The sequence below is a fragment of the Oryctolagus cuniculus genome, chromosome 8 (genome assembly GCF_051225735.1).
Source record: "Oryctolagus cuniculus isolate XC-2025 breed Fujian yellow rabbit chromosome 8, ASM5122573v1, whole genome shotgun sequence".
Lineage (NCBI taxonomy): Eukaryota > Metazoa > Chordata > Mammalia > Lagomorpha > Leporidae > Oryctolagus > Oryctolagus cuniculus.
Window position 1 is genome coordinate 35,256,623 of NC_142874.1, and position 144,179 is coordinate 35,400,801.

Genomic DNA, 144,179 nt, shown 5'->3' on the forward strand with positions numbered 1-144,179 from the left:
GACCACATTGCCAGCAGTCCATGGCTGCTACTCCAACTGAAATCTGATGTCAGATAGATACCAGGCTGGTAGGACTTCCACTCCATGACAAAAATTCAGGAAATTACTTGTTTCCATTTACTCTCAAATCCCTGCCTAGCATGTTTCCTCATCCTCATTATGGCCCATGCATACTCTATCATATAAAAACTTCTGTGTGAGTGCAATGGTGGGCATGGTGGGAAGAATAACTATACTCCTAAAGTTGTACTTAAGAAATTTATATTCCTTACAAATAAATTTTAAAAATTTTTTAAAAATTGTGATCAATGTGGCTCTCAGAGCTTTCATCTCCCATCTGTTTCAAGCTATGGATACTATGGCTACTTCAAGCTATGGATACATTTGCCAGTAGCCTGTGGCTGCAACATATGTTTTTGTTTTCCATTTGAAATCTGCCATCATATGGGAACCAAGCTGGTAGGAATTCCATTACATGACTGAAATTCAGGAAATCACTTGTTTCCAGTAAGCCTCAAGTCCTCACCTTGTGTATTTTAGCATACTGATTATGGACCATGTAAGTGTATTTGGCAAACTCTCAGGAAACTGAAAGGAGTTGCTGCATTGTGAAGAGAGACTACCTCTATTCCTGGCAGGCATGTCTGGCACAACATGTCTCTAGAGCAAGATTCAGGTGGGCCACGTGGGAATCAATGGGACAACATTGCTTCCAAAGTGCATATACTATGAGGACTAGAAACGTTCCTCCAGCGAAATCAGTACATTATTGTAAACACCCAATATTTTGACATTACAGAAACTGGTGTTTAGCATGAGCATGAAGCCACTTCACCGAATAGTTAGGTACTACAGTGAAGCAGCGACTGAGAATTTTCAGGTGTACAGTATTTTGGGGGAATAGCCACGTCCATGCATACTCATTTTGGTATACTTTTTGCACATTACCAAGCATGTGGTAAAGCTAAGTGCTGCTGCAACGTTCTACTTGAGATATGGACCCATTCTGTGAAATCAGGGAAGCAATGTCGCTCTCGGAGCATTTCCATACAGTATGTTTCAAGCTCTGGATGCATATCATAAATGCTGTAGTAGCATTCAGCTGAAGTTTTGTCATCTATTCCAACTGATAACTGCTGTCAGGAGGGTAAAAATCCAGTAGGAACTCCATTTCATGACAGAACTTAGGGATATCACTCATTTCCAGGAACCCATAAATCCTCACCTTGTGTGTTACAGCATACTCATTTAAGCCCATATACTCGTATCAGCAAGTAAACACTCAGGAAACTGAATGGAGTTATCAGAGACAGAGAGGATGGTCTTCCTTCCATTGGTTCACTCCCAAATGGCCGCTATGGTTGGCACTGTGCCAATCCGAAGCTAGGAGCCAGGTGCTTATTCCTGGTCTCCCATGCGGGTGTAGGGGCCCAAGCACCTTGGCCATTCTTCACTAACTTCCTGGGCCACAGCAGAGAGCTGGACTGGAAGAGGAGCAACTGGGACCAGAACCCGGTGCCCATATGGGATGCCAGCACCACAGGCGGAGGATTAACCAAGTGAGCCACAGTGCCGGTCACGATGTGACTTTACTTAATAGAGGTGCTACAAGAGTAGCAAGGAGTGCAAAGTTTCAGGAGTACATTTGGTTTGGGGAAAAGTCACTTCCCTGTGTACTCATTTTCATAGCCTTTTTGTGTATTTTCATGAATGTAAACTGAGCATATGAGCGAACTCAACATAGCTACATGTCCTACCTGAAATATGGAACACATGCGCTGAACTCACAGGAGCAACAAGGCTCTTGGACCTAACCCTCCTCTTAATCACTAATCCTAATCCTAATTCCAACCATATCATAGCCCTATCTTTAATCCTAATCCTAACCCCAATCCTAAAACTACCCTGGCTCTAACCCTTACACTAGCACTAGCCTTAGCCCTAGTCCTAAACATAACTGTAGATCTAACCCTGACCTAATCACTAATCCTAATGCTAACACAAAAAGTAGCATAGCCCTAGCCCTAATGCAACCCTAACTCTAAAATTAGCCCTGCCATAAGCCTCACACTAGCCCTCTACCTAGCCAAACTAGTGCTAAACCTAACTCTAGCTGTAACCATAACAGTAGCCATACTTCTAAAAATAACCCTGACTATAGCATAGAACTACCCTAATCCTAGCCCAAGGCCTCAGCATAATCCTAACAGTAGTCATCACCCTACCCTAAAACCTAAAAATAACTCGCACTAATGACTAACCAATAGTCATAACCCTAACCATAGCTATAGTTTAGACCTAGCTAAAATCCTTAGCCAAACTCTATAACCCTAATGCTAAACTTAACCCTAAACCTAGCCCTGAACCTAATTTTCACACTATCCCTTGCCTTAGTCCTAGTCTTAAATGTAATTCTAGCCCTCACCCCAACAATAACCCCTTATTTTAACCCTAATCCTAACCTTAACATATCCCTAAAACCAATACTAACCCCAGGCCTAGGTCTAACCCTAACAATAGCCCTAGACTTAGCACAAGCCCTAAATCAACTCTAACCCTAAATTTCTTGATAACAACTAATCCTAAACTAATATTAACCATAGCATAGACCTATCATAATATAATCCTACCCTTAACTCTAACTCTAAACTCAAGCCTACCCTGGACCATAGCCTCACATTACTCTTAACCTTAGCCCTAGTGCTAAACCTACCTCTAGCTCAATCCCTAATACTAACAATAACCCTAACCATAGCATAGCCCTAACCCTAATACTAAACCTAACTCTAACTCTAACTCTAACCTTTGCCTTTCCCTAACCCTAGCTTTAGCCCAGGTCCCAAATACCACATAGCCCTCACCTTATCCCTAGTCCTAAACCTAACTCTTGCCCTAAGCCTCACCCTAAACAATAATGCTTACAATAACAATAACATAACATAACATAACATACCCCTAGACCTAACCATAGTAATAATCAAAACCCCAATCCTAACACAAACCCTAGCCATGGCAATAACCCTCACTGTAATGCTAAACTTAGCCCTTGTCCTAAACCTAATTATAGTCCTAACCCCAACACTAACTACTAATTCTAACCCTAACCCTGTACATAGCATAGCCATAACCCAATCCAAAAACTAACCCTAACCCAACCCCTAACCTTGGACCTAAACCTCACAGTAACTGTCAACTTAGCCTTAGCCTTAAACCAACTCTATCCCTAACACTTATCCTAACTCTAACACTAAAACCATAGTATAGCCCTAGCCCTAATCCTAACCTGAATCCAAACTCTAGTGCTAGCACTGGCCCAAAACCTCACACTAACCCTCATATTATCCCTAGTCCTAAACCTTACTCTAGGCCTAACTCTAGAATTAACCACTAATTCTCACACTAACCCTAACCATAGCATAGCCCTAACTTAATCCTAAACCTAACATTAACCCTAATACTAATCCTAGGTTTTGGCCTAATTCTAATACTAGCCTCAGCACAAAGCCCTAAATCTAACTCTAGCCCTAATCCTGACCTAAACCACTAATCTTAACCCTAACCCTAACCATAGTATAGTTCTAATCCTAATTTGATTCCTAACCCAACCCTAAACCTAAATCTAACCCTAACCCTCACATTAACTTTTGCTCTGGCCCTAAACCTCATACTAGCCATGCCATTAGCCATAGTCCTAAAATACTCTAGTACTGGTTCTAACACTAATGACAAATTCTCACCATAACACTAAACATAGCAAAACCTAATCCGAATCCTTAATATAACACTAACCCTAACCTTAAAATAACTCTAGTCCTCAGACTAACTCAAACAGTAGCCCTTACCTCTTAGCCATAGGCCTAACCCTAACCCTAACCCAGGCCCTTGCCCTTACCATTTCAAATGCCCTCATCTTAGTCTTCCTCTTAAGCCTAATTTTAGCTCTATCCCCAACAATAATCACTAATTCTAACCCTAACCTTGTAGGTGGCATATCCTTCACCCTAAACCAAAAACTAAACCTAACACAAACCCTAACCCTAGTCCTACTAGTCTTAAAGATAATTGTAGCCTTAACCCTCACAGCTACTACTAACCCTAACCCTAACATAACCATACCATAGTCATAGTCCTAGCCCTAATCCTAAACCTAAACCTAACCCTAACCCTAGCCCTGGTCCTAAACCTCAGAGTAGCCATTACCTTAGCCTTAGTGCTAAATCTAACTCCAGCTCTATCACCACCACTGACCACTAATTCTAACAATAACCATAAAGAAAGCATAGCTCTAAACCTAATCCTAAACCTAACCCTGAACCAAACCCTAACCCTGAGCATCAGCCTACTCCTAACTTTAGCCCTCATCTTAGCCCAAGCCCCAAACTTAACTCTGTAATGAACACTAATCCTAACCACTAATCTAACTCCAACTCTAATTGTATCATAGCCCTAGCACTAATCCTAACCCTAACTGTAACTATAGCCATGGCACTAATTCTCACTGTAGCCCCACCCTTAGCAATCATCCTAAACTAATTCTAGCCATAAGCTCCATGCTAATCACTAATTCTAACCCTAAATGTATCCACAGCATATCCCTAAACCTAGTCCAAAAACTAACACTAACCCTAACCCTAACCCGTGCCCTTTACTTCTACTAGCCTTTGACTTGGCACTAGACTCAATCCTAACAATAACCCTAACCCTGAACCTAACCACTAATCTAACCCTGCCACTATTCATAGCATAGCCATAACCCTAATACTAACACAAACCCTAAGCCTAAGAATATCCCTATCCCTAACCCTGACCCAATCCTTCATACTAGCAGGGCTAAGGTGAGGACTAGTGTGAGGACTAGGGCTTAGACTAGCAGTATGATTTGGGTTAGGGTTGGTATTCTGTTAGGTTTAGGATTAGTGCTTAGAGTGAGGGGTAGGGCTAGAGTTTTAGCTTGGGCTAAGGCAAGGGCTACTGTTTTATTAGGCCAAGACCTAGGGTTAGTATTAGGGTTAAGATTAAGTTTAGGATTTGGGTTAGGGTTATACTACAGTTAAGGTTATTGTTAGAATTAGTGCTTATTTTTAGGGATAGGCTAGACTTAGGTTTAATACTAGGGCTATAGCAAGAGCAAGTTTGAGGCCATGAGCCAGAGCTATGGTTACAGTTAGGATTAGTATTAGGGTTAGATTTAGGGCTATGCTACAGTTAGGGTTAGGGTGAGAATTAGTGGTTAGTGTTAGGATTATGACTTAGGTTGGAACTAAGTCTAAGGCAGAGGTTAGTGTGAGGGTTGGGCCTTGGCTACTGTTAAGGGTTAGGATTAGGGTTAGGGTTAGGGTTGATATTGGAGTCAAGGCTACACTACAGTTAGGGTAAGTGTAGCATATAGTGCTTCTGTTGAGGGTTATGGATAGAATTAGGTTTAGGGGTAGGTCTAAATAGAGGGCTAATGTTAGTTTTAGCCTGAGGCCTATGGTTAGGGTTAGGATTAGGATTAGGAATAAGGCTAGGGCTATGTTATTGTTAGTTTTAGGGTTAGGACTAGTGGCTAAGGTGAGTTACATGTAGGACTAGAGCTAGAGTGAGTTATGTTTAGGACTGAGCAATAGGGTACAATAAGTGTTAGGTTTAGGGTTAGGATTAGAATTAGAGCTAGAACAATGCTATGGTTAAGATGAGGTTTGAGACTAGTGTTTAGGATGATGGATAGGGCTAGAGTTAGTTTTAGGACTTGGGCTAGTTTAAGGGCTACTCTTTTCTTAGGGTGTTAGTTTAGTTTTAAGTCCAAGGTTAGGCTTAGGATTAGAGTCAGGGATATGCCAGGGTTAAGGTTATTGCTAGAATTAGTGGTTAATGTTAGGGATAGGGCTAGAGTTGGTTTAGCATTAGGGCTAAGATGATGACTAGTATGAGACTTACAGCCAGGTCTAGGGTTAGAGTCATGGTTAGGGTTAGGTGTAGGAGTAGAATTAGGTCTATGCTATGGTTAGGGTCAGGGTGAGAATTAGTAATGAATATTAGGGTTAGTGCTAGAGTTAGTCTTAGGATTAGGGCAAGTATTTGGGCTAGTGTGAGGGTCTAGGCCATGGCTTGGGCTGGGGGATAGGGTTAGGGTTAGACTAGGTTAGGATTAGGGCTCTAGGCTAATCCTCAACCTTGCAGTGCCGGCACTCCGGGTTCTAGTCGCGGTCGGGGCACCAGATTCTGTCCCGGTTGCCCTTCTTCCAGGCCAGCTCTCTGCTGTGGCCAGGGAGTGCAGTGGAGGTTGGCCCAAGTGCTTGGGCCCTGCACCCCATGGGAGACCAGGAGAAGCACCTGGCTCCTGCCATCGGATCAGCGCAGTGCGCGGGCTGCAGCGTGCCAACCGCGGTGGCCATTGCAGGGTGAACCAACGGCAAAAGGAAGACATTTCTCTCTGTGTCTCTCTCTCTCTCACTGTCCACTCTGCCTGTCAAAAAAAAAGTACAAAAGCCGCGGCTCACTAGGATTAGGGCTAAGACTATGCTATGGTTAGTGTTAGGTTTAGGATTCATGGTTAGGGTGAGACTTAGGGCTAGAGTTAAGGTTAGGACTAGGGATAAGGCAAGGGCTAGAGTGAGGGTTTGAACCAGGGATAGGGATAGGGTTAAGTTTAGGGTTAGGGTTAAGGATGTGCTACAGTTAGTGTTAGGGTTAAAGTTAGTCATTGAGGGTGAGGGTTGGAGTTATATTTATGACTATGGTTAAATTGAGGGCTACTGTGAGATTGCAGACCAGGGATAGGGTTAAGGTTAGAGCTTGTGTTAGGGTTAGGGTTAGAGTTCAGGTTAGGGCTAGGGTTAGGATTAGGACCATCACTAAGGCTATGTTACAGTTAGGGTTAGGGTTAAGATTAGTGGTTAAGGTGAGGGTTAGGGCTAGAGTTAGTTTTAGGGCATGGGCTAAGGTGAGGGCTACTGTTAGGATTATGTCAAGGCCTAGGTTTATGGTTAATAATAGGGCACTATAATAATGGTTAGGTTAATTGTTAGAATTAGTGATTAGTGTTAGGAATAGGGTTATAGTTAGGTTTAGAAGTAGGGCTAAGTCAAAGACTGGTGTGAGTCTTAGCACCAGGGTTTGGGTAAGAGTTTAAGATTAGGATTACACTAGGGCTATGCTACAGTTAGAGATAGGATTAGTGTTTAAAGTTGTGGTTGGGGCTAGAGTTACATTAGGTTTTGGGCTAAGGCTAGGGCTAGTGTTACGATTAGTCTGATGCCTAGGGTTAGGGTTAGGGTTAGGGTAAGGGTTTGAATTAGGGTTAGGACTTTGCTACAGGTAGTGTTAGGATTAGAATTAGTGGTTAATGTTGGGGTTAAGGCTAGAATTAAGTTTAGGCAGAAGGCTAAGAAGGCTACATTGAGATTTAGGACCATGGCTAGGTTTAGGATTAGGATTAGGATTAGGGCTAGGGCTATGCCATTGTTAGGATTAGGATGAAAATTATTGCTTAATGTTAAGGTTAGGGCTAGAGATAGGTTTAGGACTTAGGCTAAGGCAAATGATAATGTGAGGGTCTGTGCTAAGGCTAAGGATAGTGTCAGTGTCAGGGTTAGGATTAGTGATTAGGGTGAGGGTTAGTACTAGAGTTACGTTTAGCACTAGGGCTAAGGCAATGACTAGCAGGAGATTAGGGTCAGGGTTAGTGTTAACATTAGGATTAGTATTAGAGGTAAGGTTATGCTACAGTTAGGGTTAGAGTTAGGATTAGTGGTTAGGGTGAGGGTTAGGGCTAGAGTTACTTATAGGGCTAGGTTTAAGGCATGGGCTAGTGTGAAGGTTAGGGCCAGAGCTTGGGTTAAGGTTAGGATTATGGTTAGAGCAAGGATTTAGATTAGGATGAAAACTAGGGCTATTATAATATTAGGGTTAGAGTTGGGATTAGTGATTAGAGTGAGGGTTAAGGTTAGAGTTAAATTTAGGGCCTTGGTTAAGGCAAGATCTAATGTTAGGGGTAGGCCAAGGCCTAAGGTAAGAGTGAGGGTAAGGATTATGTTTAGGGTTAGGGTTAGGATTAGGATGAGAAGTAGGCCTATGCTATGGTTATGGGTAAGGTTAGAATTGGTGGCTAGGGTTAGGGTTAGGATAGAGTTAGGTTGAAGGTTTGGGATATTGCAGAGCTAATCCTAGAGTTAGGCCAAGGCCTAGCATTAAGTTTACAGTTAAGGTTTGATTTAGAATTAAGGTTAGGGCTGTGCTATGGTTAGGGTTACTTTTAGAATTAGTGGTTAGCGGCCGGCGCCATGGCTCAACAGGCTAATCCTCCGCCTTGTGGCGCCGGCACACCAGGTTCTAGTCCTGGTCAGGGCACCAGATTCTGTCCTGGTTGTCCCTCTTCCAGGTCAGCTCTCTGCTGTGGCCAGGGAGTGCAGTGGAGGATGGCCTACGTGCTTGGGCCCTGCACCCCATGGGAGACCAGGAGAAGCACCTGGCTCCTGCCATCGGATCAGCGCTGTGCACCGGCCATGGCGGCCATTGGAGGGTGAACCAACAGCAAAGGAAGACCTTTCTCTCTGTCTCTCTCTCTCTCACTGTCCACTCTGCCTGTCAAAAAAAAAAAAAAAAAAGAAAAAGAAAAAAAATAATTAGTGGTTAGTGTCAAAGATAAGGCTAATTTTAGCACTAGGGCTACTGCAAGGGCTACTCTAATGTTTAAGCCAGTGCTAGGATATGGTTAGGGTCAGTGTTAGGATTAGGGCTATTTCTGTGCTACGGTAAGTGTTAGGGTTAAGATTAGTCATTAGGATTAGGGTTAGGGTTTTAGTCACATTTGGGACTTGGGTTAAGGCTTGGGCAAGTGTTGAGATTAGGTTAAGGCCTAAGGTTAGTATTAGGGTTAGGGTTAGTATTAGGCTTATGGCTATGCTACAGTTAGGGTTAAGGTTAGAATTAGTGGTTAATATGAGAATAAGGCTAAAGGAAGGTTTAGAATTAGGGCTAAGGCAGAGGTGAGTGAAAGAATAGAGCCAGGGTTAGGGTTAGGTATAGGGCTAAAGTGACGGCTACTGTTAGGGTTAGGCTGAGACCTAGGTTTAAGGTTAGGGTTAGGTTTAGGATTAGGATTAGGGCTATGATAAGATCAAGGTAGGGTGAGAATTAGTCATTTGTGCTAGTTTCATTGCCAGTGTTAGGTTTAAGAGTACAGCTAAGCCAAGGGCTAGTGTAAGGGTTAGGGAAAGGCTTAGGTTAGTTTTAGAGTTAGGGGTTAGGGTTAGGATTAGGGTTAGGTTTAGGGTTAGGGTTAGGGTTAGGATTAGAGATAGGGCTATTTTATGGTTAGGTTAGGATTAGGATTAGTGGCTAGGGTGAGGGTTAGGACTAGAGCTAGATTTACACTTGTTGTAAGGTAAGGGCTAGTATTAGTTTTAGGCCAAAGCCTAGGTTAGGGTTGGGGTTGGGGTTAGGTTTAGGTTTAAGGTTGGGCTATGCTATGGTTAGGGTTAGGGTGAGAATTAGTTGTTAATGTTAAAATTAGGATTAGTATCTAAAGTTAGGGCTAGGATAGGTTTAGGACTCAGGCTAAGTCAAGGGCTGGTTTGAGGGTTTGGATCAGGACAAGTGATATGGTTAGAGTTAAGGTTCAGATTAGGGTTAGGATTAGGGCTAGCACTATGCTATGGTTGGTGTTAGTGTTAGAATTAGTGGAATGGGTGAGGGTTAGAGCTAGAGTTAAGTTTAAAGCTAGTGCTAAGTTGAAGGCTAGTGTGACGTTTTGCCAAGGTTCGAGTTAGGTTTAGGATTAGTTTTTGGATTAAGAGTAGAGATATACTTGGCCAGCGCTGTGGCTCAATAGGCTAATCCTCGACCTGTGGCACTGGCACCCGGGGTTCTAGTCCCAGTCAGGGCACTGGATTCTGTCCCGGCTGCTCCTCTTCCAGTGCAGCTCTCTGCTGTGACCCAGGAGGGCAGTGGAGGATGGCCCAAGTCCTTGGGCCCTACATGCACATGGGAGACCAGGAGGAAGCACCTGCCTCCTGGCTTCGAATTGGCGCAGCGTGCTGGCCATGGTGGCCATTTAGGGGGTGAACCAATGGAAGGAAGACATTTCTCTCTGTCTCTCTCTCACACTGTCTAACTCTGCCTGTCAAAAAAAAAAAAAAAGAGTAGGGATATGGTATGGATAGAGTTAGGGTTAGAATGAATACTTAGTGTTGGGGTTACAGCTAGAATTAAGTATGGGATGAGGGCTAAGGTGAGGATACAGAGAAGGGTAGTGCCTTGGCTAGGGTTATGGTCAGGGTTAGGGTTAGGGTTAGGGTTAGGGTTAGGGTTAGGGTTAGGATTTGATTAGGGTTAGGGCTATGTTATGGTTAGTATTAGGATTAGGATTAGTGATTAGGGTCAGGGTTAGGGCTAGAGTTAATTTTGGCTTGGACTAAGATAATAGCTAGTTAGGATCAGGTCAAGAGCTAGTGTCAGGGATAGCGTTAAAGTTAGGTTTAGAATTAGGGTTAGGGCTTTGCTACAGTTAGTTATTTTTAGAATTAGTTGATAGTGTTAAGGATAGCTCCTGGTTTAGCACTAAAGCTAAGGTGAATGCTAACATGAGACTTAGTACCAGTGCTAGGATTAGGGTTAGGGTTAGGGTTAGGGTTAGGATTAGAACTAGGGATTAGGGCTATTGTATGCCATGATAAATGTTAGGGTTAGAATTAGTTGTTATGGTAAGGGTGAGGGTTTTGGCTTTAGTTACATTTAGGGTTTGGGTTAAAGCTAATAGCATAACCTTAACTCTAATCCTAATCCTATCCTAAATCCTAAACCCAACACTAACCCTAATTCTTAACCTACCCCTGGCTCTAATCCCCACACTAGCTCTTGCCTTAGCTCTAGTACTAAACCTTACTCTAGCCTTAACCCTTACATGAATCATTAATCTAATGCTAACACTAAAAGTAGTATAGCCACAGCCCTAATCCTAACCCTAACCCTAACCCTAGCCCTACCCTAAGACTCACACTAACACTTGCCTTAGCCCTAGTGCTAAACCTAACTCTAGCCCTATCCATTAAACTGGTTCTAACAATAACACTAACCAAAGGAGAGCCCTAAATCTAATCCTAACCCTAACCCTAACCCAAAATCTTGATCCTAACCCTAGGCCTCACCCTAATGCTAACAGTATCCATTGCTTCATTCTAAGCCATAAGCCTAACTGTAAACTAACCCTCACCTTAAAAACTAATGCTAACCCTAACCCTAACATTAGCACATCCCAAGTTCTAATCTTAATCCTAACCTTTGTCCTAATCCTAACTCAAACCCTAACTCTAACCCAAGACCTGACCTTAAGACTCAAACTACTTCTCACTTAGCTCTAGGGCTAAACTTATATCTAGCTCTATCAATAACACTAACAATTAATTTTAACAATAACTCTAACTGTAGCATAGCCCTAATCCTTATCCTGGACCTCACTCTAACCCAAATCCTAACCTGAACCCAAACCCTAACACTAACCTGGTCCAACCTTCACACTAGCCTTCACATTATCCCTAGTCCTAAACATAGCTCTAGCCCTAACCATCATCTTAATCACTAATCCTAACCCTAACACTAAAAGTAACATAGCACGGGCCCTCACCATAACACTAAACCTCGTACTAACCCTAAGCCTAGCCATGGCCCTAATCTTACTATAGGGCTTGTCTTTACCCTCATCCTAAACCTATTTCTAGCCCTAACTCCAGCACCAACAACTAATCCTAACCCTAATGCTATCCATGGCATAGCTCTAACCTCAACCATAAAACTAACCCTAAAAATAACCTTAACCCTGTCCCTAAACCTACAACTAGCCATTGACTTAGCACTAACCTTAAATATAACTTCAGCCCTAACCATCATACCAATAACTAATGCTAATGTTAACACTAACCATAGCATAGCCCTATACCTAATCTTAACCCTACTCTTAACCCAAACCTTAACCCTAGCCCTAGCCACGGCCCAAACCTTCACACAATCCCTTAGCATGAATACTAAACCTAACTCTATCTCTAACCTTAAAACTAATCACTCTTTCTCATCATAACCTTAACCATAGAATATCCCTAACCCTAATACTAAACCTAACATTACCCTAACACTAAGCCTAGGCCTCAGACACCTTAACACTAGCTTTGGCCTTACAACAAACCCTAAACCTAAATATAGCCTAAACCCTCACCTGATCACCAATTGTAAACATAACCCAAATGTTGCAAAACTATAGCTACAATCTTATTCCTAAACCTAACCTAATACCTACCCTAACCCTAACCTTAACACTAACCTTTTCTCTGGCCCTAACACTCATACTAGTCCTCACCTTTGACATAGTCCTAAACCTAACTTTAGCCCTAACCCTCAACCCAACCACAAATCTTAACCCTAACTCTAACCATAGCATAGTTCAATCTCTAACCTATTGCTAACCTGAAGCCTAACCCTAACCATAACCCTAATACTAACCATAGTCCTGGCTCAAATCTCATACAAGCCCTAAACTCAGCTGAAGTCCTAAACCTAACTCTAGCACTAATTCTAGCTCTAAAGATTAATTCTCTACCTAACCATAACAGTAGCATAGCCCTAATCCTAATCCTAAACCTAACCCTAACTCTAACTTTAACCCTAGGCCTCAGTCTAAGCCAAACAGTAGCGCTCACTTTAACCCTAGCCCTAACCCAGACCCTAACTCTAATTCTAAACTTAACTTTAGCTGTGGCCCTAACCCTAATGTTAACCCTTTCCTTAAGCCTAGTCTTAAACCTATCTCTAGCCCTATTACGAACACTAACCAGTAATCCCATCCCTAAACTTTACCATATCCTAGGCCTTGGCCTAACTCCAACACTAACTCTAGCCTTAGACCAAGCCCAAAACCTGGCTCTAGCACTAACCCTCACCTTAAACCACTAAATCTAATTGTAACAATAAAAGTAGCATAGCCTAAACTTAACCTTAAACCTCACCCTGACCCTAGCCCTGGCCCGAACTCTCTCAGTAGCCCTCACCACACACCTTGGCTTAAACTTAATTCTAGACCTTAACCCAACAATAACCAATAATTCTAACTCTAAGCTTACCATAGCATAGCCCTAACACTAACCCTACTAATACTAACACTAACCCTAGGTCTCAGCCTATATCTAACACTAACTAACCCTAGCCTTATCCCAAGCCCTGAACCTGACTGTAGCCCTAATCCTCACCTTAACAACTACTCCAACCCTAACACTACCCATAGCATAGCTCAAGCCCTAATCCTAAACCTAACCTTAACTCTAGCCCTGGCCCTAAAACTCACTCTAGCCCTTGTCTTAGCCCTAGTGCTAAACCTAACTCTTGCTCTATCCCTAATGCTAACTACTGATTCTAACAATAACCCTAAACAGAATAGCCCTAACTCTAAACCTAAACCAAATCTCAACCCTAACCCTAACCTTAGGCTTTAGCCTAACTCTAACAGTAGTCCTCAACTTATCCCATGGCTGAAACATAACTCTAATCCTAACCTTTACCCTAACAACTAATCCTAAGCCTAACCCTTATTGTAGCATAGCCCTAGTTTTAACCCTAATCTTAACCGCAACCCTAGCACTTACCCTAACCATGACCCTAACCCTCACAACCGTAACCCTCTCATCTTAGTACTAGTCTGAAACATAACTCTAGACCTAACTCTCATCCAAATCACTAATCCTAATGCTTAACACTAAAAACAGCATAGCCCTAGACAAATTATAAATCTTAACCCTAACCTTAACCCTAGACCTTGCTCTAAACCTCACACTAGCCCTCGCCTTAGCCCTAGTGCTAAACCTAAGAGTTGCCTTGTCCTTAACAATAACCACTAATTCTAACCATAATCCTAACCATAGCATTAAGCCTAACCCTATACCTAAACCTAGTGCTAGGCCTCAGTGTAACTCTAACAGTAACATTCACCTTACCCCAAGCCCTCAACCTAACTCTACATGAACACTCACCCTAACCACCAATCCTAACCCTAACTCTAACAGTAGAATAGCCCTAGCTCTAATCCTAACACAAACCCTAACCCTAACCCTAACTCTAACCCTCACCCTAACGCTGGCCCTGGCCCTAAACCTCACACTAACCCTCCTCACCTTCTCCTCAAGCATAACTCAAACCCTAAACATCCCTTAACAATTAATCCAGACTGTAACATTAACCATAATGTAACCCTAGTGATAACCATAACTCTAAACCTAAATCTAACATAAACCTACCTCACCCTAACCATGGCATGAATCTTCACTGTATAGTCCTCATCCTCACCTAACCCTAACTGTAGCATAGCTGTAATGCTAATGTTAACACTAACAATAATCCTAACACTAAGAATTGTCCTAACTCCAACACTAGCCCTAGCCTTAACCCAAGCCCTAAACATAACTAAAGCCCAAACCCTTACCCTAACTACTAATCTTAACCCCATCACTTACCATAGCATAGCAATAATCCTAACATTAACCTTAATCCTATCTGTAATCCTAGCCCTGGCCCTAACACTAACACATCTCAGTTGGCTGCGATGGCTGGAGCTGGGCCAATCTGAAGCCAGGAGCCAGGAGCTTCATCTGGATCTCCCACACGGGTGCAGCCCAAGGACTTGGGCCATCTTCTAATGCTTTCCCAGGCCATAGCAGAGAATTGGATCAGAAATGGAGCCACTGGAACCTGAACTAGTGTGCATATGGGATGCCAAATGACACTAAAGGCTGTGGCTTTATCCACTTCACCACAGCGCTGGCCCCACTAGTTCTAATTCTAATGCTAACCTTAAACTTAAATCAAAATATAACCCTTACATTAATCCTAACTCTATCCCTCACAGTAGCCCTTGACTTAACCCTAGTCCTAAACATAATTCTAGCCGTAACCCTCATCCTAACCACTAATCCTAATCATAACACTAACCATAGCATAACCCTAGCCCCATTCCTAACCTAAATCCTTAACTTAACCCTAAACCAAGCCCTGTCCCTAAGCCTCATACTGGCCCTCACCTTAATCCTAGTGAAAACTTAATGTTAGCTCTATCCCTAATACTTACCATTAATTCTAACAATAACCCTAACTGTAGCATAGCCATAATCTTAATTAAACTTAAACCTAACCCTAACTCTACAAATCAGCCAAACCCTAACACTAACCCTCACATGAGCCCAAGACATAAATTATAACCCTAGTTCTAATCCTAATCCTATCCTTAACGCTAACTCTATACCTGGCCCTAAACCTCAAAGTAGCACTCCCCTTGGCCCTAGTCCTAAAGGTAACTCTAGCCTTTTCTCTCACCCTAACCACCTATCCTAACCCCAACACTAATGGTAACATAGCACTAGCCCTAATCCTAACCTGACCTCAAAGCTAACACTAACCCTAGCCCTGGTCCACGTCTTCACGCTAGCCATAGCCTTAACCTGAGTCCTAAAACTAACTCTAACCCTAACCCTAACTGCTAATTCTCACACCAACCTAAACCACTGTATAGTCATAACACTCATCCTAAACCCAATTCTACCCTAACTGTTGGCCTTGAGCTATCCCAAAAGCTAGCCCTTGCCTTACAACAAACCCTAAACTTCACCCTAACCACTAAACATGGCCCAAACTCTAATCCTATACCTAAACCGAACTTTAACCCTAACCCAAACCCTAACACTAACTGTACCCCTAGCCCTAACCCTCATGCTAGCCTTTGCTTTAGCCCTAAGGCTAAACCTAGCTTTAACCCTATCCCTAACACTAATCCCTAATTTTAAGAAGAAATCTAACCAACCATAGCATAATGCCAAACCTAATTCTAAATTGGACCCTAATCCTAATCCTAACCCTAGGCTTTAGCCTAAATCTAATAGCCCTCCCACCTTATCCCAAGCCCTCAAAATAACTCTATCCTAACACTCACCCAAAACACTAGTCCTAATCTTAAGCTTAACCATATCATAGCCCCACCTCTAATCCTAATCCTAATCCTAACCCTAGATCTAAAAATACCCAAATGTTAACCCTAACCCTAGTACTTGGCCTAACCCTAGTACTATACTTCTCCTTAGCCCTGGCCTTAAACTTTACTCTAGCCTTAGCCCTCACTCTAACCACTAATGTTAACAACTCTTAGTTGAATAGAAACACCTCTAACCCTAACCCTAGCTCTTGACTGAAACCTCAATCTAGCCCTCGCATAAGCTCAATTCTAAACCTAACTCTAGCCCTAATCCTCAACCCAACCACTAAACATAAACCTAACCCTAACCATAGCATAGCAGTAGCTCTAATCCTAATCCCAATCCCAATACTAACTTAACCCATAACCCTAGTCATCAGACTCACTCTAACACTAGCCCTTGCTTTGGCCCTAGTCCTAAAGATAACTCTAGCCCTAATTCTCACCCTTACGACTAATCCTAACCATGACATTCACTTTAGCACAGTACTAGCCTTAATCTTTACTGTAACCCTAATCCTAAACGTAAAGCAAACCCTAGCCTAACCCTAAATCTTGGCCTAAACCTAATACCAGCTCTTGCCTTAGCCCAATCCCTAAATTTACCTCTGGATTAACCCTTACCATAATAACTAACTCTAACCCTAACTGCAGCATAGCCCTAGTTCTAATCCTAATCCTGACCTTAACCTTAACCCTAACACTAAAACTAATACTAAACCTAACACCAACCTTAGCCCTGACCCTAACTCTTACAGTAGCCGTCACCTTAGCCCTAGTTCTTTTTTTTTTTTTTTTTTTTTTGACAGGCAGAGCGGACAGAGAGAGAGAGAGAGACAGAGAGAAATGTCTTCCTTTGCCGATGGTTCACCCTCCAATGGCGACCACGGCTGGTACGCTGCGGCTAGCGCACCATGCTGATCCAAAGGCACGAGCCAGGTGCTTCTCCTGGTCTCCCATGGGGTGCAGGGCCAGCACTTGGGCCATCCTCCACTGCACTCCTGGGCCATAGGAGAGAGCTGGCCTGGAAGAGGGGCAACCAGGACAGAATCCGGCGAGCCATAGTCCTAAGCCCAAAATTAGCCCTAACACTCACCCTATCCACTAATCTTAACTTTAACACTAATGATAGCATAGACCTAATCCTAATCCTAACATTAATGCTAACCGTAACCCAAATAATAACCTTAACCCTCCCTACCCTTGACACTATTGCTCACTGTAGCCCTTGCCTTGGCCTTATCCTATACCTAATTCCAGCCTTAACCACAACCCTAACCAGTAATTCTAACCCTAACCCTATAAATAGCCATAGCCCTAAACCTAATTCAACAACTAATCCTAACCAACTACTAGCCCTCGATTTAGCACTAGCCTTAAATTTAACTCTAGCCTTAAACTTCACCCAAACCACTTATTCTAATACTATTACTAATGGTAACATAGCCCTACCCCTAATCCTAACCCTAACCCTCACCCTAGCCCTGGCCTAAATTCTCACACTAGCCCTCACCTTAGTCCAAGTCCTAAACCTTACTGTAGCCCTAAACCTAAGACTAACCACTAAGTCTCACCCTCATCCTAACCATAGCATAGCCATAGCCATAATCCTAATCCTAACCCTAACCCTAGGCCTCATCCTAACCCCAACACTAAACCTAACCTTACACCAAGCTTTAAAATTACTCTAGGCTCAAGGATCTGGAAAACCTACAGCAAACCAGACCCAAATCTAGTAGAAGAGAAATAATTAAAATCAGAGAAGAAATTAACAGAATTGAATCCAAAAAAAAAAACATTACAAAAAATCAGCCAAGCGAGAAGCTGGTTTTTTGAAAAAATAAACAAAATTGACACCCCATTGGCCCAACTAACTAAAAAAAGAAGAGAAAAGACCCAAATCAATAAAATCAGAGATGAAAAAGGAAACGTAACAACAGACACCACAGAAATAAAAAGAATCATCAGAAATTACTACAAGGACTTGTATGCCAGCAAACAGGGAAACCTATCAGAAATGAATAGATTCCTGGACACATGCAACCTACCTAAATTGAACCAGGAAGACATCGAAAACCTAAACAGACCCATAACTGAGACAGAAATTGAAACAGTAATAAAGGCCCTCCCAACAAAGAAAAGCCCAGGATCAGATGGATTCACTGCTGAATTCTACAAGACATTTAAAGAAGAACTGACTCCAATTCTTCTCAAACTATTCAGAACAATCGAAAAAGAGAGAGTCCTCCCAAATTCTTTCTATGAAGCCAGCATCACCTTAATTCCTAAGCCGGAAAAAGAAGCAGCATTGAAGAGAATTAGAGACCAATATCCCTGATGAACATAGATGCAAAAATCCTCAATAAAATTCTCGCCAATAGAATGCAACAACACATCAGAAAGATCATCCACCCAGACCAAGTGGGATTTATCCCTGGTATGCAGGGATGGATTTATGTGTGCAAAACAATCAATACAAAGGAAATGAAATTGGCAAACAAAAAAGCGGTCTGCACCCTAATGTTTATTGCAGCACAATTCACAATAGCCAAGACCTGGAACCAACCTAAATGCCCATCAACGGTAGACTGGATAAAGAAATTATGGGATATGTACTCTTTAGAATACTATACTGCAGGAAGAAACAACGGAATCCAGTCATTTGCAACAAAATGGAGGAATCTGGAACACATCATTCTGAGTGAAATAAGCCAGTCCCAAAGGCACAAATACCATATGTTCGCCCTGATCGGTGACAACTGACTGAACACCAAAAAGGAAACCTGTTGAAGTGAAATCGACACTATGAGAAACGGTGACTTGATCAGCATAGCCCTGACTGTTAATGAACAACTTAATACATTATCCCTCTTAGTAGTTTTTTTTTTTTGTCTGTTCTACTTAATATGACTGGTTTAATTCTGTAATTTATACACAGTTATTCTTAAGTGTTGAAATTTAACTGAAATATGATCCTTGTTAAACATAAGAGTGGGGATTAGAGAGGGAAGAGATGTACAATTTGGGACATGCTCAGGCTGACTTGCCCCAAATGGTAGAGTTAGAAACATACCAGGGGACTCCAATTCAATCCCATCAAGGTGGCATGTACCAATGCCATCTCACTATTCCAAGTGATCAATTTCAGTTCACAATTGATCATAATGAAAGGACTAAGAGTCAAAGGGAGCACATAAACAAGTCTAGTACCTGCTAATACTAACCGATAGAATAAATAAAGGGGAGAGTGATCCAACATGGGAAGTGAGATACTCAGCAGACTCATAGAATGGCAGATATCCTAAACAGCACTCTGGCCTCAGAATCAGCCCTAAAGGCATTCCGATCTGGCTGAAAAGCCCATGAGAGTATTTCAGGCATGGAAAGCCAAGATACTCTGGCAAAAAAAAAAAAAAAAAAAAAAAAAAAAAAAAAAAAACTAAATGAAGGATCTCTGTGAGTGAGATCCCAGTGGAAAGAACAGGTCTTCAAAGAAGGAGGTACCTTTCTCTGAAGGGAGGAGAGAACCTCCACTTTGACTATGACCTTGTCTAAACAAGATAAGAGTCGGAGAACTCAGAGGGCTTCCATAGCCTTGGAAACTCATGACTGGTGCATAGGGAGATTACTGATGCCATAAACAGGAGTGTCAATTTGTAAAGTCAACAACAGGAGTCACTGTGCACTTACTCCTCATGTAGGATCTCTGTCCTTAATGTGCTGTACACTGAGGCTTAATGCTATAAGGAGTACTCAAACAGTGTATTTCACTTTGTGTTTCTATGGCGGTGCAAACTGTTCAGATCTTTACTTAATGTATAGTAAACTGATCTTCTGTTAAAAAAAAAAAGAAGAAGAAATTAGCAATTCCTAACTTTACTCTCGCCGGGATTAAACATGACAATAGGTCTGATCTGATTTCATCATCATTTAAAAAATCATCTATTATTTTTCACTTTATGTTTCTGTGTGGGAGCAAACTGTTGAAATCTTTACTTAATGTATGCTAAACTGATCTTCTGTATATAAAGAGAATCGAAAATGAATCTTGATGTGAATGGAAGGGGAGAGAGAGTGGGAAAGGGGAGGGTTGCTGGTGGAAGGGACATTATGGGGGGGAAGCCATTGTAATCCATAAGCCGTACTTTGGAAATTTATATTCATTAAATAAAAGTTAAAAAAAATAAATAAAATTACTCTAGGCCTAATATTTACCATAACCACTAATCCTTCCCTAATATTAACCATAGCATTGCCCTAGCTCTAACCTTTTTCCTAAACCTAACCCTAACATTAGCACTAAACCCTAGCCCTGGCCCTAACCCTTAAACTAGCCTTTACCTTAACCATGGTCCTAAACATGACTCTAGTCCTATCCTAACACTGATGACTAATTCTCACCCTAACCCTTACCATAGCATAGCCTTAATCCTAATCCTAAACTGAACTCTAACTATAACCTTAACCTTAGGCCTCAGTCTAATACAAACAGTAGCCCTCACTTTAGACCTAATCCTAATCCTAACCCTAACCCTAACCCTAACCCTAACCCTAACCCTAACCCTAGCTCTGGAGCTAACCATCTCACTAGTGCTCACCTTAGCCCTAGTGGTAAACCTACCTCTATCCCTAACACTAACCACTAATTCTAACCCTAAACATAACATAGCTGTAACCCTAATCCTAACCCTAACCCTAACCCTAACCCTAACCCTAACCCTAACATTAACCATAGACCTTGGCCTAACCCCAAAAATAGCCCTAGTTTTATGACAAGCCCTAAACCTAACTAAAGGCCTAACCTTCAGTCTAACACCTAATCCTCACCCCAACACTGTAGCATAGAAATAGCTCTAATACTAGCCCTAACTCTAATACTACTCCTAATCATAGCTGCTATTCCATAAGCATTAGTAAGGAGATGGATCAGAGATGGAGCAGCCAGACTTAATATTAACCATAATAATTCTACCAATAGCCCTAACCATAGCATAGCCCCAAACCTAATCTTAAAACTAATCCTAATCCTTAATATAACCCTAGGCATTTACCTAATCCTAACACTGACTCACCTCTTAGCCTAAAGCCTAAACTGAATTCTAGCTCTAAACCTCACACTAAAGAATAACCCTGACTCTAACCCTAACTGTAGCATAACCCTAGTTCTAATTCTAATCTTAACCCTAACCCTACCAATAACCCTAACACTAAACCTAGGCCTGGATTTAATCCTCACCCTAGGCCTTGCCTTAGCCTTAGTTAAAAATAATAGTTGACCTGAACTCAGTGTAATCACTAATCCTAACCCTAACACTAACATAGCATAGCCCTAATCTTAACGTAAACCATAACCTTAAACCTAACCTTACCCAAGGCAATAATCCTCACTGTAGCCTTCACCTTAGCCCTCAACCTAAACTAATTCTAGCCCTAACTTTAACATTAACCACTAATTCTAATCGAAAATCTATACATAGCATAGTCCTAATCCTAATCCAAAAATTATCCCTAACCCTATTCCTAACTTTAGCCCTAACCTCCCAATAGTCCTAGACTTAGCACTAGCCTTAAATTTAACTCTAGCCCTAACACTCACCATAACTCAGACCCTAAACGTAACTCTAACCTTAACTCTTCTCCTAACCATTAATCCTAAATGTAATACTAACAATAGAATAGCCCTAGCTCTAATCCTAACCCTAAACCTAACCCTAACCCTAACCCTAACCCTAAATCTAACCCTAGTCCTGGCCCTAACCCTCACACTAGCCCTCACCTTAGCCCTAGTATTAAACCTAACTCTATCCCTAACCTTCACCCTAACCACTAATCTTAACACTAACCCTAACTGTATTTTAGCAGTAGCTCTAATCCTAATCCTAAAACTAACTATAACTCAAACACTAATGATAACACTAACCATAAAGCCAGACTAATCCGTACACTAGCCCTCACCTTAGTCCTAGTCGTAAAGATTACTTTAGCCCTAACCTTCACCCTTACGAATAATCCAAGCACTAACATTAACAGGTAGCATGACTCTAGCCCTAATCCTAATGCTAACCCTAACCATAAATGTAACCATAACCCTAACCCTAACCCTAACCCTAACCCTATCCCTGGTCCCTAAGCCTCACAGTATCCCTCACCTTAGCCCTAGTTCTAAACCTAACTCCAGTCCTATCCAAAACACTAACCACTTATTCTAACAAAAACCTTAACCATAGCATAGCTCTAACCCTAATCCTAAACATAACCATAGCATAGCTCTAACTCTAATCCTAAACATAACCATAGCATAGCTCTAATTCTAATCCTAAACCTAACACTAACACAAAGCCTAAAACTAACCCTAACCCTAGGCCTCAGCCTAAACCTGACACAAGTCCTTGCCTTAGCCCAAACCCTAAACTTAACTATGCCCTAACCCTCACCTCGACCCCTAATCCTAACTCTAACGTTAACCTTAACCCTTGCCATGGCACTGAACCTCACTGTAGACATTGCCTTAGCCTTCATCCTAATTCTAGCCCTAACTCCAACTCTAAAAATTATTCTAACCCTAATCTATCCATAGCATAGCACTAACCCTAGTACAATAAGTAACCCTAAACCTAACTGTAACACTGGCCCTAAACTTCCACTAGCTCTCAACTTAGCAGCAGCCTTAAATTTAACTCTAGTCCCAATCCTCACCCTAACCACTAATCCTAATTCCAACACTAAAAGTAGCACGGCCCTAGCCCTAATCCTAACTCTAATCTTAACCCTAACCCTATCCATTGCCCTGGCCTACACCCTCACAATAGTCCACACTTAAGTCCAAATCCTAAACCTCACTCTAGCCCTAACCCTAACACTAATTCTTGTCCTAACCTTAATCATAGCATAGCCCTGATCCTAATCCTAAACCTAATGTTAAGCATAACCCCAACTCTAGGCTTTGGCTTAACTCTAACACAAGATATTACCTTACAACAAACTCTAAGCCTAACTCTAGACCTAGCCCTAATCCTCACCCTAACCACTAAACCCAACCCAAACAATAACTGTAACATAGCCTTTACTCTAATCCTATTCCTAACCCTAACCCTAGCACTAAACCTAGCCCTGGCCCTAACCCTCACACAAGCCCTGTCCTTTAGCCATAGTCCTAAATCTAACTCTATCCCTAACCTTAACACTAAAGAATAGTTCTCATCATAACCATAACTGTCACATTTCTCTAATCCTAATACTAAACCTAACCATAAACCTAAACTTAACCTGAGGTCTCAGCCCAACCCAAACAGTGGCCCTAGCCTTAGCCCTACCCCTAACCTAGTAATAACCCTAACTGTAAATATACCCCTCACCTTAACCATCACACTAACCGTCGTGTTAGCCCTAGATGTAAAATTAACTCTAGATCTATCCTTAACACTAAGCACTAATTATAAAATTATTCCTAACTATAGTATATCCCTAACCATAATCCTAAACCTAACCCCACCCCTAATGCAAGGCCTCAGCATAAATTTAAAAGTAGCCCTCATGTTATCCCATGCCCTCAACCTAACTCAACCATAAGCCTCACCCTCACCACTAATACAAATCCTAACTATAACTGTAGCAAAACCCCAGCTCTCATCCTAATTCTAACCTTAACCCTAACCATACCCAGAACCCTAACTATAACCCTAGGCCTTGACCTAACTCTAGGAGTAGGGATAACATTATCCCAGGCCATCAATTTAACTCTCACCTTAACCCTCACCCTAACCACTCATCCTAACCATAATCATAGCAGAATACCCTAGTTCTAATCCTAATACTAATCCTAACCCTAACCCAAATCCTAGACCTGGCTCTAGCTCTCTCACTACCCATTGCCTTAGCTCTAGTCATAAACCTAACTCTAGCACTAACCTTCACATCAACCAGGAATCTTAACACAAACCAAAACAGTAGCAGAACAATAGCTTTAATCTTAATCCCAACTCTAACCCTAATCCAATCTCAATCCCTAACCTTAGTTAGGACTAACCTTAACATGGGACATTGTTTTATCCCTAGTCCTAAAGATAATTCTATCCCTAATACTCACCTAAATGATTAATCCTAATCCTAACATTAACCATAGCATAGCCCTAGACCTAATTCTAAGTAGCTCTAATCCTATTCCTAACTCTAACTCTAATGTTAACTCTAACCTAATAGTCACACTAGCCCTCACTTTAGCCAAAGTCCTACACCTAACTCTAGCCCTTACCTTCACCCTACCACTAATCCTAACCCTAACCTTAACCATAGCATAACCCTACCTCTAATCCTATTCCTAACCCTAAACCTACCCCTAATCCTAACAAACACTAATCCTAGCACTGGCCCAAATCTCACACTAGGTATCAATTTAGCCAAAGTCCTAAACCTAACTAGTTCTAACCCTTACTCTAATGACTATTTTTCCCCTAACCCTGATAGTAGCATAGTCCTAATCCTAATCCTAAAGCTAACTGCAACCCTAACCTTAACCCTAGGTCTCAGACTAACCCAAACAGTAGCCCTCACCTTGCCCTAGCCCTAATCCTAATCTTAATACTAACCTCAACACTAACCTTGGCCCTAACCCTCTCAAAATCCTCACCCTAGCCCTAATCCTAAACATACCTCTAGCCCTATGCCCAACACTAACTATTAATTCTACCCCTAACCCTAACTGTAGCATAGTCATAACTCTAACCCTAAATGTAACCCTAGGCCTTGGCCTAACACCAACACTAGCCCTAACATTAGCCCAAGCCCTAAATCTAACCCTAGCCCTAACCCTCTAGCCCCTAACCTTCACACTAATGACTAATCTTAGCCCTAACACTTACTTAGCATAGCAATAGCCCTAATCTTTACCTTAACCCTTTACCTAACTGTTACTCTAACCCTAACTGTAGCCCTGCCCTAAGCCTCGCACTAGCTTTCACCTTAGCCCCAGTACTAAACCTAACACTAACCCTATCCATAACACTAACCACTAATTCTAACGATGGCCCTAATCATAGGATAGCCCTAAACTTAATCCTAAACCTAACCTTAACATTAACCCTAGTCCTCATCCCAAACCTAACACTAGCCCTTGCCTTAGCCCAAGCCCTAAATATAACTCTAGCCCTAAACTTCACCCTAACCACTAATCTTAACCCTAACACTAACCGTAGCATAGCAATAGCTTGAATCCTATTCCTAATCCTAAACCTAATGCTAACTCTAACCCTAGCCCTGACCCTAATCCTCACACTAGCCCTCTCCTTAGTCATATATCTAAACCTAACTGTAGCCCTGGCCTTAACAACAAAACTTAATAAGGGTTATGGTTAGTTTTTGAATTAGGGATTTCTATAGTTAGGGTTAGTGTTAGAATTAGTGGTTAGTGATAGGATAACAACTAGAATTAGGTTTAGGATGAGGGCTAAGAAGAGGGCTACTTTGAGGTTTAAGGCCATGACTAGGGTTAGAGTTAGGGTAGGTTTTAGATTAGAGTTAGGGTTAGGACTATGCTACAGTTAGGGTTATTGTTAGAATTAGTGGTTATAGTGTTAGTAGTTAGGGCTAGTGTTAGCCATAGTACTAGGTCTAAGGCTAGGGCTAGCATGTGGATTAAGGTTAGAGTTAGAGTTAGGATTAGTGGTTATGGTGAGTGTTAGGGCTAGAATTAGATTTAGGGCTTGGGCTTTTGCAAGGTCTAGTGTTAGGGTTAGACCAAGGCCTAGGGTTAGGGGTAGGGTAGGGTTAGGGTCAGGGTCAGGGTTAGGGTTAGGGTTAGGGTTAGGATTGTTGCTAGGGTATGCAACAGTTAGGATTAGGGTTTGGATTAATGGGTTAGGGTGAAGGTTAGGGTAGAGTTATCTTGAGGGTTTGGGATAAGATGAGAGCTACTGTTAGAGTTAGGCTGAGGTCTATGGTTAGAATTAGGGTTAGGGTTAGGATTAGGGGTAGGGGTAAGTTTAGGATTAGAGTTGGGGCTATGCTATGGTTAGGGCAATTGTTAGAATTAATGGTTAGTGTTAGGGATAGTGCAAGTGTTAAATTTAGTACCAGGGCTAAGGCAAGGGTCAATGTGAGGTTTAGGTCCAGGGCTAGGGTTAGTGTTAGTGTTAGGGTTAGGGTTTGAGTTAGGATTATGGCTATTGCTATGCTACAGTGTTAAGGATAGGATTAGTTATTAGGGTGAGGGTTAGAGCTTTAGTTAGGTTTAGGGTTTGGGCTAAGTCTAGTGCTAGTATTAGGTTTCAGCCAAGGCCTAGGGTTAGAATTAGGGTTAGGTGTAGGATTATGGTTAGTGCTATGTTACAGTTAGTGTTAGGGTGAGAATTAGTTGTTAGTGTTAGAGTTAGGGCTAGAGTTAGGTTTAGGACTAGAATTAGGTTTAGGACTAGGGCTAAAGCAAGAGCTAGTGTGAGGGTTTGGGCCAGGGCTATGGATAGTGTTAGGACTAGTATTTGGGTTAGGATTAGGTCCAGGGCTATGCTATGGTTAATGTTAGGGTTAGGGTTAGGATTAGTGGTTAGGGTGGGAGTTACATCTAGAGGTAGGTTTAAGGCTCGTGCTACATCTAGTGTTAGTGTGAGATTTAGTTTCAAGGTTAGGTTTAGGTTTAGGGTTCAGGTTAATGTTACATTTAGGATTATAATTGGAGCCAGGGTTATGCTATGGTTAGAGTTATGGTTAGTATTAGTGGTAAGGATGAAGTTTTGGGCTAGAGTTAGATTTATGACTTGGTTTAAGGTGAGGGCTGGTGTTAGGTTAAGGTTGAGGCCTAGAGTTAGTGGTAGAGTTAGTTTTAGGAATAGAATTAGAGCTATGCCACAGATAGAGTTAGGGTTAGAATTAGTGGTTAGTGTTGGGATTTGGGCTAGAATTAGGTTAAGTTAAGGGCTAAGCTGAGGATTACAGTGAGGTTTAGTGCCATGGCTTGGATTAGGGTTATGGGTATAGTTAGGGTTAGGGTTAGGGTTAGGGTTAGGACTAGAACTATGTTATGGTTTGTGTTAGGGTTAGGATTAGTGGTTAATATGATGGTTGGGGTTAGAGTTATGCTTAGGACTAGGGACAACACTATGGCTAGTGTGATGGTTAGAGCAAGGTCTGGGGTTAGGGTTAGTGCTAATGTTAGTGTTAGATTTAGCATTAGTATTAGAGTTATGCTATGGTTAGTGTTGTAGTTAGTATTTGTCATTAGTGTTAGTGATTGAGCTAGAGTTAGGTTTAGCACTAGGGCTAACACAAAGAGTAGTGTGAGGCTTAGGGCCAGGGCAAGTTTAGGTTTAACTTTAAAGTTAGGGTTAGGGTTAGGATTATGGGTAGGGGTACACTATGGTCAGCATCAGTGTTAGGATTAGTCATTACTATGAGAGTTAGAGTTAAGTTTAGGGCTTGTAATAAGGCTCTGGCTAGAGTTGGCTTTAGGCTGAGTCCTAAGGTTATTGTTAGGGTAAGAGTAAGGTTTAGTGCTGGGGTTAGGGCTATGTTATGGTTAGGGTAATTGTTATAATTAGTGGTTAATGTTAGCTGTAGGGCTAGAGATAGTTTTAGCACTGGGACTGTGGAGAGAGCTAGTGTGGGTTTTAGGGCCAGGGCCAGGTTTAGGGCAAGAGTTAGTTTTAGCATTAGATTTTGGGTTAGGGTTAATGCTATTGGTAGGCTACGGTAAGTGTTACAGTTAAGATTAGTTGTTAGGGTAATGGTTAGGTCTTTAATTAAGTTTAGAGATTGGGCTAAGGCTAGTGGTAGTTTGGGGATTAGGCCAAGGCCTAGGGTTAGTTTTAGGGTTAGATTTTGGGTTAGGGTTAGTGCTATTGGTAGGCTATGGTAAGGGTTACAGTTAAGATTAGTTGTTAGGGTAATGGTAAGTGCTTTAATTAGGTTTAGAGATTGGGCTAAGGCTAGGGGTAGTTTGGGGGTTAGGCCAAGGCCTAGGGTTAGGTTTATGGTTAGGGTTAGGATTAGGGTTATGGCTGTGGCTATGCTATGGTTAGAATTAGGATTAGAACTAGTGTTTAGTATTGGGGATAGGGCTAGAGGTATGTTTCGGAATAGGCCTAAGGTGGGGGCTAGTGAAAGAGTTAGCTCCAGGGCTAGGGTTAGGGTTAGGATAAGGATTAGAGCTAGGTATTTGCTTCTGTTAATGTTAGGGTTACAGTTAGAATTTAGGGTTAGGATTAAAGCTGGAATTAGGTTTGGGGCCTGCAATAAGGGAAGGTATAGTAGGTTAGGCTGAGGTCTAGGGTTAGGTTAGGGTGAGAGGTCTTATTTGGGTTAGGGTTAGGATTAGGATTAGAGGAAAGACTATGCTACATTTAGCATTAGTGTTAGGATTTATGGTTTGAATGAGGGTTACAGCTAGAGTTAGGTTTAGGGCCTGCACTAAGGCAAAGTCTAGTTTTAGGATTAGGACAAAGCCTATGGTTAGATTTAGGGTTAAGCTTATGGTTATGGTTAGAGTTAGGATTAGTGGTTAGGGTGAGGGTTAGAGTAAAATTAGATTTAGGGCTTGGGTAAGGCAAGGGCTACTCTTAAAGTTAGGTCGAGGCCTAGGGTAAGGGTCAGAGTTAGGGTCAGGTGTAGCATTAGGATTAGGGCTATGTTATGGTTAGGGTTAGTGTTAGAATTATTTGTTAGTGTTAGGTATACAGTAGAGTTAGGTTTAGCACTAAGGTTAAGGCAAGCACTAGTGTGAGGATTAGTAACATGGCTAGGGTTAGTTTTAGGGCTATAGTTAGGGTTAGGGTTAGGATTAGGGGTATTGTTATTCTAAGGTAAGTGTTAGGGTTAGGATTAGTTCTTAGATTGAGGCTTGTGACTTTCAGTATGATAAGGGCTTGGGCTAAGGGTATGGCTACTGTTAGGTTTAGGCCGTGGCCTTGGGTTAGTTTTAGGGTTAGGGTTAGGTTTAGGATTACAGCTATGCTACAATAAGAGTCAGGGTTAGAGTTAGTGGTTAGTGTTGGGGATGGGGCTAGAGGTATGATTAGTACTAAGACTAATGTGAGGGCTAGTGAGAGGTTTAGTTCTGAGTTCTCTGAAATTGTCTCCTATGATATTCCCTCATTTAGGGCAATTTAGTCCTTCCTCTTAGTCATTCTATAACAGAATGAGTGAGCAGTTTAATAGCGTTGTTAAAATAAGAATGGGGCAGAAAGCAAGAATGGGCATAGTGAAGACAATGAGGGCAGTGGTGGAAGGAATTGTGCAAGCAGTACAGATCAAAAAGTAAAACTCCCCTGCACCCCACGGGAGACCAGGATGAGTACCTGGCTCCTGCCATCGGATCAGCGTGGTGCGCCGGCCGCAGTGCGCCGGCCACGGTGGCCATTGGAGGGTGAACCAACGGCAAAGGAAGACCCTTCTCTCTGTCTCTCTCTCTCTCACTGTCCACTCTGCCTGTCAAAAAAAAAAAAAAAAGTAAAACTCAGGTAGAGTAGGAACAGTTCAGGAATTTTATCTAAAGTAGAACAAGATCTGAATCCAGCCACATGGAAATAGGTCTAGTATGAAGAAGATTACAAAGCAGCTTCAATAACTGTCTTGCAGAGAATCTGGAAACCTTGAATATCCCTGAGTCCTACAAATGGGTAAAATGTGGTCTGGCTTTGTTGTAGAGGCATTCAGTGTTAGGAAGCCTATGCATGCCTAGACAAAGGAAAAAATTTCCAAAGCTACTGGTATGTGGTCCTACCTGGACTCATAATGTGGATTTGATTCTTCCTAGAAAAATGATGGATGGTTTATGATAGCTGAAAGTTCCTTGGGAATTTGGGGGGCATAGCTAGGATGAAGGTAAGCAATGAACAAACTGTGGTAGCTAGGACACTGGGAGAATCAGCCTTGACCCTGATCTTGGATAGTGTTCCTTTTTGTTCAGAGATAGGACATAGACTAGCAGCAGGAATAGTGAAAGTTAGCTTTAAAATACAGTCTTGATTGATAAAGCAAGCAGATAATTAAAATGAACCAAAATCAAAACCAAGCCAGGTTTAAAACACTGAAGAATAAGGAAAAATAAACAGGGTGGGCTTTTGTCATAGTGGTTTAAGATGCTATATGAGATTCACTCATCCCATACCAGAGGGCCTGGATTTGAGTTCTGGCTCTGCTTCCAGATTTCTGCTGCTGTTTGTAAAGACTTATTTGTTTATTTGAAAGGCAGAGTTACACAGAAAGAGAGAGAGAGAGAGAGAGGAAGAGACCAAGAGAGAGCTCTCATACTCTTGTTCACTTCCCAAATTCCCCAGCAACTGCCAGAGCTGGAACAATAAGCCAGGAGCCAGGAGCTTCTTCTGGGTCTCCCACGTGGGTGTAGGAGATCAAGTACTTGGACCATCTTCCGTTGATCTCTCAGGCAGAGGGCAGCATTGGAAGTGGAGCACGAAGACTCCAGCTTGCACCCATATAGGATGCTGGCACCACAGGTGGTGGCTTTATCTGTGATATCTGCTATATCACATAGCTGGCCCCATCCATCTTCTTCTAGTGTAGACACTGGTTACCAACAGGTGATGATTCAAATAGCTGGGGCCCTGTCATATGAAAGGCCTATATTGAGTTCTGGCTTCCTGGTTTCTAATGGTCCAGCCACAGCTGTTGTAGGAATCTGGGAGCAGGAACCAGTGGGTTGAAGATCATTTTGTGCTCATTATTGTTTTTCTACTTTTCAAATGAAATGAAAATAAATAAAAATAGGAATATAACAACAATAAATTACCAAACTAGGAAAAAGAGCCTGCAAAAAAATCTACTGGGTCTTATCCTGCCTTTGATTTACAACCCAGTCACATCTTTTGCCTCTTCTATTTTTCTGGGGCTGATCTCAGTTTATTGACTCTGCTCCAGAGTGTACACATACCTTTCTACTCTGTTAGAATACTGTTTCCTACTTGTTTTCTTTTTTTATTTATTTTTTATTTAGTAAATATAAATTTCCAAAGTACAGTTAATGGATTACAATGGCTTCCCCCCCCATAATTTCCCTCCCACTCACACCCCTCCCATCTCCCGCTCCCTCTCCCATTCCATTCACATCAAGATTCATTTTCAATTATCTTTATATACATGCCATCTCACTGTTCCAGGTGATCAGTTTCAGTTCACAGTTGGTCATGGTGAAGGGACTGGGAGTCAAAGGGAGCACATAGACAAGTCTAGTACCTGCTAACGCTAACTGATGGAGTAAATAAAGGGGAGAGTGATCCAACATGGGAAGTGAGATACTCAGCAGACTCATAGAATGGCAGATGTCCTAAATAGCACTCTGGCCTCAGAATCAACCCTAAAGGCATTCGGAGCTGGCTGAAGAGCTCATGAGAGTATTTCAGGCATGGAAAGCCAAGACACTCTGGCAAAAGATCTCCACGAGTGAGATCCCAGTGGAAAGAACAGGTCATCAAAGAAGGAGGTACCTTTCTCTGAAGGGAGGAGAGAACCTCCACTTTGACTATGACCTTGTCTAAACAAGATAAGAGTCGGAGAACTCAGAGGGCTTCCATAGCCTTGGAAACTCATGACTGGAGCATAGGGAGATTACTGATGCCATAGACAGGAGTGTCAATTGGTAAAGTCAACAACAGGAGTCACTGTGCACTTACTCCTCATGTAGGATCTCTATCCTTAATGTGCTGTGCATTGAGATTTAATGCTATAACGAGTACTCAAACAATATATTTCACTTTGTGTTTCTATGGGGGTGCAAACTGTTGAAATCCTTACTTAATGCATACTAAACTGATCCTCTGTAAAAAAAAAAAAAAAGAAATTATCAATTCCCAACTTGACTCTCACTGGGATTAAACATGACAATAGGTCTGCTCTGATTTCATCATCATTTAAAAAAAATCATCTATTATTTTTCACTTTATGTTTCTGTGTGGGAGCAAACTGTTGAAATCCATACTTAATGTATACTAAGCTGATCTTCTGTATATTAAGATAATCGAAAATGAATCTTGATGTGAATGGAAGGGGAGAGGGAGTGGGAAAGGGGAGGGTTGTGGGTGGGAGGGACGGTATGAGGGGGAAGCCATTGTAATCCATAAGTCGTACTTTGGAAAATTATATGCATTAAATAAAAGTTTAAAAAAAAAAGATCGATTTAGTATATATTAAGTAAAGATTTCATCAGTTTGCACCCACACAGAAACACAAAGTGTAAAATACTGTTTCAGTACTAGTTATAGCATTACTTCACATTGGACAACACACTAAGGACAGATCCCACATTAGAAGTAAGTACACAGTGACTCCTGCTGTTGACTTAACAATTTGACACTCTTGTTTATAGTGTCAGTAATGTCCCTAGGCTCTAGTCATGAGTTGCCAAGGCTATGGAAGCCTTTTGAGTTCACTGACTTCGATCTTATTCCAACAGGGTCATAGTCAAAGTGGAAGTTCTCACCTCCCTTCAGAGAAAGGTACCTCCTTCTTTGATGGCCCCATTCTTTCCACTGGGATCTCACTCACAGAGATCTTCCATTTAGGTCTTCTTTTTTTTTTTCCAGGGTGTCTTCGCTTTCCATGCCTAAAATATTCTCATGGACTCTTCAGCCATATCCGAATGCCTTAAGGGCTGATTCTGAGGCCAGAGTGCTGTTTAGGACATCTGCCATTCTATGAGTCTGCTGTGTATCCCACTTCCCATGATGGACCGTTCTCTCCCTTTTTGATTCTATCAGCTAGTATTAGCAGACACTAGTCTTGTTTGTGTGATCCCTTTGACTCTTAGACCTATCAGTGTGATCAATTGTGAACTGAAATTGATCACTTGGACTAGTGAGATGGCATTGGTACATGCCACCTTGAGGGGATTGCATTGGGATCCCCTGGCATGATTCTAACTCAACCTTTTGGGGCAAGTCCGATTGAGCATGTCCCAAATTGTACATCTCCTCCCTCTCTTATTCCCACTCTTATATTTAACAGGGATCACTTTTCAGTTAAAATTTAAACACCTAAGAATAATTGTGTGTTAATCACAAAGTTCAACCAATAGTAGTAGAACAAAAACAAAGAGAAAATACTAAAATGGATAAAGTATTACATTGTACTTCACCAGTCAGGACAAGAGCTGATCAAGTCACTGTTTCTCATAGTGTCCATTTCATTTCAACAGGTTTCCCCTTTGCTGCTCAGTCAGTTGTCACTGATCAGGGAGAACATATGATATTTGTCCCTTTGGGACTGGCTTGATTCACTCAGCATAATGTTTTCCAGATTCCTCCATCTTGTTGCAAATAACTGAATTTCATTGTTTTTGACTGCTGTATATTATTCTATAGAGTACATGTCCCATAATTTTTTTTATCCAGTCTACTGTTGATGGGCACTTGGGTTGATTCCAGGTCTTAACTATTGTGAATTGAGTTGCAATAAACATTAATGTGCAGACAGCTTGGTTGTTTGCCAATTTAATTTCCTTTGGGTAAATTCCAAGAAGTGGTATGGCTGGGTTGAATGGTAGGGTTATATTCAGCTTGTTTTCACTATTCAACATTGCTTGTTTGATTACTCAGCTATGGCTCATCTACTCAGTGCATTTGATTTACTTAGGTTCCCATGTTTTACATACATGTGCATATAGTTGAATCTAGTAATGCAATCTTCCCCCTCTCCTGGGCCCTTTGTCATTAACATATGTCACATCTTGGTTTCTTCTAGACCAAGTGTGGGAACCATTTTTCTGCCAAGGGTTGTTTGGATATTTCTAACATCATTCATGGGCCACACAAAATCATCCACCTAAAAATTAGCTTGCTATAGATTCATTGAATTTCAAGTCCTGACTGTAGTTGTAAAATGACTTCATGGGCCTTTCATAAGCCTTCAACCTGGACATTTTCCACCAGTGTTCTAGACCATGACCTTGGATTAATCCAGGTTGCCCTGTGAGATACATACAAGGTGTTTTGCACAAACACCTCAGTTCTAAGATAGCCCACTTTAGGCAATTAAAAACTGGTGATGAGTCATTTTTCTTCATGTGAAAATGATATTATTGGTCCCTCAGAGTTCTGCACATAGCCAGTGTATTCTTCCTTAGTTGCTGAGAGAGCAGAAGTTAATGTATAAGACTTGCAATTTTCCCCAGAGAATCTTCCTTGGTGCCACAGAAGACTCATCTAGAGAGGTTTGGGGATTTACTTCCTCCTCCACCCAAAGTCTACTTGGATTATATTTTGAATTCCTGTTTTTTGTTTAAAGTGGAATTGGGGGAGGGAGACTTCCTCCCACATAATCACCATACCTTGTTCTCTAAGAATGGCTGCTATGAGTTTGTGACTTTCTGTTGTCAGGAAGTGTTAACTAAAATGATACCCCTATCCACTTTCAAATAAAATTTACCTTGTGATTCACAGTTTTAGTTAATTCAAGCATTAAAACCTTTCTCCCACTTCTGATTAGGGCATTATTTATAGATGAGAGCTCTGATCCATCTTCTCAGACAAGCTGTCAAGCCCCAAGCTTCATCAAGTATACTTTACCCTGGTAATGACTTGCATCTTTTTCAGGAAATAGCTCCTTGGTCTTATAAAATACAGGTAAGAGGTAGTATGTTAGTTCCTCTCATCAAATTGCATTGATCTGAGGCTCCAGAGGGAGGCATTGGATTCTGTTTCCATGGCAACTGCCTCACTGCTCAAGGAGAAAACAGGACAACAATTGAAGTCTCTGTTAATGGCAGCTCTAAAAATAATCAGCATTGTGTTGAAATCAAGTGAAAGATCTAGGAAGCAATAGATAAAAATTATAACCATTTAGGGAAGGATTGAACAACCAGGTGTTGTGAAAATATTATTGCCATTGCAATATGCTTCAGGAATTATGAGAATGATTAGTGACAAACATATTTTTGAGGAAAATAATTTTTATTTGTTCACTTATTTGGGTGACTGTTGGGTATGATTACATGTCAACAAAGTGGTTGGGCCTGAAGCTACAGATATGTCAGTACTCTCTCTGTCTTTTAGGATCTCAGGGTTTTGAGGGCAATAGACAAGAAAATTTACCATGACTATAACACATTTTGTTTGCCTACCTAACATCCAGTTTCATCATTCCCCAGTGCTTTTTAAAAGATATTTATCTATTTGAAAGGCAGAGTTACAGCAAGAGGTAGAGAGAGAGACACACACAGAGAGAAAGAATGAGAGAGAGAGGTCTTCCATCCGCTCATTCACTCCTCAAATGGCCACAATGGCTAGTACTGAACCAGCCTGAAGCCAGGAGTCAAGGGCTTCCTCTGGGTCTCCCAAGCAGGTGCAGGAGACCAAGAACTTGGGTCATCCTCTGCTGCTTTTTCAGGCATCTTAGCAGGGAGCTGGATTGGAAATGGAGCAGCCGGACTCCAACTGGCACCCATATGGAATGCTGGAACTTCAGGCCAGGACTTTAATCCACTGAGCCACAGAGCTGAATCCTCCCCGGTGTTTTGAAATAAGTATGTGTGTTGTGCTGATCCTACAGTAAGATCCAGAAACCATTCAAAATTATTTATGAATAATTACTGGTTCAACAATGAGCATGCAACCAAATATCTACTATATGATACTCTTATCTATAGTGACTGGCTTCTGTACAAAGCTCAGAAATCTTATCTGGTAGTTGTGGAATATTTATAATCTTTTCTACATAGACATGAAGAAGGGAGCATATAGGTCTGTTGCTTCACAGCCACCTTGTGATCAGGAGGAAAGTCAGCATAAGGATGTGACCAGTCCTTGGACAAGGGTGAAGCCAAGAGAATCACAGAGAAATGCATCCAGATTTGATTAACTGCTCTAAAGCGTACTTTATCTCTGTATGTTCTTGTAAGACCAACCAATAACATTTCTGCCTGTGGCAGCTTGCGCTGATTTTCATGTTTTCTGTTCCCTGAAACAAAATGAAACAAAAAGACACCCAACTAATAATAAAAATAATGTTGTATAATAAGTAAAATATTGCAAATAAACAAGGGAAATTATTGGATGTAGAGAGGAATAATAAATCATAAGGTGTTGGGGCCGGCGCTGTGGCATAGCATGTAAAGTCGCTGCCTGCAGTGCTGGCATTCCATATGGGCGCCAGTTCAAGACCCAGCTTCTCCAGCTTCAGATCCACTTCTCTGCTGTGGCCTGGGAATGCAGTAGAAGATGGCCCAAGTCCTTGGGCCCCTGAACCCACATGGGAAGACATGAATAAGCTCCTCACTCCTGGCTTTGGATTGGCAAGGCTCTAGTTGTTGTGGCCATCTAGGGAGTGAACCAGCAGATGGAAGACCTCTCTCTCTCTCTCTGTCTCTCCTTCTCTATCTGTATAACTCTGACTTTCAAGTAAATAAATAAATCTTTTAAAAAAAATAAGAATGGTGTGATAATCAACTTATAAAAATATCATAAGGTGAAGGAGTAGGTATATACTAACCTAGTGCAAAGACAAAAGAAAAGATTAAGAAGCTTCCTAAATCAAGAGGTAGGGAATTCAGCTTTGCTATTAGCACAGCTCCTGATTTCTCAACTTTCTAGAATTCATGGTTACTGGCAAAATAAGCTTCTTTCACTAAAGTTCTATTCAGAGATTGATGTATCATGAACCTAAAGTAGCTTAAGCTCAAATGTGTCTCACTAACATTGCTCTTTTTGGCTTGGAAGTAGCAGTCACAGTTTTACATTAGCAACTGGACTACTCCAGCTTAAAGGTCACCTTGTAAGGTCAGGTGGTATTTCCAGGTTTCAGGGACAGAGAGAGTAGGTTATCAGTACTATTACTTTGTCTGGCCTCCAGTAGCAACCTCTGGTGGGCCCAATCAGGTATCTGGGTATTATCTTCAACTCCAGTGAGAAGAATATGAATGACTCCTTCCTCTTTTTGCCTAGGAATTAAGAATTAGACTTCACAGCTATCTAGGATTACAAATCCCAAGTCTGAAGGGGTGAAGAAAGGTAGAACATGGATGAGCTAACTAGATCAGCTGCTGCAGAAGCCGAGAGAGAGAGAGAGAGAGAGAGAGAGAAAGAGAAAGAGAGAAACATGCAACATGTGTAAACTGCAGGCAAGCACACTCAGCTATATCAAACGACTGGATTTCTGAGGGCTTACCCCAGGCAAAAAGCCATCTGACCAAGAAATGAGAAATTTGAGAATGACAAAATTCAACAACTAGATGCAAAAATGAAAAGAAATTTTCAAAAATTTAAATAATAAAAAATAAATTTACCATGCCTGAAATACTCTCATGAGGAAAGCCAAGACACTCTGGCAAAAGATCTCTGCGAGTGAGATCCCAGTGGAAAGAACAGGCCATCAAAGAAGGAGGTACCTTTCTCTGAAGGGAGGAGAGAACCTCCACTTTGACTATGACCTTGTCTAAACAAGATAAGAGTCGGAGAACTCAGAGGGCTTCCATAGCCCTGGAAACTCATGACTGGAGCATAGGGAGATTACTGATGCCATAGACAGGAGTGTCAATTGGTAAAGTCAACAACAGGAGTCACTGTGCACTTACTCCTCATGTAGGATCTCTATCCTTAATGTGCTGTACATTGAGATTTAATGCTATAACGAGTACTCAAACAATATATTTCACTTTGTGTTTCTATGGGGGTGCAAACTGTTGAAATCCTTACTTAATGCATACTAAACTGATCCTCTGTAAAAAAAAAAAAAAAAAAAAAAAAAAAAAGAAAGAAATTATCAATTCCCAACTTGACTCTCACTGGGATTAAACATGACAATAGGTCTGCTCTGATTTCATCATCATTTAAAAAAAATCATCTATTATTTTTCACTTTATGTTTCTGTGTGGGAGCAAACTGTTGAAATCCATACTTAATGTATACTAAGCTGATCTTCTGTATATTAAGATAATCGAAAATGAATCTTGATGTGAATGGAAGGGGAGAGGGAGTTGGGAAAGGGGAGGGTTGTGGGTGGGAGGGACGGTATGGGGGGAAAGCCATTGTAATCCATAAGTCGTACTTTGGAAATTTATATGTATTAAATAAAAGTTTAAAAAAAATAAAAAAAAATAAATAAATTTACAATAAGCTATATTGAATGATTAGATTATTTTCTATCCCCAATAGAGGAAGTATTAAAAAAAAAAAAAAACATTGTCAAGGAAATCGTGTCATTACCTTTTTTCTCCTGTGCTTCATTCTGAATACTGGGTTCATTTTCTCAAGCTGGCTGAAATGATGGCCACTATCAATTTGTCAACTCACAAACTCATGGTTTCATCATGAGAGATTAATGTTATCAATTTAAAACCCTAAGAAAAGTTTAATATTCCAAGCTTGAGCAAAGTTCTCAACCTTGAATCAACTGCTTTTCTATCACTGAGTTCTACTCTTTTTGCTGTAGTGACCCATGTATTTATTCTCATATCCAGGGGTGTTATTGGGTCTTTTTCTAGAATCAAGAGGGTTTTAGGCAGACAGAAATCAGACACCCACCAAAAAAAATTATAGTTCTTTTCTCCATTTTCTGCTGTGCTCCCTCCTCTTTCATAAAGTACAAAGAAATGAATTGGCCACTGGGTGGACCAAAAAACAAGCAATTCCTAAGGCAAACAGTGAATGAACAGTAGTTTCAGGATTTTAGTTACAGTGCTCAAACACCACTTTTGGAACACTGAATATAAAAAATACTCAGTACTTGCAAGTTCATAGATTTGAATTTTAGTCACTGCTTCAACTCTCGCATTATATAATCGTGAACAAGTGACTAATCAAACATTATTCTTTCTGATTGTCAATATGTTGGCAAGGTAGAGGTCAGTGGGAAAGATTTGAAAAATACTTCAGGAAATTTAGCTTTAAAATGAGAGAACAGTCTCTGTGATCTGATTGTGCTATTGACATAATAAAACTGTAATAGAGGGAATGTCTCCTCCAGTGAAAAGATCACTTAATTTGAAGTTAAGACTTGAGATTCTTGCTGTGCCTTATTTGACTTTCTTTAGGTCGTTTACTTGTGTAACCTTCAGCCTGCTTCATCTGTACAATCAGTGGGTTATATTTAGTTTCTCTCGGATTCTTTCCCAGTTCTAAGATTCCATTAAAAAACAACTGGCCTCCAATTATCCAAACCTTATAAAAAAAATGTTTATCTTTCTGTTTGTACCATTTGTAGAATCTGAAAAATTTGGCTGTTTTCTCTTCAAATATTGTTCTTGTCTGATTTCTTTTTGTACCTTAAATAAATCTTTGCATGGCCACAACGGTTAGTGGGCCATGCCAAAGCCAGGAGCTGAAAACTCCATCTAGGTCTGGTATGTGGATGGCAAGGGTCCAAGCAATTAGGTCATTTCTGCTGCCTTCTCAAACACTTTTGCAAGGAGCCTGATTGGAAGTGAGAACTGGGGACTCAAAGTGGCGCTTTGATATGGGATACTGGCATTGCAGGTGGTAGCTTAGCCTGCTGTGCCACAATGCTAGCCCCCAATTTGTATATTTTCTTGGGACCTACCTTGGTCTGGAACTTCTCTTTCTGATTGCATATATTTTTCTTTTAATAAGTTAAGAAAGTATTTGGTGACAGCTGCCTTTGCAAATGTCTTCTATTAAGTTTAATAGTTTTCTTGAATGTTTAGATTGATGTTTTTTTATCAGTTTCAAAATTCTCTGTGTTCATCTTTTCAGATATTGTTTCTGTCACGTTATCTTTCTCTTTTCTTCTAGACATCCAATTACACATACGTTTGATCTTTAACTGCCCTACACATCTCTTAAACACTCAGTTCTAATTATTTCCATTCATTTTATGTTCTGATATACTGTTTTTATGTTTTCCACCTGTCCTTTGATTCTACAAACCCTGTATTCTGCTTTGCCCAATCTTCCTTTAAATCCAACTGAATAATTTTTAATTTCATAATTTTGTTCAGAGGGATTATCTATTTGATTATATTTTATGCATTCCAATTTTGTGTTACAAATCTATCACTAATTTTATAGGGCTTCTTTTGCTTTATTTTCTTCTGTGTATTATTATTTTTTATTTTTTTATTTTTGTTAATTTTTATTTAATGAATATAAATTTCCAAAGTACAGCTTATGGGTTACAATGGCTTCCCCCCCATAACATCCCTCCCACCCGCAACCCTCCCCTTTCCCACTCCCTCTCCCCTTCCATTCACATCAAGATTCATTTTCGATTATCTTTATATACAGAAGATCAGTTTAGCATATATTAAGTAATGATTTCAACATTTTGCTCCCACACAGAAACATAAAGTGAAAAATACTGTTTGAGTACTCGTTATAGCATTAAATCTCAATGTACAGCACACTAAGGACAAAGATCCTACACGAGGAGTAAGTGCACAGTGACTCCTGTTGTTGACTTAACAAATTGACACTCTTGTTTATAGCATCAGTAATCACCCTAGGCTCTTGTCATGAGCTGCCAAGGCTATGGAAGCCCCCTGAGTTCAACGACTCTGATCATATTTAGACAAGGCCATGGTCAAAGTGGAAGTTCTCTCCTCCCTTCAGAGAAAGGTACCTCCTTCTTTGATGACCTGTTCTTTCCACTGGGATCTCAGTCGCGGAGATCTTTCATTTAGTTTTGTTTTGTTTTGTTTTGTTTTTTCCCCCAGAGTGTCTTGGCTTTCCATGCCTGAAATACTCTCATGGGCTCTTCAGCCGGATCTGAATGCCTTTAAGGCTGATTCTGAGGCCAGAGTGCTGTTTAGGACATCTGTCATTCTGTGGGTCTGCTGTGTATCTCACTTCCCACGTTGGATCGTTCTCTCCCTTTTTTATTCTATCAGCTATTATTTTCAGACACTATTCTTGTTTATGTGATCCCTTTGGTTCTTAGTCCTATCATTATGATCAATTGTGAACAGAAATTGATCACTGGGACTAGTGAGATGGCATTGGTACATGCCACCTTGATGGGATTGAATTGGAATCCCCTGGTATGGTATTTTATTGGCTCAATCACCTGTGAATTTCTCTCACTCTTGCTCTCTAAATATTTATCTCTATTTAATAGGTAAGAAAAAAAATTACATGAAAAATAAAATCCATTAGACATTGCATAATATAGTGAAATATTCCGAAAAGAGACTAGTATTTTAACTATCATTTTCCACTTTTAATCAATAAATATTATTCCTTTTTAGGGAAAGTGAAAAAAAATGCCCATATTAAATATGCTAAATATGAACATGATGAAACACCATTAAAGTTGAGTAGCTCCAAATCTCTTTTACTTCTTCACATTCATTAGATAGCACTCCAGAGAAATAACTATGGCTTTGGATATGGCTTAATATATATATATATATATATATATATGTGTGTGTGTGTGTGTGTGTATACATATATATTTAAAAATTTATTTATTTTCAAGTCAGAGTTACACAGAGAAGAGAGACAGAGAGAGAGAGAGAGAGAGAGAAAGGTCTTCCATCTGCTGGTTCACTCCCCAATTGGTTGCAACGGCAGTATCATTTAGTTTTGTTTTGTTTTGTTTTGTTTTTTCCCCCAGAGTGTCTTGGCTTTCCATATATGAACTTAATATGAACTGAAATAAATTTTTAATTTGGGGAACATATAAGTAATCGTCAAATGAAAGACGTAGCAGGAAAGTGACAGTATCACTGGAAAACTTCCTGCATCTAGTTATTGTTCATCATCTAATCAGTCATTCTTTTTTTTTTTTCTTTTTGCAGGCAGAATTAGACAGTGAGAGAGACAGAGAGAAAGGTCTTCTTTCCATTGGTTCACCCCCAAATGGCCACTACAGCCTGCACGCTGTGCCGATCCGAAGATCCGAAGCCAGGAGCCAGGTGCTTCTCCTGGTCTCCCATGTGGGTGTAGGGCCCAAGGACTTGGGCCATCCTCCACTGCCTTCCCGGGCTGCAGCAGAGAGCTGGACTGGAAGAGAAGCAACCGGGACAGAATCCAGTGCCCCAACCAGGACTAGAACCTGGGGTGCTGGTACCGCAGGCAGAGGATTAGCCTAGTGAGCTGCGGCGCCAGAAATAATCAGTCATTCTTAATTCCAGCAGAAAGTCTGAGAAATTTCACCTTATAAGCACACCAGGAAAGTGGTAGTACACAGGATAGTTAGAATAATGGCAGTATAACATCTTATTTTAATGTTTGAGATAATAAAGCAGTACTTTCTCTTGTTCTGGTAACAATACTTTACAGTTATGGCATGTTTTTCAGATTAAAGGAAGCAAGAGTGCACCATAATACAGTTGAAATAAGAATCTCTCACTAACTCTGCCTGTAAAAAAAAAAAAAAAAAGACTGTGCCATAACTTTCAAAGGTTTCAAAGGCACAAAACAAACTGGTCAAAACAAACTAGTCAACCCTCATTATTCACTTGTGCTGTTTCATATAGGTCAGCCATACAAATGGTCAGCACTTTACAAACGACTTTTACTGCCTACATATCTGTTAGAATTAATATTTTATTCTTTGAATAGTATGTGGGTACTTTGAAGATAGCGATTGTGGCTGGCACTGTGGCATAATGGGCTAAGCTTCTGCCTGCGATGCTGGCATCTATGGCTGCTCCGCTTCTAATCCAGCTCTCTGCTATGGTCTGGGAAAGCAGTAGAAATGGCCCAAGTGCTTGGACCCCTGTACCTGTGTAGGAGACCTGGAAGAAGCTCCTGGGTCCTGGCTTCGGATCAGCACAGCTTCAGCCCTGGCAGCCATCTGGGGAGTGAATCAGTAGATGGAAGACCTCTCTCTCTGTCTCTCCCTCTCTCTATCTGTAACTCTGCTTCTTTTTTTTTTTCTTTTTTTTTTCTTTTTCTTTTTTTATTGACAGGCGGAGGATTAGCCTAGTGAGCTGTGGTGCCAGCCGTAACTCTGCTTCTCAAATAAAAAATTAAAAATATTTTAAAAAAGATAGTGATATTCATCACTATTCAGTGAAATTTTTCACCTTGTCATGATCACTTCTTTTTTTTTTATTTTATAGTGGAAAATGAATTTTTAAGTACAGCTCTTTTCCTGGCAAAAATTGGAACAGCCCATCAGTTGAAATGTGGATGGCCACCATCTTTCTCACCCTTCTAAAGTAGTATCCAAAAAAATTTGTGTAAATCAGAGAGAGGAGCCAAAGTTTCCTTTTTCACAGACTTTATTTCAGAGAACTGTGGTGGTACCGGACAAACATCTCCTAATATGAAACTTTCAATTGCCTTTTCGAGATGACTATCAGAGAGTTTCCTGCCCAGTACAGGCAGCATTCAGGGTGGGTGAACCATATGAGCCAGGAACTCCAAGAGTGCAAAACCTGGAAGTGGAACTTTGTGTAGTCCAGGAGCAAGCCCAGGCACAGGAAGTGATGCAAGTTTCTAGAGAAACTGGCTCTTCAGAATTGGGCTCTGGCTACTGCTGGTGCAGCATGTCATCCATTTCCTGGAGGGCCTGGCCCAGCACCTGGGGTCTTCTGTATTTCCAGTTTTTGTTTGCTTATTTTGGTCATTTGCTCTTGTTATTTTTGGCAGGTTTCACAATTTACAATAATTTTTAGATATAGGTGATAAACTTTTGAGGTTCTATATGATATTCTTAGAAGAAGCATTAATTTTTGTTTATTATTAATAGGTTCAGTGAATGATCTATTCCATTCAAGACATGGTTTTAAGCTTTGCTGTGCCTAACCTATTTTAGTTTTGTTATTTATGGGATGTGACCATTAATCTTAGGGAGTGCCCTTTCCCAATTCTTGGGCCTAGGTTTGGCAAGTTCTTTCTGTGGTGAATTCCAGTCTCTTAATTCCCAAGTGCCATCAACTGCTATAATCTCTGATCAGCATTTGCAGCTCTGTCTGCTGCTTTATACTACATTTCTTGACACTTGCCTTGTACGGACCTAGTTCAGAAGTTGAATAATGATTTAAGGGAAATTTGGATGCAGACTTTTGGGTATTTTGTCAGGATCCTTTCTCTTTTGTAGTTTGTTCCTCAAAGCTCAGCTCCTTTTGTGTCCTTAAACATTAATCTCTGTTTCCTGGGGATGACTGTTTTCTTCTCGGGCTCTTTTTGCCTTCATGGAAGTTTGTAAGATTCACTCAGGAAAATTCAGGTGTGAAAATGGGATATGGCCGGCGCTGTGGCTCAATAGGCTAATCCTCCGCCTAGCAGCGCCGGCACACCGGGTTCTAGTCCTGCTAGGGGCGCCAGATTCTATCCCGGTTGCCCCTCTTCCAGGCCAGCTCTCTGCTGTGGCCAGGGAGTGCAGTGGAGGATGGCCCAAGTCCTTGGGCCTGCACCCTCATGGGAGACCAGGAGAAGCACCTAGCTTCTGGCTTCAGATCGGTGCCGGCCGCGGCGGCCATTGGAGGGTGAACCAATGGCAAAGGAAGACCTTTCTCTTTGTCTCTCTCTCTCTCACTGTCCACTCTGCCTGTCAAAAAAAAAAAAAAAAAAAAAAAGGGATACATCCCATGCATTTACCTTTCTTGAGAACTACAGCTTCTTGGTACCACTTTCAATGGCTGTCACATGCTTTCAGAAGATTGTTTACAGGTTTTGTAAAAGTCATTTTTGGAGACGATTTAGTTTAATACAAATCACATTGTTGGACCCAGGGGTCAACATTTTATCTACTGAATTTTAGTTTCAGCAATTACTTAATAATTTCTACATGTGATTTTTTAATTTATTTTCAATATGTACCTAATAATTTTTAATCTCTTCTTGTAATTCTCACTTTGTCATCTTTTAAATATTTTGTATATATGAGAGTACTTCAGAAAGTTTGTGGAAAATGGAATTTAAAAATAGTATGCATTTTTCACAAATGTTTTGAAGTACACCTGTCAGTCTGTGTTTAAATTTTGATCATTATGTTCGTACCCTCCCTCATTTTCTGTCTGTGTCTCTCTTGCTCACCCAGTCTTTCTGTGTTTTTCTTTGCATGCTTGTGATTTTTCAATTTCATTTCATATAAATTGATAATTTGTGGAAGGTTTGAATTTCAGAATCTTTTACTTTTAGGGAACTTTGAGAGTTTCTGGTTTGACATGCTATATTGTTTGAAGTAGAAAGTTACACGTTTTGATGTTGACTTTTGCTCCCTGTAGAAAACTTGAAAAGTGATACATATGTTTAGTGATGAGCTTAATTCACCAAGCTTCTCAGACACTTACTAGCTTTAGCAGCAGAAATTCCAAATCCAGCATATTAAGCTTGTTTTCTCTTATTTAAAGAAAGTTGTATATTTTACAGTAATTTACATCCTTCTATTAGGGAAAATTTCACTAGTTGCATTTTTTCTCTTACTCAAGGAGAATGAGAACGTCCTTTTTTTCTAGGATCCAGTAAGGGAACACGTGTAAATAAGCTTTGATGTAGTTTGAAACTTAATGACAGATTGGCAGGTGAATTATTTATTAACTAACATAAATTATGTATAAAACTCCCCAAACAAGTCCAATGCTGTCACTTGGCACATAACAAATCTGGCTTGATTGGGATAGTCATATTTGAGTTTGTATATAGGCATGATCAACTTAGTGATATTGAGGTAAGATGGAAGGAGAAGAAATGAGATCTGAAACCAGACACATCTGGTAGGTTGGGTTATTCTAAGGGTAAAAGATAGGGAAGAAGGCAGACAGCTGACTCAGGACTCCAACCAGCACTACCATATGGGATTTGGGAGTCCCCAGAAGTGGCTTCACTTTCACACACAATGCCTGACCCTACCCAATGTTTGAAAAGCCATTACAAGTTTCTCCATAATAGGGATATACCTGCTAGGAAAATTGGGTTTTTATATTGACTCGATGATAATGTGACTTCTCCTCTGATCAAGTGTAAATGGGCATGAGCAGCTCTGAATTTTTTTTGGCTATAATAAATATATATTTTAAATGTCTATTTTTTCCCACCATAATGTTCTGGCAATGACAAAGCTATTCTGTTTTCCTTGGTGTGGTAACAGCTTCTATGTATTCATTATTCAAACTTCACACTAACCCAATGAAACAGGTGCAAACCTGTTATACTATCATTGCTATTGATAATTATTGTCCTGATAATCTTACCAGAGGCTCAAGGGAAGTGTGCATAACCAGTCTTAAAGTATCAAATCTTTCAAGAGGAAATTCTTCAATGTCTGTTCTAAAACTTATTATCTTTTACAACTAATGACCCAGCATTTAATTACATTGCTAAGAGTCTGCCTTACATATACTGGTTCTAAATTTCAATAGCAAAAATGACCAAAGATTTTAATACAAAATAGCAGGCAGAATGCATTGCTGACTATCTTTTAGGTCTTTTGTTAAATACAAAGGAAATATTGAAGAAAACTATGGATAATGTGCTGCATCAGTAAGTCTGACAGCTATTCCTTTAACATGAAAATTAAGTGTTGATCAATAAGTGTTATCTGTTAATGTCTTCTTTTGGATTTTTTAGAGTGTGCATCATCCTTGGAAAGAAAGAACAAGTGAACGAGCAATTACTTTCTACAATATGTCAACCACCAGGCTACTTTAATTTTTAGAACCAGCCCAGTGTTTCAGATGAGGAAACTGAGAAAACTATCTTGCAAAAGGACCCAACTGAGATAAAAATGTTTTTGCTTATAAAATTCTCACTTCATCTGAATTAAATGCATATTTATTATTATAGACTCTAGTGTATATTACTTTTTCAAATATTTATTTATTTATTTGAAAGTCAGAGTTACAGACAGAGAAGGAGAGACACAGAGAGATATCTTCCATCTGCTGGTTCATTCCAGACAGCGGCAATGGCCAGGAGCTTCATCTGGAACTCCCACATGGGTTTCAGGGACCAAACTCTTGAGCTATCTGCTGCTGATTTTTCCCAAGCCATTATCAGGGAGGTAGATCAGAAGTGGAACAGTGGTGACACAAACTGCACCCATATGGGATGTTGGCCTCTCAGGCAGTGGCTTTTCCTGCTCCCTCACTATGCTATCCCCTCTAATGGACATCTTATAAGAAATCAGTGTGAAAATAAAGCAAGGAGTTGCCGCTAAGCTTGTGATTACCTCAGTCAAGTATGGCTTCATTCTGCCAAAGAACAGTAATAGACAGTGCATTCTCAATCAAAGCACTGGTCATTTCCTGTGGAAAAATAATTGGGGTATTTTATATTTAGAGAAATGACATATTCATTCCCATAAAAATATTTAATTTTCTTTTCTGTGTTATACTCCTTTGTGTCATTCCAGGCATCCAACCAAAAGCTTTTAGGCTTATAGTTTTTGGCTACGCTGCCAGTTATATGACCCTGGGAGCCTGATGACTGCCTTTGGAAAACAGTGTGATTTTACTATAAAAGGCGCCCTTATGGGTGCATAACTGGTGATGGCCTGTGGGGGACTGACTTCTCCTGGCAATTTTCCTTAGCCAGTTCTACACCCAGTCATAAGTGCTCCTGGTTTTCATTCCATGTGCTCTGAACTTTGGTCTCAAGTTCCTTCTTTTTCTAGCATCCATACAACATGATCTTGGCTTGACAAAGGGGATTGGGTAGGTGAGGGTGGGTGGCTGGGCTGTTATGTGTGATACCAACATATCCTGTTACTTCCAATCCAGTGGATGCATTGTCAGGAAGGAGTGAAAGTCTCATAATGGAGAAGAAAAGATACAAACAAATTGCAGATATGGCATTGAATCTTCTCACAATTTTTACACTATCCTTTTTCTTTTGTCATCTCCCTCTCTTTTTCCTGGCCTGCCCTCTTCTATTTCTCATCTAGGGAAGTGGTTCTCATACTTTTGACCACCAGCAGGGCTTGTTCCAATCCAGACTGTACAGCAGTTTGTGTTTCCAACAAATTCTCCAGTGAAGCTGATGCCGCCTATCCAGGGCCACACTTTGAGGATCGCTGGTCTGAGGTTTGGGCTTTATTCCCATTATATTTTCATCCATCCATTTAGTATTTATTTAAATATTACTGGGTCAGCTTTGTGGTACCATGGATTAAGTCATTGCTTATGATGCCAACATCCCATATTCAAGTGCTGGTTTTTGAGTCCTGGCTGCTCTGCTTCCAAAGCAGTTCCTTGCTATTGTGCCTAGAAAGACAGCAGACAATAGCCCAAATACATGGTTCCCTGCACTCGTGTGGGAGACCAGGATGGAGTTTCAGGCTCCACCTTTTTCCTAGCCCATGTTTGACTGCTGCAGGTATTTTGGGAGTGAACCTGTGGATGGAAGATTTCTTTCTCTTTCTGTCTCTCCCTCTCTCTGTTACTCTACTATTCAAATGCATACATACATACATACATACATATGTATATAAATAAATATATAAATAATTTTTTAAAAAAATAAACATTACTGAGCTAGGCAGTTCCTTAGACATAGCAAAGAACTCAGCTTTTGGGACTGGCATTCAGCACTTTTTTAATAAATGTTAAAGGGCTTGCAAACTATTTTCCCAAACCTCATTACCTGTGGGCACAAAGCACCGTTTAGTAGGAGTGACTGAAATCACACTGGCGCTTACCCTCTCCTGCATAAAACATGACTTTCAGTACCTCCCCCCCCAAACAGTTAGTCATGTCTCAGGGGTGCCAGAGATTGTCAATAACATGCTTATAACCTAGTCATTACTAGTCATCACACTTGGGCCTCACTCCTGGATGATTCTGCCTGTGCCGCTACCCAAGGACAACTTTTCTGTTGCTGCCTTCTGTGGGAGCCAGGATGTCCATACTGGGGATGCTGCCTACCCGTGCTCCCCAAATTGCCAACAGTTACAGGTGCCTAAGCAGAGACGAGGAGAATGAGGTGCTCCCCATCTCGGTATCACATTTCCTTACCTGGAAGCTGATGTACGGCACTAAGGCTTTGACATCTCAAAGAACAGTACATGAAGCTATCAGGGTCTTCCTGGCACTGATCTTTCCTGGCACTCAAGTCTGTAGGGCTGGGGAGGTGGGAATAGGCAAGCAGGCAGGGTATCAGATAGTAGCATTTTCTGACTTTTCTCAAACATTTTGTTCATCTCTTCGTAAAATGTGCATGTAGTTACACATCCTGATGACTTCTTCTACCTATGGTACATCAGAATCACAGTGGCTGACACACAAAGTCTCAAAACTATCAGATACAAATTATTGACAGTTTCCAAATTTCTCTCTACTGCCTTCTTCTGCACTTTAATGGTGTTTGTTTCTGATCTCAATGCATTTCTAATGTGCCAAATTCAATCTAGTGTAGCAGGAGCCTTCCTTCGTTTCCATGTTTTCTGTGTTTTTTATTTTATTTTATTTTATTTTATTTTATTTTATTTTATTTTATTTTATTTTACACAAACTACCCCTTAGGTGAAAAGAGATTGTTTGCAGCACTATGCCAATTTCCTGCAAGGAGCCGCAAGATTAAGATAGCTTTATTCAATGTTACTCTTCTACCAAGACAGAAAATTACTTTATCTCAAGTCAGTCTATCTAAGCCAAGGATGACCTAGGGTCACATGTCTGACCTGATTTCTCATCTATGTGTGTGGCCTGGATGGTGTTTGGGCGTCAGAGTATTGAGGCCTTCATTGTCCACTTCTGAAATAGAGAAGCTTGGCTGTCCAGAAGAAACTCAGGCTAGCCTCCAAATTCTTCTTGTACCCCATGATGACTCCATGAATTATTAGGTTTTAAAAGTAAACAAATTGTAATTATTCTCATATATATTTGTCCTTTCAAGCTTAGGTCAGATTGCGTCTCATACATTTTTATCCATCTAGTATATTATGGTATGTTCAAACAAAGATTTTTGAACTTCTGGTCATGTGACAGAACCATCCTAAAACAAAAAGAACTTTGAGGTAATAGAACAAATATTTCTAAGGAAGTGAGTCTAAATAGATTATTGTAGGAGATCTCTGTACTGGGAAAAGGCAGTCAGCCCTAACCAAGTGTCAGATATAAGAGAGAACACCCTCTACAATGAAATTCCAGGTATCTGCTCCATTTTGGTGCTGTTTTGGTCATGTATGAGAGATCAGGTTCTGGCATTCAGTGTTATCTTTTATGTTACCATTTGTGGGGCTGGCTCTTAGGGACAGGTGATTTTCTCCCCTAGTGTTCTTCTCCTGCAACTAGATGTAGCTATACAGGCCAACAGCAAAGATGTTCTTGGGGTGAAGAATCCAATGTTAGAGAAAAGTGCACCTATTTCTGTAAAAAAAAAAAAAAAGACAATACATATAATTTTGTATTACAACTTAAAAGACAGTTCCACTATAGAGCACCATTTTAAGAATTCCTTGGTCCCATTAAACACCTTTATGATAAAATTTCAAAGATTGTTAGGCTGTTTCCCCATTGGTGGGACAGAGCAGCTAGTGGTATTTAGGACAGAGAGTAAAATGTATCAACAAATTCCACGTGGCAAGAAGGACAGGTGTTGCACACAACAACCTGAGCTAAAAGCTAGAGCTGTGGCTCTGGAAGAGAGAGACCCTAGAGGTCAGAAATGGGGTGAGCAAGGGTTAGGAACCCAGAGGAAGGGTTGAGTCAGCACAGAACCAGCAATAAATTGTTTATCTGTAGGTCTTAGTCTGTGTGGCAGACAGAGGTCACCAAGAGCAAGGAAAAGCTTAACACTCAGCTTTTCAGGGACCAGAGTCCTTTCATCTCCTTTGCTTTCCGAGTGCTCTCAGGAGCTGGGTGAGTGGTACACCTGACAGGAGTGGGAAGTGAGAGTGCTGATGATGGGGAATCAAAGGCCCTCTTCATTGTCTAATCTGGTCCTAGAGCTGTCCCAGACCGAAGGTGAAACAGCTCTTACCACACTTGGATCTTACAGTTGGAAGCCTTGAAGGATTTACAAATTATTTCACTGCCTTTGGAATCTGAGACTGATCATTTAACTGTATAAAGGTGCTAATTTGCTTCTGGAACTAGCTATTTAACTCTTAGAACTGTGAATTACAACTCTTTGCACTATGGATTTCTGAGCTCCACCCAGATTAAGCTAGAGTCTTGGAATGGTGGATAGGGCCTAGGCAGTCATAAATTTAAACATCTCCAGTGAGGTTATTGTCCTGTAATTTTTAAGTCACTAAAGTGAAATGAACTCTTCATTGTAAGTGGAGATAGGGCAACAGAAGCTCAGTGCTTTAAGATTCTGTTTAAAGGGAGGGAGCAGAACATAAACCTGGCTCTCTCTCTCTCTCTCTAGCCGGTTCTCTGCAGGTCATATACTTCAGTTTGCACTAATCCCAACTATGGCTGTAAGAAAAGACAGTGTGCTGCTCTTTTCCTAAATAAGAGACGTTTTAGGGTGGGAGAGGAGTCTACCAGATTTACTAACTCATGAAACTCATATCTACTCCCTAGGCCTTTCTCCACTAAAACAGTTGCTTTTTCAAACAGAGGAGACTTCTGGTCAGAGAAGTTATTCTTTCAAATAAGTGAAAATATTAAAATAGTTTTTAAAAAGCAGCGGTATAGTTTTCCTATCAATAAATTCACATTTGTTGTCTAAAAAAATAATTCTGTGCTTGTGGAAGTGTGTGATTTCAGAGTTTTGGTGCACAAAGAAAAGGATTTGATCCCCAAGTTCTTACAAAATTTAGCCAAAACCTGCAGGTAGTTCTAGGCTACTGTCAATATTCTCTTTCCTCTGTGCCATAGAACTTTTAAACAGGGAGGGAGCGAGACCCAAATTTAGGAGCGCTGAAATAACAGTCTTATAATTTTTGGCATTGTACCACTTGGAAGTTTAGTCTCATTCATATATATATATATATATATATATCACTCCTTGCTTTTCTTCTGCATTGTAAAATGTAGTATTTTTAGGATTATACTCCTTACTCTTCTATCTACTATCACAACCTTCTTTTCTGTAGCAGAAAATAAAAATGCCTCTTCCCTTCTTGCTTTCTGATTCTGTTTGCTATAGAAGAAAATAGAATAAGCTTTGTGAGACTTCAAGGTCATCAGCTCCTGCCTTTGTGCCAGGACATGCAAACAACTTAGGCCAATCACTAACCTGTTTTTAAAAGAAAACCTCCAATCAGAAAGTATCTGCGACTTCTTTTTGTGAAGTGCTGCACTGTGCAACTGCACACTATAAATGCCTCTCCTATCTATGTGCACTCTTATCTCACTGCTCTATTTTCTCCCTCATTATTATTAACTCTTTCCAACCTTTCTGAAATCCTAGGCCTATTCTTTTCAGAATTGGTGAGAGACAAGTGCTACTCTAAACAGTCAAGATGGTATGGTGAGTGGCAGCTCCTGGGCCCTCTGGGGCTTAAATCTCAAGCTACATGGAATGAACACAGGGCTGACTGCATTCTTCATTCTGCAAGGTACTTATTCAGCTACTGCTGCTCCTCTAAGCTAAGTAAACACTCTCAATCCTTTTCAACTTCATGAGCCTGATATTTCTGAGTCTGTTTGCAAAACAGGACACTAGAGGGCACCCAGGGGTTAAAAATAAGTGGGAAGTTACTTGAATGAAAACTGTACGGCATTTGTTTTTTCATAATTTAAAAATTAAAGTTGATTTTAAACTATTTTCTCAAGTTACTTATACATGTTAAAACTGTGCAGTAGCCCGTTTACAGGTAACCATTTTGCTTTGTAATCAGTTGTTTTCAAGGGAGCTTTTAAGGCTGAGCTGAAATGTTTGAAATGTGGAACACTCTTGACCATGAAATATGTTCTACTTACATGCCTCAGCCTTTAAAAGTTCTTTGCATTAGAGTCAGGGATTACATTCTCCCTGGAGCCAAGCATGGGGCCAGCTGTGTAAGTAGGGCTGCTTACGAGTTCCTTCTTTTTAATAATGTGAAAAATGTAACTATCGATTGATTATTTTAATTTCTTTTAATTTCCACTTGGGTGGAAAGACAAAGAATTAAAAGCATTTGGATTTGTATTCTGTGTGTGTGTGTGCATGTGTGTGGCTGAATATATGTAACTGCTTCTAAGATATATGGACATTCATGGCTTTATATTGTAATAACACTATATGAGATAATGGAACTCATTGTGAAGAAACTTCTTTTTACTATTACATAAAGAGAATATGTGTCTGCAGTTTGAATATTAATACTTGGTGCTTCCACTCCATTAATTAGAGAAGGACTCTTAAAAATAGCTATGAGATAGCTGTAGATTCTGAAATACCATCTATAATTTGCCTTATTTCTGAATTTCAAAAGGAAACACCCAGGTTTGCCAAATTTTAATGCTTTGCTTCAGAATCAAGTGAAAGGAGTCTGACTCTAACACAGGTTAGAAAAATAGTCTTGGACTTTTGTGGCTTGTTTTCATTACTTTAAACTGAATCTGTTTTCGTTTTTAACTGATTTTTTTTCTCCCTTAACTTTTACTGGTGACAGTTACGAAAGGAAAGGGTTACTCTTCTCTTTTGTATAGGAACTGAAATGGTTTGAAACTGTGACTCAGTGAACTCTGTTTCCATTCATTCCCAGAAGCCAGCCACAATTCTCCGTGGGGAGGCTGATAGGACTTTAAGAGGTTTGCTGTGGAGAGTGTCAAAAACATTCCCACCTCCCTCACCGAGGCTTTTCATGCACCTCTGCCCATTGGAGACCACTTAGACACACAAGCGGACACGACACTGAATCCAGGAAACCATGCATCATGTCGGCAGGAGCCAGGAGCAGACTTTAAACTCTGCTCAACATGTGCAAGCGGCAGAGAAATGACCTGTCCAGACAAGCCGGGACAACTCATAAACTGGTTCATCTGTTCCCTGTGCCTGGCGCGGGCGCGCAAGCTCTGGAGCAGCCGGCGGCCAAGGACCAGGAGAAACCTCCTGCTGGGCACTGCCTTAGCCATCTACCTGGGCTTCCTGGTAAGCCAGGTGGGACGGGCCTCTCTCCAGCACGGACAGGCGGCCGAAAAGGAGCCACACCACAGCCGTGACACAGCAGAGGCCCCCTTCCCTGAGATACCCTTGGATGGAACTCTGGCCCCCCCGGAGTCCCAGGGCAATGGGACCACCTTGCAGCCCAATGTGGTGTACATTACCCTACGCTCCAAGCGCAGCAAGCCTGCCAATATCCGTGGCACGGTGAAACCCAAGCACAGGAAGAAGTACGCAGTGGCGTCTGTGACCCTGGCGCTGGAGGCCTTGGCTGGACCATCGCTTCAGCTGCAGGAACCTGCCAGGGCTGTTGAAGCTCAAGTGCCTGGGTATGCTCAAGGAGATAACCTAGCAAAGAGACCCTGGAGGTTGGTGCGGGGTCCCGCAGTGCGAATTGGAGGCTCAGACTGGCAGCTGCCGAAGGCCCGTGAAAGCAACATCAGGATCTACAGCGAGAGCGCCCCCTCGTGGCTGAGCAAAGATGACATCCGTAGAATGCGGCTCTTGGCGGATGGTGCGGTGGTGGGGCTCCAGCCAGTGTCTTCTAGGGGCGGTGCCCGCTTGCTGGTTCTGGAGGGGGTCGCCACTGGCTCTGTGCCCCGCTGTGGCCCTAGCCCCTGTGGGCTGCTCAAGCAGCCATTGGACATGAGTGAGGTGTTTGCCTTTCACCTGGACAGGATCTTGGGCCTCAACAGGACCCTGCCTTCTGTGAGCAGGAAATCAGAGTTCATCCAAGGTAACAGATTCGCATGCCTCGTTATTTGCAGCTGTTGGGTATTCGGGTTCATTTTCTCTTTTTCTAAATGATGTTTCTCCACCCACGTCTCACATTTGGATAGCAGCAGCAGTACCAGCAGCAGCAGTGTTGTCTTTCCGTGCACTTGGCATTCTTTCTTTTCCCAGCCTGGAGGGATGTGAGAGTTCCAGGGAAATGCTGTGCTGGACATGCAAGAGTAAGCCCACACTGTGTAATCTTTGCTCTCCATTTCCCTTGCTGCACTTCCCGGTGGCTTATTAAATCTAATTGAAGCCAAGGGTAATTTGCATGATGAGGAGAGGAAGCTGGGGTGGAGGCAAAGAACTTGCTGACAGTCAGGCATATTATGATAGGTTACTATGGGACTAAGTAAACTTTTGTTCTTGGGAAGTTTTTAAAAGCAAGGAGGAAGTAGGTTATCTTTGTTTAGCAAACAGAATATTTTTAAGAGGCCCAGAGCCAGATCATGTCAGATTCAACTCCTTTTTTTTTTAAAAAAAAAAAAAAGAATAGATTTAACTCTTCTATTTAGCAAATTTTTAAAAAATTAGCCAAAAATATGATGTGTGCAGTGTTTCCTCTAACTCACCAGGCAGATTCTTCCAGTTGTTGACTGTAGATTTTTGAGGCTGGTCTCTGAGACAAAGGTCTTGGCAGTTTCTAGAGTAGGTAACTACTAACTGCTGTTGCAGGTGAAACTATTGGTCTGTGGCCATGCTTATGTCATATAATCAATATTCTCTGAATATTACTATTCCAAGGTTTGAATCCAAAGTACAGTGAGTCATGGGCTTGTGTTTGAGTGCAGAATGATCCCAACAGTTACAGCTATGAATCCAGGCTGACATTCAAGACTAAAAAGGACCCCAAAGAGATTGTAAACTCAGAATATACTCTGTTTTGCCTTGTAACCATAAATTTTGCAACCCGCATTCTAGGGAGCCTAGAATGGAATAAAGTCCTTGGGAGTGGCCAAGAACTAAACTCTATTCCCAATGACTTTGTGATTATTAGTAATTTAGCTTAACAATAGAGACTTTTTTTTTTTTTTTACTTAAGAAAAAAACGAGGTCTATCTAGCTCACAGTTTTAGAGGCTAAAAATCCAAATGGTGGGATACAGACTCAGGAAAAGTCTCCCACGGCACATGGTGCATGGCAGAGCATGTGTGTAGGAAGAGCCAATCAGCAAGCCAGGAAATACAGCTAGAATGAATACTTCTTAAAGTATTGGTAATTTGCTTAGAAATATTTGTCATTCCTTGCTTATACTGGTTCATGTCTAAGTGCTTCAGGTTCACAGGCATGTTTTGATGGCTCAAGTTCACAAGATAGTTCACCATTATAAGCCTATTATGGGAAATCCTTTTAACATTTCTTCTAATGTTAATAAAAGCTAATATTTTTGGGTGTTCCTTATTTGCTAAACAGTACACTAGTATATCCACAGAGTTCATTTGTTCACTAATTCCTACAGTTCTTACTACACTGCTGGGAGTCAGGTGCTATTATTATTTCCATTTAGTAGATGAGAGAATTGAGACTTATTTAGGAAAAAGAACTTGGTTTCAACTTCATACCTAATAGATGGATGAGCTGGGTTTCAAATTTAAACTCAGGGAAATTTGGAACGTAACCTTTCCACCGCTGGACTTAGGTAATTATCCAAACTGCAGCACTCCGGAGTGGAAAGAGATCCTAGGGGGCTTTCCTTGGGCAAGTGTACACCAAGATTGCCTTGGGCATGAGATCACCCTCATTATGTTGTATTGGCATGCATTATCATGTCATAAAGGTGCCAGAGAAGATGAACTTTTGGTTATATCCCAAAGCAGGGTACTATGATACATCCTTTGACCTTCCCTAGGATGCACTTGGATGGAATTTGGGAGAATGAAATAGTGGATTATAGCCTTTGCTCTAGAGTTAGACTGACTGGACTTATATTTACTATTCATATGACTGGTGAATGCTGAATTCTCTCTCTATGCCTCAGTTTCCTCAGTTGTCAAATGACAATACTGCCCACTTTCATGAGGTTGCTGTTAGCGAATATATGGGTAATGATGTTTTGCCAAATGTAAGTATTCAATAAATGTTGGCCATTGTTGTGACTGCACCAAGCATATTTTTTACCATGTTCCCTTTCGCAAGTTACTCAGAGAGGCTCCAGCCTTCTTATATCATATCTTTATGTGACAGGACTATAATTAAAATCCAAGTCTAGTGACTTCTTAATTAAGATTTTTGTTATCAGGGCTGGCACCACGGCTCACTAGGCTAATCCTCTGCCTGCGGCGCCGGCACCCTGGGTTCTAGTCCCAGTCGGGGCACCGGATTCTGTCCTGGTCGCTCCTCTTCCTGTCCACCTCTCAGTTGTGGCCCGGAAGTGCAGTGGAGGATGGCCCAAGTCCTTGAGCCCTGCACCCGCATGGGAGACCAGGAGAAGCACCTGGCTCCTGGCTTCGCATCGGCATAGCGCGCCCCCTGTAGCAGCCATTTGAGGGAGTGAATCTCACTGTCTAACTCTGCCTGCATAAAATAAATAAATAAATAAAAAGTCTTAAAAAAAGATTTTTGTTATCAGGATTCCTTTTAGATCTTTATTTCTGTGCTCTGGAGTTCTAGCATCTTTGAGAATAAAGATATCAAAGAGGGACTCATTTTCTCAGGTGTTCTCTCCAGTCATATGTAAGTGATAAGAGAATGCAATGAAGGTCATATTGATTTGACTTAATTTGATGAATTAAGTCCTGAAGATTATATTTTAAGCAATACCAGATCATTTTTGTTCTCTCTTTGATACTTTCCCTTATTTGGTTATTTAGAGTCAAAAAATCAGGCCAGTTTCCCCAGGAGCCTATAAAATTATTTACAAATAGTCATGAGCACTTTGCACAACATAATTCTATGCATGTGGACTGTAGTGATGCAAAGTACACAAACAAACCAGTTCTGATCATGGTGGAGATAGTCTTAGGTTCTCAGTATCTCTCTCCATCCATGTATTTCTAGTGTTTTTCTGACCTGTGTTTCTTTACCTGATTGCCTTGGAAGTGTGTATATTCCTTCTAAGAGACTTCTTGTTCTTGCAGAGTCCAACTTGGAATTATTTGAGCTTCTTAGATATACCCAAGGTGCTACTAGATCTTAAACAGTTACCAGCAACTATTTCTGGCTCATTCTACCTAATATGCATTTTACATAATATGCATTTGTATCATACTGCTTACTTAATAATCTGTTCCTTCCTACTAGTATCTAGGTCTGTGGAGACTGAGATATTCCCTCTTTTCTTTATTGTTGTACTTGTGGGTTTTAGTGGAGAATCTGGCACATCGTAGGCACTCAATAAATACTTTGAATGACTGCAGGAATGCATTTGTGTCTTATTCCATTGACTTTGAATAGTAAATCTACATTTGCCTACAGTTTCCAATACTCAGGACAAGTACTAAGATCTTTAGTCCTAAATCCAGTCTGGAATATCTTCTCAAAGACCTTATCAAGAGTTCATTGTGGAGATAGTTTAAATTATCTATGGAAGTCTCTTTATAATGCCAATAGGAAGACTGATAAGGACTTATTTTCATGAGAACCATCAATATAGTCTTTTGGCATTATACTGCCATATAATTTGATACTAGGTTTTCTGCAGGAAGAACAAAATTCAGATTAGGTATATATTTCTCTGATGACATGGCTTGATCCAGGAGAATATCCTTTAATACTGAGGAGAATGTGTAGTCAGCAAATCTTTTTTTTTTAACTTTTATTTAATGAATATAAATTTCCAAAGTACAGAATATTGATTACAATGACTTCCCCCCCATAATGTCCCTCCAACCCACAACCCTCCCCTTATCCACTCCCTCTCCCCTTCCATTCATATCAAGATTCATTTTCGATTCTCTTTATATACAGAAGATCAGTTTAGCATACATTAAGTAAAGATTTCAACAGTTTGCTCCCACACAGAAACATAAAGTGAAAAATACTGTTTGAGTACTCGTTATAGCATTAAATCTCAATGTACAGCACACTAAGGACAGAGAGTAAGTGCACAGTGACTCCTGTTGTTGACTTAACAAATTGATACTCTTGTTTATGGCATCAGTAATCACCCTAGGCTCTTGTCATGAGCTGCCAAGGCTATGGAAGCCCCCTGGGTTCACTGACTCTGATCATTTTTAGACAAGGCCATGGTCAAAGTGGAAGTTCTCTCCTCCCTTCAGAGAAAGGTACCTCCTTCTTTGATGACCCATTCTTTCCACTGGGATATCACTCGTGGAGATCTTTCATTTCGGTTTTTTTTTTCCCCCAGAGTGTCTTGGCTTTCCATGCCTGAAATACTCTCATGGGCATTTCAGCCGGATCCGCATGCCTTAAGGGCTGATTCTGAGGCCAGAGTGCTGTTAGGACATTTGCCATTCTATGGGTCTGCTGTGTATCTCACTTCCCACGTTGGATCGTTCTTTCCCTTTTTTATTCTATCAGCTAGTATTTGCAGACACTATTCTTGTTTATGTGATCCCTTTGGTTCTTAGTCCTACCATTACGATCAATTGTGAACAGAAATTGATCACTGGGACTAGTGAGATGGCATTGGTACATGCCACCTCGATGGGATTGAATTCGAATCCCCTGGTATTTTTCTAACTCTACTGTTTGAGGTAAGTCAGCTTGAGCATGTCCCGAATTGCACATCTCTTCCCTCTCTTATTCCCACTCTTATATTTAACAGCGATCACTTTTCAGTTAAGTTTCAGCACTTAAGAAGAATTGTGTATTGATTACAGTATTCAACCAAAAGTATTAAGTAGAACAAACAAAAAAAATACTAAGAGGGATAACATATTAAGCTGCTCATCAACAGTCAGGGTGAGGGCTGATCAAGTCACTGTTTCTCATAGTGTTCATTTCACTTTAACAGGTTTCCTTTTTGGTGCTCAGTTAGTTGTCACCTATCAAGGAGAACAAGTGGTATTTGTCCCTTTGGGATTGGCTTATTTCACTCAACATAATGTTTTCCAAATTCCTAACAGGGATCACTTTTCAGTTAAAATTTAAACACCTAAGAATAATTGTGTGTTAATTACAGAGTTCAACCAATGGTACTAGAACAAAAAAAAATACTAAAATGGATAAAGTATTACATTGTACATCAACCGTCAGGACAGTCAGCAAATCTTACAAGTAATTTGCCTTAACCATTGTTTCTATTCTCTGACTTTTGGTTAATGTCTGTGAGAATAAATTCATGTCTAGTCTAAATAAAGCATCTAGTCTGTCTTGCAAGTTGAATGTTGCTATTTGGGTTATCTCAGTGAATCTTTCCAAGAATCCTATGGAGTAGACAAAATTTGTTTACCTCAATTTAGAGAATAAGGAAAGTAAGAAGATTCTAACAGCCATATAATGAGCTATTTGTCCAGCAAGAATTCAAACTCTTGTATTCTAATTTCCAAGTCTCTTCTCCTTTCATCTATCTACTTTGCTCAACAAATCCTTTAAGTGTCTTCAAGGCATGTCCTCTTCATCCATCACCATAGCCTGCTATTATAACTAGTTATGTAATATAGTTAAACAGATGACTTATACAATGATACATAGAACCAGGCAGTGGCAGCCTCTTTTCACTCAAGGAGACAATAACCTTTGCCATAGCTAAGAGTTACTGAATGTTAGTTCAAGTATATACCAGCTGCTTTTCTAAATACTGTGCTTACATTATCTCATTAAATCCTTATAAAAATTCCATGAGGTACACCAGGTGTTATAGAACCTGGAACTGCTATGATAGACATTTAACAGAGAATTCAAGCTCAGAGTAACTGTGTATCTTGCTCAAGGGCATGCAAATTGCCTGGATATGAAAAGGAAGTGTGAGATAGTAAGGGAGATGTAACAGACAGTCAAGTGCTATGATTTCAATGACTAGTTTGCCCTCAGATTTTCAGGTGAAGCTGTCTTCGGATTCAGTCCTAAGAAAGAGTTCCTAATAAACTCATCATAAGTTGAAAATATCATTAAGTTGAAAATGCTTTTAATGCACTTAACTACTAAACATTACAATTCAGCCTATCCAACCTTAAGCATTTTTAGAGCACTTATGTTAGCCTATAGTACTTTTTATTGAATTTTTGAATACCTCATATAATTTATTGAATAACTGTATCCAAATAATCATTGATTAAACAATACATTGTGTTACTCTCATGACTGTGTGGCTAACTGGGAGCTACCCAGCTTGACAAGAGACTATCCTACTGCTTACTGCTAGCCCAGGAAAAGCTCAGAATTCAGTGTTCAAAGTATGGTTTCTCCTGAATGCATATCAATTTTAAAATATCATAAAATGGAAAAGTTGTAAGTCAGACCATTGTAAGTCAGGGGACTGTCTGTAATGCTCATCTTTATGGTTTCCAAAATTGATAAAAGTGTTTTAGGTGATTCAATAAGTATAGTCACTAGTCCAGTTTAGTCTAGAACAAGTTCTTGATTGTATAGCTTAATGAAATATAGATGATTCTACTTGAGTACTAACAGATATGTGTGAAGGGGCTGTTGTTGTAGCATAACAGGAAAGGCTGCTGCCTGTGGCGCTGGCATCCCATATAGACACTGGTTTGAGTCACGGCTGTTCCACTTACAATCCAGATTCCTATTAATACACCTGGGAAAGCAGTAGAAAATGGCCCAAGTCCTTGGGCTCCTGTACCTGCATGAGAGACCTGGAAGAAGATTCTGGCTCCTGGCTTTGGATCGGCTCAGCTCCGGCCATTATGGCCATCTGGAGAATGAACCAGCAGATGGAAGACCTCTCTCTCTCTCTCTCTCTCTCTTTCTCTCTCTCTCTCTCTCTCTCTCTCTGCCTTTGCTTCTCTTAACTCTGACTTTCAAATAAATTTTTAAAAAAAGATATATGTGAACTAAGTGGACTCACTGGTATTGTACTGCATACCAGATATTTTTTGAGAGGTGTTACTCCAAAGATATCCTAGAAAACAAGAAGGGTGTACTTGAGGAAGGACAAGGTTGCAAATAGGTAGGGAGATAATAGTAGAGTGCAATACAACATCCATCAATGATCCCAGGACCGATTTTCATCCAATGTATATCTGTAGGAAGTGCAAAAGTGAATTGAAATAAAATACCCAAGGACCTTATTTTTTAAATCATTTTTGTAATAATGAAATCTTCAACTGTGAGTCAATAAGGAATCTAGTATCATGTACCCTACACAATCTGTTTCATATTTTCTATTATAAATGTAGGGTAATCCTGAAGCTTGGTGAGGTTATGAGATTTGCTGTAAGTTACCCAGCTAGTTAGCAGAACTGGAATTTGTAGCCAGTTATTTTTTTGGAGACTAATGACCTCTAATATCGACTCTGTTAATCTATACTGCTTGTCTCAAATATAACTTGGTATGATTATGGGATAGTAACAAAAATGTGAAAATTTTATAATATTTTTCTGATTTTACCATTGTGCCAATGTTTCCATTTTATTTCATTTTTTTAGTTCAACAATGTAACTTTGATAATACTTTTACTCAAGAAAAATACTGATAAACCATTGTATTGCTGCAATTTTTTAAAATAAAAGTATTTATTTGAGAGGCAAAGAGAGAGGAGGGAGAGAGAGAAAAAGAAGGGTGGAGAGAGAAAGAAGAGAAAGACAGAAATAGGAGAGAGAGAGGGACAGAGAGAGAGACAGAGAGAGATAGCAAGTCTATCTACTGCTTTACTCCTCAGAAGTCCACAACAGTTGGTAAGCTGAAGCCTGATTCTGAGAGCCTCCCACACAGGTGGCAGGAATCCAGCTACTTGAACCATAACCACTGCCTCCCAGGGTCTGCATTAGCAGGAAGCTGCAGGCTGGTACTTGAGTCAGGAATCAAACCCAGGTACTTGAATGTAGGACAGAACCATCCTAACTGACACTTTAATCTCTACGCCAAATACCCCTCTCACAGAAGTTTTATATTTTTAAAATATATTTATTTTATTTCTTTGAAAGACAGAGAAGCAGAGGGAGACAGAACTCTTTTCTGCTGATTTACTCTCCAAATGCCTGCAACAGACAGACCTGAACTGGACTGAAGCCAGGAGCCAGGAATTCAATCCAGGTCTCCCATATGCAGGAATGCATGCATTTGAGCCATTACCTGCTGCCTCTCAGAGTGTACATCAAGAGGAAGCTGGAATTGTAAGTGGATCTGGGAATTAAAACCAGTACTCCTATGCATCCAAAAATGGCATTTTAACCACCAAGCTAAATGTTCTCCCAGTTTTTTTTTTTTAATGCAACTCAAAGCTTCAAGATTAACCAGATTTTCTTGTTTACTAAAAACATTTTATATATGAAAATAGACAGCACACGGTGTTTATTTTTTTCCAAGTTCACCAGACACTTGTGTGATGGTACTGATACTCTTGAATAATTAAAAAATATATTTTAATGTATGTATCCAGGAGAAAACAAAGATCACTACATCTATGAAGAAGTCAAGTGCATAAGAAAAGAAAATGCAATACCTTTCCATGATCTTTGATTTAGGAGTTTTGCCAGAGCTTCCCTTGTAGTCTTCACAGTGATGTGAATGGATCTTAGGGGCACCATTTTGGTAGCATTTAAGCACTGTACTATTTTTCATGCCCAGCATGGAAGATGCATTATGCATGCTTTTTTTTTAGGATGCTGCTTTATTGCCACAGAACTGTCATACTGAATTAAGGTAGCCTAGTTCCAGGAATTCTGTGTGTCAAGGCTACTTAGATGACGAACTGCAGGCACCCCACAAACTTCCATTTAAATTCATTGTGGATCTCAAGTTGCTCATTGTTTTGCAACTTGCATTGCCTCTTCTTATTATAGAATAGGAGAGATAGCATGTGCCTTTTCCATTTCTTAAGTCCATGTAGCGCTGTGAGTTCTGTTTGATGGCACAGTAGCCTAGGCACAGGGACAGCAGCTTTGCATTTTCTATTGAGTCAGGCTCTGAGGTGACAGAGTGGCTGTGCTGAGAGTTTTGAGAATAACCTTGATGCCCCTACAATTTGGAAACTTTCTTGCTTCTAAATCGTAAACAATCTTTGATGTACCTGCAAACTTCCTTAAAATTTTTATTTGGGGGCAACTAATTATGTTTTATTTTTTAAAGTCCAGACTGGAAGCATACTGTGTTCTTTATTAGAAAGGCCCTGAGGCTATTTCTTTAGCAATCAAATTGAACTGGTCAGCTTAATACATTCATTCACCAGTGAACAAAAGTTTACTGAGCTGGGCTCTAAGCAGCGCTGTGCTTTAGCATCCTTTTGTTTGCTCACTACATACCTTCCCAGGCAAACTGAGGGGACCAGGCAACCTTCCCTGCTGCGCTGTTGGAATTTGTCCCTTGATCCGACACATGGCTGGGATAGATGAGGTGATGAATAGCTGCTTCAGTACTCACTGCATAAAAGACCCATGTCCCTTAGCCCCATGCAAGATCTCTTCTACAAGATCATGGTTTAGCTGTTTCCTTTAATGGCTATTCATAAAGTATGCCCCATCTACTCTCCTGGTTATTCCAGTTGCATCAATGAAGAGAACAGTCAAGAATCCATGTCATAGAGGAGTTGACACTAGGGGGTCATGCACAAGTTTGATAGCCTGGAAAAAATCCTTCTGTTCCAGGTTTCTTGGTTCAATCAGCACCTTCCTGAATTCAAGGCCTTGCGTTCTCCATTGGGACCAAATATGCTGCTGCCTCTGGGTTGTTCTCAGAGACACACAGGTGCAGTAGGGCTAGACAGCCCTTCCTACCTCCATTGTTGGGTAAACACTATAACTTCAGTCTAATTCAGTTGTAATTAATTCATTTAAATGCCATTTAATTTTATGTGTGAAGACCTGTCCTGTGAACTGGGGATAAGTTACTTATTCTATTTTTACACTGTGTTTTCATTAGTATGATAGGGCTTCTGAAAATAAAAATAATGATAATAGTACTCACTTTAGAGTTGGCTTGAGAATTGAGTTGATAGGAATGAAAAATAACAATGCCTAACACATAGTAGCCCTCATAGATACTACTTTTAGGGCCGGCACTGTGGCGAAAAAGGTTAAGCCTCTGCGTGCCATGCTGGCATTCCATATGGGCACCAGTTCGAGACCCAGCTATTCCACTTCCAATCCAATTCCTTGCTAATGAGCCTAGGAAAGCAGCAGAAGATGGCCCGAGTACTTGGGCCCCTGCACCAACATGGGAGACCCAGAAGAAACTTCTGGTTGCTGGCTTTGGACCTGCCCAGCTCTAGCTGTTGTAGTCATTTGGGGAGTAAACTAGCAGATGGAAGATCTCTCTCTCTCTCTCTCTCTCCCTCTCTCTCTCTCTCTCCATCTCTGTATTTCTGCTTTTCAAATAATAAAAAACCCTTTTTTTTTAAAAAAAAGGATACTTTCATTGTCATTCAATTTATGAGCTGATTTATTCCTCTGTGCTATGTTTCTTTTGATTTTATTAGTTTATTTATCTAGATTGGTGTTTCCTTGAACCAAATTAATGGGAATCTAAAATTTTTATCTATGGAAAGTCCTTGGGGTCTATAGTGGGTAATAGCAATATCTTTTTTTTTTTTTTTGTGATGTGTTGGGCACTTTACATTCATTATCCCATTAAATTTCAGAACATCCCTATATGTCAGATATTTCTATAGAAATTTTCTGAGAGGAAACCAAGGCTCAGAGAATATTGCATGTCCCCTGAAAGCCCACAGGTTGTCCTCAGTAGGGCTGTGCTGCAGACATGTGTCAGAGGACTCCACAGCTTTGTTTTTCACCCTGTGCTTTGCTGTCACCTGCCACCCTTTCACATCACATGTTAAACTCTAGTGATTGTAGCCTGGGGCTTTCCTAGTTCATCATACATCCAGATTACAACCTGCTTTCTCCATCTGCCTTGTACTCTGATTCCTGAATGTAGTCATGATGCCTTCATTGTTCCCCTTCTGTTGACATTAATCTGAGGTGAGGAGGAGGCAGGCAATTGTGTTTCATTGTTCCAGTGTCTCAGATCTTGGATGTTTGGGAGTGGGTGGTTGAGCCCAAGCTGAACAGTTTGAGGTAATGGAAACCTCTGCCCATCCCTGGCTCTGTTTCTGAAGTTTCTTTCTATTCCTTTTAAATTAGTTAGAGTGAGGACACAGAATTCCCAATTTGCTAGGATGTAACACCAACTAAAGTTTTTTTCTAGCCCGCTTGCCATTTCCTTAGAACCTGAGAGCTAACTATACCTGAACATGAGCTTGGGGTATTCTGAAAAGTTTATTTATTCTTTTGCCAAATAACTGATTCGGAATGTTTGCATTGGGCTAGACATTGTATCAGGAGCTGGAGAACCAAAGATGAATGAAAAATAGTCCCTATTCTTTGAAAGCTGATAATTTGGAAGTGAAGCTAAATTAACATACCATACAAGAAGGTTAAAAACCTCAATGTAGATATTAAGTAGTATCCGCAGGTACAGAGAAAGACATTTTAACCTGGAATATACCTGTAGCGGGGATGGATGGGGAAATTATAAAGAAGAGATAAAGCCAGAATTGACTTTTAAAATGTCACCTTGGGCAGAGAGATGAGTGTGTGTACAAAGGTGGAGAAATGCATGGAGCCAGCAGTCTCAGGAAATTACAAATAGCTCTGAAAAATGGGATATCATAATGGGGGGGGGGCAAAGTGAGATAAAACTGAGGAGTGGAGAGTATGTGCTTTTTATGTCATGTAAGGAGTGTGGACTATCTTGTGGATGATGAGGAATCTCTGTAGAGTGTGATAAAGGGGAGTGTAAAATGGACTTTGCATTGTAACAAGGTAAGACATTCATGGCTCCTTTAGCTATATTAATAAACATTAAATTACCCAGGACTGGGTCACCCTGATGTTACTAAGACTTCATTTGCAAAATGTGATTGTGGAAGCTGGAACAATAACCACATCATCACCACCCAATGGAGTCAAATTTGATTCTTTTTTTTTTTTTTTAATGGAATATAGAAACAGGAAAGGGTTAGGAGTTTCCATTAATACAGTGGAATAGTGGAAGTCCAGGGAAGATTGTGAGTAGAATTTCTGCTCATTACTCAAAGGTTCAAAAAGAACAAAGAAACATACTTCGTTTTTAAAGTAGAACTGATGATTTAGATTAAGTAATCCAAGTAATCCCCGAGGAGGAATGTCATAAAACATTCTTCCCTCCTGCTTCCTGAGTGTCACATAGAGCTAACTCTTGGGAAAAATTGGGAATTATTTTAACTCATTGCAACCTACAGAAAATGAACTGTGAAATGAAAACCAGTGATATGTGGAAATAAGTACATCAATTTTTTTGTTTGAAAAAATATATTATAAATATTCCAGGAATGTATTCCTTTTTATCATTTAATTTTATTTTTCAGTAAAAAAATAGATGACAAGCAATAATTGTATGATTACTACTATTGAGAACAATATGATGTTTCACTTCATATTAATATGGAGCAGTTGATCAGGCTGATTAGAGCCATTGCTTCACATACTTATTGGCTTTCTTGAAAAAACATTTAAAATATAATGTTCTATGGAGTCGGTGCTGTGGCATAGAAGGTAAAACTGCCAACTGCTGTGTCAGCATCCCATATTGGGGCTGGTTCGAGTCTTGGCTGCTCCACTTCTATTCTGGCTCTCTGCTGTGGCCTGGGAAATCAGTGGAAGATGGCTTGGGTCCTTGGGCCCCTGCACCTGCTTGGGAGAACCAGAGAAATCTCCTGGTTCCTGACTTTGGATTGGCCCAGCTCTGGCTGTTGCAGCCATCTGGGGAGTGAAGCAGTGGATGGAAGACCTATCACTCACTGTCTCTGCCTCTGCCTCTCTATAACTCTGCCTTTCAAATAAATAAATAAATTTGTTAAAAATACACACTGCTCTAGAAATTTTGAAATGTGTAATGCATTTTTATTAATTATAGACAACATTCTGTGCATTGAATCACTAAAGCTTATTCCTCGTGTTTAACTGGATCTTGGTACCCTTTGATCATCTCCCTTGTCCCCATCCACACCCTTCTTCCATGCTCTAGTAACCATTATTCTACTTTCAGGTTCTGTGAGTTCAGCCTTTTTAGAGTCTATGTATAAGTGAGATCATGCAGTATATTGTTTGTGTGTAGGTGTGTGTGGCTAACTTATTTCACTTACTATGGTATCCTATAGGTTTATTTATGTGGTCACAACTTACAGCATATCTAATTTTTAAAGGGCTGAATAGTACTCCATTTTGTCTCTATATCATATTCTCTTTATGCATTCTTCTGATGGTGGATACCCAGGTTATTTCCATGGTGTGGCGATTGTGAATGATGCTGCAATGAACTTGGTAGTACAGTTAACACTTTGGCACACTGATTTCAATTCTTTTGAGTACATACTTAAGAATGGGATCATCAAATATTTCATTTTTAGTTTTCTGTGAAAGTGCCATATTGTTTTCCACAATAGCTATACTAGTTTATATTCCTACCAATGGTGCAGAAGCATACCCTTTTCTCTATATCTTCACCAAAACTTGTTACTTTTTGTCTTTTTGATAATAGTCATTCTAATAAATGTGAAGTGATAGCTCAGTGTGATTCTAATTTGCACAGACGTCTGTTTCTATGAGCTGTCCCTATACCTAGAATTCAGTCAGCCACCAGAATCTGTATGTACAGAACCTAGAGAATCCTGTCTTTTCATCCCCACCCTTGCTTTTAACTCATAAGAACTTCACTGGTTTCTTTCTTTTTTATTATTTGCAGTGCTATATTTTCAATTTTTCCTTGGATCGTCCTATAGCTCTGTGGGACAGATTTGGAAGGTGTTCTTTGCTGCCTCAAGGACATAGTTTGAGTGTTACAGAGACTAGCAATGACATGGGAATTCCACTCAACAACTTGTGGTGACTCTCCTCTTTACCAGGACAGCACTCTCAGTCCCCTTTCAGCAAAAGTTCTCTATGTTGTCAACCATGGCAACTCACCACATATTAACTGTAGCATTTCAATATTATCCCTGGGAAACAGTGGTTGTTATCGCTTGATTTTATGCCAGGATCTCAGTCTTTATTGAGGTTCTTCATTTCTTCCCTTTAAAACACTTGTGCAACTGGCAAACCTAGGGTGTGTGCTTGTCTGTTTCTGCTAAACTCTAAGCTCTTGCCTGGGATTGCCTACATTTTCAGTACACCCCTGTTCAAATTCCTTTTGTCTGAAACTCAGGAACAAAATAGATCCTGACAATAAAGAGGCACTTGTAAATACTTGTTTAATGAACAAGTGGATTAACAGCCCCTGAATTCCTGAACAATTGTAAAATTTCATCTAGCCCTTCAAACTCTCTCCTCCTGCAAGACTGTCCCAGGTCCCACTTTCCCGTTCAGTTCTTGTTCATATTTACCAACGTCACCAACATTCATTAACTTCAATTCAGGAAATCTTACCTGCTTTCTCACTTTAGTCTAATATTTTTCATTGCCAAAATCCTAGTGTCAAGCACTGTAGAAAAATAGAGCTGACAGTACTTAAGGGATCTGTGTCTACTAAACACCTGCTACAATATTATTGGAGTTGCAGCAACATCAATTATTGCCTCTTTCAATTGAAGATGCAGCTAAAGATTTTCATTCAGTGTATTGCTGTCACTTGCAATAGAGCCCAACAGAAGTTGTTTCTCCTGACAAAGATGCTCCTCAAGTTTTGGCTGGCTCTTGTGTTCTGCAGTGGGTTTTGTAGTCATTTTAATTAAGGGCTCTAAAAAGGATTGTCACTTCCTTTTTGTCTTGTTCACAAGAAGTCTTGGAACTTGGCCCATGGGCTAGAAAGGACTTTTGATTTCAGATCTCTAGACATTTTTACTTATTTTTGCTCAATGACAAATACATGCAAACATTCAATACTCCACCCAGCCTTCTTAGTATTCACCTATAGTTCAACAAAATGAGTCAGGCAAGGTTCAAAGTGAAGGACATTTAATAAATGTAGACAAAACAGATTGGGTAAGACATTCATTTTTTATGAAACTTCATGTTTATTTTCTCAGAAGAATGTCTTCTTTGTGCTTTTTTTGAGTTAAAAAGGACTTGGGAAAACATAAAAATTCAGGAGAGATATTCAGATTTCAGAAAAAAGAAGTTTTAGTGACAAGTCTCATTTTTTTACAGACAGCTATATACCCTTTATTTCACACGAACACCCACGTATCTTTTAAAACTTGCTTTCTCACCGTTCTGACAGTTAGAATTTTATCTCTTCACTGTTAAGATGTCTCTAGAGAGCATGGCACTGCATCACTTTGACAGTCCTGAATGCAAGGAGATGAATGCTGCTCGTCTCTGAAACATTTCAGGGTAAGTTGCCTTAACCAGTTTCCTGTTTTCAGAGGCTATTTTTCTGTCACCCCTCAAGATCTATCAATGTTCATTTAATTCCATCCAAACCATATTTTATAAAAAGTGAAATTCTCATAGTAGTAACGCATTGCTTTGAGATCTGCAAGGGTCACATGCACTCACAGGCAGCAGGAAGGAATTACGGCCTCCACCACTCACTCAGCCTGGTCCTTAAGGCTCACTTGCTGCCTTGTCTTGCTTTGGAAAACTCTTTCTCAGAGGTAATTTATTCTGCCAGGGCAGGAAAGAACATCTTCATCTGCTAGCATTCAAAATATTCTGGTACAGGAACATGGGTGGAGATACAAAATAACATAGGATATTAATGGAAAACCTGTCATTTCTACCAATTGAGTGCTGCCTTTGACAGTTTGAAAATAATTTTTATGACCAGAATAGAAAATTTATCTTTCAAAAAATACTTGATGATCTAAAATATAGAAATGGCAAATGCAATATAGTATTCTAAAAGTGTGGATTAGAGATTGACATAATTATAGCTCATGGGACAAAGGTGGCTCACTTCTTGATTTTATTTTGTAAACTAAAATGGTTTCTGTAATTACAAATGGCTGAAAAAATAGAAACAATAATACTGTTATGATGGGTCTTGAAAACCTTGTGAAATTCACAATTCAGGTCATAATAAATTTTGATTGGAATAGTCACTACCAATTATGTATATAGGTCTGTGGAGGCTTTCATGCTGTGACTAAACTGACAGTTGTATAGTTGAATAGGTCTATGTCCCTGCCCCCAGTTTAAAATACGTACTTCTGGCCATTTACAATATTTGCTGAGCACTGGGCTAGATTATTGCATCACACAGTTGCACTCTTAAAATATTTAATTATAGGAGAAATGCTTATGGTATAATATTTGGTGAATTAATTATGAAAAACTGTATAGAGGATGATGTCCAATTATTGTTTTCTTTGCCCAATTTTAGCTCCTTACCCCTGATAGTAATGTATAGCAAAATCTCTCGGGTACACATTCACAATAGGTACCAGTTGATAATTTTAATCATTTTCATTTTCATTCTTTTTTTAATTTATTTATTTGAGGGATAGAGATAGAGTTAGACTGAGGCTGGCACTGTGGTGTAGCGGGTTAGGTCACTGCAGCAGTGCCGGCATCCCATGAGGACGCTAGTTCAAGACCCAGCCGCTCCACTTCTGATCCAGCTCTCTGCTGTGGCCTGGGATGGCAGTAGAAGATGGCCCGTCCTTGGGCCCCTGCACCCGTGTGGGAGACCCTGAGGAAGTTCCTGGCTCCTGGCTTCAGATTGGCGTAGCACCAGCTCTTGCGGCCATCTGGGGAGTAAACCAGTGGATGGAAAACCTCTTTCTCTCTCTGCATCTCCTTCTCTCTCTGTGTAACTCTGACTTTTAAATAAATAAATAAATCTTTTTTAAAAAAAAAGGTGGAGTTAGAGAGATGGAACGAGTACTTTGTTCTGCTGATTCACTCCCCAAATGCCTCCAATGGCTGGGGCTGGGCTGAGACTGGAGCCAAGAACCATGTATATAATCTAGGTCTTCCAAATGGGTGACATGAACCCAACTACTTGAGCCATCATTGCTAACTCCAGAGGTCTGCATTGGTAAGAAGCTGGAGTCAGGAGTTGGAGCTGAGAATTGAACCCAGGTACTCTGATGGGGGATGTGGCTATCCTGCCTGCTCTGCTAACATCTGCTCCAGGTTGAGAACTTTAAATATGTAATCACATTTAAACCTAACTCAGTCAGTTTAGAAAGGCACACTATCACGCTCATTTTACAAAAAAGGAAAAACAAGGTTAACGGAGGTTATATAACTTGTCTAATATCACTAAGCTAAGCAGTGGTGTAACCAGAATTCAAAAAGTGTATAACAACTTATTAAAAAATTCTAAAAATCAGTGAACATATTCAGGTGAGAGAGAAAGTGAAGGAGTGGCTGGCATGTGGTGTAGTGATGAGTAAAGCTGCTGTCTGTGACGCCAGCATCCCATATTTGCGCCAGTTTGAGTCCCAGCTGCTCCACTTCTATCCAGCTTCTGGTTAATTTGCTTGGGAAAGCAATGGCAGGTGGCCCAAGTCTTTGAGCCCCTGCACCCACATGGGAGACCTTTAAGAAACTCCTGGCTCCTGGCTTTAGCCTGGCCCAGCCCTGGCTGTTGCGACCATTTGAGGAATGAACCAGTGAATGGAAGATTTCTCTGTCTCTCCCATTCTCCCTCTCTCTGTAACTCTATCTTTCAAATAAATAAATAAATCTTTTTTTTTGGCCAGCGTCGCAGCTCACTAGGCTAATCCTCCGCCTGCAGCACTGGCACCTCGGGTTCTAGTCCCGGTCGGGGCGCCAGATTCTGTCCTGGTTGCCCCTCTTCCAGTCCAGCTCTCTGCTGTGGCCAAGGAGTGCAGTGGAGGATGGCCCACGTGCTTGGGCCCTGCACCCACATGGGAGACCAGGAGAAGCACCTGGCTCCTGGCTTCAGATCAGCGTGGTGCGACAGTCGCAGCACGCCGGCCGCAGCAGCCATTGGAGGGTGAACCAACGGTAAAAAGAAGACCTTTCTCTCTGTCTCTCTCTCTCTCACTGTCCACTCTGCCTGTCAAAAAAAAAAATAATAAAAAAAAATCTTTTTTTTTAAAGAAAGCAATAGAAAACTTCTGGAAGAAAATAAATAATAGAACATATTACTGGGATATGAGATTATATATGATTTTTGTTATGTTGTTGTTTTCCCTATACATTTGTATGTTTACCTACATTTCCTAAAATTAGTGGGTTTACTTTTAATTACTTTCACAATAAGAAGCAAGTGTTTCTAAAGAAATTTCTTCTGAAAAACAGCCCAGAAAGTTTCAGTTCTTTCTGTGGCTCATTCCCTTGCTCCTGGGAGGGCCTTGTGTGAATTGTTGAGGACTCACTGCCCTGTCCTGCATTGATTTGTGTTGTTAAAGGTCAGCATTAGGTTTCAACTCTCTGAATACTTCCTAGTCCTAAGAATGCAAAGTGCTATTTGTGTCTAACTTTGGTCCAAAGGCACTGATAGATGGAACTTCTTGGTGTTTTTCTTTGGACAGCTCAAGTGCATGCCTTTGAAAGCAGGCTTGTTTTGTCTTTGTATTCGGTTACATTGGTCCAGACATGTCTGCCTCTTCACAAGGTTCTGCTTTTGTGTTTTTTTTTTTTTTCCCTTTTCAATTGGCAGAGTATTTGCATTAGGAACATTTGAAATGGGCTTATGCTTAAAAGATAATGGGTTCTCAGCAGCCCCAAATCATTTAGTAAAAAGCAATAGAAAGGAAAGAAATAATATTATGAATGAAGTCTTTTGCTTGGTTTTCACTTAGGGCTCATGTTTCTTTCTCTTCTTCTCTCTGAATTGTATGTCAATGTCCCTGGCATATTTTCCACAATCCAAAGGATTTTCTACATGCCCAGGTCTAAATTGCAAGGAGGAGATTTTCCTTTCAAACAAAACTAAAATACAAGTGATGACAATGATTAAATGAATGCTATTAAAATTATTGTGGCTTGTGTGACACCCAGTTCAGGAATGGTGAGGGAAGATGACTGTTTGCTGTAGGAAAGAATGGAAATAAGTCTACAAAAAGGCCAGCAAGCCAGGTGGCAAAATAAACGTTGTGAACAAACTGGGAATAAAGGTATCGATTGAGAACATCTGAAGTCATTTAAAGGTGTTTGAAGAATTTTTGTGGCATGTCTGCACATTCCAGTCATTACTTAGAGGCTTCCATTGCTCAGACCTGTTAAGAATGAGTTAAGTGAGATTTTTCAAATCTTTGCAATTTCTTTTTTTTTAAAGCATTATTCTGATTTTTAAGTCATAAGCAAAGCAGTTGAACACCATCTCTCTGTGACTTTATTTGGCAGAAAGAGGGGCTTGGGAGTCATATTATTGGCTTCCAGCTTGAAGTGTTGTTTAATGTGCTTGGATCATGGTCTTCCTTGTTTATAATGACTTCACTGGGGCTCATCATACTTTACCCAGTTTAGCAATGAAAGAAATTGCATTTCTAAACTAACAAGAGTGAGACTAAAACAATTTTGAGTGACAGATTTTTTTTTTTTTAGAAATCAACTATACACATGCAGTTGACTTATTTTATGAGGATGTGTGCAAATGAGTGGTCCATTACCAAGAACAGAACGCTGGTCCATTACTAAGAGCACTATTGTGCTTGCGTGGTTTTTATCTGAAAAGAAACAAAAAAGGCCAAAAAAAACTTGCTACTGTTTCCCCTTCTTTGGAGATTACAGTGATCTGTGCAAACCATACAATTTCACTTTAAAATCTGTGCCTTCTAAAAATGCTTTTTCTTCCTGACATCATAATATGGCCTCTGGAATCAGACAGTTGTTATTACAAATAGAGAAGAACTCCACTCAGACATTCAATAGACAATTATAAATGTCTGGATTCTTTACTTTTTTGTGGTGGCTGCTTTTAGATGTGGAATAAAACCACATTAACCAGAGGAGGTTGTTATTAGTGGTTAGTAGCCTATTCCTGCCACATCTATAAAGTATTTCATTTAATTTTTTTTTCATTGCCTAACAATAACTTTTCACTTTATAAGACTGGAAGCATAATTGAACTATGAATGCATTGAAATCTCAGTAGACAAATGGTCCATAAAATATCTTCTAATCAAACTCTTGCATGGACAGGTGACAGAGTAAGACTGTGAAAGATTCAAGTGCCTGCTGAAGTATAACCCTTGGAGTCCATGTCATGCTGAAAGTGTATTTGTTCTTCTGATTCTTTAGATGGCCGCCCATGTCCCATCATTCTCTGGGACTCTTCTTTATCTCCAGCAAGTAATGACACCCATTCTTCTGTTAAGCTCACCTGGGGATCTTACCAGCAGTTACTGAAGCAGAAGTGCTGGCAGAATGGCCGAGTACCGAAACCTGAATGGGGCTGTACTGAAATCCATCACCACGAGTGGTCCAAGATGGCACTTTTTGACTTTTTGTTACAGGTAAGTGGTTATTGAAGACTGACACTGAGTTGTAAAAGCCTACTCAAAGGAGATTTCAGCATCTAGAGTTTTTGTGAAGGCAGAGTTTAAGTTCTATAGTGATATATTTGATAAATGTAATATGAACATTATAATGTTTTATATTCTTTTGGGAATTAATCATAAATATCCCTCAGTGTTTTTTATTAGTTTCTGAAGGAGGAATTTACTAGTTATTCTGTAATAATAATACTCATCACAGCTGCAATTCATTAAAGAAAGGGGGATGGTCTGAACCCCATTAGGGAAGTGAATAGATTGAGATTTGGTGAGATTAAATATTTCAGCCAAGTTGTAGCAATGAGGACAAGTTGGAGCTGAGATTCCCTGGCACATATTGGTGGTAGAAGTTTGTTTTCATTAGTGCACACTGTATTTCAGTCATCATTTGCCAGATCTTAGAGCCATCATTTCTCCTATTTTCTGTCCAATACTTTTTTGTAAACTTTTCACTGAAAATTAATATTGGAGAATAATAAATATTGACCATCTATGTAACTGTGTGACTCTGGATATATTGCAGATTTCTCATCTCATCTCCTACTCCCTCTCCCATCCCATTCTTCATTAAGATTCATTTTTAATTATCTTTATATACGAAAGATCAAGTTAGTATATACTAAGTAAAGATTTCAACACTTTATACCTACACAGACTCATAAAGTATAATGTACTGTTTGAAGACTAGTTTTACCATTAATTCTCATAGTACAACACATTAAGGATAGAGATCTTACATGGGGACTAAGCGCACAATGACTCCTGTTGTTGATTTAACAATTGACACTCTTATTTATGACGTCAGTAATCACTGGAATCTCTTGTCATGAGCTGCCAAGGTTATAGAAGCCTCTTGAGTTCACAAACTCTGACCTTACTTAGACAAGGGTGTAATCAAAGTGGAAGTTCTCTCCTCCCTTCAGAGAAAGTTACCTCCTTCTTTGATGGCCTGTTCTTTCTACTGGGATCTCACTCACAGAGATCTTTCATTTAGGTCATTTTTTTTGCCATAGTGTCTTGGCTTTCCATGCCTAAGAAACTCTTATTGGCTTTTTAGCCAGATCCGAATGCCTTAAGGGCTGATTCTGGGGCCAGAGTGCTGTTTAGGACATTTGCCATTCTATGAGTCTGCTGTGTATGTCACTTCCCATGTTGGATAGTTCTAGAGAGGTTATTACTAGGAACTATTAAGACTCTGAGATTTTACTTTATTTGCAACATAACAAGTTAGTTTGCTACAGATTGATAGATGCCAGCAGAAGACATAAGATTCCCGGGTCAGAGGCAAATGACTTTATTACTAATGCCATATCAGGCAGCATGGGGCTCATGCTTCCTTGCCCCTCAAGTTGCTTGAGGTCAATAAAGAGTTGGACTAGTGAATGCTTCAGATACTGCATTTGTGTCAGTACTGAGGAACCCTAAGCTTAGAAAAACCCCAGTCTTATAAGAGGCTACTAGCAACCTGCCCAACGTTTGATTTGACTTGGTCAAGGAAAAAATGGTCAAGGAAAAAATATACCAAATGGAGATACTGTCTACAATTTGCAAAACTGTTTGCTATACTAACTTCCTTAAAAATAATTGTAGAACAAAACTGGATATAAGATATGCAGAAGTGTCAAACAGATACATCACTTATTTATGTGTTTCATAACTAGTAGATTGTATCAGAAAGATGTATCAGAAAGTCTGCCTAACTCTAGATTCTATTTTGAAAAATTATTTATTTATCTGATTAGCCAAAAAGGAGGAAGAGAGAATGAAATCACAGAGAGAGCTCCCATCTGTTGGTTCACTCCCCAAATGTCTGTGAGTTGGGAATTCAAACTGGGTCTCCCACAGGGATGACAGAGATACAACTAATTAAGACATCCCCTGCTGCCTTTCAGGTGCCACATTAGTAGGGAAGTGAGATCATCCATCCCAGGATCCATATTTTTTAACCCTTATTGTATAATAACTACCAACTTGTCATTTAATTTATGAAGCAAGTTGATATGGTAAAATGTAATAGCAATTAAATAGAGAATTAATGAAGGAACCACAGGTTAAGTAAGCCAATTACTCACTCTGAGGGTAAGTTTAAGGACTGGTTAGTATTGATGTTGATGTTTTTGAGAATGATGACTGAGAGAGAATGAACAAGCGTATCAAACACTGTTCTGAGCACTATGATTCCAACCACTAAGATACTAAGTTATTCTTTCTCTCCACCCTATGAAGTTGGCACTTTTATTATTCCTGTATTAGAGATGAGGAAATTGAGGCAACAAGAAGTTAATTATTTTGAGTCACACAACTAATATGCAATAGAGTCTAGAGTCAAACTCAGGTGTTCTAGCTTAAGAGTAAAACTTCAAAGCAATGTTGCCAAGAGTTCATTGTATAGTACCATCCAGTTTTCCAACTCAGAATGTTGAGAATCATCTAGGTACTTCTGTGGTACCCCAAATCCCTATGGTATCTAAAGCCTTGAGTCTCTTAATTCTATCTTCCTTGTTTTGTTTTTTTTTTTTTTAAGATTTATTTATTTATTTGAAAATTGAGTTACGGGGTTGGGGGCAGGAAAGAGAGAGAAAGAGAGAGAGAGATTGATTGATTCCATCTGCTAGTTCACTCTCAAGGTGGCTATAATGGCCAGAGGTGGGCTGGGCTAATATCCAGGGGCCAGGAGCTTCTTCCAGATCTCCTAAATGGGTGGTACAGAACCCAACACTTGGTCCATCCTCTACTGCTTTCCCAGCAGGGAGCTGGATCAGATGTAGAACAGCCCATATTGGATGTTAATTTCACAGGCAGCAGCTTTACCTGCTATGCCACAATACTGGCTGGCCTCCAATTCTATCTTCTTTCAAGCATAGCATGTGCTCATGTCTTTGTTTAAGCCTTGCCATTTCTTACTTGGAGGATTCCCTTCAGTCCACTGAAACTGTATGATCCTTTGGCTTGAGACATTGAAAATTAGGCTGCTACAACTTCTGCAGGGACTGGGGAGTGATTCTATTAATAGCTACAGGTTTGTAGCCTGGGGTGGGAGGGTCTTCCTTCTTGTTGATAAACGTGTAGATCATAGCTTTCCAAAACTTTATTGAGACTTGCTTGGATTATAACACCAACACTGTAGCTCCTAAATTTGGCTATGACTAAAGCACTAAATCTGCAAGTCAGAGGTAATCCAATTGTTAACTTTTAATTTGAGTAATGTTTATAAATGTATATCGAATTTTATATACAAAGATGTCATCTGTAAGAAGGGACTCTTGTGTTTTGTTCATTTGGTGTTTATGGTTTATTTTTCCCACTGTGCAACAAACAAGAAGCCATTTTTTCTAAATGTTGTAACATTGTACAGTGTCATGAGTCATTTTCCGCTAAAGTGGAAAATAAAGTAATAATTTTGCCAGTCTTACAAAGGGTGGTAAAGTTGTATGTATAGTTTTCAGTTAAATTATGTATGAGGTATATTTATTGGTTATTTATATTATGTTTTCTGCTAATGGCTTTCTCAAGTCATTGCCTTATCCTATTGAGTGATAAAAATTTTATGTATGTCATAGAAATTAGACTTTATCAGTTCTAAATTTGTCCTAATTTTTTTCTTAACTTATTATTTATCTTTTGAATTTGTGTATAATAATTTTTATATTTTTATAAGATCATATCTCAATTGGATCTTTACTTCCTGTATTCAGCATCATACACTGTTTATTGAAAGATGCTTATTGACGAATTTTATTAATAAATAAATAATTGAGCAAATGGGCCATTTAACATGAGTATCATAATAAATAGTTATCTTTCATACAATAAGCTTTCTTGTGAGTTACACTGAAAGTATTATTTTAAAGTCAGAATATATGCCTTCTTTAGATGGTGTTTGGGGATGTACAAGAATTGGGTGGATTATGTGAACAATCTTAGAAAACTTTTTCCTGAAACATACCCAAATCACTTGCTCTATGATACTAGAGCAAGTGCAGGGGAATACAGAACCCACTTGTTAATTTTCAGTACACAGCATTCTTTTTGTTTCACCCGATTAACAAATCTACATTCACAAAGGCTATGCTATATTACTGGGACTGTAAAATGTGACTGAGGCACAAGGAGTCTATTATTCTTGAAGGTTGGGTTATAAACTGCCCAGAGAAAAATTCACTCCTATCAGGATGACAAGGAGATGTATTCTAAGGAACATGTGAGTTTCCAAGATTTGGTCAATTTCTCTCAAAAGATTATGTAAAACAACAGAAACAAATTGAGAATGTAGAAAGATTGCTTTTTGACTTAAGAAGTCTTAAGTATTATGGTTAGGACACGATTCTCAGGAGTTAGATTACTAAATTTGAATCTCAGCTCTGTTACTGGTAGTTCCTCAACCTTGAGAAGTGTCTTAAACCTCTCTCTGGCTTTGTTACCTCAGCTGCAAAGTGAGAATAACAATGAAGCATGCATAGAAGGCTAATATTATTGATACTTTTTTTGCACCATTGAGTTTATAATAATTCTATATAAGAATTAATTTCCCCCCAAATTCAGCCTTCTCTAGAACACAGTGACATTTTTCTCTTCACGAATTTACATTTTCTATCTAGCACTTTATCAGTAACTTCACAAGTTAGCAATAGGAATAACATAAATAGAAAATGAAAATAAAAATATATTAATTTTTGTTTATGTATTTGAGAGAGGAAGAGAAAGAGATAGGGGGAGACAGAAAAAGTAAGCTCCCATCTATTGGTTCACTGGTTCACTCCCCAAATGCATGCAATGGCTGGTTTACCAAAGCTGAGAGCAGGAGCTCAACCGGAGTCTCCTTTGTGGGTGGCAAGGATTCAACTACTTACACCATTACCACTGCTTCCCAAGGTCTGTATTAGCAGGAAGCTGAAATCAGGAGCTGAATCTGGGAGTCACACCTAGGTAGTATGATGTGGGATGTGACATTTTAACTGGCATCTTAACCTACAGTCCAAAAGCCTGACTGTAAATATTTTATACTCATAAACCATTTACAGTGATGCCTGGTACATTTGGGGGAATCTTCAAAAATTCAAGAAAATTTACCTTATGAAAAAACTATTTTTGTACAAAAATAAGTTTACATTTTAATTATTTTTTCACAGGATTTTAATTTTCTAGTTATTTTAAAATAATTTCATTCCTTTATACTCTTATGCATGTTCAAATTTATATGATCTTAGCATATTGTTTTAATTATTTTGATAATCTGTATTCAATAAACCATGAATTTCTCTAGGGCAAGTCCCTGTCTCATTCAACTTTATAAACTTTCTATTAGTAGCAGTGTGTCTTGGAATGTCACAGTTATTCGGGACATTGTTTTTTGATCAAAGAAAACTACACAGTTATATTAAACCTAACATGTCAAATTAAAAATGTCAAAAGCAAAAGAAATAACAGTGTACTTGTAATCTACAAACAATCAATTCTGTTAATGGAAAAGAAATAGTAGTTTAGAAGATAACAAAATTAAATGTACTGAAAATATTTAATATGTTTACTTCATGAGTTTGAGTCCTTCATACAATTAGATTTTTCTAAGAATACCTGCTTACTTAATGAGGATTAATGAGTGTTGTACATAGAGAAGAATGAACAAAGATGTGTCCTGGGAAATATTTGCTTCCATCATCAACAAGAAAATTACACGTAATTCTTTCCACTTGAATTTAACAGACTGACCTCTTACTGTTCTAGACAATGAGCAGATTTACTGCTGAGATAAAAAATGAAAGAGAGTGTCTTTCTGCCCTCAAGAGCTGTACAATTTTGAAGAAGAGACAGATCATCATCACAGAGTATGAAGTTTAACATCCAAGAGAAAGAAAGAAGGTGCTATTAATTTTTGTGCAACTGGAGGTTACAGGTTGTAGACAGAGAATATGTGGCATTAATTGGTAAAATATACAAGTCTGCAGGTCAGGATAAGAGACAGGAAGAGAGTTTAATAGCAAAGGGATGTACGTATGGAAAAGTTTACTGAGTGGGAGCAATAATGCTTACAGAAGCTTCCTGTTCCTTTTTGGTAATTTTCCCTCAGATGGTTATGAGTAATTGATTTACATTCGTAAATTAAAAAAGCAACAACAACATGAATTGATCTGCCTTGACCCCTAGAATTATCTCTTTTTTGTTAATTCTTCCCTCACAACTCTCACTGGCTTCTAAAGAATTATTTCCTGAATCTAATAAATTACACTATATGTTTTTTGTTTGTTTGTTTGTTTTGACAGGCAGAGTGAACAGTGTGAGAGAGAGACAGAGAGAAGGGTCTTTCTTTTCCGTTGGTTCACCCCCTAATGGCCGCTGCTGCTGGAGCGCTGCGGCCAGCGCACTGCGCTGATCTGAAACCAGGAGCCAGGTGCTTCTCCTGGTCTCCCATGTGGGTGCAGGGCTCAAGGACTTGGGCCATCCTCCTCTGCACTCCCGGGCCACAGCAGAGAGCTGGACAGGAAGAGGAGCGACCAGGACAGAATCCGGCACCCCGACTGGGACTAGAACCCGGGGTGCCAGTGCTGCAGGCGGAGGATTAGCCTAGTGAGCCGCGGCGCCTGACCACTATATGGTTTTCATCTTTGAATTAATCTCTCCTGCTGTTGATTCTGCGGGCTATTTTTTCCCTAGTAAATAATGTATCAAAATAAAAGTTAAAAATTCCAACCATCATCTAAGCAAGTGAGAACTTACCACTTTTCTCTAAAAGCATACTTGTTTCTGCAGGAATATTCTATGTGCTAGGCACATTAACAATTCAATCATGGTCCCTTTACTATGTTATAAGACTCTCTCATGTTTTTCATCCCTTCTTCCTACCTCACTGTTCAGCAATTGGATTCTCCCTTCCAGCTTTCAGAGGCCAGTGAGGAAAATACTTGCAGGCAGCTGCTCTGAATACTGAAACATGTACTGTTTCAGGTCCCCAAATTGCAGATAGTTTCGGTAAGCTTTGTTGTTTTGCAGAATTATAGCACTGTCAAACTAAATGACCTCTACTCATATGATTTTTGGTGACAAAACAGGTAAATGATATAGTTTATTACTTATTTGGTAGTAATCAATGCAGGCTCATGTAGTCTGATACTGTCTTGGCTGTAAGAAGCAAATAGAGTTAGGATTAGCTTTGGCAATATTGGTTAGCATAATGAAATTGATGGGGATCACAGGAACAAAGATTCCTAGGGTCATTTGGTTTAGGGGACAATATATCTCTGCCTTTCATTGTTGAGACACCTTCCTAGTTTCTTTTTATGAGGAGAATTAGAGTAGTGCTCTTGACTACAAGGAATAAAGGCTATAGGAAGCATGTGATCCTAGGCATTAAAGTGACACATACCAAACTTTGCAACTGTGGACATGCCAAGCACTGAAATGCATTGTGGTTATTATAGAATTTTAATTGTATAAAATCAAGTTCGCCCCTTGTTATGATCTGAGTAGAATCTGGCTTCCCAAACTCATGCATTTGTTTAAGCACCAAAGTCACATTTTATCAATTAATGGATTAACGTCAATCATTGAAAGCATCAGAGTGAAGAAGACTTCATTTAATTATGACATCTGGGAGGTAGTCTTTACTGGGAGGTCTTAAGGTCACTGGGAGCTTCTCTAGGAAAGTAGCTCTTGAGAGGAGGTTATTAACCAGCTGAACTTGCTTTCTGTTTCTCTCTCTGCCTCCTGATTGTCCGTGTTATCTTCCCTCCACATATGTTCCACCACTGCCAGCCTCCACCAGATGCCAGACTAATTGTGTCACCAGATCTTGGCCAGTGAGCTTCCAAACTGTAAGATGGAAGAAAACATCTTCCTTCCTAAGTCACTACTCTTGGGTATTTTAGTGAAAGTAAACCTGACCAGTACACCCTTTGTAGTAAATGAAATTCAAAAGTCTGACTTTGACACAGTTCCTACTATACATAGTTTGTCACTAGAAGAAATTATTTCAGTATTTATGATGCTACTTAAAATAATAAATAATGCTACTTCATAAGATAATGATGTTATCATATTTAAAGAGTTTTACTTGCAATTGGTGAGCAATTGGCCAAAATACTTTATTTATTAGCTACTTATAATATATTTATGCTTTATATTTTTAGGTGTGACAGGAGACAGGGAAAATCATATAAAAGAACTATACAGATCTAGTTATGGTTTCAAGGAACTTGGAGGCTTTCACTGAGAAAAGGATAAAAAGTGAAATGCTGAAACCATACCAAGAATATAGTTTTATTAAAGAATATTTGGACTGCTTTAATATTAATTCTGAGGAGATTCAACTTAAAATTGTCAACTATTCAATTATGTTCTTATATTAAGTATAATGTATGACTATTTGTAAATAAGTCATCACATTTTAGTGGAGAGCACAAAGGATATCATTTTTTATGTATGGGTAGCTACATAATAATTTGCATTAAATAGCAAGTGGTCACTTCAGCCTCTCAAATTTGATGTTTGGAAGCAAATTTGCCACCTTATCACCTACCAATTTACCCTCTTGATTTACCTATTTCTATTTATGAAGTTACTATTTTTAAAATCTGCCAGGTTTGAGATATTTTAGTCTTTTGGTTAGTACTCACATTCAAGTAGTTAAAAAAAAAAAAAAAACTTTGATAGCTGTTCAAAATCATTGCTGTCACTTTTTGCTTCGCATTCCTATTAATGCTACATTAATCTTTTATCAATGTTGATCAAAATGTTGAGACTCAAGTGATTTCCTTATCTTTAGTCTTTCTTTCATTTTTTTAATGATTGATTTACTTATTTGAAAGGCAGAGTTACAGAGAGACAAAGGGAGAGAGAGAGAGAGAGAGAGGTCTTCCATCGGCTGGTTCACTCCCCAAATGGCCACAACAGCCAGAGCTGGGTGGATCCTAAGCCAGGAACCAGGAGCTTTTTCCAGGTTTCCCACATGGATGCAGGGGCCCAAGCATTTGTGCCATCTTCCTCTGCTTTCCTAGGTCATAGCAGAAAGTTGGGTCAGAAGTAGAGCAGCCGGTTTTCAAAGCGGTACCTATATGGGATGCTGGCATTGCAGGTGGCGGCTTTACCCACCATGCCGCAGCACTGGCCCCTGTCTTTAGTCTTTCTTAACTGCCACTTAATGAATGTGCAAATCATTACTGATTTTATCTTTTCTTTTGTTTCTTGCAAAAAAAATCTTCAAAGAGGTCCATTTTATTGGAAGATAAATTTGAATACCTTAATGTGAAGGATTAAAGTTACATAAAATAGACAGTGTATTATAATGAATCCCCATGTACATGACACTCAACTTCAACCATGATCAGCTCATTAGCAGTCCTTTTTCATTTCTATCCCTTCGCACTCTCCATGTTCGCCTTAATATGAGGCAAGTCACTGACATCACATTATTTCACCTATAAATATTTTGCATAAATATTGCTTGAAGGTAAACCACATAAGCACATCACTATGGTCATACTTGAAATAAAATTCGGCAATGACTTCAGTCAAATATCCATCTTGCAGTCAAATTTTTAATTGTTCGATGATAATTTTATATATATGATATATGCATAAATATAATATATATTTATAATTTATATATAATATGTAAATATAATATGTAAAAACTATATATAGTTATATATATTTCAGTTTATTTGGCTCTGGATTCAAATAATGTCTACGTCTTATGTTTGGTTGGCATGTCTTTTAATTTATAGGCTCCACCTCTGTGTCCTCATTTTATCCCTTTCAATCTACTTGTTGAAGACACCAGAATATGAGTTCTACAGAGTTGATTCTGCATTTTGCTGTTGAAATTTCTGTGTTGTCTTTGATTGTCTTCTGCTGTCTACATTCCATGAGAGTTGGTGTTGAGTTTAGAGTCCTGATCACATTTCAATGTAGTTTATTTTGTCAAGACTTCTTTAGAGATAGCAGTGTGTTCTTTTATCGGGAAGCCTATACTATCTGGTTAATACTTTTTGTAGTGTTAACAGCTATTGATGATTATACTGATTGATCAATTCATGGAGCATTGAATATTGATGATGCAATTGTATCATAACTTCTTCATTTAGTAGCTGGAATACTTTGTAAAAGATAATTTTTGCCTCATCTTCTATTTGATTATATAATGGTACAGATTATAAAAATTGACATTACTTTTAAGGAACATCAGGATATGCTGACTTAATTTTCTTTCATTCTCACCTGCCCTTATTCCCTCATATAGTGTGTGTGTGTGTGGTATTTTCATCTGTGAACTGTCACCAGTGTCAATCAAAATGCCCCCACATTCTTATTCATGGTTCATTCACATTGTTCCATGGGTTTTACACTTCCTCATCTAACATGCAGCTTGCTCAAGCTTGAAATAAGCTCAAATCCCCTTTCTGCAAAATTTCTGGGACTGAAAGTTAGATTTAGCTCCCTCTCTGCTCTGAATAGCTAATATAGTCCTTATTAATTTTACAAGTTTTTAGTACATTAAGCTAGTAGAGAAATGGCATAATAATGTTTATGTAAAATAGATTTGAGTTCAAATTGTAGTTCATTTAAGAGTAGAGAATTCATAAAATTCCTGATTATAATTTATTTTTTTAAAAGTTTTATTTACTTATCTGAAAGAATGAGACAGAGACAAAGACAGTGAGAGAGAGAGAGAGAGAGAGGCAGGCAGAAGGAGCTTTTATCTGCTGATTTACTACCCAAACACCAGCAATGGCTAGGACTGGGCCAGGGTAAGCTGAAAACCAGGAACTCAATCCAGGTCTTCCATCAAGGACCCAACCACTTCATTATCTGTTGCCCATAAGAATATATATTAGTTGGCCGGTGCTGTGGCTCAACAGGCTAATCCTCCTCCTGGGGCAGCAGCACACTGGATTCTAGTCCGGTCTGGGCGCCGGATTCTGTCCCAGTTTCTCCTCTTCCAGGCCAGCTCTCTGCAGTGGCCCAGGAGTGCAGTGGAGGATGGCCCAAGTTCTTGGACCCTGCACCTGCATAGGAGACCAGGAGAAGCACCTGGCTCCTGGCTTCGGATCAGCGCGGTGCGCCGACCGTGGCGGCCATTTGGGGGATGAACCAACGGCAAAGGAAGACCTTTCTCTCTCTCTCTCTCTCTCACTGTCCACTCTGCCTGTCAAAAAAAAAAAAAAAAAAAAAAAAGGAATACATATTAGCAGGAAGCTTCATGCCTGGGAGGAGCTGGAATACAAACTGAGGCATTCTGATATAGGATATGCATACCTCAAAGCAGCTTAACCACTAGAACAAAAGCCTGTGTCTGAGTTTTAGTTTACTATATGTTAATGGGAAAATGATTTTATCTCCCTTGCACAATTGTGAAAATTAAAATAATGCACCTGAAGTACTAATCATAGTACGTGATGTATATAAAGTACTCAACAGATCAGCACAATCATCATCCAGAACCACTCATATATAGGAACTTGAATTCACGATAAGTATTTAAATGTACACTTAGCTATGATTTTCTGAATCTCCAAATACTGAAAATAAAGGCCTTAGTGGTAGGAATTATGTAAGTCTTCTTTGAATTTCTACAGTAGAGATCTGCTCTTTATAGCACTGGTTCTGTAAGACTCCACAAGGTCAGGAAAAGGCAGTTTCCATGAACCTGCCATTCAGGTCAGGTTAGGACAGGTGCTGTCATTTTTGTGTAGAAAGAGGAACTACAGGGAATACCTCCTGATATGTTATTATCTGCAAGGCTGTTGGCCTTCACAATTTGGCTGAGATTTTTTTCTTAGGTTCTGTTCTTTCAGATCTATTTCCTTAATTGTGTCATTTAAATCCAAAGCACAAAGACTTATAAAGCAAATATCACATTCTTTTCTTTCAGAATTATCTTGTCAGTATTTTTGTGCATATTTGTCTTCAGTCTTCAGTTCAGAATATAAAAATAAGTAGAAATCCTGTTTGAAAATTTCCTTATGTCTCCTTGCTTCACTTTCTCCCCAGAGGTGATAACTCTCATGAAATCAGTGTGCATCTTTCCAGTCAATTTAAAGATCATTCCAGTACATATAAGAGTATACATGGATCCATGAATATACATGGATATCTGTATGTTCACTAAAACATTTCTACTGTTAATGCAGTTGACTATCTGTATTTTCCTATAATTTGATACTTCTGCCTTTTTTAGCATTTGGGGAGGGGCAGGATGTAGTTGGCTATAGATTTATAATGCCAGAAATAGGGTGTGGTAGGAGGTGGATATGAGGGAGGGTCTATTCCTAAGAACATATGTCCAGTGCAGAAGCCAAGAAATTTTTCCCAGATTAGAACCAGAGTCTTAATGAGATACCACAGTGCATTTATTTATTGCTTTTGGCCAATTTTACATAATATAAAAGGCTTTTCTTGGCTTTGCCAGAGTTTTATTTAAGTAGTCGGCTTTAAAATGATTTGTTCTATCTTTCCTATTAGCATAAATTAGTATTTTTTGTTTTACTTTATAAACAAAACCAAGAAGTATATACATGCTGGAAATTGCTTAAGATTTGATTACATTCAACAAATTTGAATTGAGGAATTTCTATGTCCTATTTATATAATTCCACATCAAAATCTATAGGCTTCAGTCATCATTTGAGATTTTGTACCTTGCCTCTTTTATCTGACAAAATATCATTCTTACGACTGGGGATGATTATTCTCTAGTTTCTTCCAACATGCTCTCACAATTGATCTATGCATCCAGTATTGTTTTGACCATTTGTAGAACACATCACTTTCACTCATGTGATTCTGTTGGTTTCTGCCCTTCCACAGAGAATAAGATCTAGGACGTCTGTAAGTCTCGTTCCATAGAAATTGATCTGATACAGTCTGTCTTCCTCCTGAGAAACTGTCTTCTCAAAACCTCTTTGAGGTTAGGTAGCCATCAGTAGAATTATATGAGCCTATACTTCAATGGCAAACAGTTTCTCTTTTTATGGGCCTTAAACAGAACATATTTCCGGTGCTAAAATTCTCTTCAAGGACATGGCAGGATCATGAACAGGCTCTGACTAATGAATCTCCCCTTTGGGGTTTTGCATCATTTCTCTGGTAGAGGCTTCACTTTTAGATACCACATTCTTTCAGTTCAGAGAAACAAAGCTATTCATTTGATATTTTATGAAGGCCACATTAAAGACAGAGTAGTTTAGCCACTCTCACCCAACACTTGTCCCAGAGGAATAGCTTCTTACCTACCTGGCCTCCACAACTAGAAGATTCCTCTGTGTATTCTACCCACTTCCTTTTAAGACTGATTGCTATCTCAAAGCCTGGTTTTCCTGTTTTGGGTCATACAAATTCCTCAGATGTCTGCTTCCAACTTGAAAATCTTAGAATTTCATATATTCTTCCTATCCATTGTCTAGCATTCATTTTCAGAGATTACTGGTATTTATTATTCTTAAGCCACATCTGCATAACATATACACTAGAAGGTTGGTTGACATAATTCTTTGCTCTCGCATCAGTGTGAACCAAAACAGGAAAACAATGTCAGATATGTTATATTCATAAACTCATATTGCTGGCCAATTTAGAATGTCTGGGTCAATTCTAATTTTATTATTCAAAAGCTCAGTGGATATTTTCGAATTGTATGTCCTTTTTGCCTGTTTACACCTTTGCTGTGAATTTTTTAGACTGCTACAACTGATCGGTGCACAGTTTCTATGCTTCAGTTATAAGTCTGGTTACACACATAGCTGGAATAGAGAGATAAGGGATTAGAGGGAGTCTATGTGATTCCATAAGCAACTATTTGGGATTCAAGGATTATTTAACATGTTGCTTGAACTATCTTTTGGGATTGGCTTCTTCACTAGTCCTTAACTATTGAACCATGTATAGTCTGAAACCAACCTGATTGGTATGTTCCAGGAAAATTAAAGGTATAAGCATTGGTGCTCTGGGCAGGTCTACTGTCGCTCCCCCTCTTCATGGAGGAACGACACTAAACCCTGCCTAGGCTTCATATCCGAGTCACGTAACCATTATGTCGCTCCCCCTCTTCGTGGAGGAACGACACAGGACCCTGCGCTATTCTTTTATCTGCTCGGCCCTCCCCGGGTTTGCTGCTGGTTCTTCCCGGGTTGGCTGCTGGTCCTTCCCGGGTTGGCTGCTGGTCCTTCCCGGGTTGGCTACCGTCCCTTCCACCTCCGTGGAAGGGTGGTTCCCCCTGCCACATTCCCCACTTCCGCGGGGGAGCGGCACACCGCCGGCCGGCTCTCTCGGGGCTGCACAGGTGTTCCTTCAGATAGATGTTCCTGGTGCATGTTGTCTCTCTCCTCCTTTATAGTCCTCTTCCGCCAATCCCAACTCGGCTGCCCACACGCCGAGTACGCTGCTCTCCTCCAATCAGGAGCAGGATCAGCTCCTGGAGGTCATCACTCAAGTTGGCAAGAGGCAGCTGCGTAGAAGCTGTTTCCTCCTCTCCCAGCGCCATATTGTGGGAGAGCAGATGCATAGAATAAGTCTTAATTCCAGTAACTTAGTCTAGTCCGGGTTGCTCCCCACAGTCTACTAGGAAACAAATATAAAAACATTGGAAAAATTAACATGATAGTGTTTCTATGGAACATCTGAGAGGGCAAACATGTATTCACAAATCTCAATATATATTTTTTGTATGTACTCATTTAACAATATTTATAGTTTTTTACTAGCTAATGAAGAAGTAGACTCAGTGAAGAATAAATGTGCATGAGAACTGGTTCAGTCAGTGCAACAATAGGATGAGGATTCTGTTCATTTCATGCTTTTCCCTGTCATATTCATGTTGTTGGTTATGCACACAGATGAATGTAAGATATATTGAACTTCAAAGAATTATCGCTGGTGTGTGATCACATTGAATGGGAATTGTGTAGAGCAATGGTTTTTTGTGAAGCCTTTCAGGGAGTACACGAGGTTGAAACTATTGTGATAACACTGAGACATGTTTTGCTTTTTTTCACTGTGTTGATATGTACAGTAGTGGGCAAATTTGTTGATGCCTTTGCATGAGTCAAGATAGGCATTGATGCCTTAGCAAGAGTCAAGACAGGCAGCCACTTCCAGGAGCTGTTGAACTCTTCATTGCACTGCATTTACAGGGAAAAACACATGGAATAAATACCAGATTAACCTAGGAAGGTGCTTGATGAAGTAATAAGAGCTACTAATTGCATTTACTCTACCTATAAGTCCATGTCATTTTAATATCTGGCATGACAAAGTGAAATAAAGAAAAACTAATATACCCCACAGTGCAATGGTTCTCTTAAGGAAAAACCATTATCAAATTGTTGAATTATGAGTTGAATTAACTGATTTTTACATTAAGTGTTATTTTAACTCAAATATGAATTCTACTTTTTTTGAAAAACATGATATTTTCCTTCAAAATATATTATGTTAACATGTAACAAGTTGTTTTTAAATGAATTAAACACAATTATTTAAAAACATCTTTCATTTCTTTATTTTAAAATATTTATTTATTCATTTAATTTGAGAAATAGAGAGAATATTTGCTATCTACTGATTCATTCCCTAAATGCCTGCAATAATAGCTAGGGAGAGGCCAAGCTGAAGTGAGGAGCCAGGAACTCCATCCATGTGGATGACAGAGACCCAAGTACTTCCACCATTACCCGATGCCTTATCAGGGTGTTCATGAGTAGAAAGCTGGAATTTAGGAGGGCTGGGACTTGAACACCAGAATTCCAATGTGCGATGAAGACATCCCAAGTAGAATCATAACTGCTATGCCAGATGCACACATGGTAAATATCTTTCATAAATGAGTGCTCTGTAAGGGTCCTCAATAATTTTAAAAGTGTTAAAGGATCATGAAATCAAAACGTTTGAAAACTGTTCATTTTAACTTTTCAGAAATAAACTCTCCTGTTTCTATGTGGTGCCTACATGACTTCAATGATATTACATTTCTGTGATTCAAAATTGTGCATTTTTAAGATTTTGAGCCTTGGTTAAGATAATGGGTAAGCAATAGGCCTGACTCTCTGTAGTATGTGAATGAATTCAGAACAGGTGAGCAGGTGGGAGCCAGTATTCATTCTTTCATTTTTTTCAACATATTTATTTAATATATGCACAGTACAAAATATGTTGCTGGTTTTTGTGGAAGATGCACAGTGAATTGTACTTAAGGGTATTAGGTTGTAATCTTCATGAAATCAAAAACCTTGTTTTCTGTGCCATCAGAGGCAGTGCAGTGAGTCAGCAGACATGTTGAATTCCACATCAGTCACTTGTTTTATATTCTTGGGCAGGTTATTTTCTCTCTCTGATTTCTCTATCCATTTATAATAAGAGGGGGAAATGCCATATGCTACTTTAGATTGTTTTAATGATTAGAATTCTTACAATGTAAAAAGAATTACTGCTTTAGTATTTGGAATTAATTTATTTATTTATTTTTAGTATTTTGAATTTTTTAGCTGTGTTGCATAAAGGATTTTATTTTATACTTACTTGCTAAACCAAGGAACACAGAAACAAATACACCTTAGAATAACACATTCTCTATGTACATGTAAAAATAATTTTGAAAAATTAATTCAGAAAGGTAAAATTTATGTATGTATTTTTAATTTTTTTAATTTTTCTGTCCATTTGAAATGCAGAACTACAGAGAAACAGAGAGAGACAGAGACTGAGGCCAACAGAGAGAGAGAGAGATCTCCCATCCTCATATGCCCATAATGAAAGGGCCTGGGCCGGATCAAAGCCAGAAACTAGGAACTCAGTCTGGGCCTCTATGTGTGTGGCAGTGACCCAAGTACATGAGCCATTACCTGCTGCCTCTCAGAGGGCATATCAGTGGGAAACTGGAATTATAACTATAGCTAACTCAAAATCAGACATTCCATTATGGAAGGTGAGCATTCCAAGGGACAAACTAACCCCTATGCAGTATCCCCCCCCACCAGTTTATATTTAATGATTGGAAAATATAATCAATTGAAATTTATTTTTTAAGGAGATTGTTTCTATAGAAAATAAGATTTTCAATAGCATTGGATTTATTATATTAGATTTTATTTACTATAACATAAACTGTGTTTTAATATAATCTTTTATCTGCTTATTTTGATAAACTTTATTTAAATATAATGTATAATTATAAGGGTACTTATATCAAATTGATAGAAATTCTATGTAAATACTAAAGACTAGTACATGCCAAGTTAAGCAAGTATTTTCAGGATAGTATTGCTTCAGATATAAATGAACATGAATTTTAGCTATTTATAATCTTATTTAATGATATAAGTTTACAATGACGTTACATTTCATTGAAGGAAAGCATTTTAAGCAAATTTTATCATAGTGAGAATGTTTCATTCCCATCTGGAATTTATTTGCATAATATCATTCATCCTATAAATCAGAATTTCATAAAATGAAAAATTATTTTTCTGAGTCTGAGGAAATCTTTATAGGAAGCTGGGTGTGCCTTTGGTAGGAGCTAGTTACTCACAGCTCTGCTTGTGTAAATTATAGAACATGAATTTTCGTTCTCTCAAATTAGATTGTCGCTTGCCTGGTGACTCTACCGTCTTTCTGTGGCACATTGGTGCTTGATGTTAATACTTATCCAGAGGAGCAGTATGTGGATTTTAAACATTACATCTATAGAAATAAATTCACCCAAATGTATCATAGCATTAAAAATATATTGACTTATATGTAAGGTAATTATACTATGTGATTTAGCAATGTGAAAGAAACAGGCGATTTTTCCTTGAATTGGAATACACTGATATTTATTTTTAAACCTGTAACTCTAGATCAATTATTGCTGTTTTCAAAGGCAGAGGCACAGGGGAGCCCGTGCCATTGTTACATTGTGTATATTGCAGACTGTTTTTTATCCCCATTGTTCATCAACTGCTCTGATACTCACATTTGCATGCTTCCTAATTTAACAGGCACCCGTTGTCATGGAAACCCAGAACAAAAATGAAATCCATTATTTTAGGAGGTGAGGGTTCCCAGGTGATAGAGGTGCAAGCGAGGGAGAACCCTGTGGATTTTTGCTCTGCAGAGCTTCTAAAGCAAGAGGCTCTGTCTGTATTAACAAGCTCCATGGGGACCACGGAATTTGTCAGGGATTGCTCCTCCTTGTGACCTGGTGAACTTTTACAAACTTGTTAGACTGCAGGGATTCGGCTCTTGTTCCATTAGTAACCTGGCAGACAGTACACTGGTTTACATCAACACAAATTCACATAGAAGGAAAGTGAGTTATTAGATGATAAATAAACCCACGTTTTCTAAAAACAATATTTATTTCTTTATTTGAAAGACAGAATGAATGAGACAGAGAGACAAAGAGAGAGAGAGAAAATGAATCTCTTCTATCTGTTGGCTCACTCTCCAGATGCCCACAATAGTCAGGTCTGGGCCAGGCTGAAGCCAGGAGCCTGGACCTCCATCCTGGGCTCCTATACAAGTGGCAGGGGCCCAGGTATCTGGGCCATCGCCCACCGCCTTCTAGGTTGATTGGCAGGAAGGTGGATGGACAGGGGCATAACAGGGACTCAAACTAACACTCTTGTGAGTTGCCAGTGTGGCAAGCAATGGCTTAGTCAGCTGCACTGCAATTGGTCCCTGGTCCATATGTTTTCATAGCTCTCTGAATGGGGTGGTGCTGATAATGATATTCATTCTCATTGTCTTGTCTTTTAAAAATAATAATATATTGTTGCATTTTGTTTTTGAATTTAATTTGAAAGGCAGAGAAAGAGAGAGAGTGCGATTTCCATCTTCTGGTTTACTCCTCAAATGCCCACAGCAGCTGCGGCTAGGCCAGGCTGAAGCCAATCTGGGTCTGCCTGTTTCGTAGTAGGGACTCAACTACTCCAGTCATTACCTGCTGCCTCCCATGTTGTGCATTAGCAGGAAGCTGGATAGAATATGAACCTGGGACTTAAATCAGGCACTCCAATACCATTGCCAGTGTCCCAAGTGGCATCCTCACCACTGAGCCAAACACTTGTCCCTCTGCATGCATTTTCTAACATCAATTGAGATGTGAATGAGGTAGTTTGAATTCAAATGAATCTTCCAGAAAAAAAGCTGAATATAGAAAGGAACTTGCTTTGGTTATTGATCTCAGCACACCTACCTATTCTTAAGTACATGCAACACACTCTGGAAGACTCTTTTAAGTGATAGGAGACTTCATGGTTTGTGATATGCAACCCACATAAAGAAGCTAACCAAGGGGCCTGCACTCTGCACTGTGGCATAGCAGATAAAGCCACTGCCACCTGAAGTGCCAGCATCCCATGTGGGCACTGATTCTAGTTCTGGCTGCTCCACTTCTGACCCAACTCTTTGATATGGCCTAGGAAAGCAGTGGAAGATGGCCTAATTCCTTGGGCCTCTGCACCCACGTGGGAAACATGGAAGGACCTCCTGGGTCCTGGCCTCAGATCAACACAGCTCTGACTGTTGCAGCCATTTGGGGAGTGAACCAGCAGATGGAAGACCTCTCTCTCTCTCTCTCTCTCTCTCTCTCTGCCTCTGCCTCTCTGTAATTCTATCTTTCAAATAAAATAAATAAATCTTTAAAAAAAGGAAGCTAACCAAAAGTAAATGACAAGTACAAAACCAAAAGTCAGTTCCATTGTTTCTTCATCTCATTTTTCTTTCTTTTTCTTTTACTTCGTTCACTGGACACTACTTCAGAAAATTCACATTTTAGCATGTTACTATGTTTTGTTTGATTGACTTTTCCTAACATAAGACATTGCTTTAGAAGAACTTTATATATAGCCAAATACAAAGTTATTACCAATCTGCAGCAGAGTTCATTCACTAATAAGTATTTATTGAGCACCTGTTATGCTAGAGGTTGGTTGAATTATTAGATCTGACTCATTGCATGTTTTATTAAGTATTCTGTCAGTGCAGTTCTCTTTTTAAAGGTGCAGTTTTTAAGTGATAAAAATAAAAACATTTGAAAAGAGATGATGAGATTTTGAAGCTACTCACCAAACTGGAAGTACACACCCCTACATACACCCTTGTGTATATAAACTAACTCAGACCATCCAAAGGTATAGGAAAACAGAGGTTGAAAAATATGCAGGCTGATCTATTTTAAAAGAACTGAATGAAAAATGCCTTAGATAATTGATCCTTCCTATCTACATTAGGAAGAACGCCCTCATTTTATTCACTACTCAGCTTCTACATACCCTCTACCTTGTTGCCTTCAGCTTCTGTACTTTTTGTCATCTGATGTTCTGTTCCCTTGTCCTCTACTTTTATTCCCAAGCTGCATAAGAAATCTTTTAGAAACTTTAATTACAAATTGACAGAGTAATTCTGTCTGCTTAACTAGCAGAATATTTGCCTGGTATTTTGTTTGTATGTGTAAAAATTTCATTTCTCTATAATAATAGTTAAATGAGGAAAGAGTCTACTTGGAGAGGCACCAATCCAGTGTGCTCTGTTTCTCCAGAGACATTTTTGGATTTCCCATTTCCATGTCATTACATATTTTCCAGCTAATGTTGCCTGGCTGTTACAGTCCAGCTATAATCCCCTCTCCTTCATGGGTTCTTCCTTGAATTCTTACACTGAATTTCATTGTATTTCTGCTAAACCCTTACAGCCAATATTTACTGAATGTAGTATCATTTAATATCCACCCAAATATACCTATATATATAGTGGTCTCACACTAGAGACCACACTTGGGGGATACAATCAGGATGGACAAGACCATGGACCTTAACGTCAGAGACATCCTGGTTGGAATCCTGAGTTCTGTTGTTTACAAGCTGAGAGATTTGGGGGGAAGGCAACTAGGGTTTTGAGACCTCATTTTCCTCGTTTATCAAATGGGACTGTTGGTAGCAACCATCTCTTAAGGTTACTATGAAGACTGAAGGAAAATAATACATGTGAAACGTGTACATTTGTATACTAAACATTCTGTATATGACTGCTATTATTTTATTCACGATCAATGTAATGGCACATTTAGTATGTTTATCTTCTTTCTTTAGGCATAACTTTAGTGCTTTGATAAGATTATATCCAGGAAAAAGAAGATAGGAAGAAAGTAGCACCATTGCTAGAGTTGGTGGTATGCATAGGAGTGTACAGTCATTGAGTTTCTTCAGATTTCTAGTATGTCTTGGGAGCCAGGAAATTCCACAAAAGCACCCTTGTTTAGGTGGTGGAACCACAGCATGAGTCATTCATGAGATAGTTTTTTCCTAAAGGCAAAGCAAATGCTACCAAAGGAAAATATAATACAAAATAATAAAAGAAGGAAATTATCTCTGAAAATATTCCACTATCACCACCAAAAAAATTTGGTTTTGGCTAGAACACCTGGATTTTTTCATAGTACAATTTTAGTTAGGTAAACATTGAAAAGATGTATTTTCCTAAAAAAGGAAAGAGTGATTTTGTGGAAAATGGTAGTTGGCAATAATCTTCAGATGTAGAAGATCAGTTTAATATAAGGTTTTCTTTGTTTTAAAGAATGAGAAGAAGTGAACTTGAACAAGAGTTAGGAATGATAATTAACATAGCTGCTTAACTGACAAAGTTTATTTCCAAATAACCTTCTTTGTAGGATAATTATTGAAGAACATAGATACATACATGTAAAATACAGTGTTTAATCATGCATCAGTTAAATGACATGTTTTTTATTTTATTTTAAATTTTTTAAAATTTTATTTAAGGTATACAAATTTCATTCATGCCATATATACAGATTCAGGAACATAATGATATTTTCCACCCTACCCTCCCTTTCACCCCTGCTCCCACCCTTCTTCCTCCTTCTGCTATTCCCGCTATTAATTTTTACAAAGATTTATTTTCAGTTTATTTTATACTCATAAGACTAACCCTATGCTAAGTAAAGAGTTCAACAAATAATATGAAGAAGAAAACCAAAACACTGTTCCTCAACAGTTGAGACAAGGGCTGTAAACAGTAATCAAATCTCAAAATGTCTCTTAACTTGTGCACTAAATGCATATACTAAAACTGTTATATGGATTCATTGTTATCTAGGATATGCTTCATTAGGCTTTAAAAACAGGAGAGCTATCTTAAAAGTAAGCAGAAACATGCAATGGCATTAATGTTAAGGGAGTAGACTGGGATTTTTTGGTCAAATTATTTTTGGTATATTGAATGTGAATTCAAAAGGAAGACTATAAATCAAACTCTGAGAGGAGCTAGAGAATGTGATTTAAGAGGTGCATAAGCCCTTGCTAGACAAGAGCAATAATACAAAGACATAATTTACTGTAGTTGAATGATAAGGAAAACAAAATGAAACTCAGATTATTTGAGGCCTTGCAGTCTAATTCTGAATCTGCTGGCACGCACATATGCACACCCACACACACACAGATAGAGACACACACACACACACACTGAAAACTATTAACACACTCAAAAAGTCCATGCATTCATCTGAACACCATGAGTGGTCACGTTATCTAAAGAGAAGGTGAGGTGAACACACACACCCGTTTTTCAATAATGAGCTTTTAGATGTCCATGGTACAGTAGTGTGTCAAGCAAGCTGTGAAATCATCACAGACTGTTGAGTGATTAAAAGTTAGGTCAGACAAACCACTGGATTTCAGTACACTGTAGGAAAGACTCTCATGTTAGCAAGGCAATAAAAAGATGCCAATATTTTCTATCTCTAATTTTTAGTGCTGTCATATAGTTTAAAAATAGAAAAGTACTATAGAGAAGACACTATAAAATAAAAAAGTACAATATTTATAGAAATACTGGGAATTAGGACCTAAATGTAAAGAACTTATTATTTAACATTAGTATTTAATTTTCATGGTTTTGTTGTGGAAACAATATGAGGATACTTCAAAAAGTTCATGGAAATGGAATTAAGAAGTAAATATTTTGGTGCAAAAATTTTTGAAATCCACATATACATGAGGTTATCAGAAATTCACAGAAACTATATATTATGCAAAAACTTGTATTTAAAAACTTTTGGTACCAAAATAAGTGCATCTATTTTAAATGAATAAATGAAACTCTTTGCCTTAGAAATTTGATTTGAGGTATATTGCTTCATATAGTGTCTTCAAAATTGGGTATTATGATAAAACTATGCATGGATTTGAAAATTTCTGAAATAAATTTATCATTTATTTCTAATATCTATGAACTCTCTGAAATCCCTGCATATTATGTATCTGTGTTTCCAAAATAATAAGTAAGAGTTTTATTTTTTTAGTATCTTTTGAAGGTTTCAATCAGGTTTGTAGAGTGTACATACATTTTCAGTAATCTTCCTACCAACTGTACAAGATAGAGTGTTATTGCCATTATCCAGTTATTAAATTGGGCCAGTGATATAAAGGAATCTACACAAGGTTGTAGTTCAACAAGTGTGAGAACAGAAATTTGACTACAAGTTTATCTAATTCCTGAGACCAGGCTTTATTTTTGCCTGATTAATAAATACTCTTTCTTTATTTGCTCAGAGTTAGAATTATATACCTCTTCTCTTTTTTATTAATCTGTTTACCATCGTCTATAAAGAGGTAGTCCTGTTCTCTCAAATCCCAAAAGTATCAAGGATTCTGTTCATTCTATTCATTTATTTAAAATTTAGCTGTGGTTTCCATGTACATAGTGCCTTTTGCATTCATTTTTTGGATCTCAATTTTGGATTTGCAATATATTTCTTCCATGTTATTTTATATTAGATATTGAAGTCCTGTGAAGACAGGGGATGCAGTATCCTTTTAGAGCCAATGAAATAACTGTTAATATTTAAAAAAAGGAATTCTATATTGAGAGAGAGAGAGAGAGAAAGACAGAGAGACAGAGAGAGAGAGAGAGAGAGAGAGAAACTCTTATCTACTATTTCCTCTACTAGTGCACTCCCCCAGATGTGTGCAATGGCTGGGAATGGGCTGGGACAAACATCTAGATATTCCATGTAGATGACCGGAACCTAGCCACTTGAGCTACCTCTCAGGGTTTTTTTTAGCAGGAAACTGGAATCAGGAGCTGTGACTGGTTATTAAACTCACCTACTCTGATACAGGATGCAGGCATGGTGAACTGTGTCTTAACTGTTAGCCTGAATGCCTGCCGCTCAGATTTTATTTAACCAAACCTAACAGAGAAAAGAAGATATAATCTTCCATGTATGTAAAAGTACAATGGTGTCGTTTCTTTCATGAATAGGAGTCAGAGATTCTGCTGGCCATGTGTCTACATGTGATGTCAGTGGGAACTTTGAATATGAAGGGTGGAGACGCCTAACTTGGATGATCTGACTTTGTAGCTTTTAGCAGAAGTTGGAACTGCTTTTAACCATATGTGAGTCAGAAGGATATGAACCTTGGACTTACTCTGACAGTTGCCTTTAATTAAATCAGCCTGGCTGTCTTCAATTCTGACAAGTCAACTAGTCAGAAAGCACTAGTTCTTTGGAAATTTCTAACTTTCCCAAGTTTTGCTTCTACTCAGCACTTCAGATGTTGTTTTCTTTTTTCAGATTTATAATCGTTTAGATACAAATTGCTGTGGATTCCGACCTCGCAAGGAAGATGCCTGTGTACAGAATGGATTGAAGCCAAGATGTGATGACCAAAATTCTGCAGCTCTGGCACACATTGTCCAGAGAAAGCAGAACCCAAGGCATTTGGTCTTTATAGACAATAAAGGTTTCTTTGACAGAAGTGAAGATAATTTAAACTTCAAATTGTTAGAAGGCATCAAAGAGTAAGTTTTATGATGTAATAACATCTGTAGGACATTGCATTTATATTAAATAAATAGTAAGATTCTGGGAAAATTCATACTCTATGTCTGACCCATTTAATCCTTAAAAACAATTGTGAATGTGAAATCTGGGAATGGTGATCCAGAGAGGGGGACAAACTCAAGGAGAAGAGAAATTAGAGAGTGGTCATGACTTTTCTATCACCCAACTATACCCCATACAAAGTTCACACTACATTTCACATTTATAATGCTGGTTGGCTCTCATTGTGAAAATCCATTTAGTTAGGTTGGAAGAATGTGGGGAGCTACAGAGTAAGAACAGGGGTAGGCTGGTGGCAGAGGCTCTGTAATTAGGCCATAAGATAGGACAATGAATTGGGGGAACTACCTACATGGCACTATGTCCAAATTAATAGTAAATTAGAGTGACTTTTAGAATGCAGAGAAAAATGAGAGGCAATAGGTAAGTAAGGCACAGCATCAGAGGACAGCTGGGTATTTAAATCAGATAGGAGACTCTTGGAGCATTTGGAAATCCTTCCAGTAGATCCAGATTATGGGGGAAGGCATCTGACAACTCAAAATGAGGGCCAATGGAATCTAGTTAGTGAAGAATTATTTTTATATTGAAGGTTCATCAAGACCTTAGGGGAGACCTCAAAAATTGAAGGAAACCTGCCAGGACTTAGAAAGAATGCAGAGTGGAGAGGTACCCACTACAGAATGAGATCAACGTGGCAGAAGCTAAAACACATGACTACTCCTGGCACACTTGATTGTACTTCTACTTGGAAATAAAAGAAATTAAGTCATGTAATAATGGCAGGAAACTAGCTACAAAGTCTTGAGTTTTTCAACCCCAGTTATGGAAATTGAAACTAGATTTCCAGCTCCACCTAATGCCAGAGCCACTTCCATATACTTCCTACCTTAGTCAGAAATCAGAATGACCAAGAAATTGGGGTCAGTTGGAGACTTACAAATAGAGGTATACACTAACAAAACAGGGAACATGCTGCATGAAGGTGATTGCTGGAAAGCATATGAGCTAATCTGAAATTGAAGCTAGAACTCAGGTCTTCCAAATTCAAGCCTAATATTTTTCTGTAATTACTTATAGTCTAATGTTCTAATACCATTACTCTTGTTAATAATATTCTGGAGTATAAGTTGAGATTTCTAAAAGTTCATGGAAAATGAAACTAAAAGATGTGTTTATTTTGGTCCAACAAAATTGAAATCCATGCATTGTTATTCTATGATGTGGATTATCCACAAACCATTTAGAGGTCCCTTATATTTCAATTATTCCTATTAACCACTGTGACTTAGGTACTATAGATTTTATGTAGCTTTAATGTGAAAAGGAAAACTATCCTGTGAGAATATCTTGAGTCCCAATTTCTTGAGATTTTTTTTGGCCATGTCTGTTACTGTTCCTCCCTCATGAATGCTTGTGGATTAAAGGCAGATAATGTGGTGGATTCTTTCCTTGAAGTCTCTATGAGAGGATTTTATGTATAGGAGAGTTTACATTCCTATACAACACTTCCTGGGTTGATTTCACAGGGACTTCTTAAATAGCCGAATTCCCTCTTAGAATGAAGAGCATCTGGAGAATACAGTATATCCAGTTATTCTTTTCAAAGAAGATTTCACTTAAATGCATTATGAGGAGTAATGGGCTTGAAGTTAAGTCTTCTTTGAATATATAATTCACACATTGGAGGCAAAAATAAAGACTGCCAATCTTGGATTTATGCATTGAATGTTCCTATTAATCCCTGTAAAGGTAAAGACAGATGAATTTTTTTTTTTTGGAAAGGAATAGTCACTGAAGAGATCAAGGGTTTTAAAAGTTTCATCACATGCACTCTGCCACAGTTAAGTGAGTGGAAGCTTTAAAATTTACAAATCGTGGATTATTAATACTTTATAGAGCAAAATTACTGCTTATTTAATAGTTTAGCAACTGAATTATATAGTGTTGTCTTCAGGGAATGTGGTGCATCTCATACGCATTATTTAATTCCACAATCAGGCTCATTGAGTGCATTTGCTCTGTGGCTATTGGTCTGTCTGCAGCACAAAACTGTGGGAGATTTTGGTGCTGGCAGCATTTGGGAAAACATAGCAAACATTTCTATAACCCACTGGACCTTCTCTAGGAAGTGTGGCGAGCACCAGCCCCACAAAGTGATGCAATACAAGAAGGGCAAAGATTATGATAGGAAGTAAAGTGGCTATGGGGGCAGACTAAGCCAGCTTTACAGGAAAATCCTGGAACTACAAAGAAGATTGTGCTTAAGCTTGAGTGTGTCGAGCCAAACTGCAGACCTGTAAGAATGTTGGCTATTAAGAGAGGAAACATGGAGACCAGCGCTGTGGGGTCGTGGGTTAAGTCTCTACCTGCAGTGCCAGCATCCCATATGGACACTGGTTCTAGTCCTGGCTGCTGCAGTTCCAGTCCAGCTCTCAGCCAGTCGCCTGAGAAAGAAGTGGAAGATGGCCCAAGTACTTGGGCTCCTACATCCACAAGGGAGACCTGAAGGAAGCTCCTGGCTCCCGGCTTTGCATCAGCCCAGCTCTAGCCATTGCAGCCATTTGGTTTCAGCCATGTAGGGAGTGATCCAACCAGTGGATGGAAGACCTTTCTCTCTGTTTCTCCCTCTCTCTGTCTATAACTCTACCTCTCAAATAAATAAATATTTAAAAATATAAGAGATGCAAACAGTTCAAACTAGGAGGAAATTGACCAAGTGATCCAGTTCTAAGCTTCATCTTCTGTTTTATTAGGAAGGCGATAAAATCTCAAGGTTATTATTCACTTTACTTGGTCTCTCAGTTGGTATTTTGAGAGGGAATAAACTAGAGTCATCAGTAAAATATCCCATGGAGAAAATTTAAGCTCTTAAAAAATAACTGTGAGAACACCTAGATCCCTTGCCCCCATGTACCCTGTGTGCTGTCTCCGTTATGCGCACTGAAATTTGTAGAAGGTGCTTAGAATCTCTAAAGTTTCTGAGAGTCTACTTTTTTGCTGTAGTTTTAAAGGTATGACTGAGTTCATTTGAAAATTACTATTAAATTCCAATATATTTACTTGCTCATTGCATTTATTTATTCATTATAATTAATTAATTAATTTGAGAAGCAGGGAGGCAAGGAGAGGGACTACCACCCACTGGTTCCCACCTCCAAAATCCACCACAGCTGGGGCTGAGCAAGGGAAAAACTGGGAGCCCAGAACTCAACCAGTGTCTCCCTTATGAGTGGCAGTAACTCAGCTACTTGAGTCATCACGTGTGATTACATGGTGTGCATTAGCAGGAAGGTGGAATCCGGAAAGGATCTGGAGCTTGCACCTAGGCATTGTAATATATACTGCTAGATCAAATGGTGACCTCCTAATTCTCATTTATTTTTTATTTGACAGGTGTATATATATATATATATATATATATATATATAGTGAGAGAGAGGGATAGAGAGAAAGGTCTTTCTTCCGCTGGTTCACCCCCCGCAAATGGCCGCCACGGCCAGCACTGCACCAATCCAAAGCCAGGAGTCAGGTACTTCCTCCTGGTCTCCCACACGGGTGCAGGGCCCAAGTACTTGGGCCATCCTCCACTGCCTTCCTGGGCCACAGCAGAGAGCTGGACTGGAAGAGGAGCAACCAGACTAGAACCGGCGCTCATATGGGATGCTTTCGCCACAGGCTGAGGATTAACCAAGTGAGCCACGGCGCTGGCACCCCCTCATTCTCATTTTAAATGAAGGCTTGGAAAGACCAAATTGGGGATTTATCAAATTGCTAAGTATGATTTTGAGTGACAAATTTTGCTAAATTCAGATAATGTATGTGCTAGACTCCTGGCTTTATATTTACAATGAAGAGAAGACAGTGCAGTGTTTTAAGGTATTTCAGCAAGGACTCTCCTAAATCAGCTTTAGGCTTTCCTGAGAGACAATCATTGTGGAATGACCTGGCTCTAAAACTTGAGCTTTGCTAAATTTATTTGAAAATGATGTAACACTCCAGATTTAGGAAATATTCCCAAGTCCTCAGAGTTCCTGAAGTACACTTTGAATCAAAGGCAGTTCTTTCTTTTTAAAAAAGATTTTTGAATGATTGCTTCCTGATTTTAGTACATATATTGTGGATTATTTCGTATTAAACTCAGTTGTGTAACTTCTAGTCAGGAAGAAGACTTTAATGAAATTGCATTTGGCATCTCATATTTCTTGCACCACCTTGACAATTATAAGAATACTATTCTACTTGGCAAATTAAAGGGGTTCCTGTGGGTGAAATGGAGCTTAACTGAGGAAAATGTATTCTCTGGTTTAATAGTATCCTTTCTAATTATGTGTCTCTCTTTGCCTGCATATAATGACCTTCAATTAGATGTTAGTATGTCAATTCTGTGTGGTACACAAAATTCAGTTCACTTGACAACGGAAGGAAGATCTTTCTCTCTGTCTCTCTCATTGTCTAACTCTGCCTGTCAAAAAAAAAAATTCAGTTCACTTGAAACACATTATTTTTGTATATTAACAGAAGTGTCAGTTTGGCAGTGACAAAAATGTTTTGGTCCTCATTTTATAGCGTGCTTTATGCCAGATCTATGAGAGGAAGAACAATTGGGTAAGGGATAATATTTCTGAGCAATTACTAAAGATGAAATGTTGTATTATCTCTTCAGGTTTCCCGAATCTGCAGTTTCTGTTTTGAAGAGCCAGCACTTACGGCAGAAACTCCTTCAGTCTTTGTTTTTGGATAAGGTTTATTGGGAGAGTCAAGGAGGTAGACAAGGAATTGAGAAGCTTATTGATGTCATAGAACAGAGAGCCAAAATTCTGATCACCTACATCAATGCACATGGGGCCAAAGTCTTACCTATGAATGAATGACAAAAGTTATCTGCTCGCTAGAGGGCTAGATGTACTTAGGCAGTTTTGTTTTGTTTTTAAATAAAGCACATTTTTTGTTGTTGTTGTTGAAATGAAACCATGTCAATTAATACATAAAATGAGTGAATTTATTCACATAGTTATGACGGGCTTGAAAATTATATGTGGACTTAAAAATGTTTTACAAAACATACTGCTTGAAAGTATTTATCTTTTTCTGTGTCATTTTGACAAATGGGTCTCAACTTCTGATACTGAGTAGTTGCACTTATTGTTCTAGTTAGCTTTTGAAACATTTAATAGAGCAGTGTACATCAGAGGGACTGACCTCTCTGATAAACCATATTTTATGCCATGCTGATGGATCTGCTAACTACTAATGGGGATGGTACTTGGTGTTCTTCTGTCACTGATCATTGAAACAGCACCCCCGCACTCCCCAGGGGCAATTCTGCATTGGATAATTGAGACACATAATCTGCAAAGGCATCAGGGCCTGCAATGCATTCTAAATACAAATGGGAGATTATCAGCAAACCCACAGTGTATTTTTCCTTACATCTATAAGCAAATCAGCCACCTCTGATCAGCAAGAATCACATTTTTATTCTATTTTTGAAATTTATCTTGTCTTTAGTATAATAATCATCTGAATCTGACAATTTATATACTATTTTTGCTTTTCTAGTTTTGATCTAATTTATGTCTAGAGTCTTAGAAACTAAGTAATTCTGAGGTATGAAGTTACCTATTTGAAAATACTTACAGAGTATCTTTAATTTAATGAATGTTTAATTTTTTGACAAAGGATATGCTCTAATTTGTATATATTTTATTACTAATCATGGATTTCTTAGAATTTGTTCTGCATAATTATATTTAACCTGACTTAATTAATATTACCCATATTGAGTTTGTTGAAATATGTCATATGCCTTTTTCCAATATAAGAAATATGAACAAAATATATTAAAGACTGACTCTGATCAATTCTCAATGACAGAGCAAATTGGAACAAAAACAGTGATTTTTTACAACATTGAGCCTTAAACAATTCTACCTGAACTCCCTCTATCAAGTTTTCAATTAGATTGTCAGGATTTAGACACTTAATATCCATGTTCTAGGTCTTCATGTCCCTGGAAGATACTCAAGATCAACATGTATCATAGAAATTCAGATAGAGGTTTCAAGTCATTATCTTTCCATCCTCAGATAGAAGTTTCAAATCATCATTCTTTCCACCCTCAAAGTCTTAGACTATTGAAAAACTGATTTACTGACTTTTCTTACCCTGAAATTTTAGAATACATCCTAGCCTTTCTTTTTTCAGCTCTGTCTGTTATTATTGAAGTGTAGCACATTTTCTGTGTTTTGATCAAGGGTAACTCAGCATTCATGTGAATTAGAACTATGAAAGATTTTATAATAAATGTGAAATTAGGATAAAAAAGAATGTATCTATTGATTCTTATTTAAGGCAATGTATGAAGCAAAGTGTCAAAATGGCATGATGAATACAGGAGAGGATGGACCAAGGAGAAAGGGATTATTTGACTTTTCTAGACTCACATTCAGGTATTACATTTAGCATCTTTATTTGCCACACTTGCCCTTGGAAAGTTGATCTTTGGACCATCCTTCTCTTCGATTTTCCATCAATGGTCCTGCATGTCTCCCTCTGTACCCACATATTCCTGATCTCATGGGCTCTCATGAGTCTCTACCTTCACTTGCTGTCCCTGCACTTTGTAAGGTTCTGTTTGTGTTGGTTTTGTGAATCAGTGAACAACTGGGCTAACAAGGGTTTGGAGGTCCACATTCTACTTCGAGCCACTGATTTGAAATAACTCTTAGTTTACCAAGGTGGCATATTTATACTTTCACAGAACTTGTGATGTTAATCCAAATTTGTGATATTGATAGTGGGAATTCCAAGCTCCCTAGAAGCTAACTTTAATTTTGTGTCTCAAGCTAAGCTGCTTTCAGGCAGCCTGGTCTTTCTGCAAGTGTATCTGACTTATTTTGCCTTCAATTATTATAAAATGATTAGCGTTAAATAAAAGGCCAAGGCATACATGTCTATTTTAGACATCTTTACTATTTAACACTTTTTAAAAAATTTTTTTTGTAATTTTTTTGTAATTAGTGAATAATTCATAATGTCTTATTTTTCAGTAATGAGTAGTTGAAGGCCAGGCTTCTAATTCTAATAACTAATGCTCTTCTTTTCTCTTATGGAAATAATGAGAGTACTCTGTGCATTTCAAATGCACTCAGATTATATAATGCTTTGGTTCAAATAAGTATATAAGTGACTTATTTATAATTTTATAACAAATATGAAATAGACTAATTTACCTTGGCAGATGTATAAAAAACTTATTTTTGTTTGACTTATTTTCTTTAATCTGATGGTATGAAAATAAATCTGTATCTTAAAAAAATCTATAATAAAACATTGGAAATTAAATATGTGTGATTTTTTGTTTAAGAAAAGAGTTCACTTTCTTTTGTAGATAGGTTACTTCTCAGAAGCTTAGATGAATATTTGCTACCTTTATCCATGAGAAAAGAAACAACTGAATAGTCAAGAATTGTATTTGAGTGTGTGGATATATTTGAAATCATCATGTGACCATTAGCTTTCTTTTGGTGTGTACAAAGGTAGTTCAGAAGATCATGGAAAATATGGAATTGAAACATAACTTTGTTTTGCTGAAGTTCTGAAATCCCTGCATAGTTTTTTCATGATACACATTTTCCATGAACTTTTTGGAGAATTTCTTATAGCATTGTTTTAGTTGTTATGCAAATTAGTTAATGGATATAAATTAAATTTAATTTTTTGTTTCTTTTTCTTAACTTAGGGTATGTTAATTACATTTAACACATTAAATCCCAATTTTCAATTCAGTGAATATCTTAAAGATGTAGTGTTTATTTCAAAGTTATTGAAATATATTTTTGCTCAATTTAGGTATTTATAGGTGTTCTATTTATTGGATCTTGAGACTTAATAGGTTAAGGTTTTCTTCTTACACTTGGATGTACAAAATACATATACTCTCTGAACTGATATAATAACCTGTTCATTTAATTGTACCACTAAACATACATTACATTTTGTCTAGTGAATAAAAACCTAAATGTGGATTCATTTACCTACCATATTTTGAAATTCTAATGTTTATCTCACTGCAAAACAGGAGGTAATGCAGTTAGCCCATTGGTGTGAAATTGATACAGGAATTGTACATAGCTGAAATACAAATGATAAAGAGCCTTTTCTAAAAACTACTATAAACAAGAATCAAGAATTTTCATTCATGAAAGATAATTTGACTCATCAGAAGTTATCTAAATCTTGGAAATAGCCTATAGAGTGCAAGGCTGAATTTATATTAAATGGAATATTTAATAATGTTGTAGGCCACAGGTCAAATTGTTCCATAAAGATATAAAATTTTTCTTTCTGGTGGAAAAATAATCTTATTGGTTGCAACTAATTATCCTATTGGACATTACTAGTTTTATGTCTAGTCCAGCAATTTTATTCAAATATTACATACAAATAATTAGCTTTAAAAACATTCTTGTAAATGGTTTTATCATTTTACTGTTTCTCTCACTAGTTATTTTCTTAAAGTCAGTCTTCAATATATGTTAATTTTATATTTGCACAAGAATCTATCATACCTTTTTGAAAACTTGACCTTAATAAACTTCACACTATACAGTCACAGAATTTTATTTGCTTACAAATCATGATTTTAGAGTTTTGGGGCAGGTGCTATGGTGTAGCAGGTTATGCTTCTGCTTGGCGTATATCCAAGTGCCTGGCATTGAGTTTTGCCTTTGATCCCAATAAAGATACCTGCTATTGAGCCTGGGAAGCAGCAAACAATGGCTCAGTTACTTGAATTCATGCCACCCTTGCAACATTGTCTTCCCATATGAGCACCAGCTTGAGTTCTAGCTGCTCCATTTATGATCCAGCTGGGAAAGCAGTGGAAGATGGTACAAGTGATTGGGACCCTGCCACCCGCGTGGGAGACCAAGACTGAATTCCAGGTTCCTGGCTTTGGCCTGGCCTAACTCTGGCTGTTGCAGCCATTAGGGGAGTGAACCAGCAGATGAAAGATATCTCTCTGTCTCTACCTCTCTTTTTGCCACTCCACCTTTCAAACAAACAAATAAATACTTAAAAAATAAAATTTTGAAAATTTTACTTTACCAAACTTTCAAAATACAGAGTTTTATAATTTTATAATTGCATTACCATGGAATTGTCCAACATGCTCAGGCTCTAGATGAAAAAAAAAAAAAATCCTGAGAATTCATGAAGCAGTGTCTTGCCCAATTTTTATAGATGGTTGATCTAGAATTGTCAATGTAGGAATTGATTGAAAAATTTAGAAATCTGAAATTCAGAGACTACATTGATTATCAAGACAAAATAAGATTTTCTAACATTATAAACACCAAAGGGCTTACACAGGCACATTCATGTGGAGTAATAATTTTATGATACTTTATGTGAACTAAGAAGGTACTCAGTCTATGGTCCAGGTGTCCCCCTGGTTAAGAGTGCTTACTTTATAGTGTATTTAACATTACAAGAAATTATATTATGTACTTTTGAAAGACCTTCACTTAATCTGTTTTGTAAGTTTTATTTTTATACAAAGGTGAAAACTTGGTTCCTAGAGAAAATTATTTAATTAGATATGTTGTTCACCAGTGAAAGTTGAAGGGCCATGTACTTCAGTGATACTTAGACATTTTCAGCCCATATCATCACTCTCAAGTTCACTATCATTTACGTAACTCTAGAATGAGATTCTTTGAATTGATTTCCATTTAATCTTTTAATTTATTAAAAATTGTCCGTGGATTTATTTGCTTGGGTATACAAAAAACTCCAGATAGTCAACTTCTAAAGTAGTTTTAGAGCATAAGAGAAGTTAAATTAATGCATATGATTAAGTAAAGAATTTGATTTAGTCCCATTCTGTACATTCCTATAATGTTATCACTTTTTACAAAATAATTTAATGTTAATTTTTCCCAACGGAATTATTTCCTTGACATTTAGGCAAGGAACTATAACCCTTTCTTACTGTTCCTCTGGCCTGACAGAGGAGCTCAGAGTGTCTACACTCTTTTCACCTTTTGCCCCTTTTCCTATTCACACACAGCTGTCTTCTGTCAAAATACGGCGTCTTCCCTATTTTTAAGCTCTTTAGTCCTCTGGGACAAGGCTCTGCTGTAAGAAAAGTCTGACTCAGAGAGTTTCTGGCAAGCTGTTTGCAACCTAAAAATGCACATGGTAAGCACATGAAGTCACAGAAACCCTTTCTTCCAATGGCACTGCATGTGGATAAATTAATGTGACTTTTTAAATTTCATTTTGGAAGAGTACCCTTTTATCTTCAGTATTTATTCTGTTGATGAAAATGAGCACAATTATGTGCACACTAAGAAGTACCTATGCATCTTTTTTCCTAAAAAAGTGATCTGTATTTCTTAACAGTACTTGTCAGGATTTCTAAACCTTTTGTGAACAACAGCTGAAAAAAATTAAAAAATAAAAAAAACCCCTCATCAGTGACTTTAGTTACATGCTGCAGAATAGCTAACTGGACTATTTCTAGAAAGGCCAACTGGGCTGCAGAGTGGGACCAGTCACTAAATGAGACTGAGACATCTGTGATTTTCCCAGTTGTGCTAATGGTTTCTTCAGTTCCAGGAGAGCAGACATTATTTGGTCTATAAAGTACCCTATGTTATTGGCTCAACTTCTATGTGGAACAACAAGAAATCATATTCTGTCTCCTCCCTTCAGGCTCTCAGGAGAATTAAACTTGAGGTCAAATAAACTATGATCCAGATATTTTTTCTAACTTTATGAGAATACATTATGGCAAAGCTTGCAAGATCCAAGACTTTTAAAAGAGAACAAGGAAATAATTTATAGCATCTCCTAGAGGGAAGTAAATCTTCTTTTTCAATTAGGCAACAAATGACAGTTAAAATATAGGACATTCCCAGGAGTTGTGGTAGCTATTGTGGCTAAGGGATTTGCTGCTAGTAGTCACACTGTGTCATTTCCTTTGTCTTACCCTCTTATTGTGTCATTTCCCTTGTTGATTGCAAGGCCAAGAATATTATTTCAAGGAGAGGGAACATGATGTGTTTCAAGAGGAACAACACTGTAGCATCTAGAGAAGCAACTTCTAATTAAAGAGACAGATTCCTAATTAAACTCTGATTTTAGCCCATGCTTTCTCAACCTCAGCACCAGGAACACTTTGGTTCAGATAATTCTTTATCATGGGGAATTGCTCTGTGTGTTGCTGGGTGTTTAGCAGCGTCCTTGGCCTCTATCCTCTAGAAGCAGAGAGTAACACTCCCTCCATATACGATAACCAAGAGTCTCAAAGCATTGCAAACTATTTCCTGAGAGGCAAAATCCTCCCCAAGTAGAGTCCATTGAGTGTTTTATCAAAGATAAATCTTTTCCTTTTATTACTGTGTTTTAGTCCTTTCACATTTAGTGTGTGGATATTTTTCTCTACCTACTTCCTTGTATTTATATTTACTGCCACATGGTATGATATCACTAAGAACCTGAAAGATCTGATGATTTGGAGAAAGGGATCATGGAAAGAAGCCATGTAAGAGTCATGAAATAGAAACATTTTAGGCTCTGAAGTAAACATTTTGATGAAGATTAAATCTAGGAGCATATGATACATTAGGTTTCCATTCTAAAATTTCTGGATGCAGATGGGCATTGTGGTTCAGTGGGTTAAGCTATTTTGGGTGCCCAAATTCCATATTGAAATGCCTGGTTATGAGATCTAACTACTCTGCTTCTGATCCAGCTTCCTGCTGATGCATCTAGAAGTCAGAAGATGATAGCCCAAGTCCTTGGGACCCTTATAGCCATGTGGGAGACCTAGATGGAGTTCCTGGCTTTGATCAGCCCTTGCAATTCTGGGCTTTTGGGAAGTGAACCAGTGGATGGACGATCTCTCTGTCTCTTCCTCTCTGTATATCATTCTGCCTTAGAAACAAACTAATAAATATTTAAAAGATAAAAATTCAGTCTTTCAGTGATTATGGTTGCAGGTACCAATGTTTGCAAATTTGTGTTTTACTCTTTTGTCCCAAGGCCAACTATTAGTATTCTTTGAGAAGATATTTGGGATATAAAGAAATCACACTCTCATCAGGATCGAAACAAAACTGTTGGAACCTTCTTTAAAAAAAGGTCAAAGAAGTGGAGGGTCATTCTCTAGTGGAAAGGAAGAGGAGAGGAAAATGCACTGGAGTTGAATTGTCCAATGATGATAGAGTTAGCAACCTATGAGCAGTGGAGAATCACAGTGTAAATGCAAGAGAAAGATGGAATACCAGTCAATGTAGGTTAAGCAATGCTGCTGTAACAGATTGTTGTCGATTCTAGTGGCTTAACACAACAAAGATGGATTTCTTATGGCACACATCAATCACAGGTTCAGAAGAGGGTTTTGTACTTTTTAATCACCTAGAAATCCAACCTAATGGAGTAGCCTGCATGCTTCTGTGTCTGTCCCTGGCAGAAAAAAATGATTCTGAAGCTAGCTAACCACAGGGGATCTAATGAAAAGAAAAATATTATAGCTTTTGATTTGGTGATAGATATAGATAGGTAGATAGATAAATGATAGAGATAGATATAGTTAGATACCTAGCTAACCATAGAGGATCTGATGAAAAGCAAAATATAACAGCTTTTTATTTCCTTGTATGAATTGCTCTGGAGGTCTCTCCCAATTTTTTTTTTTTTTTTTTTTTTTTTTTTTTTTTTTTGACAGGCAGAGTGGACAGTGAGAGAGAGAGACAGAGAGAAAGGTCTTCCTTTGCCGTTGGTTCACCCTCCAATGGCCGCCGCGGCCGGCGCGCTGCGGCCAGCGCACCACGCTGATCCGATGGCAGGAGCCAGGAGCCAGGTGCTTTTCCTGGTCTCCCATGGGGTGCAGGGCCCAAGCACTTGGGCCATCCTCCACTGCACTCCCGGGCCACAGCAGAGAGCTGGCCTGGAAGAGGGGCAACCGGGACAGAATCCGGCGCCCCGACCGGGACTAGAACCCGGTGTGCCGGCGCCGCTAGGCGGAGGATTAGCCTAGTGAGCCACGGCGCCGGCTCTCCCAATTCTTGGTTTCCATGAAGTGTCTCAGTATCCTTTTATAATTCACCTTTTAGGTTAGATTAATCTAGGTTGATTGTCTCATATTTGGAGTAACTAATACCATCTTTTTATAATTGATTAATTTTAGAAAGTTTGTTATATCATAGACATCTATTCTCTTAAATTGCCCTCTTATGTTTTCCTCTCACAAATTAACCAGCATTCTTTCATTGTTAATATTCTTAGTATTTACCTTCTGCTCCCATTATGTTATGTCACAGAATTTATATAAATGTATATATTTATACATTTATATGTAAATGTATATAAATAAATGAATGGTTCTATAAATAAATGGTTTCCCTCCTTAACATCCATGAAATTTTCTTTATTCTTCAGAGTTTCTGATTTTCTTCATTCATCTCAATGTTGACTGGCCTAATCATGAAGCATTTTTACAGACATTCTCATGTGTTCCACATTTACTGAGTGTTGCTCAGGTTGTTAAGATTATGTACATAAACAACAGGCTGGCTGACATGAAATTTGAAGTCTATTTTCTCCCCTTGGAAATCTGTAGACAGTGTCAGTGCTGTCACCTAGCACTGAACATTGCAGATAGCAATTCAGAAGCTATCCTGCATTGCCCCTCCAAGTATTTGTTAGAAATGATTGGAATGCTGCTTGTATGAAGGGTTAGGGAAGAGATGGGGGAAGTAATTGAGGCAATTATGGAAGATACTTATGCATGAGATAATCAAGGGATGGTTAGGATGGGCCTAGTTTTCAGGTGCTTTTCACACATAACTGTTAGCCATTACATATCTTAAGATTCAAAGAGAATTTATTTGCATTCCAAGAAAAATACCACTAAAAGAGACAACTATAAAATATATTCTAGAAACACCATGTAAAATGTGGGGTTTTTCAAATGCAGAGATGGAACATAGGAGCCTCCATCAGAAGAGTGCACCCTGACGGACAGCTCTTGGCCAGCACTTTTTATTAGAGTGTACAAGCAATGCTACAAGCTAGTAAGCATGTAGGCACAGCAATACATTAACCAAAGCCACCATATGAACAGGAAATACTAAACCCTATATCCGGCATGAGGAACAGCAAGCTGATCCCTGTCATGCAGTACCAGGATCTGGAATCTTATTTACAATCTTGAGCTTCTGAAACCTGTATTCCCCATACAGATTACCCACCCTGCTGCCTTCTGCTGTGACATTCTGTTGGGAGAGTGTGCCCTCACCCAGCCTGCATAGGCAGAGACAGAACTGCAGTCATGTCCTATTCTAGGGGAGTGTGCGTCTCTGACAAAGTAAGTATTCTCCACAGTGAAACATAAGTTGTTTTCAGTCACATCAGTAGTCTTCTCTAGAGTGGCCTTATGTAAACCAGAGAAGGTCAGCTGAGAAGGTGCCCATGAAAAAGACAGAAGAACACACACACACACATGAAACAACCAGACTAAATAATGAGTTTGCTTTCTTTTCCTTTTTTCATTATGCACATTCTGATTTATTTTCACAGGTCAGGGTGCCCTAAGCCATGAAATTTAATTTATACTTCAGGATTTTCTGGCTAGACTACTTCCCAGATGATGATGATTAAAGATTTAAGTTGCTAGCTTTCTTTCTGTATGGCTTTATTCACTCATTCACGTAACAAATATTTATTGAGTGTCAATGATGCCCCAGGCATTGCTATACATGATAGGATATTGTAAGGAATAAGGAGTGTGCATGTACATCTGCAGTGGTTTCCTTTCTTCAAACCTTTAATCACTATACTGTAAAAGTCAATGTCTATATGCAGTGTGAAAAAGCAGTTATAGACAAAAATTACTCTTACATAAGAAAAATTGATGTATATGTAGTTCCTTTAATCTTCCCATTCCATTCTTCAAACATTTTTATTTAAAAAAGAAGCATTAACTTTTAGATGTCTTTATGTACATGATCAGAATCTCTTCAATAATATCAAATATTCATGATAGCTCTCTCCAGTGCATTTTATTGCCAGGAATTGTATGTTCTGTGCAGTTTTACACTCCTGTCTTCTTTCATTTTATCTTTAGCAGGAAAAAAAACTGCCTTATAAATCATGACAATGGCTACAGAGTACAATCGTTTGGGTTTTTGCCAGTCATGGTAGTATGCTTTCAAATCAAGGGGATATTCTAAAATCAATATTTAAATAGCAAATTTGGCAAAATGTTCTGCCCTGAGTGAAATTGATGATATTTTTTGAAGAGGAAGAGTAATGGGAACCAGAAAACCAAGTTCAAGAAGTCACCTCTATGAGCCTGCTTCCCATGTTCCGATGTAATCCCCTTCAAGGGCCTTGAACATCCCAGATCTCTTTCTCCATTACTAGAAGCCCTCTTTTCTTTCCTTACACTTCATTTCTAAGTGCCTTGCAAAATTGCCACATCCATTTTATTTTTTTTTTCTAGAAACCTCTTCTGTGTAGTTTCTGATTATTTATTGAAGTAACTTTTCTTCAATGGCTAACCATTTTATCTTTCTAAAGTCTCTGGTGCCTCTTTCTCTTTTTCACTAATGCTGGTTTCTGCCCTCCTGTCTGGGACACAGAGATACATCTTTTCCACTTCTTATTCTCACACTTCCCTGTTTTCTCCCTCTGCTCCGTGCCTTTCCCCCACTGTATGCCCCTCTCCTGCAGATCTGCAGTTCTGTTTCCACCAGCCAAAGGATACCCTGGCCCTCACCGAATACCTCCACAAACCTCTTGACTTAAATGCATTAAAAGCATTAGAAGTCTCCTGTGTGGGAGGGTCTGGATGCCATCTATCCAACTGTATGCCCCTCTCCTGCAGATCTGCAGTTCTGTTCCCACCAGCCAAAGGGTACCCTGGCCCTCACTGAATACCTCCACAAATCTCTTGCCTTAAATGCATTAAAAGTTTCCTGTGTAGGATCTGGACGCCATCTATCCAACTGAAAAAGCAAGGAGTAAATAACAGAAATTTGGACATAATTGGAAACCTGAACAGAACTGGAAACCTGGTCTGGTTACTTGAACTCAATAAAGCTTTCTTGTATGTTTTGAGAATGATTGTGTATGAGTTCTAGAGATATGTGACATCAAATAATATAGCAGATATCCTACCTTCATAATTACAATTGCTTTTTCAGTCTTTCACTGTAAGGAAGGCATGTTATGATGGACTTCAAGAAGAGTTGAAGCGTGGGAGGGAGGGAGGATGGGGGAGCAGTCCCACTATGTTCCTAAACCTGTATATATGAAATATGAGACTTGTATAACTTAAATATATTTTTTAAAAAAATAAATACCATGATGTCATTAGAGTGCCTCATCTAGAAAAAATACATTTTACTTTATATATATATATACACACTGAAAAACTAAAACTGTCCATATTTATGGATACAAACTGATGTTATGATTCTTGACTATAATATGATGTCTAACTCAAGCCAATAAACCCATCAATCCACCTCAAACTAAGTGCATCTTATAAATGAAAAAAAAATAATAAAAATTTGGAGAAGTTGACTATTTGCCCAAGGTCAAACTGCCAGGAAGTGACCAAATTGATCCAGATCCAGATCCAGATCTTAATCTGCTTGATTTCAGCACTTATAACAATTAGGACACACAACCTTCTCAAGTCTGTCCAGTGTCCTCTTTATTCTGTCATAGTGACTTTCTTGAAAGAATCCGTCTTTCTTATAAAAGTGAGGTAAGATGCAGAAACCATGACCAGGTGTTTAAATGGAAAAATTAACTAATAGACGCCTGATAGAGTGAACAACATGAGTCTACAACATCTCTTGCATGTCTGGCTCTGCTCAGGTGTATGAGATAATGACCTTCAGTGTTCCCCAGTATAAGCATCTAATAATTAAAAGGGTTGTCAAGTCAGTCTGTGTGTTTGGGCTTCATGACTCATGGGAGACGAAGATAATGTTAACTCTCAATTGCAATTCCAATCCATTAGACATGATGCTGAGTAAACCAAACTAGGGCGTATGTTAAATAAATACCTCTTTCTGTTCCAAGCCTGGATGAGCATTTTTCTTGATGCATTTGGATTCCTCCGGTAAGAAAATCACAATGTAAAGCCATTCTTTACATTCAATGCAGTGAATTTGAACAAAAGGCTATGAGACTGCTGTGGTGTGAAAGCTGGCAAAGTTCACAGAACAAAGGAGGGCAAAGCCCCCTTAAAATCACAGCATTCCACTTCATTTTACTTTGTGTTGTTATGTTGAAAATTGAATTTGCTAGTTTGCAAGAAGGTATAATGGCCACTAGAGCTTTGGCTAACTGATTAGTTGATGGATTCTAAAGCAAGAGATTGGAAAAAACAAAGAACAGATTTAAACTCATATAAAATCAGCTCCAACCTAGGAAAGAATTCTTACTGTCACTTAGAGTCATATTACAATATATATTTTAATGACCAAAATGTGATACTTTATAAAATTTAATAGTATTGCTTTGATTGGAACATTATTTTGGAGTTCTTGTTGCCAGTTGTAGGAGTGACAAGATACTTAAAAATAGCACTGTGTCTCCCAAATGTATTCAACAAGCCAATATCTATTTGGTTGTCTTATATAAAGTTTTATAACTTATATATTGAGCACTGGGGAACACTGAGAAGCAAAAAACATAAAACTTCCATTTAAAAGAAAGCACAATTTTTAAAGAATACTAGGATTATCCATGTGGCCGTTTCATCATGAGCACAAAACAGCACCAAAGCTGTTAGCTAACGGTATGTGTTAGAGTGACACACAAAGCAATAGAAAATTCATTACTTCAGTCAAGTTTCCTTTGGGAGAGTGAAATATTTCTTTTTTCAGAAAGCCTTCATATAAAACCAACATAGTCTATCAAATCCATTCCACTGACAACACAGAAGTGAGAGGAAGAAGCCATTCCCAAAAACTGGTAAATACAAAAGGTATTTTACAGAAGGATACTGTTGGAAAACAAAGCTTCATAAATTGTCTCTCTAGACATGTACTTGTAGAGCATTTGATTTATTTGTATTAATGTATTTCCCAATCTCATTCCAAAGAAGACTTGAAGCACATGGCTTCCATCTAGAAGTAATAAAATACTAAAGCTATAAAAATGCTAATGATTAACATTTAAAATCTGAAATTTGGAGAGTGAGCAAGAAAAAGATTAAGAAATAATAAAATTATTCTGAAGAAATTTAGTATTGAATATAGGACATAATGAAGTGTAAACAAAAAAAATTCAACAAATCAATCAGAATCAGAAAAACTCATGTGACCTCAGGAGAAGAGATGGTTCCAATATCATAGCTGCATGCAGGTTTCAGCATTTCCACTCCTAAACTTTTGAGTATTCGAATCAACTTATAATCTGATACATGGACTTAATACATTCTATAAGTTATATAGGTTATCATTAGGATATTAGTTTAGATGTCTCACAGTGGCCTATATATTAAAATTTTGGTTTCAAGAGTGATGCATTTGAGAGATAGTAGAACCATTAGGGGGTGGATCTGTAGGGAATTCCTTAGGTCTTTGGGTTAAATCCTCAGAAGGTATTTCTTACAAAGAGTTATTATAGAAATCTGCCTTTAGGCCCAATTCTTCTGCTTCCTGGGTTACCATGTGATTCTTTTTAGTTTTTTAAAGATTCATTTATTTTACTTGAAAGTTAGAGTTACACACACACACATACACAGAGTCACAGAGAGAGAGAGAGAGAGAGAGAAAGAGAGAGAGAGAGACAGAGGCATCTTTCATCTGCTGGTTCACTCCCCCAGAAGTTTGCAACAGCTACAGCTGGGCCAGGCCAAAGTTAGGAACCAGGAGCTTCATACAGGTTTCCCACATAACTGATAGGGGCTGAAACACTTGGGCAATGTTCCACTGCTTTTCCCAGGCCATTTGCAGAGAGCTAGATCAGAAGTGCAGCAGCCAGGATACCAACCAGCACCTATATTGGATGCCAGTGATGTACCCAGCAGCTTTACCCACTACATCCCAATACTGGTTCCTCCTATGTGATTCCTACCCTGCATATGTTCTACCACCCTCCATGGGGATTTCTCCATGGCCTGCATTGTGATATTGGGGCTTTCTGCCTCCAAAATTGGAGCAAAATAAACCTTTCCTGCTTTCATAAGTAGTTGTGTCAAGAATTTTGTTGTAGTTAAAAACATGGTGATATTATATGTATATAATAAATACATATGCATTTTTATTTGAGGGTACTTCAACAATTCCATGGGAAAATGGAATAAAAGAATAATTTTAGTGTAGAAACTTTTAAGAATCTACGCATAGTATATTCATAATGCACATTTTTCATGGACTATTTGAAGACCTCTCATATGCATAGATCTCAAAGTTTTTGCATCAAAATTATTTTTTTTTGACAGGCAGAGTGGACAGTGAGAGATAGAGACAGAGAGAAAGGTCTGGTTCATCCTCCAATGGCCACCGCAGCTGGCGCACCGCGCTGATCCAAAGCCAGGAGCCAGGTGCTTCTCCTGGTCTCCTATGCGGGTGCAGGGTCCAAGAACTTGGGCCATCCTCCACTGCACTCCCGGGCCACAGCAGAGAGCTGGCCTGGAAGAGGAGAAACTGGGACAGAATCCGGCGCCCCAACTGGGACTAGAACCTGGTGTGCCAGTGCCCCAGGCGGAGGATTAGCCTATTGAGCCGTGGCGCTGGCCGCAAAATTATCTTTTAATTTCATTTTCTACAAGTTTTCTGAAGTACTCTTGTCTGTGTTATACATAGACATGTGAGTAACTATATCTCACATTATATAATATTTACTAACTGTATATAGCTTATTGTGTTGTATACATTCAGTCATATATACCTAAAACTCAAAGACCTTATAAATTTAAAATCAATAGACTCTTTTCAGCTTATATTAGTCTACTGATCACTCCTGTTAAATTCATGGTATTAACTAATAGGTATTAATAGGTGTGTATTAACTAATTCCTTCATCAAATATTTATCAGGTACTTGTTATATTCTTGGCCCAATAAGAATTAGTGAGCAGGGTTGATGTTTGGCCTAGTGGATAAGATGCCCACACCTTATATTCAAGTGTTCTGGCACCTGACTCACATTTCCTGTAAAACCCCAGGAAGCAGCAGTGATAACTCAAATGACTAAGTTCCTGGCATCCACACTGGAGATCTGTATTGAGTTCCTGGCTCCTGGTTTTAGTGTGGCCCAGCACTGGTCACTACAGGCATTTGGGGAAGGAACAATTGGATGGGAGTTCTCTCTCTCTCTCTCCTCTAAATTAATACATAAATGAATGATCTTTAATAATAATTGTAGTATTTTATGGGACACATTTTATTTCATAACAACATGTGTTTGCCTCCCTTTAAAAATGAAGAAGTAATTCTTTTTTTTTTTTTTCAAAGTTTACATTTAAAGAAGAACTTGTAGAATCAAACCGAAAATTACAAAAGGCATTTTGAGAGATAATAGGGAGGATATGATATAGAATGGGGGGGTCAATAAGGACTTCCACAGAATAGGATATTTATGCTAAAATGTGCAGTTTCATCAGCAATTGCCATAAGAAGTAGAAGAAGAGCATTTGAGGCAGAGAAAATAGCATACAAAGGGGTCCTGGGTGTGAAAAATGTTCAGTGTCTTCCAGGAAGTACAAGAAGGCTTAATTTTCTAAAACACAATGAATTAATCAGTGGCAATAAGGTGGTAAAGAGATTGATAGGGCCTAGGTCATGAATGCCTCCCCTCAAGGCCTTGCTAAGGGATTTGAATTTCATTAGATATGTAATGAGAAGGTCAGTCTGGCATCAGTGTAGGAAATGAACTGGGAATAAGATTGCAAGGAGGGAAAATGGGTTAGAAGATGGTTCAGAAAACTTAGTGAGAAATACAAGACTATGATGGAGGCAATGGAGATGAAAAATTGGGTGATATTTAGCAAGAAAAGCCAGCCAATCAAAGTTTGAAGAATGATCAGGATTTTGATAGAGCAATCAATTTCATTGTGTTACGATTAAGTGAGATGGTAAAGACCAGGTCAGAAGTGGGTTCAGTAAACAAAACTGAAAACATGATTCTGCTTAACACTTCTTAATATGCATTCAAAATCAGATGAGAAGTTGTGGGGTTAACAGGGCCACTCAAACTTCGTACTTTTGGCATTATGAAACAGGTCAGTCTTTTTTTTAAGAAGAGTTTATTAGGGGAAACCTGACAGATTGGAATGAAGGGGTGAAGAAGGAAAAAAGAGAAAAGGAGAGTGTAAGAGCAAGACAGAGACAGAGGTCAGAAAATGGAGAGAGAGAGAGAGAGGGAGAGAGAGAGAGGAGAGAGATGTGTTCAGGAACAAGTCCTTTTAAAACTTTGCCAGGGGGTGGAGAGGGAAGTAGGAGCAGTGAATCCCATTAGGATGGGGGTGTAGCTGACACTGGTGGCAATGGCAGCAGGGCTAGAGCATAGGATGGTGTCAGGGTGTAGATCACACCATAGATAAGACTGCACCACTTTACTAACATCCCCCTCTTTTTTTTTTTTTTTAAAGCAAGAATCGTGTGGGATTACATTAGCCCCAAAAGTCCAGGAGGAGTAGAGGGACGATGATCTGTCTTCAGAGCTACTTCCTGCTGGCATGGGGCAACGAGGTACTCTTCACCTACATGTGGTGATATCTCAAACCACTGTCTCCCGCATGGGGAGCCGAGTATATCCCTGTAGCAGCATTTGGTTGATGGACCGGGCTGCTGAAGGCCTTGGTTCATTCCATTATAAACTCCTGTAAACACTTAAACAGACACTGTAGTATAAAAGACAGAGTGAGAATAGAGAGGCTATGATTACAAAGGAATGCGGCCCAAAGTGGGCTAGACAGGGTTTAGAACAAAGGATAGAGTTATTACTAGAGAACATAAGAAAGGTGCTATCTAAGCCACGACTAAGTTTTCTAATTGAGGCAAATAGAAACTGACAGAAGGGGCCTGATAATCTGTTGGGCTTTAAGGCCTTGTCAGTTATGAGGCCCAGACCTATGGATCTCTTCACATGGGGTACATCCTAAGGGAACTGTGAACCTCCTTGGGGAAGGCACCCTGTTGACTTCCATTACCACGCTGGCCTGGGAGGAGAGCTAGCCAGAAAGGCAGGTGGCATCTCTAACAGGAAATTTACAGTTCCGCCTGCGATGTTACTGACCCTACTTGGCCATCCCGAGCAGCAGTGGTCACTTTGGAAGCCGGGCCGAGTGAAGGGCTTTTCAGCTTGGAACCAGCAAGATCTGTGGCTCTGATCTGGGTGTCCTTCGACTCCAGGGCAGTTCCACATCCAGTGATCCAACTCTTGGCTGGCAGAGCTGCCAGGGCCCTTCATAAGCTGACCTCTGCTGAAGCCCAGCTGGGCTTACCACATTGAAAGCCACTGCAGTGGACTGGCCTATTGGGTCTCCTTGATGGCAGATCACTGTACAGAGCAGTCTTTAATAGGCCTGCCACCTATCTTTACATTGCTTCTGATGCCTAGCTTTCTTTTCCTCCTGGTTTTTGTTAAAGTAGAACAAAGGTCAGTTTTTATTGGTTGTGTGGCCCTGGCTGTTTTAGGATGTTTAGCACCATCTCTGGTCTCCATCCCCTAGAAGCCAGCAGAACCTCTTCTCACTTCCTGTAATAACAACCCAGAATATCTCAAAATAATGCAAAATGCCCTGAGAGTGGGTGGGTAAAACCAGCACCAATGGAGAATTGCTGTGTTAGAAATATAATTTGAGGCTTTTTGGAATATAGATGAAACCTGAAACCCATGAAAATGTAAGAAATCACTCAAAGAATTTCAGTTCCATCAGAATTGTGTACCAAATACATGTAGAACTCCTCACACCCCCAGCACACACGCTATGTCAGAGTTGCTTGATGCCATATAACCATATTAAAAATTTAATACTATAAACATAGGAAAGATAGCAAATCCACAGTTATTATAATAATCATCTTTTTTAAAGGAATGAAACTTCATTCAACAATCATGGAGCAAATGGTGCCGTAGCCCTGGTGGAAATGTTAATACCCTGGAAATAACAATGGGCTTGGATTTTAACAGCAGTGCATGGACTGCACAAGGCAGAGTTTAATAACTCTTTTATAAAAAAGTCCTTTAATAAAGTCCGTTCCATAGAAATATGATGGGTCCATGAAACGTGAGCATTAAACATCTGTGTACAGATTCAGCACCTGACAAGGTATCTCCCATTTCTATACTTCTTAGGAAAAAATCTCCAAGAAAAATGCCTTGACCACGTCACATTTTGGTTTGGAGTCCAAATTTTCAGAAGGTCAGAACCCCCCCTGCTGAAATATTATTATAAAAGTTGATCCTTGTGCATACTCAGGATACATAGAAGAGATAAAGAAAATTTTCTCTGGAGAGTCATCCTCACCACCAGTCACATTAACTAAAAGCCAACCACTCTAATGGAGATTCAGAATTAAAAATGGAAATGTAAAGAACTATTTGCTATAAACTCAAAAGACATAACAAATAGAATGTTTATTCTAATCTTTGAACCAAAAGAAACCTGCAGCTGACTATAATGGTGATATGAAAAATAATTAAAAACATAAAAGGAAATTATTATAACATATGGACAAGAGATCATTAAAAAGAAGCAAAATGGATATCTTGAAATGGAAATTATAATAAATGAAATCATAAATAGAATGTAAAATAAACAGTAGGCTATTGCTAAACAGAAGATTAAGGCCTGGAAGATAAAGATGATAAAATATAGATAGCTACTATTTAAGACAGCTTAAAAATCACTTCTTTATGGAAGAATGTGGGGATAGGACAAATACTTATCTATAAGAGTTCCAGGACAAAATGGCAACAATTGAAGAGACAACGACTGATTTTCCAAAATTGTCTTTATAATGTCTTTTTTTTGAAAGGTAAATTTATAGACAGTGAGAGAGAGACAGAGAGAAAGGTCCTCCTTCCATTAGTTCACTCCCCCAATGGCCGCCACAGCCGGTACTGCACCAATCTGAAGCCAGGAGCCCGTTGCTTCCTCCCAGTCTCCCATGTGGGTGCAGGGACCCAAGTAGTTGGGCCATCCTCCACTGCCCTCCCAAGCCACAGCAGAGAGCTGGACTGGAAGAGGAGCAACTAGTACCTGGTGCCCCAACCCCAGGGTGCTGGTGCCACAGGCGGAAGATTAGCTTAGTGAGCCACGGTGCCGGCTTTTATAATGTCTTAATCTGTTTTCCATGGCTATAAGAGAATATCTGAGACTGGATAATTTATAAAAGGAAGAGTTTTATTTGGCTCACAGTTCTGGGAGTTATAAGCCTGAGATTGTGTCATAACATGGTAGAAAAGCAACTCATCTGGCAGGTGCTTGGGGAAAACAAAGGACCAGAGTGGCCACCTTGCTTTGTGCCACCACAGTGGCAATCAAATTTCAAAATGAGTTTAGATGGGGACAATCCATATCCAAGCCACAGCAGCACAGGTTCTCCAACTGACTGGTCCTGCATAGTTTTGTTACTTACAGTACCAAAATAAAAAGACCAAAAAGAAAAGTTATTTAAAACTTTATTTAAGTTTTTTTTTTTTTTCCAGGGCACTGTCAAACATGAAAACGAAAGCTAAATCTGCTTCCTGTTTTATTGCTTTGATGTTGGGACCCCACAGATTAAATCAAAGATCCCCAATCTCAGCCTCCAACTTTCACTTGGTATTCAAAAACATACATTGTCTTTAATTTTAAAGTGTCCTTTTAAATTAAAGTTATAAGCAATTTTGTTAAAGGAAAAAGTAATTTTCTAGTTTTGTGAAAACATGATATAATATGGCTTCTTTTGTGCTAAAATATTTCATTGACACTATATGAGTATTTGAAATGGATGTGTTCTCTGAATATTAGAAAATTATGTACAAATCAGCTAATATAATTTTAAATGATTTGAAAAATTTCCAATAAGTTTAAAAGTTTTGTCTTGTTTCTCACCAGTGGCTGATTGCACTCAGTTACACATTTCTTTAATAGTATAATTAAATATATGAACATTTTTCTATGCTCTTCTATTTATGGCATACAGATCTTATCATATTTTGCTCTATTCTAATTTATGATATTTCAATATTATTTGACTGTAGGTGGTAAACACTAAATTTGGTTTTGTAGTTAAGTCTGAGAGCCTTTATTTTTAATAAGTTAACTTTAATCATTTTTATTTTATTGTCACATAATTGCTTTTGGTTTACTGCTAATAATGTTAATTTCATTCTGTTTCAGGTTACATGTTCCTATTTTGTCATCAGTTCACTAACCTGTATTTTCAGTAATACATTAATTACAAGTAGTGTAGGAATTGCTAGATTTATTGAGAAATTTCTATATGCCAGATACTTCAAAAGGAGTTTCTCTTTTAAGCTACATGAGAACTTGTGACGAAGATACTATGATTATCCTGATACAGGTCAGGTGACTGAGCCTGAGGGAAATAGACAACTCCTTGAGTGTCACCAAAGAAGAAAGGGTTTACACTCAGATCACTGGACCCAAGAGCTGGTGCTCTTACCCTCTAGGCTATGTTTCCTTCCCAAATAATAACTCAATTAAGGGTTTTTTTTGGGTAATAACTGCTTAAGACGTTATTGCCACATTTTACAGATGAAGGAAGTAGCATGCAGAGATGTTACTGGTATTCCTCAAGGTCACACTGTGAGGAGGTAGACGGACTAGCAGGCAATTAAGTCAGGTCCAGGTCAGAATGAGGAAATGAGATGTCTTGAGGAGGTGCAAAATGCATTCTTCTCCCCAGAAGCTAACTTTAGTAAGACAAAATGCCAATCCCGCTCCTCTGTGTTTCCATTTTCATCACGAGACTAACAAGCAAGTAGTGATTCCACTCTTCTGAGTTTTTAGTTTATCGTGAGAATAGAAAGAAGGTACCAATTATACCCTTCTTCTTTTTTTTCAAAGAAACATTTTATATAAGGAATACAAATTTCATGCATTTCATAAGTACAACTTAAGGGATATAGTGATTCTTCACACCATACCCACCCTCACACCACACTCTCACTCTACTTTCTCCTCCCTCTCCCATTCCCAGTCCTATTCTCTACTAAGATCTATTTTCAATTAACTGTACACACAGAAGACCAACTGTATACTAAGTAAAGAGCTCAACAGTTTGCACACACACACACACAAAAAAAATCTGTTCCTCAACAGTCAAGACTGAAAGAATTAAAATTGCAGGCCTAAACCTCCTTTCAAAGCTGAAACCCCGTGGGGCGGGGTTTGTATAGTTTCGGTACCTTATCTTTCACCTGTGTGAGGATGAGGGGCCAAAGCTGTGTAACCCTTGCCTCACCTGTCCTTCCCGCTACTGAGATATCCTTTGAATTCCCCACGCGTGTTTTGAGTTTCCTGTGATGTGAGTTAATTTGCTAATGATTTCCCCGCAATGTGAAGTGATTTGCTAAATGGTACCATGTGGAATGTCTCTGAAAACCCTATAAAAACCCTGACCTTTGACTTCTTGGGGTGGCTCTGTTCCTTTGTGTTCAGAGTCCCAGCATGCTGGTTCAATAAACCCCTTGCTAATTGCATGAGAGGTCTCTTGGAGTCGTTCATGGGGCGGTGGACGTTTCTCGACCCTAACAAAGACAAGGACTGTTTAAAGTCATTGAATTTCAAAGTCATTGAATTTCAAAGTTAATTTCACTGCTTTTATTTTTTTTAGAAAATCAACTTTAAAGAAGCACCCAAGAACGATACATCTTTTGTGAGTGCTTAGACATAACTATAATTTATGAGACATAAGAGTATCCTCCACTTAATAAATTAGAAGAAAGTAAGTACTTGAAAACAAGTTTTATCATTAATTAAGGAAGACCTAAGAAAATAAACAATGGAATTGGACACTTATGCATAAGTAATACTTATGAGACATAAGAATATCCTTCTGATGGCATTTTTGTTTTATCCTGATCAAGCTAGACAGGATTAGGATTTCAGCTTTTTGACAGGTTTTGTCCCAACCTCTGATTGATTGTTAGCTGTCCTGTTTTTTGTTTTGTTTTTGTTTTGTTTTGTTTTCCCCAAAGTTGTGTTTAAAAGACAGGACCATCACAGTTTCTTTTGTCTTTCTCTCTTGGATCCCCCCTCCCAGCTGCTACAGCGGGAACCTTCTGACTTACATTTCGCTTTTCTCACTGCCTTGTCTGCATGGAAATCTTCTACTTGAGACAATAATCCAGTTTCTCTGCTTCATCTTCAATTTCTCTGTACCAAATGCTGCTAATGAGCAGCCTGGGGGTCTGGTTCCTGAGGGCTGGCTGGATGTTTCCTAGGGAAATGACTGGGAAGGTAGATGCTTTATTTAGTAATCTTACCAACTGACAGCAAAGTATGGTGGTTAAAAATCCAATATTGAGATTAGACAACGTCTAAATTTGGGTCTCAGACAGGCTACTTTTCTTGTCCTGTGTCCATGGCCAAGTTGTTAAACTCTACTGAGCTTCAGATTCTTTATCTGTGGACTGGGAAAGAAAATATCAGTACCTGGATGCTTGGATTGCTGTGAGGATTAAGTGAGGAACTGAGTTTGAATTGCTCAGTACACAGTGCCTGGCATGGAATACGTGCTATCAATGTTTCGTTTGAAAAACAAATAGGAACAGCATTTCTCCCATCAGACATGAATTTCCTGTAGTCTCAAATTTTCTCTTTTTATTGCTTCCCTCTGGTGAATCTCTTTGATTTGGGAAATGTTTTGGTTCTTGCTCAGATACATTAAGGTCTTGAGAATGCATAAACTCTTGGTAAGCACTTTAGTTAGATATGTTTCTATTTATTTACTGTTTATTTACCTTATACATTTTTTTTGTCCCTGGATTCTTCAAGCTTTTCTTCATTAGTAATCTAGCCTTAGATTTTACATTTAAAGGCAGTAACATAATTTATGACTCTTTATAATTTTATAATCAATATCTTTTATAATTTTCCTGAAAATCTAAATAGATTTTGTCTGTGTTCATATTGAAACCTGAACCTTAAAATTTATTTAACTCAGAAATTTACTATTACACTTTTTTTGTGAAAAAATTACACTTTTACTCAGAACTTTGGTTTGGATTTTAAATCTCAAAGAATTCTAATCAGCTGAGCTCTCTGCTTATGGAAAGAATTTCAGCAATGTCTCAAAATAAGGGAAGGGCAATGCTGCTTCTTCGGATGGATTACCTTGGCCTTCTCAGAGAATGGTTTAGATATCTCTGGAAAAATAGAAGTCTTTCTTATAATCCAAAAGCTACATTGGTGATAGCTGAACAATTTTCATTAAAATACTCAAGTGAGAGAAAATATGGTTCAATGGAGAGAACACTTTGGGGTGGGGGTAGGGAAAGCCAATTCCTTTGAATCTGATTGCAACATGAGCAGTTTTTCATAACCTTTGACTTGTGCAGGCTTTGGTTTACTTATGTGGCATGTTGGTTCAATTCCACTTCATTTAATTTTGCAATTTTGTCTTATTCATAAATTACTCTGGAATAAACTTTATATTCTAAAAAGTTAAAACATTTAAATATTATGAGTAATGGATGCTGTTTTGCAAAAAAAAAAAAAAAAAAAGTGAAGACTGTGGAAGAAAAAGGAAAATGTTTTTCTATTCAAATACCTGAAGAGATTTCATACAGACTAAGGGAAGGAATTATGCAAAGCTTTCCTCAGAAACAAAAACAGAACCTGCGGTTGGAAGTTACAGGGATTCTGATTCCAGTCCAATTTAAAGAAGAGTCTCACAAGGAGCTAGACATAAATTCTCAGCTTCTGAGGAAGTGTGAGGAGAGACTGGTGAATGTCTTTCGAGGTGGGTGATGCAGACCCGAGTCTAAGTTTCAGATCAGTAGTTCTAAACCTTGCAGGTGCAAGCCATGTCAAACATTGATTAGAAGGGAAAATTTGAGGCAAGGGAAAATTGAGGAGGGGGCAATGAAAGAACAAATATAGAGAGAGATCAGGGCTATTTTAGGGTACTATTTCTCAGCCTTTTATGGTCAAAAAGTGTGTTATTGTTGCCCCTTTACCATTCATTAGTGAAAATTTTTATCAAGTCCCTAATTTATAAATAACAGCTTACAAACTCCTGCTTACCTTTTAACAGGGGGAAAGTTACTCACAAATGAAAAACAAAACAAATAAGACCTTAAGATCTTGATAAGTCCTGAGTGGAATGGGGGGTGTTGAGGAGGTCAGGAGTGTGAAGGGTGAAGATTATAATTTGAAACTGGCTGGTTTGGGGAGACCTCAGTGAGAAGGTGAAATTTAGGAAATGCATGGAAGCAGTGAGGGACTGAGACAGGCATACAGTTGGGAGAAGAGGATTGCAAAGTGAAGCAACTCATTGCAATGACCCCAACATGACAGATATTTCTGGGTCAAGAACAAGGTGGCTGGCATGATTGGAACAAAGGGATTCAGGGTGAGTATCACCAAGGATGGTAACCAAGAGATAACACTAGGCTGTGCCATGTGGGGCTTGTATGACATTGTAAGAATCATGGCTATTCCTCTGATTGAAAGATTTTGAACAAAGGTGTGACTTGATTTACCTTCTCTTTTTACAGGATCATTCTGATTTATGATGTATGTGTTACACTCTCTAGGTGGACAAGAGCTGCAGCAAGGAAGCAAATCAGGAAGGAGTTTAGTGACTCAGGAGACGGAGACCAGCTATTTGAACAAGATATAAGCAGTGGCTTATGACACAGAGAAAAGTGGTTTGGAGCTGGATTCATTTCAGATGTGTAGTAAACAGCAGGCATGCTGGTATGAGAGAAGTAGGAGGGGCAATGATGACCAAGATAGGAAGTACAATGGGTTAGACAGGTACTTGTGGGGATGTAGGTTCGGGCAGAAGTTCTTTCGGGCATTTTATGTTTGAGTTTATTGGGCATGGAGGAGTCTGAAAGGGATTGATCAACAAGATTTTCGGGAAGATAAGTTATTTTAAATCTTTTGAATCTTAGGAAAAGAAAAATCTCACATATGAAAGAGAAGGTAGTGAGAAACTGTCTGAGGACTGAAAACAGACTATGGACTACCTTAAAAGTTTCATGAGGGTAGAGGAGGTGGAAGTCCAATTGGAGTGGTTTCAGAAAAGAGGGAGAGAAATTAGAGATGGCAAATAAGAAAGGACTTCCAAAAGAATTTTAACGGAATTTTTTTGGTATTATGAAAACTATGCATGGATTTCAAAAAATTTTGGCACTAAAATAAACACATTTTATTCTATTTACTATGAACTTTTTGGAGGCCCTTCCTATGCAGTGAAACATAGTGTTTAAAATATTGAGAAATTAATTTTGAAATTCACATGACCAAGGGAATTGAATTTTCTTATAGCATTCTTCAGAGCTTTCAGTGCTCTGTGACTTTTCTCTCCACTTCTTACCTTATCCCTAGGGAAAGATCTATACATGACAAGGAATGTGAACACACTGCAGGCTTCTTTGCAAATTGTATGACCAAACCAGTAGGGAAGTCAAGAATATTCTGAACATATTTCCTGTCTTGTTTTATGCAGTGGTCCATTAGGTAAAATTATACATTTCAGATATTATATCTATCACCATGGTGTAGATTTTTATTACTACAGATAGTTATACTTAACCACATAGATATTAAAATATAGATTTATAATTTTCCTAATAAGCCTTCCTAACCTCAGGTTGATTCTCAAGGATTCATGAATTTTCCAAATAACCCCATTACGTGAATTTTCCAATTTTTATTCCATTGAGGGATATGTTGATTTGGCCAAGGGAAGAGGTAAATTTCTTCACAAGGGTCAAGACCCTCCCCCCCCTCATTTCCTCTCCTCTATGAAACCCTCTCATTTCTTGGTTAATGCCACTCTTAGGATCATTGGCTGCTTTCTCACCCTGGTCTTTAGACTATCTTTTCTGCTTAAGTGTTTGCAGGAGGTGATAATCAACAAGTGGCTCCCTAATAAAAGTAACTGGGGACTAGATATTACTTGAATTATGTAATCCATATAAACTAAAACATTTCTTAAATTTCCTTTAAAAATTTAATTTTTGAAATAATGCCTTCTTATTGAAGATTTATTGTAATTGATTTTTATTCATCTAAAACAATGAGCTTGCCCTTCAGTCTGGATATGAACAGGTGAAGCAATAGCCATCTCCTGACTCTGTCCCTAGGCAAATGTTCTGGCAGCACCCTTCACTCCCTTTGTGCTGCAGGAGGTGTAATGTATCACGCCAGCATCAATTTCCAGAACATCTGGGCCAGCTGTGCAAACTAGAACTTCTTACTTGGGAGACTCATGAGAACCACCATGCTCCAGAACTCTTAAATCTCTCAGAACATCTGCCTGGCCTTTTTAGCAGGAAATAAACAGTGTGCTTCCTTCCAAGCTAATTGACATTTTCCAATTGGTTCCTTTAGATGCCTTACTCTTCTCCATCTCCTAGACAGAGTTTTGGTTTTAAACATGGAAATTAACCTGAGTATTCATAACCAAACTGACATAAGTAATGTGCACTAGTCATTACAGAAATTTTGTTCAATCACATGCAACAGGTGATCAGGAATCATTTATTTATCATTTTTGCAGACCATTACATTTCCAAATGTTTCTGTAGAATTACTTTAAATTAGAGCAAATTAGCCATTTAGCAGATTATAGCTCTGATTCTGGATACACTCTGATAATATTATATTCATTTTTTTCTTCTGCTAATGCTTAACCCATTCCATAATCCAGGTACAAGGAAGAAATACATAAACAAACATGTGAAAGTACACTTTTTGTGGCATTTTCTTTGATATATTTCTGTGAAGACAAAACAAACTTTATCATTCCTTTCAAAGATTTCTTTCTATAGGAGGGATGTTTCATTTACTTCCAATTCTTTGACATTGGATGGATTTCTTCTGTTGTTTAATCTCCAGGGTCAAAAGTCTGTTTTTTAGATTGAAGTTTGGATTTAAGCATATTTTAAAAAGTATCTCAATGAATAGTAGGAAGAACATCTATAACATTTCACAAAGCTGGAATGTGGTGTGATGATTTTGACCTAATTCCAAAGATGTCTAATGAAATTTTACATTCCAGGGGAAGAGCTCATAGTAAGTTCATCATAATGAATGCTGCAGAGAGGCTACCTGCTTTCTTCCTTCCCCTGCTCAGTACTCACTGCTAAATTCAATGTAATTGACCAACAGATTCATTGGTTTTCACCATCCCCGTTCATACTTCATTTTCTGTAATTTTCTTCATCCATGGTTTAGTGTATTTTTTCAGACAGCTTTGACCTTGTGTTGTTTTTTATTCCTTTTAGAAAACAGTGTGGACAAGCACCTGGGCCTTCAGTTGCTAATGCCAAGGTTATTTGCCAAGAGCAGAACACAGGTTTCTCAACATTTGCAAACAAATGACTCAAGAAAAAAAAATTCATGGAAATGAGAATATCTTGTTGATAAAAATTCATGAAAAATAGGTTCACTATTTGTGGATATGAAAGATGTTCAGGAATTGTGTTTTGCTTCTTGGATGGGCACAAAATCTCTGACAGTCTCATTTCTCACTTTTTCTACTCAAAATGCATTAAATCATTTAAAATTTTCAGAAAGGACTAAAACACTAATATTTATATTTATGTTAGATTAATCTCTTAGATTAATTTGAGAATAACACTTTATTTTTACATATTTCTTCATTTAAAATTCTTTATTTCCTCTTTCCTTTTTTTACTTAAAAGCTTACTTACTTGATAGCATCAGGCCAACATGTCTCCAAAGTGATAATAGGTAATATTTGGGAGCCCAACATATTATAATGTAATTCTGAACCCTCAGAGTGACATAATAAGTGGTAGAATTCCACTTGTAGACACCAGATTCGGAGCCTCCTTCTCTATACTGGCTATACCTAGAGAGGGAGAGCAAAAAAAAAAAAAAAATTCCAGTAGTGAATTGAGAAATGAAAATATGTTAGATACAATTGATACCTGATGTCATCTAGCTCTTTCACTAACTAGATGGCTCCTCAGAGGAAAAATAAAACTCATCTCTCTGGGTTTTTGTTTCCTCCTCTAAGTATGAGAATATTGGACTGGTTTGATCTCTTGTAATACCATATTTATTGCTTTTTTATTAGCCTCACATCTCCTAATACAGTGTTGAGCATATAGGAAGATGTAGTATAGCTGCTAAGTTACTGATAAATTAGATATAGGGAAGCCTAGGGGAAAACCAAACAATACAAGGGAAAAACATGCATAGCTTCACAGGGTTGGAGATTAACACAGAAGTGGTACTGAGGATGAAAGGATTCTATACCACATTTTAGTGGCCAATTCTTGACTTGTACATTCTCCTTGGTTTCTATCAGGTATTCACACTAAAGGTGATGGTTTTCAGAGTGAAACCAAACCACACAATTACAGAAAGTAACCAGAAAATCAAGCCTAAATGTAATTTTGGCTTCAATGATTTTTAGCATAACGGAAATTCTTCAACAGTTTTCAGGTAACTTGGTGGATGAATTGTGTCCCCTTCAAAAAGATGTTAAAACCTCAATGTCCATTACCTACAGACATGGTGCTAGTTAGAAAAAAAAAAAGTCTGCCCAGATTCAACTAAGTTAAAATCAGGTCATTAGAGTATGATTCATGTCCTTATAAAAAGAGGGATATATGGTCACTGAGGCAGATAAACAGGAAAACACAAGAGAAGATAGAATCAGAGCTTGGAGTGTTGTATCTGGAAACTGAAGATGTCAAGGATTGATGGCCATCACCACAAAGTAGGAGAGAGCATGGAGCAGATTTTCCCTCAGAGCCCCAAGAAGGAAGGGAAATATATCCCTCTGACACTTGATTTCAGACTCTCAGCCTCTGGACTGAAAGAGAATTCCTGTTGTTTTAAGCCATCCGGTTTGTGATCATTTATTATGGCAGTACTAGGAAAGTAACAGATAAAAAAAAAAATCTAAGCTGCCATTTTTGCATCATGGATTAAAAGCACATTGCAATGTATCTAAACAACTTAATAAAGACATTAGAGGAATAAATATTAACTGATCAACCAGGTGTGAAGTAACTCTGCAACGGCACTGTGCAAGGTGGTAAGGATTAAACGATATTAAGGCATAGCCCTTGTCTTTCAGGAATTTAGCATGCAATATAAAGTAGGGACCAAGACTGTATTACCTGAAGCCAGATTTCCCTCACTTTAATCCTATTTTTACTCATCCTCTCTCAAAAACACTGATCAAATTACTCTATATCTTATTTCTTCATTTATAAACTGACGATAAGTTACAAGGATTCAGTTAGACAAGAGGGTTATTAGTCAGCCTTTTGTTACTAAAGTGAAATAATTATGGCAAGCTAGTTGTGAAGGAAGGACGTTTATTATGGCTCATAGTCCTGAAGGTTCACAGCTGAACATCAAGGGGAACCCATTGGTGTGACCCCTGGCACTGGTGTTTTTCCTGTAAGTGTACTGAGGTAGCCCAGAGCAGTACATGGCAAGAGGGAGCATGCTTGCCTATATTTCTCCTTATAAAGCCACCATGACTCGGTCATGAGGACTCCTCCCTTACAATCTGATCCAGTCTGATCACATCTCAAAGGTCCCATTTCTAAACATCTATTTGGATTAAGGTCATACCCTCTTACTACCATTAACATAAAATTTTGAGGACTAACACTTTAACACAGGGGCCTCTGTGGGACATTCAACTTCATATCCAAACCATAGCATGAGGAATAAGTTTGAGATCTATTGCACAGAATGGTGACTAGTCAATGACAGTGCATCACATATTAAAAACAAACAAACAAAACACTACAACAGGGGTGAGCATTTTAGTGCACTTGGTAAAACTACCACATTGGGTTATCTGCCTGCATCTTATATCCAAGTGCCAATTCAAGCTCCTGCTACTCTGCTTCCAAAGCAGCTTTCTGCTAATGCATCTGGGAAGGCAACTGATATTGGCCCAGAAGTTTGAATCTCACTTTCCTGTGGGAGACCCAGAGTTCTGGATTCCTGGCTTCAGCATGGCCCAGTACTGGCTATTGTGGGCACTGGAAAATGAAGTAGGAGATGAAAAATCGTTCTGTCTCTCCCTCTCTCTGTCACTCTGACTTCCAAATAAATAAATTAAATAAATCTTTAAAAGTAAGATAAGGGAGTAAATTTAAATTCTTTCACCACAGAACAACAAATAACTGAGGTAACAAATACGCTAATCAGCTTGATTTAATCATATTATGTGGTATACATTTTATCAAATCGTCTTATACCATCCTATGTATGTACAAAATAATAATTTGTTACTTAAAATGCAATTAAAGCAAAATGAAGATCGTGAAAGTAACTTTAATATACCAATGGAAGTGACTATTCAGGTTAGTTTTAGAGTTCAATGGAGAAACATAGATAGACAGAGACAAATATTGTGTGTATATATAGGATAATATAGAATATGTATATTCTTATACCACAGATTTATGAAAGTACTTCCAAAAGTTTGTGGAAAATAATATTAAGAGGTAAGTTTATTTTGGTGCAAAAATCAAGGTAGAAATCCATCCTTTTTTCCTAACAATATACATGTCCATTAACTTCCTGAGCACTCTTTTATATAAAGAGATTATATATACAGTTTTATTTTTATTTTTAAAAGATGCTACTCTGTTTTCTCTGACTTGCATCATTCCTATTTTTTAAAAAGATTTATTTATTTATTTGAAAGGCAGAGTTACAGAGAGGAAGAGAAGTCTTCCATTTGCTGGTTCATTCCCCAAATGGCCACGACGGCCAGAGCTGGGCCAATCTGAAGCCAGGAGCCAGGAGCTTCTTGCAGATCTCTGACATGGGTGCAGGGGCCCAAGGACTTGGGCCATCCTCTACTGCCTTCTCAGGCCATAGCAGAGAGCTGGATCAGAAGTGGAGCAGCAGGGATTCAAACTGGCACCCATATGGGATGATAGCACCACAGGTGGCAGCTTTACCCACTATGCCACAGTGCCAGTCCCAGCATCTTTCCTTTTTAATGATTGTTTTTATAATTTGAAAGATGGAGTGGACCACATGTACACATACACAGAGAGTAAGAGAGAAAGAAAGAGGGGGTGGCAGATATAAAGATAGAGAAATCTTCCATCTGCTGGTTCAGTCCCTAAATGACCCTAGTATCTGGGCTAGGCCAGGCTGAAGCCAGGAGCTCAGAACTCCCTCTGAGTCTTCCACTTGGGTGGCAGGGACTCACGTACTGGAGCCATCATTCGCTGCCTCTCAGGATGCATTAGCAGTGAGCTAGGTCAGAAGTGAAGAGGCTGGGACTTGAATGAGGCACTCCAATATAATATATGGGAGTCCCAAGTTATGTGTTAATATGCTATGTCACAAAGCAAACCAAAGATTTTTTATATAGTTATTAGATATATAAAATATTATTTTAAATTTATTACACATGGTTGGGTCACCACAGGATGAGCAGGCAGGTGGGAGACCCAGGGACAGCTGCTGCAGCTGCTCCGGTCTGATGGCGGAAGTTTTAGATGAGGTCATCAAGCAATTGTTGCAGAAACAGGAAGATTCATGAAGTCCCAAGGTATTTTGCTGTAGAATTCTCTTACTTGGGGTAGATTCAGTTGTTTTGTTCTACTCAAGCCTTTAACAGATTGTATGAGGTCCACTGACATGATGGAGGGCAATCCTCATTACTAAAGAAATCCACAAAAATAAATGTTATCTTATCCAAAAACAAGCCTCAAATGCACTCAGAATAATATTTGGCTGACTACCCAGATTCTCTGTGGCCCAGTCACGCTGACACAAAACATTAAATATAGTGTTACATGAAAAATTTGGCTGGCACTGATTAACAAATGTTGAGTATTATTCTATTACTGATACTACTTATGAAATCATGTGAGAAACAACACCAATCAGGACACAAAACAATTAGAGAAGACCCTGAGGAGTAAAATGATCAAAAAGCACATGGGTTCACCCACCCTGAAAAATCCAGAACTCAGCCCATGCTAGACTTGTTATTTTAATCTTGTAACTGAAAACAACAACAACAAAAAACTAGTAGCTTGAGCCAAGAGAGTTAAGCTAATTTTCTCCATCAACTGGGGGAAAAGAAAGCCAGAACTCAAATTTCTTTTCTTAAAACTTTGTATTTGAATGTTCTCAAAAGGAATTTTTGTGAATGTCATTCTCATTTCTTAAAAATAAACAGAAGTAAAATCTAAGCCACTAGATATCAGCTGTAGTAGGCAGAATGATGACCCCCTACAGACATCCACATCGTACTCCCCAGATCCTGTGACTATGTTACCTTACATGGCAAAAGGACTTTGCCGATGTGATCAGGTCAGGGATGGGGAGAGTATTCTGGAATTTTTAGGCAGACACAATGCAATCATAAATGTGCTTAAAAGCTGAAAATATTTCTTTGTTATGGTCAGCGAAGTATGTGACAATAGAGAAATGACTGGTGAGATGCACAGTTGTTGGCTTGGAAGATGGAACAAGGGGGTCATGAGCCAAGAAATGTGGGTGACCTTTGGAAGATGGAAAGTGCGGGAAATAAACTCTCCTAAAGCTTCCAGAAAAGAATGCATCCCTGTTGTCATCTTGATTTTAACCCACTGAGACCTATGTCAGACTTCTGACCTAGATAACGATGAATAATAAGTTTATGTTATTTTGGTTGCGGGTGGGAGGGAAGTTATGGGGGGGGGGGGCATTGTAATCCATAAGCTGTACTTTGGATATTTATATTCATTAAATAAAAGTTAAAAAAAAAGTTTATGTTATTTTAAGCCACTAAGTTTGTGGTAATTGGTAACAGCAGCAACAGAAAGCTAATCTATTAGTTATTTCACATCATCAAAGAAAGGTAATAAAAGGAAAATTTTCAGGCCTCTCTGCTCTTTTTTTTTTACTTTCATCTTTGTTCCTTTAGATGTGTTTTTAAATTATGGGAGAAAACATCTGTCCAATATTATAGTAACAAACACTGAAAAAACTACAATGTCTGATAAAACCAAACAACTCCCTCCTCTCCTTTTTTTTTTTTTTTTTTTTTTTCCTGACAGGCAGAGTTAGTGAGAGAGAGAGAGAGACAGAGAGAAAGGTCTTCCTTTTTTCTGTTGGTTCACCCCCAAAGTGGCCACTATAGCTGGCGTGTTGCGGCCGGCACACTGCACCGACCTGAAGCCAGGAGCCAGATAATTCCTCCTGGTCTCCCACCCGGGTACAGGGCCCAAGGACTTGGGCCATCCTCCACTGCCTTCCTGGGACACAGCAGAGAGCTGGACTGGAAGAGGAGCAACCGGGACAGAATCTGGTGCCCCAACCAGGACTACAACCCGGGGTGCTGGCACTGCAGGAGGAGGATTAGCCTAGTGAGCTGCAGTGCTGGCCCCTCCTTCTCAATTTATAAAAATTGTTTTTGAGACACTGGGCATTAGACATTAGTGATCGTGAACCCTGGTAGTGATCCCTGAAAGAAACAGGGCAGGTGAGTTCTATCATGTTCTGTTTCCAGCCACAGCTTGTAGTACAGGGTGGGAGAACTGAGAGGAAGCCCAATGGGACTCTTGTTTTGAGGAGTTGGGGTTGAGGGTATGGGCAACCAAGGAGGCCAGAATCCTCAGAGCAGAGTCTGAAGACAACAGACCTGTATAGACTGAGATCTTTGGAGATTTGAAGATGGCCCCCTTGAGTGCTGAGCATGTGTTTGATGAAAACACTTTCCAAGGCTGAGGAAACTACCATTTAAAAGGATTCAAGGGAAAACTGTCTGCCACTCCTATGGACTAGGGATTAGTTTCACCAGCCAGACTGGAAAAACTCATTAGTTCAAGGAAAGTACTCCCTAAGAAATAAAATATTATCAGCTCTAGACTGAGTAATACTCTAAAAATCATAAATGTAGGACCAAAAAAGGCTGACATTATTTCCATGTAATGTAACTTTCTTCTGGAGTAAAGCACCAAAGAAGGTAAAATACACCAGGTTTTGTGTCAATCTAAAAATTACAAGGCATACAAAGTAGGAAGATGTGATACATAATGAAGAAAATATTTAAAAAATCAAAACTGACCCCAAAGTGTTACAGATATTATAATTAGCAAAAAAAAAAATCTCAGAATACTTTATATCCCACTGTATCCAAGTACTGGCCCCCAAAATATTTATAGCCATATACAGTATGTTCAATGTGATCAGCATGATCATAGACAATACTCTGCTCCAATTTTTAGAGGTGAAAAACTAAATGTATAACATGACATATATATTTGATGGAGTTAATAGCATATCAGACATTGCACAAGAAAACAACCAGAAGCTGAAGATACAAAAATAGTACTATCCAAAATGAAAAACAGAGACAAAAAAGAAAAATGTTAAAAGAATTAGAGATTGGAAGAAAACTTTAGGCAGTGTCATGTACTGGTAATCTAAGTTTCTAAAGGAGAGAAGTGGAGGGGCAAGAGAAGTAACTGAAGAAGTAATGGCTAAATATTTCCTGAAACTTGATGAAAACTTTAATCCCACAGATAAGAGTCAGATCATCTAAAGGGTATAAGTTAACCATGTATGCCCCTAATAACAGAGCTTCAAAATACATAAAGTGCAAACTAATACAATCACAAGGACAAATGGAAAAATCCTTAATGACAGTCACAGAAGTTGCAGTACTTCTCTTTCAGCAAATGATAAAATAAATAGAGATAAAGTCAGCAGGATATAATAGAACTAACAATGCTATCAACACATTTGAATCACATGACATGTATAAAATACTCCACTAAACAACAGAAGAATCTGATTTCTACTTAATTGTACATCAAATACCAAGAAAAATTATACTCTTGGTCAAAAAAAGTCTCAATATGATTAAAATGACTCAGGTCAACACAGTATTTCTTTGATTACAATGGAATTAAATTAGAAATCAGAAAAGAAAAAAAGTAAGCAAAGTCCCCAAAAGTTGAGAAACCAAAGAACACACTTGAAAATAAAACATTAACCAGAGAAGAAATCAAAGTTGAAATTAGAAAATATTTTGAATTGAATGAAAATGAAAACATCAAATATTGAAATTGGAGTGATGCTATCAGAACAGTATTTGTGGGAAATCCACAGCAGGAACACCTGTGCAAAAGAAGAAAAGTTTCAAAGCAGTGACCTCAGCTGCTACCTTAAGAAATAAATAAAGGAAAAAATTAAGGTCAGAGGAAGCTAAAGTAAAGAAATAATAAAGACCCAAGTGGGTTTCAGTGAAATAGAAAACAATAAAATAGAGAAAATCAATAAACTTCAAACCAGGTTTCCTTAGAAGACCAATAAAACTGATGAAACTCAAGCCATAGTGATTTGGCAAAAAAAGAAAACCAAAACAGACTTTATCAGCCTCAGGAATAAGACACAGAACTCTGCTGTAGATCCTAGTTATTAGAAGGATTAAAAGGAGCTATTAAGAAAAACTTTATGCCTGTACATTTGAGAATTAAAAAAAATTTATTTTAATATTATTGGAAAAGGAGAGAGCACTCCCATCTGCTAGTTCACTCCTCAAACATTTTTAATCAATTAATTAATTTTTAAAAGATTTGTTTATTTACTTGAGAATTATTAGTAAGTCCTTTGCCCATTTCTTCATGGGGTTGTTTGTTTTGTTGTTGTGGAGTTTCTTGATCTCTTTATATATTCTGGTTATTAGTCCTTTATCAGTTACATTGTTTGAAAATAATTTCTCCCATTCTGTAGGTTGCCTCTTTACTTTCCTGAGTGTTTCTTTTGCAGTACAGAAGCTTCTCAATTTGATGTTATCCCATTTGTTAATTTTGGTTTTGATTGCCTGTGTCTCTGGGTTTATTTCCAAGAACTCTTTGCTTGTGCCAATATCGTCAGGGTTTTTTCCCAATATTCCCTAATAATTTGATGGTATCAGGTCATAGATTTATATCTTTAATCAATTTTGAATGGATTTTTGTATAAAGTGTATGGTAGAGGTCTTGCTTCATACTCTCTATGTGGAAATCCAGTTTTCCCATCATCACTTGTTGTAGAAACTGTCCTTACTCCAGGGATTGGTTTTAGCTCCTTGGTCAAATATAAGTTAATTGTAGATGCTTGGATTGATTTCTGGCATTTCTATTCTGTTCCATTGGTCTACCTGTCTGTTTTTGTACCAGTACCAAGCTGTTTTGCTGAGGGTGGTGGCAGTGATGGACATACCAGCGACACCTGGTAGTGGGCTTCACAGGCTTCTACATGTCAGTCAGTATAATCTGTGAGGATAAAAATGTTTGAATGCTGATCTTTCTTGGTGTTCCGGAGGCTCTGTCTCTCCTTCAACAGTCATGCACAGAAACTTCATGTGGATCCTTTCCTCTAGCCTGCCACCTCTCCCATGGCAATCTCCGGGCCACCATCTTGGTCATCTCTTGCTACCAGACCAGCCAACATGGCGACTTCTGTTTATCCCCTTAATGCCTAGCAAACAGGGCCACTCATATTTGTCAGAATTGCTGTTAGACTTGGTCAAGTTGCATCTCCAGGCATCCTGCACCCAAGAAGATGTGTATCTATAGGCCTGGCCTACTTCTGAGACAGGACATTTTAGGTAGCATTTCCTGAAAATGCAAAACAATGTGGAGCTAGAACCCTCTTCTCCGATGTGCAGAAGCACCCAAGACGGAGGAGGTAAACCCTGTACTCCAAGGGAGCTGCCAGGACCCTACAGAAGAACTGGAATAGGTCCCTTTTAGATCAGGGTGGGAGCTGCCTGCATAGACTTTACCTCTGTGGCTTCCAGGAGAACCACTTCCTAGATGAGGAGGTGAAATTGGTCCAAAAGACAGATGAGGACTTGACCAGCCCTGGTGGGCAGCATGCCCCCAGACCTGCTGGGTGAGGGTCTTTCCCAAAGGCTTATCCTCAGGCACTCCTGGGAACTTCCAGAGCTCAGGCCTTTGAAGAGCTTCTGCCTGAGCCTCTCCCTCCAAATGGAAACAAAATTAAAAAAAAAAAAAAAAAACTCAATCTCCCAAGTACCTGTGCCATTACCTCCTGATTCCCAGGGTACACATTAGTGGGAAGCTAGAATTGAGAGCAGAGCCCGGACTGGAGCCCAGGTACTCTGATATGGGCTGCTGGTGTCCAAAGCGATGTCTTAGGGGTAGGGCAGATGTCAGTCCAAAAATAAAGATTTTTGCAGAAACAAATGGGTAAATAAGCAAATAGTAATTTATCTGGGGAAAGCCCAAAAACGTGCCACAAAGTAAGTGCTTGGCAATTACTACGTATTAATAAAACATCTGAGTTGCATTATTTTCCACATGCACTTTTTGTAATTTTCAACTCACTCTCTCACAACTAGCACTTTTGTTCTCATGTTCAGAGGTTTTGTTTTTCCTATTCTACCTCTCATGAATCTTCTGTTGACATCTCTTTTTATTCTTACTCTAATACTGCTACCCTAATGTCTTAGGAGACAGTTTACCTACCACTAGATTTCTTTGTCAGTGAAGGTAAAATGTTGTATAATGGTTCCAGATTTTAAAATCAATCCAGTAAATATTTTTTGTTAGAAAAAAAATCATAAAACAGATGAACACAATAATTCACCTTTCAACACACTCTATTAAATGTGTTTTAAGTGATCTGCTTTTATATTAAAAACCTAACACTTAGCACAATTAGTTATAGCATTGAGCTTACTGTCCTTTTTCATTAGTATAAAAAAATGAGGAATAGGGACACTCCTGATTATACTGATCACTAGGACTGATGCCAGGGGAAAAGTAAGCCATTTTGTAATTTCAGTCCTTGCATTTATCACTAAATATGGCTAATGAAACAAAAATAAAACAATCTACTAATTCCTATCTGATTACAGGTAGTATAACTGGGACTCCTATAAGGCAAGATAAAAAGTATCATAATCCTCTTAACTTACACAGGAATGCTGGAACTGGATTGGGAACGGGGGAGAACTGTCCAGTGTGTCAACACAATCCATTCTTTTTTTTTTTAACTTTTATTTAATAAATATAAATTTCCAAAGTACAGCTTATGGATTACAATGGCTTCCCCCCCCCCATAACTTCCCTCCACCTGCAACCCTCCCCTCTCCTGCTCTCTCTCCCTTTCCATTCACATCAAGATTCATTTTCAATTATCTTTATATATAGAAGATCAATTTAGCATATATTAAGCAAAGATTTCAACAGTTTGTACCCACACAGAAACACAAAGTGTAAAATACTGTTTGAGTACTAGTTATAGCATTAATTCACAATGTACAACACATTAAGGACAGAGATCCTACATGAGAAGTAAGTGCACAGTGACTCCTGTTGTTGACTTAACAAATTGACACTCTTGTTTATGGCGTCGGTAATCACCCTAGGCTCTTGTCATGAGTTGCCAAGGCTATGGAAGCCTTTTGAGTTCAACGACTTCGATCTTATTTAGACAAGGTCATAGTCAAAGTGGAAGTTCTCGCCTCCCTTCAAAGAACGGTACCTCCTTCTTTGATGACCTGTTCTTTTCACTGGGAACACAATCCATTCTTAATGCGCTGCATTGGCTTTCCAATGTAGGGGTCACAGGCCAGGAAAATCCAAAGATAAGGTAATGTAATTGTAGTAATTCTTCCAGTTAGGAAGCCCTGTGCAGGCACAAACTAGCCCCCCATTTTCTTCATATTAAATGAAAGAGGACAAGGTCTCGATAACAGTGGTAATTAACAGTGGTTAAGAGTAGCTACAGTCAAATAGCATTTTATCAGTACCATATAGCAATGGCTTTTGTGTATAGTCAAGCATAGAAATAAAAAATGGTTTCAGTTTAATAAACTATTTTGTAGGCGATGTGTGCCATATGCATAAATGAAACATAGCAACAGCTTGCATTGGTTTTATTCAACCTCAGTGAGTCTTATTAAACCAAATTAGGAAATAGAAATAATCAATAATTTTATTATTAATATAGTTACACCTGAAGAGATATGAAACTGCTTTCTTGTATAAAAGCTCATTAATGTTTCAGTACTTACAGTCTATTGTTTTAGAATATTGTGATTTATCATTTATCATGAATAAAAATAATTTTGTATATAATTGTGTCTGAATGCAATA

The 144,179-nt window shown here is 38.8% G+C and overlaps 2 protein-coding genes and 2 long non-coding RNA genes across 8 annotated transcripts; 3 read left to right on the forward strand and 1 right to left on the reverse strand.

The window, feature by feature from the left end:
* Nucleotides 1-49,206: 49,206 nt before the first annotated feature.
* LOC138843372 (uncharacterized) lies at nucleotides 49,207-54,797 on the reverse strand. Its single transcript, XR_011378012.2, has 2 exons — nucleotides 53,964-54,797; nucleotides 49,207-50,126 (listed from the first exon to the last, which is right to left on the reverse strand). It is a non-coding gene; the product is annotated as an uncharacterized LOC138843372 (long non-coding RNA).
* GASK1B (golgi associated kinase 1B) lies at nucleotides 51,954-107,226 on the forward strand. Of its 5 annotated transcripts, none has more exons than XM_008267275.5 (5): nucleotides 51,954-52,270; nucleotides 53,402-54,535; nucleotides 74,788-75,002; nucleotides 99,610-99,836; nucleotides 104,546-107,226. In XM_008267275.5, the coding sequence occupies exons 2-5, from the start codon at nucleotides 53,635-53,637 to the stop codon at nucleotides 104,751-104,753; spliced, it is 1,551 nt and encodes a 516-aa protein (XP_008265497.3). In that variant the 5' UTR covers nucleotides 51,954-52,270; nucleotides 53,402-53,634; the 3' UTR covers nucleotides 104,754-107,226. The 5 variants fall into 5 exon arrangements, 4 of the variants coding, with proteins under 4 accessions (XP_008265497.3, XP_089158397.1, XP_069903276.2 ...); XM_070047175.2 differs by having other exon boundaries at nucleotides 51,988-52,270; nucleotides 53,346-54,535; XM_008267276.5 differs by lacking the exon at nucleotides 51,954-52,270 and adding an exon at nucleotides 52,603-52,712.
* LOC149124974 (uncharacterized) lies at nucleotides 100,786-102,530 on the forward strand. Its single transcript, XM_089302887.1, is given in 3 exon segments — nucleotides 100,786-100,864; nucleotides 101,779-102,090; nucleotides 102,093-102,530. Coding segments are annotated over 3 exon segments (687 nt in total). The 3' UTR covers nucleotides 102,389-102,530.
* Nucleotides 107,227-121,509: 14,283 nt separating the features above from the next.
* LOC138843373 (uncharacterized) lies at nucleotides 121,510-126,574 on the forward strand. The gene is made up of 2 exons (XR_011378014.2): nucleotides 121,510-121,609; nucleotides 124,575-126,574. It is a non-coding gene; the product is annotated as an uncharacterized LOC138843373 (long non-coding RNA).
* Nucleotides 126,575-144,179: the final 17,605 nt, after the last annotated feature.

Bases quoted from the DNA above. Each gene is read 5' to 3' on its own strand.
- GASK1B (XM_008267275.5), top strand. From the start codon at position 53,635: ATGACCTGTCCAGACAAGCCGGGACAACTCATAAACTGGTTCATCTGT. The intron at 75,003-99,609 runs GTAAGTGGTTAT...TTCTTTTTTCAG, and splicing joins TTTTTGACTTTTTGTTACAG to ATTTATAATCGTTTAGATAC. The intron at 99,837-104,545 runs GTAAGTTTTATG...TTATCTCTTCAG, and splicing joins TTGTTAGAAGGCATCAAAGA to GTTTCCCGAATCTGCAGTTT.